General features: G+C 35.1%; 3 protein-coding genes and 1 long non-coding RNA gene across 5 annotated transcripts; 3 read left to right on the top strand and 1 right to left on the bottom strand.

Moving 5' to 3' along the window:
- The first annotated feature begins 15,401 nt into the window (after positions 1-15,401).
- Positions 15,402-21,693, top strand: LOC127860543 (decapping and exoribonuclease protein-like). The gene is made up of 6 exons (XM_052398649.1): positions 15,402-15,615; positions 15,993-16,088; positions 17,045-17,156; positions 17,672-17,807; positions 18,038-18,123; positions 19,688-21,693. Exons 1-6 carry the CDS (start codon positions 15,594-15,596, stop codon positions 19,794-19,796), a joined length of 561 nt encoding a protein of 186 aa, XP_052254609.1. The 5' UTR covers positions 15,402-15,593; the 3' UTR covers positions 19,797-21,693.
- Positions 21,694-24,321: 2,628 nt separating this feature from the next.
- Positions 24,322-85,161, top strand: LOC127860226 (high affinity cGMP-specific 3',5'-cyclic phosphodiesterase 9A-like). 2 transcript variants are annotated; one of them, XM_052398157.1, is made up of 17 exons: positions 24,322-24,558; positions 40,473-40,543; positions 43,646-43,723; positions 51,910-51,953; positions 53,671-53,725; positions 55,466-55,536; positions 57,775-57,883; positions 64,749-64,848; positions 68,945-69,019; positions 71,297-71,383; positions 72,653-72,840; positions 74,228-74,384; positions 75,243-75,359; positions 80,832-80,936; positions 81,422-81,550; positions 84,135-84,274; positions 84,919-85,161. In XM_052398157.1, exons 1-16 carry the CDS (start codon positions 24,490-24,492, stop codon positions 84,228-84,230), a joined length of 1,551 nt encoding a protein of 516 aa, XP_052254117.1. In that variant the 5' UTR covers positions 24,322-24,489; the 3' UTR covers positions 84,231-84,274; positions 84,919-85,161. The 2 variants fall into 2 exon arrangements, with proteins under 2 accessions (XP_052254117.1, XP_052254116.1); XM_052398156.1 differs by lacking the exons at positions 24,322-24,558; positions 40,473-40,543; positions 43,646-43,723 and adding an exon at positions 61,989-62,003 and having other exon boundaries at positions 51,911-51,953; positions 64,791-64,848.
- Positions 85,162-90,784: 5,623 nt separating this feature from the next.
- LOC127859731 (uncharacterized) lies at positions 90,785-94,421 on the bottom strand. The gene is made up of 4 exons (XM_052397239.1): positions 94,314-94,421; positions 92,447-94,079; positions 92,067-92,296; positions 90,785-91,006 (listed from the first exon to the last, which is right to left on the bottom strand). The coding sequence occupies exons 1-4, from the start codon at positions 94,419-94,421 to the stop codon at positions 90,785-90,787; spliced, it is 2,193 nt and encodes a 730-aa protein (XP_052253199.1).
- A 21,718-nt stretch (positions 94,422-116,139) lies between these two features.
- LOC127860235 (uncharacterized) lies at positions 116,140-120,420 on the top strand. Its single transcript, XR_008039645.1, has 3 exons — positions 116,140-116,474; positions 118,969-119,191; positions 120,110-120,420. It is a non-coding gene; the product is annotated as an uncharacterized LOC127860235 (long non-coding RNA).
- Positions 120,421-134,931: the final 14,511 nt, after the last annotated feature.

The raw sequence follows: 134,931 nt of genomic DNA on the forward strand, positions 1-134,931 counted from the left end.
CTCAACGCGTTTAGAACATCAAAGCATGAAGATAGTAAAAAGCATCAACATGATGATAAATACTATGAAGCCATCAGCGGTATTTCAAGGCTATAAAAGCATTCACAAAATTGTCGAGACTACGAAGACATCAACCAAATGATCAAGAATATTAAAGCACAGAAGATTATGGTGGCATAAACAGAATGGTAAAGAGTATCGCAACTTTTAAGCAGTGCTTAATACTAAAAACACATTTCATTAAAGGGCTAAGACATTGATAATATCAACGGAATTTCAAGGAAATCAGAAAATCGACGGCATGTTGAAGATTATGAAAACATCAACATAATTATAAAAAAATATGAAAACATCAACATAATGGTCATGACTATGAAAAAATCAATTAAATGATCAACTCTATGAAGACATTAACAGTATGATCAAGGCTATGGGGACATAATTTGAATCGTCAATACTTTGAAGACAAAACCAGTCGTCAAATACTATGGAGACATCAGAAGAACAGTCAAGCGTATCATAAAATACCAGTAGGTGGTATGGTTAAAGGGGCCTTTTCACAGATTTTGGCATGTTTTGAAGTTTGTCATAAAATGCTTTGTATTGATAATTGTAAATATTGGATTTAAAAAGCTCCAGTAAAAAATCAAGAATAACATTAAAAAAGGAAACATGTAGCCCGCAGCAGGGCTCGAACCAGTGACCTCCGGAGTCCTGGAGTAAAAACCAATTAGACCGCTCGGCCATCTTACCAAGTATGTATGATAGACGTATTTTATACTTTATATAAGCAATCTTTGTAGTTTCACAAAATTAAACGACAAAAACAGAACTCTCCAAATTATTCAATAGTTTTGCGTTGCAACGCTTTATAATTTTCAGGTTTTTAAATCGTCAAAAGATGCATATAATGGCTATATTAGACCATGGTAAATGTTCAGTATTACTGTTTCCTCACAAATATACTAACTAAAACGAAAATTTGCGAATCTGAAACATTTTTTTTCAATTTTGTCAATTTACCAAAGGGTGAAAAGATCCCTTGAAGACAATGACCACTTCGTTTCCATTAATGAAATGGGAAAGACTATACAATTTCAACAAAACAATACTGTAAAAACGGAAATGGGTTGGTAAGGAGTATACATACTTGATCTGAATTATATGGACTATGAAAACCTTAACGGAATATTCATGACTATCAAGCTTCTTCAGGAATGATCAATTTCATTATGTCTATGAAAGTATATGCGGTAATATTACAACTATCAAACATCACCGGAATCGTCAAGGTTAAGAATACATAAACAGTATGGTTAATACTATAAAAGCATCATCTACATTATAAAGAATACCAACCCTTTAACGGAAAGTTCAAAACTATATAAGAAAATCACAAACTCATCGGAATTGTAAACACTATAACAGCCTCAACAGAACGGGCATCAGAACTATGAATGCATAAAGACAGTAACAATACTATCAAAATGTCAACGGAAAAGTCAAGACATCAGAAGCATCAACGAATTTACAACGACTGTGATAACTTCAAAAATACTTAAACACTATCTATGTGATTGTCGAGACAATGTTTACATCAATGATTACAAAGACTATACAATCTCAAACATGAGGGTCAATTCTTTTATAAAAATAAATATTTATGTCAAGGCTATGAGGGCATCCATGAAAAGTTACAGATTATTACATTATCAAGGATATACTTGATGATAAATAGAAGTCAATTTTATGCTGGGAATGGAAAAGCGAAAACAACGTGATAAATATATTTCACTAGCATTGAAAATCCATACACGCCGAATTTTGGAAAGCTTTTCGAGAACGTGAAGAATCAAATATATACAAAAACCACATATTAACGGTACAGAAAGCAACAATGAATGCCTCTGGCGGCATTCTCTGAGATGTTTCCGAGAATATTTAGTTTGCGCGACACGGAATTTACCACTGTTCAATGCCTTTTTCCTGATAATCTGTTAACATTATCCTGTGTAATTTCGATATATTCTTGTAGCGGCTAATTTTCCACTATTGTTGTGTATTCGCTAATGGTAATTACTGTTTGGAGATGATTGTATTGTGCAAATCAATTAGCTTGTATACCTCTAGTACATTGGCATTGCGAACCTTTGAAAGAGTTTAATATAAATGTACATGAAACAAAGCTGCCAAAGTTTGTGAACGTTATTCTATGCATTTCGATGAGACAATTCCAATATTAGGCGTAACGAAATTGTGTGTTTCACTGGCACGACCTACACTATTTTTTATGCCGACTATAAACTCTCTTTCTCGGTATTCGAGTTTGAGTTTTCGATCACTTTAGCTAAATTCACAAAAATTACTCAGTTTGCGATCATTTTTCTCTACATTCGATCAAACTCACTAAATTAAAATAACCTTAAATTATGTTAAATAGAGATTTGGAAGAGTTCGGCATGTCATTACTTATTGTTTTTAAATTGGGACTAGTTTAAACAAATTTAATGACAAAACAAGTTTAGCTGCCCTATCTATCCCCGCTTTTTTGTGAACAAACGACTGTTAGACTCTTAGATATACATTTTATATTGAGATGTTTGCAATGACCGAGATATCAGGAATATATTTTTAAAGCTACATTTTCTCCCTGTGGCCCTCAATTACTAAATTGTTAAATGACATCTGATTCAAAAAGCAGATTATACAATGTACAGTATATAAAAAATAGCATAGTCTACTGTTAATGAAAATAGAATAACACAATTTTATATTGAAAACAAATAAGAAAAAAGTATCTTAAAAAATATAACTATGCCATTACTAAGAAATTTACTTAACTTAACTCGATCAACTGAAAAACTGAAGAAACAGAAGAAGAAGAAGTAGACGAAAAAGAAGAAAGAGGACCATCCATACTCCCCCCCCCCCCACCCAACTTGAAATAGGATTAAACAATGGACAAAATTGTCACAAAACCAGGTTTTCAATGTGAAAAAAGTCAGATTAAGGGAGACAACTAAAACTGACTGAACTGATTTAATCAGTTCAGTTTTAGTTGTCTCCCTTTATCTGATAATTGTTTATAATAGACCCCATTTGTATCAAAATAAATATATTTTTAGTCGTGGTGACCTTGACCTTGGAATTATTGACGTAATTCTTTCGTGCCACACACCGTCCGATAATGGTGAACAAATATGCCAAATTATTTTAAAATCTAACAATAAATGACATAGATATGGCCCGGACAAGCTCATTTATAGCCATTTTTCTCTTTGAACTCAAATTGTGACCTTGACCTTGGAGATATCGACATAATTCTTTCGCGCGACACACCGTCTAATGATGGTAAACAAATGTGCCAAATGATTTTAAAATCTCACAATGAACGACAAAGTTATGGCCCGGACAAGCTTGTTCCGCCCGCCAGCCCGCCAGTCCGCCAGCCCGCCAGCCCGCCCGCCCGCCGACATTCGCCATTCTAATAACCAGTTTTTTCCTTCGGAAATCCTGGTTAAAAAACAACTCTGGTAAACCTGGTTAGGTCAAAATATACCACAAAACGAACGTTATTGCCTTTTTGTAACGAATTAGATGTCGAAGATGAGTTTCATTTGCTTTGTAAATGCCCCTCATATATTGATATAAGAAGAAACTACCTAAATAAATGTTATTTTAAGCGCCTTTGAACGTGCACTCTTGCATGAAAAGGGCGCTATATAAATCCTGTATAATAATAATATAAATTCCACCAATTGCTGAATACAACGAATAAATTTGAACTTATGAAATTAGCTAGATTTGTAAAAGATGCTCTGATTTTAAGAAATAATATTTATAATGCTGTTTCTTAACTTCAAATAGTTATCCTCCATCTATAACAAGAATTTTACCTTGTATTTTCGTAACTGTAGACGTTGCTGCTTATGTATATATTATATTATTACTACTACTACTTCTATGTTATACGATTACCACTTTAAGTTGCGCTTTAATATATTTAATAAATAATAGCAATTATACAACCTTAACTTCAGCGAACAACTATTGCTAAACTACCGATTAACAACCTTAACAGTAGTCGGGAAAATCTGTTGAAATAATAAAACAAATCCTACTCATACAAGAGTGGTGTTCGGGTGTCCGAAAATCGATTTAGAACCCGAGATGCACTACATGTAGTATCTCTACATAGATTTCCTTTGAGATGTGATAACTTATAAACTGGTCGATTGCCGTTCATAGCTAATGAAACGTGTTCTCCTAATTATCGAAGTTGAAAATATACGCGAATATTTGCAAAAAGCTGAATTTAAAGAAACCCTCATTTAATGTTTAAACTTATAGTGAGTTTGATTGACGCCGACTACACCTTAAATCCGCAACTTTCACTAGCGCTTTATTATAATCGATAGTGTTCTTGCGACTTATTTCACCTGCCGCTTATGTTAATGCCTTGCTACGTCCGTGTTATGAGGTTGCCGTGGTATAGTGGATATGGTGTCCGCCTAATGACCGCGTTCCATCCCCACAGTAGGGGCTTTCTTTGGTCTTTCTCCACGAACAAAACAACAACAACTAAGCACTGGTTCTATCTGAAACACAGGCCACATAAATACGTCTTAAGCTATCGATGCAATCGATTTTAAAATAAATAAGTTTCAATTAAAACAATGTCCGTTACTTTCGTTAACGCCAAATTAAATCCGCCATTGTCTATACTGCCTTATCAAAACCGCCACTCTCGATAACGCCTTATAAAAACCGCCACTGTCGAATACGCGCAAAGACGCCCCTGTCACTAACGCCGTATCACCCGCGACTGTCGCTTACGCCTTATCAAATCCGCCACGTTGGCTTGAGCCTTATTAAATCCGTCAGCGTTTCTTACGCCTTATTTTATCAGCGATTTTCGCACATCCAACTTTCTTTACCACCATCGTTTTATGCCTTAGCATGCTAATCAGCCGAGCGTCTACTAAGACAACCAGTTTCTATCTATAATTCTTTTTATCTATAATGTCGGCCGCGGCGTTTTCGATACATTGCCGGACCTGAAAAAGATCTATAGCCTGATCATAAAAACATTTAATTATTTATGTACTGCAGATATATTCATAATGTTTGTTATAAGTATTTAAGGAGTGTCTGGCGTGGTCGCAATGGTTACCAAGCAAACGGTTTATAGTTAATTTGCGATGGTTTTTGTGTCTGTACTAGGCATTTTAAAGTCTATTATTGCATTTAATCATACAAATTTTGCAAGTATGATTAACTTGAAAACATTTCAAAATGTAATTTGCTATCAATAAATATAATTTTTGATTAATTTATCCCAAAAAAAAATAAAATAATGCTTATAACTTATTTTTTATCATACAAAGAATCATACTAATAAATCTAATTATCGCAAACCAACAAAATAAAAGACAAGAAGAACACTGACAACAAGAAAAAATAAAATAAGTATTGTTAGGTATTCTAAAGTGATTGGCTGAGGTTTATCATTTCGTCAAATAAATTCATCCAACATGTGTTATTAATACATTAACTTATGAATTCGATCCAATATTCATTTTAACTACTTAAGTCCAAAACAAACTTTTAGGATTTTATGTGGACTGTATAACTGTTCGATTACTACAGTACTGTAGATCTTAAATGATATATATATATATATATTTATAGCATATATATATATATATATATATATATATATATATATATATATATATATATCGTAATATATATTACACGTTAACTATTATCGATGTACGGTTTCTTATTTGTTTTTGTTTTTTCATCTTTGTTTGTTTTGTTTAAAGGTTTTCTTACTAGGTTTCTTACATCAATTCAAAAATTTAAGTACCAAGCTTTACTAAAATATCTTGTTGTGGATCCGACAAATCAGTAGAATATCAAGTGGGTGGGTGGGATGATTTACACATGTTACATGTAACAAATAATGAACTTTTAAGTCTTTTTTTCACAATCAGATACAATTTCAGTATAGTTATATGTTTTATATCATGCATTATGTGTCTGTGTTTAACCAATCCCGTTTGAACTTCTGTAAAATAATCAGCATATTAAAAGATGTCAATAATGTGATATGAAATATTTTAACTGACATACTTGAGTTCACATATTATTTGATTAATAAGTAACTTTTACTATTATTAATAAACGAATATTTTTAATACAGCTTCAAATCACTTGATTTCAGGAATGTGTTAGCAAGTGCTCTTAAAACACCCACATATTACCAACAGAACATCAATTACAAAAAAAAGATTACTGAATATATTTACCGGTATATTATCGCTTGATTAAATGAATGGTTTAATTATTTGTTTTTCATTTTTGTTTGTTTTGTTAAAATGTTTTCTTACTAGGTTTCTTACATCAATTCAAAAATGTAAGTACCAAGATTACAAGCCTAACTAAGATATCTTGTTGTGGATCCGACAAATCAGTAGAATATCAAGTGGGTGGGTGGGATGATTTACACTTGGTACATGTAACAAATAATGAACTTTTAAGTCTTATTTTCACAATAAGATACAATTTCAGTATAGTTATATGTTTTACAGCATGCATTAGGTGTCTGTGTTTAACCAATCCCGTTTGAACTTCTGTAAAATAATCAGCATATTAAAAGATGTCAATAATGTGATATGAAATATTTTAACTGACATACTTGAGTTCACATATTATTTGATTAATAAGTAACTTTTACTATTATTAATAAACGAATATTTTTAATACAGCTTCAAATCACTTGATTTCAGGAATGTGTTAGCAAGTGCTCTTAAAACACCCACATATTACCAACAGAACATCAATTACAAAAAAAAGATTACTGAATATATTTACCGGTATATTATCGCTTGATTAAATGAATGTTTTTTCAGCCATTTAGCGACATATATGTGATGTAACTCAAATAAGCATTACTTCCATAATTCTCGTGAAAATAGATAACTAAAAGTTCAATAGGTTCTGTTCCATTTTCAACAGCATGTATACGAATGCAATTTAATGTAGAAATAATTGTCATTAAATCGTTCTATAGCAACATGTTGTTAGTCCGATTCCATTTGCTGTTACGCATCAAAACGGAAAGTTGTTGTTTAAGAATGACGCATCAAAACGACAAGAAGCTGTCAAATAACGATACTGTAAAGTTAATTTCCAATCTAACATGATTTTCTGTGTGCGGTAATAACAAGTAGATGTGATTTTTACAACGATACAATTGTGTGTCTATCATTAGAAAGGTTAACGAGAATCATCGGTACAGAATATTTTGTCAAGAATTAAGGACTATCAAGAAATTCAAAGCTGATTAATAAGTCAAGCGTGGTTATTTCTCTCAAGCCTTAATTAACAAACGGTCAGAAGGTTACGATTAATGAAGATATAACATTTGCATAGGCGTACTCATGGAATTATCATAATCGACATCTGAAAAGCATTCATGACTTTCGGCTTTAGTTCAGTTCATCTCAGATAAGAGGTATGACAAATAAGGCACCAAAGTGATTGACATATGCTACTTATGTATTGCTAATAAGCGATACAAAATGGGATCGGACTTTACAATATTTCAAACGTTTTTATTAGCCACACAATACAAACACCAAACAAACGATTTCCATCAGAAGTAAACCAAAACAAAATGGTCAGCAACTTAATGTGCCTCTCGAAAATAATTTGTAAACGCTGTACTCGTATGCGCAAGACAATACATACACATTTAAAATATGCTCACAGATGAAAGTGATAAAAAAGAAATCAAAGCAAGACATTTCTTTTTGTTTTCTGAAGAGCATTAAGCGCAAAACCCCAAAACAACAGTTTCGTCTTAAGTTAAACCCTATGAAACTCGCATAGAAACCAATATTTTTCAATAAAACAGATCATTTTTATTTTCTTTATGACGATAACGGACAAAGCAAATCCATTAAAAAACAGACACTTTTGAAATTTCATTGAAACTGGATAATTAGTTCTTAATATATTTAGCGGAACGAAAACCCTTAGAATAATGTCCGGACTTTGAACAAAGCGCAATAACACCCTGATACTAGAAATGTGTCATAAACATTGATGCCCACACAAAACACGTTTCGACACAGAAAAACCCAGTAATCCATATTCTACCGAGGACAAAAAGACAAAGCGCTATCATTCAGAAGTAAAATCTTTTTTTTTCATTATCACATTCAAATTGAGCTTATTAAGTTTGACAAACATGTATTCTTATGAGTATAATCAATATTTTTAAAATAGACGAAATATTAAAAAATCATGATTCATATATAATGGCACTTTACTTCCGTACTGTTTTCTTATCATACGCCATTTAGACTGCATAGACCAAACGATCCCGAGGCTTTCTCTTATATATCAAATCTTATCTCTTTGTCACGGTGCGTACGGGCCTGCAAAATCGACTATTGAATTACGTTGTCAACTAAAGGCCTCTTTTATTCGGCTCTTTTCATAATTAAATATGGACACCGGTATTGAAAACAATGTTTTCGCAGGTGACTTAAATGTCTGCATGAATATATCACAGTGTAAGATCAAACTGGACTCCTTTATTGTACAGTATAATCACTCAGAGACTATAAAAAAGCCTAGACATTTCAATGACACATCGGATTTTGTTTTCGAGATTTGTATGATACGATCTTCATTGGTAAGGAAAAATGCTTTTCAACCAACAAGTTCGGTATCAGTGTACAGTTAACAGCGTCAAAAACTTCAACAGGAAAGTTAAGTCCTATTAAAAACGTAAAATATGAAGGAAATATAAAGACGAATACTTTAATAAACTAAACTAAGACAACTTGGGCAAAACGTCTAATTGAATGATTGCTAAGAAAATAATATGCATGTATATACCTCAAATTTCACGAGTCAACCAGTCTGTGACACTACTATCCTATCCAAAATTGTAACAATAACAGCAGCTGATCCTCATGTCTACATAATAACATACGAAAATGTAAAATCCGACACATTAAACGTGCATACAAGAAAGCATGTCTTCTAATGTAAACATACATTTACACATGTATCGCTCCTCCCAAAACGAATTCCGCCCATAATTCATAACAGTACCACATATTAATCACCCCATGATAAAGCAGATATTATATATTTTTCTGTAAATACCAATCGTCTCTTAAATTCTCAAGAGTCAGACCGCCGCATCTCAGAAAATATAATCTCGATGTTTAGGTTATATCTATAATTAGTGTGGAAACACGTTTGCAATTATTGCAGAAGCTATATACTCATGTAAAGAAGCAGCTCCCTTAAATATAGGTGCACAAAACCAAACTGACACTCTCCTACAATATGTACAATTCGCTATCATCTCTTTATTTGTCTCCACTAATCCCCTCTTTCATGGATGAGAGAACAGCGTTTTCTTTCTTCGTAATTCTGACCATTACGCAGCAATCTATCTTGGGAAGCGGACAACGACAACGAGCGAGGCATGGTTTTGTAATGCGCATGGGGGTTAGAGGGTTATGGTTAGGGTAAGGGTTAGTTTTAGGGGTGTGGTTTGGGTTAGGGTTAGCCTTATCCCATACCTTAACCCTAACCCGACCCCTAACTCTAACCTTACCTAACCATTACACAGGGTTATCTCCCATATACCATGCCTCGCTCGTTGTAATTGTCCTCTTCCCATCCATCTTAGTGACGCTCGATTGGTCATTGTCGGCTGTGGTACTATTAAAATGTACCCCAGGTACTCTTAATTTAACTTAAATATACCCCGGGTATGCTAAATATATTGAAGAATATCTAAGTATACTTAAGAGTACCCGGGGTACATTTAAGTAGTATTCGAGCCGACAATGACCAATCGAGCGTTAGTGACAACTTGTTTTCACAATCCTTCTTACTAACAACTATAAACGTACGGAACACTCTATCGAAACCTGTTAAATCGGCTACTTCTCTCCCTGCATTCATAGCAAGTTTAGACAAAGACAAAAACAATATTCCCCGACATAACTTGAATGGTGAGCAGAGGTCTTCTATTCTTCATGCACGTTTGAGAATGCATTGAAGAAACTTTAACTTACATTTGCACGCAAACAGAAACATATTAATAAGTCCATAGTACTAAAGGAGTGTCATGATATTGACGATACTTGTTTCACTTTTTCTTCACTTGTTAATCAATACTCAACAAAGAGCTTTCCTTTTTGACAATCTGTCCAATAATCAATGCGTAATTTTACGTTAACGAATAACTTTACATTTCACGTGACAGCCCTTTTTATTTCTTTACTGCATTCAGCTTAGAATGCACGTGAAGAAAATGTATGGTTATAGAGGGCTACATGCAAATAATTTACCTCTTCACTGAAGTTTAAGGTTTTACATACGTTTACCTACGGATGGAAATAACTATCGTGACCTAAATACCCTATATCGTTTGATGGCAAACCTGGGATGTCATTTATCTTTTCTCGATTTCATTCATGTCCATAGAATCAGTGTAAAATGGTAAAAAATCACAACAAAGGAAGTTGCGTCAGACAATTTAAATTGACACCCGTTGAATTATTATTTAAATTACATGTTTTACAGTCAAACCATTTATGCCAAACCGCCTCATTATTGAAATACAATCGAATTTAAGACAATGGTCTTTTGAATCCTGGTTTGTAAAATCTGTTGAAATCTCTGTAATTTGAAACTCTTAAAATATTTATTACAACGGGGAATTCAGAATCAGTGCAAACAAAGCGTATTCAATTGCATAGAATGCAATTATCTAATTTAAGCAAGCAAACGTATTTTCAGAAAACGTTCCTAACATTTTCTGAAAATGCCTGTGTTGTTTAAAGGGCTATAACGTTGATTAAATAATTTAACCAACACATTTATAATACGTATATAATTTATAAAGAACATTGACAGAGAAGAATAATAAGGAATTGATTCCGACAGCAGCCAGGTTTAAAAGTAGAAAAAAAATTCAAAACCATATATTTACACTTTCACAACGTATTATAAATCAACGGCAATTAGTAATGATGCGTGTAATGATCATAAAACTTATCTAATATTTCAGTAACCGTAGTTATTGTAGACCTTTTTCATGACCATTGAAAGCCTTACGCAAAATGAACCACTCGAGGTTTCTCTCTTATACGGACCGAGAGGATCTCGCGGAATTAAGTCCCCTTAGTCGCGATCACACCCTTGGACTCGCCATCGGTTTGATGGAGGACCCGTATTCACTTAATCACTGCAAAAGGTACTATAAACTTAACTAAGCAAAATGAGCAAGAATCCTTGATTATTTTCAAACTGATCTAATGTTAACGTTAAACATTTCAACTGATTTAACAGCCTTTAAGTACGCGCAGTCCGAAGTTCAGAATATATGTAGCAGATCCTACGCAGATTTAGTCATAACAAGCTTCGGAAAGCTTCGGATAGCATCGTATCGCAAGAATGTCTCTGTTCAAGGTGGCACCTTTGGAGATATTCGATGAACCTTTGCCTGGTGGCAAATTTCCAGATGCAAAAATAGTTGGTCATTTTTCGGTTGATGGAGATGGCGAACTCGCATTCGACGAGAGTCAGAAGAGGTTCCTTAAGATGCCGAGCGATTTGAATAGAGTGAATTTTGATCTTAACGAGGGGTACGTGGATATATCAACGCCCCAGAGCATCAGCTAAACAACATTGACTACATCCTGCGATGGATTCAGGAAGATCGCGAGAAGTAAGTTCGTTTTCTTTATTATTTGGGTGAACTTAAAATTTATTTTTAAAAACATATGATGCAATAGGTAGCTATTGAATCGCCTCAAAAATCTTGATGTTTTTTTTCCTTGCTCACTCTTTTGCCAAAAAGTTATGAATTATACATCCTTTGGCCAGTCCTTTCATGACTGATTTGCATCGGTCAAATAAACATTTCAACTGGGTTATAAACAGTGCACGTATAATTAAGTATTTACTGAATAATTCCGCCCAATTTGACACAAAAATACTGTTTACGAGCCAAAGTGGTCTCGTGTATATGATAATTATTGAATATATATAGTTTTACTTATGTTTAAATGCATGATAACAACACACAGTTATCTTTAACTACGGTTCAAATCAGGATAACAACAGATAATAACACTAAATGACTATGGTGATCGCTTGCTGTCCTTGTCGCTTTTGCGTTTGGGTTACGCTGACACAATACCATGCCCCTGCGACACATTACGCCATTTTTTATTTTATTATTAGTAGTTGTATTTTTGCGGCCTTAAAATGCCGCTTCGGTAAAAATAAAAAAGGAATTTATCGTTCTGACGTGTTGTCGTTCTGGCACCCGTAAAAGTTACCAACAAATCAAATCGGCATGACAGTAAGAATCCATCATCAATAAAAGAAATTCGTGCAAATTATTTTAATGTATAGTAAAACTATATGTATTTAACACGCAACAATATTGTCATTTTATTGCGAAATATTTCCAGCTTTCAGGAGCGCCATTTGTCCATCGTGCATCGATGGTATACTGTTTATTTAAACGAAATCTCTACCTTAAACGCTTTATAATCCTTTGGCTCTTCACTTAGAAAACGCACACTTTAAAGAATTTGAATATTTGGTATGTTACGTCAGAAAGTGGTCGTCATAACAGTTTGTTCCGTTCATTTCCATGTTTCTAATAAACAAACATAATCTATCAAAAGTTATGTGTATAATCTTCGAGATCGAACGTCTGAAATGGAGTTAAGAGTTGTGAATCGAGAAACAATTTCTGAAAAGAAAATGCATGGTCATAATAGAATATCGATTGATTCAATTTCTTTCAATTCATTAACAGCATTTATTTATATTAAAAATAATTTAAGAGAAAATGTGATTTTTGTAACACTTTTATAAACTGAGTTTGATTGAATAGTTACATATTAAGGTTTAATACAAAAATTATTTAGCATTCAGAAGCCCACAGTGAGGAAGGTAACCCTCACCTTTAATTGACAGCATGGGAAGCTCTGTGTGTAAAAGCAGACATTAAAATTGAAATTGTCAATTACAATATTCGTGTCTTTTTGGTGGGGGGGGATCTGGCGCGTGTTTCATTATTATTATTATAAATGACGATGCATTTATTAATTTATATTTGACATGTATAAGTCAGTTCATGTGTATTCACGGAATGTATTTTGTTTCTTCGGGGAGATAATGAATTCACCATTATTATATATAATATTTGCATTCACTTCCACCCAAGTGCAGACACATCGACGATTTCACAGCCATTCTTGATGTGTTTTGTTGAGTTGCAAACACAGTACATGCCGGTCGTCTTATATCTTTGTTTTCTAAGTAATAAACATAGCATTCAATTGATATTCATATTCGTAAACAGGCGGTATGCAGCGCATGTGCAAAGCTTAAAACTTATACAAAAGAATACAGCGGTATAGTGGCTGGTAACAGTCATTAAAAATAATCGTATGAATTTTCAAAAAGTGTCAATACAGAAATCGTTTGAGTTTCCAAACTCATTCATTTAAGTAATCGATTGGTTGTTGGAATTTTTGAAAAATGTAATTTAAGTTATCGTTTGAGTTTTCAAAAAATGGCGACATGGGATAGGCTATATAAGCTGTACAAACACTCATGTATATTTTATCATGCCACATTATTGATTATTGCCTGATAAGATGCTTCCTTATATAGTTTTCATTTCACATCAACAGGAAGTCGTTACATCAATCGATGTTTGATTGTAGGTCATATTACTGCCACTTAACAACAAAATTGATTATTTCTTTACAAAAAGGGGGTGATTTGGTATGACAAACAGATCAACGATTCTGCCTCGCCGTATGATACACAGATCAACGATTCTGCCTCGCCGTATGATAAACAGATCAACGATTCTGCCTCGCCGTATGATAATCAGATCAACGATTCTGCCTCGCCGTTGTTTTATTTTAAGCCTTACCTGATATGTTACAAAGCTATCAGGCAGTAACCGGTGTTTATTTGTTTGCATACAGTTATATAAGACAAACATGTTTTACACTTATTAGTTTTATGAAAGGGTTATTTATATTGATTAATAACAATAGTATATTAATAATTTGATAATACACAGTGGGTTGATTATATGTTTTTAAATCAATTCATTTAGTTCATTCAAAGACTAGATATATTTTTTAAACATACGTCCGATAGCAATCGGGCTTAAAATTGTTAACAGCACTTAAATTCGACGTAATAAAATATCCTGGTTTTTCAAAAATCTCTTTTTGTGGACATGTTACCTCGTGATTATCGGATTTTGGGCGATATTAGGAATTTGTGCCGCTGATGTTATGATGTTTTTGTGTTCAATTCGTGGATCGATTACTTTAATGACTGTTTTTGGAAATTCAAACGATTTCTTTATTGACATTTTTTGAAAATTGATTCGATTATTTTTAATGGCTCTTACCAACCGCGAATCCGCTCTATTTTTTGTATAAGGTTTTTAGCTGTATACCGCATAAGAATTCAACGAAATATATTGATTTTACATTTTAAAAAATGTATCACGACATAATGAATAGTTTAATACAGTGTTACCAGTATAACAGTTATCTACTTTAAGTCAAAAATCGGCTTACATTCACATTCTTTAATGAATGTTAGGGTCTTAAATCAAAATGGACTAACATGCATATTCTTAAGGGAATGTGCTTCTTTCTGTTCATAATATTCAAAATAAATTATTCCGGATTAACTTTATATTGTAAGGTTTTTATAACCCACAAAGGTAATTTATTGAGCTATGTCTGATATCCGTATGATTTTTATTTCCCGAGAATATCTCCTTCATTGTAACTTCATATGTTATTGATATTTTTTGACAACTCTTACATTGGCAGCGTTTGTTTGGTTTGCAACTTAACAATCTGTTGTTTTCAAAATCTACAATAATGATAATGAATTAACTTTACTTAACAATATTTAATTAACGAACTTACTTAAAATAAAAAAGCAAGGATAACTAAGAGAAAATTGAGCGTCCAACATGGGGGTATGCCACACTTATTTTTAAACAAGAAACTCTTCCAACATACGTTCTAGTCTCTTAAAACACAGAACATCAATATTTTAAAATATACTGCAGTTAACTCTTTCAGTGCTGGAACCGACTTTTGAAGGCCTTTCCTTTGCAAACAGTTTGGATCCAAACTGTTTGCTTTTTTGATAGTATTATTGAAGAAACTCGAAGAAAATTCTAATTTTAGAATTTCAGCAGACGACATTTTAGCAGACGACAAATTTCCCAGCATGCAAAGGGTTAACGAACTTGAATTCACATTTACAGTCATTTCCCGAGCAGCGAGTTCAAGAATGCATTTGTTGGCCGACGACAGCTGCTCACCAAGGTGATGTGTTCGCCTTACGACAAAGACCCCTGGAAGTTTGGAGTGATCTTCAGGGACGACAACTATTACATGTGCGAGTTCGACCGGGAGAAAACGGCCACGCCCAACCCGGGGGATGAGACGTGAGTGCGGTCAATATTTTGGGGATGGAAAATGTTGCAGTACTTGACCGCAGGTGTGCATACCAAAAAAACCAATTTAATACGAGTTCGCTTATAACTTGCAGTCGACGTATACCCGCTTTTTTATACGAATACTTACTCGTATTTTTTTTAAATGATAGTAATATAAAAATTTGTATTCAGCAATGTTCTTACAGGCAGTAATCAAAATCAAATTAATTGTGAACCCAGTATTTAAATACATTACCTTTTTAACAACATGTCCTTTTGTACACGCGCCAATCAAAATGCATTTTTTAAATTCAACTTTAAAGAAGATTGAATTCATTTAAAACAGTTCTTATTAGTACCAAAGAAGCATTCTTCGTACACCCGTCCAGATTTATTGCTAGTGTGTTCTCGATAGTCAATATATGATATACATTCACAGATGAGGCGGATGGCAAACCAAAACCAGATCGCCAATGCAACAAAAAGGAAGAGTTTGACGTTGTCAGCAAGCTGGAAGTAAATGACCATGTTCTAGGTAGGCTTTAACTCTCGTTAATTTCCGTAAGTGTTCGTGTTTAAATTGTGATACATCGCGTATCTTCGGAATGCTTCTTAAAGGGGCCTTTTCACAGATTTTGGCATGTTTTGAAGTTTGTCATTAAATGCTTCATATTGATAAATGTAAACATTAAATTTTAAAAGCTCCAGTAAAAAATCAACAACAAAAATTAAAAAATGAAAAAACAGTAGCCCGCAGTAGGGCTCGAACCAGTGACCCCCGGAATCCTGAAGTAAAAACGCATTAGCCAACTGAGCTATCCTGGCAAGCATACATATGTTGCGTATTTTATACGTTATATAAGAAATCTTCGTAGTTTCACAAATTTAAACGAAAACAACAGAACTCTTCAAATTATGCAATCGTTTCGCGTTGCAAGGCTTTATAATTTTTAGGTTTTTAAATCGTCAAAAGATGCATATAATGGCTATATTAGACCATGGCAAATGTTTAGTAATACTGTTTCCTCACAAATATCATAACTAAACCGAAAATTTGCGAATCTGAAACAACTTTTTGTTAATTTTGTCAATTTACCAAACCGTGAAAAGATTCCTTTAATATAGATTTATGCAATAAATCGTCTGCTTATCCAGGGTGGTACTTTAGTTTTGTGTTTCTAATCGTTACCCGGTATTGTTTTGATGTTTGTTTGTCATTCTTATATGAAGCAATATTACAACTTCAAAGATACTGTCAGATAAATGTGAAAAATATGAATGTTTTATCTTGATAAATACTGCTTGTCGGTAAAAAAAAAACAATATGGACCTTTGCTCAAGATAAAACATTTATGTCAGCGTATCAACTTGACAAAGTTTGTAAGGATTTACCCACAGATCAAGTAATCTTGCCTGACCTCATGTGAAACCATCGTTCAATCATGACTCTTTTTTATGGTGTTTTATTTACATAGTCGTGTAATCTTTCAGCGTACTATTACGGCGTGGATGCCTACGACAAGGACGCTAATTGCTACGTGGACATCAAAACCTGCAAGCACGTACCCGAGCATGACGAACGCAAGCTTAGAATCTTTCAGAGGTAAAGTATTTCTAAAATTGGAGTTTAAATATTATAAACAATGCAGTGTTTAAGTCAAACATGTTATTCATTAATACGTTCGTCATGTGATTCAATATTTAATAATAATACCTAAGGGTAGTGGATATGGTGTCACTGGGTTCGATCCTCACTGTGGAAGCGTTCTTTAGATCTCCCCCATAGACACCAAGGAAACGGACTCGAGAGCGTTTCATATAAGCTTAGGCTTGTTACGCAATCGAGCTTAAATAAATAGGTATAAAATAATAATAATAATGAACCTTGCCTTTAAATATTTTACAATTATGTTCAATGAATGGTGAACAAGATTAAGTATGAAAACAAAATAATTAAATGTAGAAGTTAGCGTGTTGATCTTCTGACAATTTAGTTTCTATGTTTAATGCGTTTAGTCTGCATGTATTATTCTGATATAGACTACGACATGTATCAGCAGTTTAGCATCTGGAAACATAGCAATAACTCTGCTTTAATCTTGAGATGTTCTGTAACAGACACAAACTGCTGAAGTGGTGGGCACAATGTCAGCTTGGCGCTGTTTCTGAAGTAGTCGGTTGCTATAGAGACGATTCGGGGATAGTCACCCGCCTCAAGCGCATGCCCACACGAGAAATGCCGAACAGCGCAAGGGTAACCTTTAGTTTTGATAGGGTTTTTTCAGTCGCAAATAACGGATCGGATCACTGACTTAGCATATGCGGACGGCATAAGGCTCATTTAGCACGACAAAAAGCAAGTGTAATTAGCTCAGGTTGTTTTCGATTTTATTCATGTGATCATTATAGACGTGCACTGTTTAAAGAACCTAAACGCAGCTAACCGTATACCGATTTAATCAATGCCCGTGTAAATGCTTACAGGAATGGTCGGCAAATGTCTGCTACAATTTCCTCGACCAGTTTCTGACCTGGGTGAAACAAAGGATTCCCGCTGTCGATGCCGATACGTGAGTACATCGAATCATCAATCATATCACGAAACCGTTATCCTTTTACATAACACGAAACTGTAATCAACTATTATAATACTAAGTACAATCAGTACATAAAACTGTCATCATTTATCACAATACTAAGTTGTTATCATCAATAATAATACGAAACTGTTGTCATCTATCTTAATACGAAACGGTTGTCATCTATCATAACGCGAACATGCTATCATCTATCATAACACGAAACTTTATCATCTTAATGACACGAAGCTGGTATCATCTTTTAAAATTCGTAACTGTTATCATCTATCATAACACGAAACTGTTATAATTTATTATAACACGTAACTGTTATTATCTATCCTAAAACGAAACTTTATCACCTACCATAACACGAAACATTTATCATCTGCCATAACACGAAACTGTTTGTATCTATGATAACAGTAAGTTATTATCTATCATAAAACGAAATGGTTGTCATCTATATAACAATACGCTGTTTTATCTATCATAACACGAAGTTTTTATCATATATAATAACATTGACCTGTTATCAGCTATCATAGCATGGAAATGTTATCAGCTATCATAGAACGAGCTATAATAATATATTATAACACGGACCTGTTATCATCTATCATAATACCAAACTGTTATCATCTAACATAAGAACATGAGACTGATTTCAATTATCTTAATATGTATCTTTGAGCATCAACATAACACTTGTATAATCTTTAACAACACAAAACTGTTATGGTCTATATAGGCACTACCCTTTGGTTATCTACCATAACACGTAACTGTTATCATCTACCATAAAATGGAGCTGTTATCATCTGTCATAACACGAAGATGTTATCATCTATCATTACACGAAATTGTTAACATATATAATAACACGAATCTATTTTTAACCAAGTAGCACAAAACACATAAGCTGTTATCATATTTCATTGGACTGAATTTACAATATACTTCCAAACATAATATTACTAATTTATTAAATAATACTTTTAGGGTAAAACAACGTATATGATATCAGAAGATGTTACAGTGCTTTTTGACGTATACGATATCAGAAGATGTTACAGTGCTTTTTGACGTATACGATATCAGAAGATGTTACAGTGCTTTTTGACGTACACGATATCAGAAGATGTCACAGTGCTTTTTGACGTATACGATATCAGAAGATGTTACAGTGCTTTTTGACGTATACGATATCAGAAGATGTTACAGTGCTTTTTGACGTATACGATATCAGAAGATGTTACAGTGCTTTTTGACGTACACGATATCAGAAGATGTCACAGTGCTTTTTGACGTATACGATATCAGAAGATGTTACAGTGCTTTTTGACGTATATGATATCAGAAGATGTTACAGTGCTTTTTGACGTACACGATATCAGAAGATGTCACAGTGCTTTTTGACGTATACGATATCAGAAGATGTTACAGTGCTTTTTGACCTTCAGATACGATTAATAATCGGCCTTATATAATTGAAAATTAACTATTGTGTTTTTATTTGGATTTGATCTCTGTTCTTAATGTGATATTGTTGCAGGCGGGTGCACGTGTTCGAGTATGTTCCGCAATCAAAGATTGTCCGTTACAGTCAGACAAGAGACGAGGCGAAAATGTTCCTACCGGACTGGTATGTGGATAGCCAGTAACATACGAGACACGTGATCGCAGTTGATTTTCCAAACCTGAAAAGACGATATATTTCTATTGTTTTTAATAGTGGAACAGTGTTTAACCAACTTTGCATTGCAGGTTATCTATAATGTTGAATATTTTTAACCACTATTTTATTTTTACCTATTGATGTTATAGGAATATCTTGATACTTTTATATTATATTTGGGATTTTTAATTAGTTTTATATTGCATTGAACCTTTTACAATACTCACTATTTTAGCTCGTCTATTTAGCGAAAAGGTGTATCAATACTTATGAACAGTTAGTCGGCGTTGGCGTTATGTTCTTGTTGAGATTTGTTTGTTTTCGTTTTCATAATATTGATAAATCAATGGATTACAAAAGAAAATACACATCACTTTTAAACACCACATGACTTAAGTCTGCATAGAAAAGATAATTTTATTGGATGCAGGAAACATGCCAGCAGAGAACTGATAACTAATTTACGTATTATATCAGCGAACACCGTGTGTATGTAACTGTTTATATAACGCTCCATTCCATTGGTCAAATAACATGCAGAATGACACATGCAAGTCAATAACGCGATGTTTTAAATTAAGTATTTGTGTTATACAATGGACTTATTGAGATAAGTAAAGTGACCGAACAGTTTAAATTCTTGTTATTGTGGTGGAGGGTTCTTTAAATGTTCGATGGAAATTTACGTAAAATTTAAACGGTAATTTATTTGATGAATTATGATAGTACCTATGATAGTTGATCAAAAACTTTCTATCTAAGAATTGTCTGCTTACACCAACTGCTTTAAATTGGAAAAGGAAGACGGCGATGATCTTAGGCATCTTGTATGCCGCATGCAGATTTTCAACTCATAATATAAGCATACAAAACTAAACGAAAACATTGAAGATTGTAAACCATACACAACTTTCATAATAAAGATAAGAGCCAGCAGAGCTTTTTCTTTTATATGGAAGTAAACAAAACGTGTGAAAAAGACTGCAAGAAGACTTGTTTATATACTTCAACTTTCAATATCATCGGGAATAAATGCAGCATCACATCATGCTTGACGTAACATTTTATAAGTTTAAAATGGCAGCCATCTTTTGCTTTGGTCTTTTATTTTGGTGAAACAATAAAGTAAATTTGAACAATACCTGTGTTCACATAAGCCCCCTGTCAAAGGTAATAAGCGCTCATACTTTTAAGAACCTGGAAAATAATTTGTCCAAACCACAAACGAACCGTTTAAAACATTTGATGTCAAATTTTAGATGTTGTAGTCACCAAATAACGTTTAAGAAGGGGAAGGTATCTCCGAACTGATCACTTTCAAAATTCCAAATTTCAAAACGTTTCTATGTTGCTAAAACCAAAATGTCGTTTGTGTTGGAAGCGAACAATGTTTTCAACTGAACTTGTTTTGCATTCACAATTACGGAAAAGATATTTTCAACTGAATGTCTATTGCATTCAAAATAACGAGAAGGATATTTTCATCTGAATTTGTATCGCATTTACAATTATGGAGCAAAATGACTTTCAAGAACAACCGCAAGGCATATATCATGTTGCATGAAGGTTTCTTTGCTTGACGGCTTGAAGTACTACATAGATAAAGTATAAATTATAATCCTACTGGACATTTTTCTTTACCGTGAATATGGTTTGTTATAATGATATTCTGATCCGAAACGTAATGGATGAGACAACAACGTCATAATAAACACCAGAAAGTTGTTACCAAATGTATTATAGATACTTGCATTATTTTAAAATGTTTAAGCAATTTGATCAATAACTATTCATAATAAAGCACCATTTGAGATATGTTAAATTCAATGGATGTCTGATAAAGAATTATATTTATCAATCAACAAATAAAAAACTAATTTTGAGTCCAGGCTTGTTATTTATGATTTGTGAGTTCTTACTTATGAATTTTGCTTTGTGAGTTCTGACTTGTTAGTTCTGACTTATGAGTTGTGAAACCTGACTTGTAAATTCTGGCATGTGTGTTCTTACTTATGAGTTGTGACTTTTGAGTTCGGACTTATGAGATCTGATAGTTTTTGCATTACATGAAATACAGTATTTCAGTTACTTATTATTATCGACACTGCAGACTAAATCCGAAATAACAAAACGAGTGGTATCGCCAAAATAAGATTTAAATTATGTCGGTATTAAACTGCCTTTTGGTTTATGACAATGTATTACGCCTATTATGGTTAAGAGATGCATATATCAATATTTTCAGAAATAATAGTAAAATAATAGTGAAAATAATGTTGTTAGATGGCAATCATATTAAAATTGCATATTACCTGAACCAAATAATTAATAACGAAACATATGTGTAAGATCTCAAAAACATTCATATTCAACATTTGAAAAGCTTTTGTTCAATGGCTCAAAATAAAGTATGAACCAATTTTAAAAAAAAACGTGCGCTCGAGTTTACAAATCGACCGATCGAATTTTAGAGTGTTTCGTTAAAAACTTAAACCAGAATTAACTTTCGTCGACAATATAACAGTTTAATTTACGACTAAAACTATCGTATGGATAGCCTGAAGCTTTTCTCATTGAGAAATAATATAATTTAATAACTACTCAATCTTACAAAAATCAATAATAGTAAACCGTTGTTGTCCTTATGGCATATCGAATAACAGTCAAATAATATCATTATTGAATTTTGAATACAAAGAAGAAGTAATGACCATGAATAGATAAAAAATGTCCATACATAGAACACTATTTATGACAATTATAATTCACATATAATGATTCATAGAATACTCGTGAAACAAGCCAACATATTGAAAGCATCACACAAACAGACACAAACTATACAAGTACGACACTATTATCATCAATAGAAACATTAAAAGTCGGGGCATGAATATACTGAAGAAAGCTAAAGCGTGCCTGCTAAAACAACAAAGCCAGTTATCTCTGAAAATGCTCATCAATAAAAAACATGCATTGTCTTACCTACAGCATTAATATTTCAGCACCCTTAACCAGTCTGTGTAATATCTGTAAAAAAAATCTATTCACACAATTCAATACATTAGTGTAAATGCCCCGATATGAAGCTGGAAATCTCAAGGTTTCCTTCTATAGATAATACATTTCATCTTAACCAAACGATAGGAAACCCCTTCTAAAAGAACGCTTGGAATATGAAATTTGATCTACGTCGCATTTTGATAAAATTGTACGTAGCTTTTTTTAGCAAATGTTAATTGTAAGTGGGTTTCATGTCGTCAAGACGAAAAGAGGCGATCCAGGTCCAGCAGGAATTTTACTGGTCGCATCCTTTAATGCTGCCACGGGACACAAAGTTGACACAAAGGTGAATTTTACACAACTTCAAGTGGATTGCTTAATGCACGTTACTTCAAATATATAGGTTTAGTCCATTTCATATTTGCCAGTAACTTGTGTTGTTCATTAGAAACATCAACCTTAAATATGAATTTAAGATCGTTAAGTTCTTGTAACTTTCTTCGATTTCAATTGATTTGTCTAGACAATAGAAGAAACGCGTAAAAATAAACATCAAAACTGAAGAATTAATGTCAGAATTATCTTATTATAAATACAAAGTATGGGGATATGGGTATAGCCTTGTTAACTTGATTACATGGTATTATAGAAATTCATTCAAAGGTTATATTCATAATGAAATTTTACCTAATATAAAGAACAAACAAAAATTATTGCATAGTACACACTCCACTTACATAATTGCTTATCAACAGATTTGAAAATATCTACTAAAAAAACTGCATATAAAATTGTATAGTAACAGTTGATGGTGGAATATATCAATACTTCACTTTAAACATACCAGTGTTTTATTCTCAAACGGTTTTAAACGAAAATCCCCCATAGCTTTTTTCCTATCATACTCGATTTCTGTCACACCTAATCTAAATAAATATATCAAAAAAATAATCTTTGAGAAATTAATAATGTTTAGTGTGGCGCCGTTTCACAACCAGACAAAACAAAGGCAGCACAATTAGAAATTAGACGGACGGACATATAAGAGAATTTTAAGATATGATGCAGCATAAAAAAGTGCATAAACATTTCATGAAAATAATAAATAACGCGTCAGCAAATAAAATCAACGTTAATAATAATATATTGACCGAGTTGGAATCCTGTGAGTATGGTCACTTTGCTTTCAAAAAAGAAGATAAGGAGGCCAAATATAGACACTGTCTAAACACACAAACTGCGTCATCAGCTTCGTTTTCAATAGCAGCCACGAAATCGATGGCCATTTTACTGCACAATAACACAATCAACGTCGCTAAGGTTACATTAGTGTGTTTGTATCGGGCGTAACTAAGCAACGATTACTATCGCTCAAGCGCATGTGCGCATTAGCGTCTTGAAATAAATATTGAGCTAGCGACATCATTGCCTATTGATTCCTGGCAGGAAAAGCAATGTATTAAGCTTGTAATCAGATCTATTTACTTCTTGCGTGTTACAAATCATGTGTAAAATTCATGCTTTAAATGACTTTTAAAAATGTTGTAGCTCTATCCGTGGTGTTAACGGTACAAATTGGTGAACTGTTTGCATAAATGTGATATTTAAACTGTGATGTTGTTGACGTTTTTATTCTAACCGCATTATTAAAGACAGTCCGAGACAGCTCTGCAAGAATGGGAAATGCTTCATCAATAGGCTCGTCTATCGTAATTTACCTCGACCTAAATGGCAAACACGAAAAGGTAGGACGTATAAGTTCGTAATTGTTAACGAATAACTTAAGAAATATTTTGTGTACATGTATGCTTTTTAATCACAAAATCAGATCATTTTTTTCTAAACTTCTTTTATACAGAATGACAATGCATTGTTTACTAAAACTTGGCATTAAATGAAAGTACGATTGACGTTTAAACATTCTGAAAATTTATTTGTAACGCTTGTCGTGAACAACTGCCTTATTGAAATATCACAATAAATGTTAGTTTAAGTTACACCGAAACAAAATTACCTTAAAGTATCTAAAACGCTCAAAATCAACGAAAATTTCGTAAAGTATTTCGTAAAATAAAGTTAACAGTCAGTGTTCCTTACAGCAATAGCCACAATTTCAACGCTAGATGTGGTTTGATAACATAGATTTGTGTAGATACAAAATGCTCGTTTTTATTTATTTGTGACCACAATAAATTTCATGTTAATTTCCTGCGAATATATCTATTGATACGACACACGAACACTAAAATGGCACCATGTTAAAACCAAAATAAAAACGATCATTTTGTATCCACAAACATCTATTTTACCAGATCACGTCTGGCGTTGAAATTTCGACAATGGCCATACAAACAATGAATTTTATTGTTGAGCTTTATTTTACGAAATATTGTACGAAATTTTCGTTGATTTTGAATAGTTATGTTACTTTAATGTTTATATTGACTTATATTTATCGGAAAACATTGTTCCGGACCATAACCTTTTTTAATTACATTAAAATATTCCGTAATTGATATTTAGATTCGAAAGGTAACTATGATACAGTCATGATATTTTAAAGGTCGGCTCTTAAAAAATATTTTTGTTTCCTCACAAACACGTATACAATAATATCAAATATATAATATATTATGTTAATAAAATTGCGAAACTTCTGAAATTATCAATCCAATATAGGGTAACAACATGCCATGAGAAATTAAATTTAAAAATGTGTCATTACGGCGGGGTTTCTGTTGATTCGTCACCAACATGTATACGGATAATACTGCTGTAAGCAGTGATAGAGAGATCAGTGATAGAGAGATGCATTAAACTATTAATTAGAATATGCCAAAACTGTTCTGTTTTTACGATAAAATGGAATTATTCATATTTTAACATATAGAACAAAATTCCATGCGCCGATTTAAACTCTTGAAACCATTTGAGTTAATTATTAGATATTATTTACCCATTTATGCCTAGCGCCTAGCAAAAAAGCCTACGCAAACAGCGAAGACCCAGATGAGACGCCGCATGACGCCTCATCAGGGTCTGCGCTGTTTGCTTAAAAGAATTTCTGAAAGAAATGTTCTAAATATAGAAATTAATATACTAAACATCCCTAATTTTGGCAATAAATTGTTCCAATTTAGAAGGATGGGAGAGTCCACTAGGCATAAATGGGTTAAAAGGTTGTAATCAAACTGCCAGTATTTTAATCCTGTTCCCTTAAATAAGCCTGTGTGTGTTTGTTTTCTACATCTATATTATACAAGTATAGAACAGTTATTTTTACATTTAACAAATCAATAGCATAATTGTATGATATGTGACCAAATGTTTAGTGTAAAGAAACATCATATGGGAAAGTGATCGTTATAAAAATGTTTTCGTTTGTCGAGAACCGGGAACATATTGCAGTAAATATTTTAACAAAGTATGACGTATATTATTTAATTTTACATTAATTAAAATTTATTTAATTGTATGGCTTTAAGAAAAAGCACATTTAGCTTTAATAACAATGAAAGGTTAAATTTACATATTACATTATGCTAACGAAATAGAAAAATAACCATAAATAAATAATTCGGCATAAGGCGTTTACATTAGATTAACATTGTTAAATAAAGCCTAAAACGTTGTTTGTTTCCACTTATATACAAATGACTCTTTTTCTTCACTGTTTTTATAATAAACAAGTAATTTACAAATATATCAGGGACAATTTATTTTTTTTCAACATTCTAGATCTCTTTGAGACGAATTTTACTTTTAATGAAACAGTAGCATTTTCCAGTATGATCGAATGCAGTAAACATGAAGCGAAGAAGGCAAAACAATGTAAAGTTGTCACCTATTCAAGTATTGAGGTGTTATTTTGTATAATGTAGTTCAAACTAGAAATAACATTTTAACTACAAGTTTTAATTATACTCAACCCGACTAAGATTTTAAGTAATTGTCTATTAACCAGCGAATAACATATAATGGACCTTAATATCTTCATAAATCGCGATGTTTTCTATTTCGAGTGTTTAACAAAGATGGTTTGTTCTGATAGTATTTTTACCAAAAAAGAATTTTCTTATTATTTGTATTTATGTCATCGTATCATGGACAATTGATTATTTGTTCATGTATTCATTCGCATTCTATATATCTATTTCTATCTATCACAGTCGATACCATAACAAAGGAGGACTTGTTTCCGTGTGAATGCACTCTTTTCTAACCTATTTGGCACTGTTATGTTTGTATAATAACGTTTATCACACATTACGGACACGTGTCTTTCGCCAGGATTTTGTCGGGTTTTTTAGATGTGTCCGACTAGATCTGAATTTCTTATGTCATGTTAAAAGATTTTAGTCATTTGTGTCGTGTGTTTGTCCTGTGTCTTGTTGTAGTGCTGTTCATTTATCTGTAAACGGATGTGTAAGCACGATTTTCAAACTGCATGCACTAAGAAAACGTCCGCCGAAGACTGATTTTTTAAACAAGAATACTTTCTTTCATGTATGTATAAAGGCAACTCTTAAACATTACCATCGTCTATGCTTCAAAACATTAGAAACAGTGTTCTATACATGCACATGCAACGAAATGCGTGTACTTGTACTGTCAAGCAGTTTCTGAAATGACATCCGAATACGTAGGCAAGCATAATTATACATTCGAGATAAACAGTTTGTTTATTAATTTAATCCGTTGGATAAGCATTTTAAAGAGGATTTACATGAGGCGCAGATTGTATGTTAGAACATAAACGTTATCCAAATGTTCTTTGGACGCGTCTGCTCGAATGCTGTTACACAATACACATATTATATAAGGAATATTACTATGTATTTATAGACTATTAAAAGACTTTTAATATGTCGTTAAATAAAGTACCTCGTTATGTTGAAAGTATTTACCAATTGATTTCACTTTGTTCAATCTAGTAGATATATTTATTTCTCTTTCATAATATATCGCTAATTTTACAAGAATTGTACATCAACATCATTCGGTTACTGCTGTTGTACAAATATAGATTCATACATTATATTACTGACATCAAATTAATTAATTAACTTTAAATTGTGTATTGTGTCAACTGTGGTTAAGCCGCAAATTAATACAATTTGTTGTCGGGTTTTTTTCATATTAATTTTGGTTTACTGTTCTGTTAAGTATCAATTTAAGGCCAAAAACGATGCTCGTTACCACAAACATCTTAAAAAGCGTTTTTTAACCAAAACTCTTTTCATTTACTACCATTTAAGTAACACGAATTATTTTCAAATAAAATTAATATGTTCAGAAAAAAAACACTTCCGAATCATGACTTTACAGAGAGTAAAAAACTGCACAAACTACAATTAAGTGCATCATATAAAAGTAAAAGATAATAAACGTCATGTTTGTATTAATATTTTTTTAACAGTCTTCACCTATAATAAATCAATATTACATATCGTTACTATACATATTAACAAAATGACTTCGCGAGCGGCCCGTTATTCGTATATAGCGTAATTATGTTTTATGATTATTTTGTTTCCTAACCTTCATTACTGCCATATCAATAGGAAATCCGAATGTATTGACACGGAACTCATATGTACTGATTTATTGCGGGATGCTCTGATGTCTTACTAATGACTTAACCGGAACGTTTCTTTGCTTAGTTAATGAACCAATCCATCAAAATTTATGGACAAGTATTCCGCATTAACGACGATGTAACTATAAAAGACGTGAATGTCAAGCTTTCATAGCATTGCTCATTAAGAATCGATCGTAAATCTGCACGCGCAGCTATACAAGCATCTTCGATACGCGAAGCCTCAAATCTCAGGAACTAAGCGTTCATAAATAGGAGATTAATACAGCCCACTACGTACGTCAAACGAACTCGCATCTTCACCCATTTATGCCTAGAGGACTCTCCCATCCTTCTTAATAAGATCAATTTATTTCCAAAATTAGGGATGTCTAGTATATTCATTTCTATATTTAGAATATTTCGTACGGAATTTCCTTTGAGCAAACAGCGCATAATGCGGTGTCTCATCTGGGTATACGCTGTTTGCCAAGGCCTTTTTTTCTAGACGCTAGGCATACAATGGTTAATTACGAATCATCTCCAAAAGCGGCTAGTCAAATGTGCAACGATTTCGCGGAATTACAGATTCATTGACGTACATGTTAGCACCTTTAAGCGCGATAGGCAGCTGCGAGAAAGAAGCTGTGAACGAAGTACTTTCTTCAATTGTATTGCTAAATTAATTTGTCAGCAGCTTGGGGGGGGGGGGTTATTGCGTCAATTTATGGACACCACTGGAAATTGAAAACCAAGTATACTTTGTCATTGTCTTTATTGCTACTGATTCTTCATGTATGCCATGTAAAAATGCATCTATGCTTATGTTTGCGTCGCCGAAAACGATACATACGTTCATTGCGGAGATTTCTTCAATGCAATTTAAAAAGCAAAAGTATTTCGGCGACGTATCGAATTGCTTTCAGACAGGCAATTGCGACTTATCAAAGAGAATCGCTAAAATAGCAAATATTTTTTATTAAATCTGTAATTACAAGCTGTATAATATTATTTTTTCATTGAACGATGGTGGAATTATCTTTGGCTGTGGGAGAGAATTTAAGTGCCAAAAGTAAACAACACATTCCCAGTATTGTGATAACCATATTAACTCTTATTTGCCGGGAAAAGGAACTTAGCCGTGGTCGCATAGGTGAAGAGCGCGTGTACGAAACACTGTACATTGCGATTGTTTGCGGACTACGATTTGATTGAATTCAGAATTATGAATATGTGAATATGACCATGAATATACAGATACACAATACACACGATTCAATGAACAAAAGGTAAATATTCGAACACAAATTGCGGGACTAGAACTGTTCGCAGTTTAAATCCGACCAGGCGCAGACCTCGTTCTCAGTAGCATAAGTGCAATTGATCGGCGTCAGTTTGCTTATTGAATGGTTACTAATCGAAAAATGATCTGCAAATTGATCAGCGACACGTTTGTTATCTATCGGCATCTCACATGTTGCGGATCATATTTGCGCAACGAACATTTTGTACGGAGATAATAAAAGAAAATTGAATGCATAATTTAATGTTTACAACGAATTTAAACATGGGTTTGCAAACACGCGGCTGGTTAACATAGATTTTGAGCCCGGAAACATGTTTTCATAAACATCAATAGTGGCGCACATTTCTTTACACGTTTATTAAACGGAATCAACATGCTCTACAAAATTGATAAATAGCTCATTGTTTTACCTCCATACGTCAATTGGTGATAATAAATCTCGATAAAAATAGTCCAATGCGATCGTAACTTGCGTAAATACAATTAGTACTTCTATAACCGGTGTCATATTGTGAAGACATTAAAACGTGGCTATATGGTACCATTTCATAATATTTAATTCCAACGAAATAAGAGTCCAGGAATAAGTATAGAAACATTATACTATATTATATTATATTATATTATATTATATTATATTATATTATATTATATTATATTATATTATATTATATTATATTATATTATATTATATTATATTATATTTTTATATATTATATTTTTATATATTATATTATTAAGGTTTGAAAACATATTTTTCAACATAAAGTACTGAGTTGCAATAATGGACCTCCTAAAGGCTTTTACAGGTAAACACGCCACCTGGAATCACGCAACAGAACTTTGATCTGTAATACGAGCCATATTATTAACTGTCTTTAATACACACGAAAAGATCATAATAATAATATCCTTTATGTGAAAATTTAAATAATTGCGTGATATGGTTTGCTCGCAGAATAATGACATTAATCCAAGTTTCAAAAACGTAAGCGGTCAATGACAATACGTTTTCGCAATGGACAACGGCGAGTATTCCGGTGTAATTGGTTTAATCACCCAGGTGTGATACATCGACTATCTCCGGGACCATCGTTAGTTTTTATGCTCCCCAAAAAAAATTCGGCGGAGCATATAGTTGTCAGTTTGTCCTTCCTTCCTTCCTGTCTTCCTTCCTGTCTTCCTTCCTGTCTTCCTTCCTGTCTTCCTTCCTTCCTTCCTTCCTTCCTTCCTTCCTTCCTTCCTTCCTTCCTTCCTTCCTTCCTTCCTTCCTTCCTTCCTTCCTTCCTTCCTTCCTTCCTTCCTTCCTTCCTTCCTTCCTTCCTTACTTACTTACTTACTTACTTACTTACTTACTTACTTACTTACTTACTTACTTACTTACTTACTTACTTACTTACTTACTTACTTACTTACTTACTTACTTACTTACTTACTTACTTACTTACTTACTTACTTACTTACTTACTTACTTACTTACTTACTTACTTACTTACTTACTTACTTACTTACTTACTTACTTATTTACTTAGTAGGTCACCGATGCTAATAATAGTCTTCCTTCCGTCACACTTTTGCTACCGTTTCTCATAGCGCCTTCAATACTTAACCAATCGCTTTCATATTTGGCATGTAGGTACCTTGCATGGACCTCTACCGTTTGATGAGGATTGAGGTCACGGGGATAAAGGTCAAGGTCACCGATGCTAATAATAGACTTCCTTCCGTCACACTTTTGCTACCGTTTCTCATAGCGCCTTCAATACTTTACCAATCGCTTTCATACTTGGCATGTAGGTACCTTGCATGGACCTCTACCTTTGGATGAGGTTTGAGGTCACTGGGGTCAAGGTCAAGGTCACCGATGCTAATAATAGACTTCCTTCCGTCACACTTTTGCTACCGTTTCTCATAGCCCCTTCAATACTTAACCAATCGCTTTCATACTTGGAATGTAGGTACCTTGCATGGACCTCTACCTTTTGATGAGGTTTGAGGTAACCGTTTCTCATAGGGCCTTCAATACTTTACCAATCGCTTTCATACTTGGCATGTAGGTACCTTGCATAGACCTTTACCTTTTGATGAGGTTTGAGGTAACTGGGGTCAAGGTCAAGTTCACCGAGGCTAATAATAGACTTCCTTCCGTCAAACTTTTGCTACCGTTTTTCATAGCGCCTTCAATACTTTACCCATCGCTTTCATATTTGGCATGTAGGTACCTTGCATAAACCTCTACCTTTTGATGAGGTTTGAGGTAACTGGGGTCTTTGTCAATGTTACCGAGGCTAATAATAGACTTCCTTCCGGTACACTTTTGCTACCGTTTCTCATAGCGCCTTCAATACTTTACCAATCGCGGTCATATTTGGCATTGGTAGGTACCTTGCATGGACCTCTACCTTTTGATGAGGTTTGAGGTCACTGGGTCAAGTTCACCGAGGCTAATAATAGACTTCCTTCCGGTACACTTTTGCTACCGTTTCTCATAGCGCCTTCAATACTTTACCAATCGCTGTCATATTTGGCATTGGTAGGTACCTTTCATGGACCTCTACCATTTGATGAGGTAATAGATTATTTTAGGTGTTTATTAACACATACATTAACAAAGCGCACATCGGGGAGCATCCATCAGTTTCACTGATATTCTTGTTTTATCAAGTTTTTGTTTTGAGCATTTCTCCACAAAAGACACGCAAATTGTCGATTGTAATTAACATGTATCGTGCTTGTTACGTCGTATTAGGTTGATTGAACTCGAATTTTAGAGACAAATTTTGTACCTTGCTTTTGCCTTTGCGAGGAAGAACTTTCAGCTTTTCGTATGTACTCATTAAATACAGAAAATACTGTAGCGTCGCAGTTATTTTTTAAGAACACAACTTCTGTCGTCAAAACCGAAGATCGTTCACTTTTTGGTCAACACCAACAGAGCGTTTAAATACTACACGTTTATTCATTAATTGAAACGAAACGCATCAACACAGTGGTAATAATTCGACATCATTACCAACAACAGCATCATCATCAGCATCAAGTTCACCATGGTGAAATCATATCGTAACCGTCATAATCAACGCAGTCAAAATTAACAGTAGAATAATCCGCAACATTGTTCTCATGATCAAATTATCAATACTGCAATCATAGGTCAATACCCATTCGTTTTGATATGGAAATATTAGGAATAATTACGTCTACAAACTGATTTAACGCTGTTATTGATGTGAAACATGCGAATAATACTTGTATAATGATGATGTATATATCGCGTATTACACCATGATATTTGAGAAAACATGACGTATCAGATGATATGATGATACGCTTTTGTTGACAAAGTCGATGGCGATAATAGAAGTGATGGTTGTACGGTATTGTTGTTGATGATAATGATTATGATGAACATAATGATGTTTATGGTGCTTTCGTTGCAATTGTTGTTGTTGTTGTTTGTTTTTTTTTGTTCAGGATGATGATGATGATGATGATGATGATGATGATGATGATGATGATGATGATGATGATGATGATGATGATGATGATGATGATGATGATGATCAAAAAACAACATTTAATGCTGAAATGTCGAGGGTTTTATTGAAACAAAAAATAATTAAATGTGTCTGATCTTAGAAGTTTTGCTATTATCCAATTTGATTAACACTCGTTTACGCGGAAAACGATCGACGAATTAGGACGAACGCAATTGTTTACATCTGTTAGTATATAAACAAATATTTTGCTCATTATAATTACTGAAGATATATTCTATATTGAGAACTTTACACAACATGTTCGCTGAATAGAATTTTGTGGTAAACAATATATGTGTTAAAATTAAAAAGCACTATATAATACAATTACTGATTGTATATAACATTGTATTTGTAAAACTAGTTTTGCAAATTTTTTGAGTGATAATATTCATTTTTTATGTTGTGATACTTAAATATGCATCTGAAATGACAGATCATATTTTATCAGCGCCCATTATTATTTTTATCAAGAAATAATAAAAGAAATTACATGCAAAAGTTCATGATAACATCCATTCAAAGGAAATCGTGAAAACGGGCGGCTAGCAAAAATAGGTTATTTAAAGAGCACGAAAACATGTTTTCATAAACAGCATATGTGGCGCACGTTTTCATACACGTTGGTGGAACGGATTCAAAATGCCTTTCAAAATTGTCAAATTTCTCCATGTTTACTAACAGACGTCAATTCGTGGTAATAAATATTGATACAAACAGGCAAATGCGATAGTAACTTGCGAACAAACAATAATATCTGATATAATCGTTGTCCTATTTAAAGTTATTAAAACGTGCTTTTATGAAGACGATTTACTTGTGTGTACGTCCATATAAACTGTCTGTCTTTCAGTCTGTCTCTGGTATAATGCTACAATTTCATTCCCTAAAGAGATCATCTTATTCCAACGAAATTAAATTCCAGAGATATCGGTAATACTATACATTATGGTTAACTGTTTATAAATAATTCCGGTTAAAACCTCGTACGAAAAATGAGAAGGTGATAAAAAAAATCGAGATCACGAAAATATAAGAATTTCAGTAAACTTTCTATAGTGAGACGCCCGATAAATTGAATTAGACACATTGTTATTTTCTCTATTGTATACATATTGTCGCCATGTATTAGTATGCTGATAGCCTTATACTATTGCTAAACGGAACGAAACAGACTACGTGGCGTATTAATTTCGTGGTTTGGACTGATATATTGTTGTAAATTAAAGTAAAAGTAGGCCACTAGATCAAAATCCTAGTCAAAGCGCTTAACGCTTTCCTGTTATTCGCTTTTATATACGGGTATGCGCCGTACTTTTGATCAACACCACACTGCGTTTTAGTACCACATTAATATGGTGAAACGAAACACATCATCATCGTCGTCGTCATAATTCGATATCATTATCATCATTAAAATTACCATCATTATTATTATCATCATTATCAAATTCACCATCGTAATATCATAACGTAATTAGTATAACGATCAACGTCACAATTTGCATCGTCATATTAAGCAAAATGTATCTAATTATTAGATTTTGAATATTGCAATCATCGGCCAATACCCATACGCCGTGATATGGACATATCAGGAATACAATGTACCTTTATTCGGTTACTGAACTATTGCTTCGGAATATGATATTAATTGTCTAATAGAACAGAACAGAACAAAACTTATAATATTGTTAATATTGTAATATAAAATAGTGATGATAAAGACGATGGCGATAATTGCGGCGATGGTATTATGGTGGTGGTGGTGGTGCTGTTGAGTATGATGATAGGACATGATGGATACGTTAGTGTTTTCGTTTTTTACTGTTGAAAATGGTGTTGGTGAGAAGAATCCGGATTTTGATCACTGGGAAAGATGTTGAATAGAAGGATTATGCAAGGCTACATTTATTTTGTTCGATCCCTTACAACAAACTTCGAAAGCGAACAACAAAAATCACACCTCTTGATTACTGCGACAAACAGTCATAAAAGACATACGTATTAAAACTTATGTCCGGGAAGTTAGAGAAAAACTTAGAACTAATAGCAAAGGCGTCTAATTAAACTGTGACACCATTCAAATATTGGTTTATTTGCTACAGTGTGTTGTTGAACGAGCAACACGACTGAGTACACAGGGTTAATTGCAATTAAAAGAGCTTTGAAACTTCCATTAAGCAATTAGGAGGTTCATGGAGCAGGAGACTTTATCTTAGCTTTTATGACAATACAACTTAATTAAAAGTACGCATTAAGCTAGATGTTATCACTCGAGATATTGTTTAAAATCTTTCAGTCATTCCTAATGAAAACTTAATTAGTTACCGCAAAGACACATACAAATTGAGCCATGATAGAAACATTTTTGCGTGCTTTTTAAATTGCTTGTTTTTGTGTGCATGTTTGTTTGTTGGTTGTTTTGTTGTTTTGTGCTTGCTTGCTCGCTCACTCGTTCGTTCGTTCGTTATTTCGTTCGCTCCTTCGTTCGTTCGTTCATTCGATCGATCGAACGATCGATCGAATGATTGATTGAGCAGAAGTAAATCTACTGAGACAAGGAAAAACAGTAAACAAAACGTACAGTCTTTTAAATAAAGTACAACTCTATAACACAACTGCGGTGTCGTTCACCGATTTCTGTTGCTATATCGGGAAAGCGTTGACAAATAATCAAACTATGATATCACTTAAAATGGACATTTTGCGACAAAGCATTCGTGTTATTTTCAGCGGTTAAAATACGCGACTCTTCTCAGTGACGTTCGTGAATGCGAACTCATTATATAAGGTTGATTGAACTCGATTTTATAGAGACATTATTTGTACATGGCTTTTGCCCTTGCGAGGAAGAACTTTGAGCTGTTCGTATCTACTCATAAAACTTCAAAGCATTCAAGAAGAACTTATGCAGAACTATGCTAATACTTATGCCACGCAATTCAAATTCTCATCAAAGCGCTGATGGTATGCAGTTGTTCGCTATTAAGCAAACAAAAGACACTGTGAAACCGAAGTTATTCAAGGACAAAAAGTTTGTCTTCAAAATCGAAAGGCGTTCCCTTTTTGGTAAATACCAAGAGTGCGTTTAAATATTACTCGCTCATTCGTAGATGGAAATGAAACGCACGATCACTGTTGTCATAATGCGACATAATTACCAAAATCAAAATTAACATCCTATTTATCATCAACATCTAGTTCACCATACCAAATGAAAAATTTGCTTTCCCTCACTGGCATCATCATAACCGTCAAAATTAACAGCAGAATAATCCGCAACATTTTCGTCATTATCAGATAATCAATACTGCAATCATCGGTCAATACCCATTCGCTTTCATATGGAATTATAAGGACAATAACTTCTACGTACTGATTTAACACTGTTATTGCTGTGAAAAAAGCGAATAACCAGACTTTTGTATAAACACCGTGCTGTGTTCCTAGTTTGTTATCATCATCATCATCATCAGCAGCAGCAGCAGCACAAGCATCATCATCATCATCATCATCATCATCATCATCATCATCATCATCATCATCATCATCATCATCAAATCTTTCCTGTTATTCGCTTTTATATACGGGTTTGCGCCGTACTTTTGATCAACACCACGCTGCGTTTAAGTACCACATTAATATGGTGAAACGAAACACATCATCATCTTCGTTATAATAATTCGACATAAATATGATCATTAAAATCACCATCATTATTATAAGCATCAAATATCAAATTCACAATCTTAATATCATTACGTAATCGGTATAACGTTCAACGTCACAATATACATCGTCATAATGAGCAAAATTTATCTAATTATTAGATTTTGAATATTGCAATCATCGGTCAATACCCATTCGCTTTGATATGGAAATATCAGGAATACTTGTGTCAAGTTACATAATTATTGCTTCGGACTATGATATTAATTGTCTAATAGAACAGAACAGAACAAAACTTATAATCGTGTAAATATTGTGTATCATTAAATAATAAAACATGATAATAATTTGTTCACTGTTAAGATGATTGCGATGATAAAATGGTGATGATAAAGACGATGGCGATAATTGCGGCGATTGTATTATGGTGGTGGTGGTGGTGGTGGTGCTGTTGAGTATGATGATAGAACATGATGGGTACGTTAGTGTTTTTGTTCTTTTTTATTCTTGGTAATGATGACGATGAGAAGAATTCGGATTTTGACTGTTGAATAGAAGGAATATGCAAGGCTACATTTTTTGTTCGATCACTTACAACAAAGTTCGAAAGCGAAGAACAAAAATCACACATCTTGATTACTACTACAAACAGTCATAAAAGACATACGTATTGAAACTTATGTCCGGGAAGTTAGAAAACCCTTAGAACTAATAGCAAAGGCGTCTAATTAAACTGTGACATCCTTAAAACATCGGTTTATTTGCTACAGTGTGTTGTTGAACGAGTAACACGACTGAGTACACAGGGTTAATTGAAAATAAAAGAGCTTTGAAACTTCCATTAAGCAATTAGGAGATTCAAGCTTTTATGACAATACAACTTAATTAAAAGTACGCATTTAGCAAGATGTTATCACTCGAGATATTTTCTAAAAGCTTTCAGTCATTTACAATGAAAACTTAATTATTAACCACAGAGACAAAAAAAAATGTGTCATGAATTTGCGTGGTATTACAATTTACTTACCGACCGACCGACTGATTTATTCACGATAAAATTTAATTTATCTGAGACAATGAAATAAAAACAGTAAACTTAACGTATAGTTTCAAGTACGACTTGAAAACACACCTGCAGTGTCTTTCACCGATATCTGCTTCTAAGTTCAGAAAGCGAGCGTTGACAATTTATCAAACTGTCATATCAACTGTTGTTGATGATGGTGGTGGGAAGAATTAGGAATTTGATCACTGGAAAAGATTTGGAGTAGAAGGATTATGCAAGGCTACATTTTTTTTATTTCGATCACAACAAACTTCAACAAACTTCGCAAGCGAACAACTAAAATAACAGCTCTTCTGCTACACACAGTCTTAAAGGCATACGTTTCAAAACTAATGTCCGGGAAGGAAGTAAAACCTAATAAAAAAAAAATAGCAAAATCGTTTTAATTAAACTGTGACATCATTAACCCATTTATGCCTAGCGTCCTGAAAAAAGGACATTGCAAACAGCGTAGCATAATGCGGCGTCTCATCTGGGTCTGCGCTGTTTGCTTAAATGAATTTCTTTATGAAATATTCTAAATATAGAAATAAATATACTTGACACCCCTAATTTTGGAAATAAATTGATCCAATTAAGAAGGATGGGAGAGTCCACTGGGCGTAAATGGGTTAAACAATTGGTTAATTTGCTGAAGTGTGCTGTTGAACGCGCAAAACGACTGAGAACACAGAATTCATTGAAAATAAAAGAGCTTGAAACATCCATTCAGCAAATAAGAGCTTCATGGAGCAGGAGATTTTATCCAAGCTATAATGACATTACAACTTAATTAAAAGTACGCATTAAGCAAGATGTTATCACTCGAGAAAACTTCTAAAATCGTTCAGTCATTCCTAATGAAAATTTAAAAAGTTACCGCCAAGACACAAACAAATTGTGTCATGATACACAGATATGTTCGTGGTATTTAAATTGCTTGTTTGTAATTGTTTTTTGTGTGCATGTTTGTTTGTTGGTTTTTTTGTTTGTTTTGTGCTTGCTTGCTCGCTCGCTCGCTCGTTCGTTCCTTCGTTCGTTCGATCGATCGATCGATCGATCGATCGATTGATTGATTGATCAAAAGTAAATATACTGAGACAAGGAAAAACAGTTAACAAAAAGTACAGTCTTTTTAATAAAGTACAACTCTAAACCCATCTGCGGTGTCGTTCATCGATTTCTGCTGCTAAATCCGGAGAGCGTTGACAAATAAATAAATCAAATCAACACTCAAAATAGATCTTCTACGACAAAGTGTTTGTGTTATTGTCAGCGGTTGTAATAAGCGATACATCTGTATGACGTACGTGAATGCAAAATCGTTATATTTTAATCATTGTGCGAGATAACAATTATTGTTATTACAAGCAGTTGAATAAAGCAACCTATCTATACGAGGCATAGTTGTTAAGGCGAACAATTTATTAAGCAAATTAATAAACTTGCATAAACTATTGAATCTCTTGAACAATGACGATGCATATATGATTATTTGATTGTTTAGTGCGCACTTTTGTTTCATGCAATTGTTGTTTCATCATGTAAGAGATACTTTTTAAGTAATCGTTTATCGTCCAATAGACAACGATGTGGAGTCCCGGGCCCGCGTTTTTTAGAGTTCTCTGTGATACTTACAAATGTAAAAAGCCCATTAACACTCAAAATCAACGAATATTTCGGACACTATTTAGAAAAATTAAAGTTAACCCATAACAAATCAGTGTTCCTTAAAGCAACAGCAACAACTTCAACGCTAAATGTAGTATGGTAGCATAGATTTAACAAAATATATAAAATACTTTTTTGTGGAACAATATATTTATCACATGATTATGTACCATACCTTATTAGTGTTTTTGTGTCGTATGAATAGATATCGTTGCGGGAAATTTTAATGGAATATATTGTGCCACAAAAAAAAATAAGAACGAGTATTTTGTATCTCGTCAAATTTATATGACCATACCACATCTAGCGTTGAAATTCTGGCTATTGCTATATAAAGGAACACAGCTTTTTTGGGTTAACTCTATTTTAGGAAATTTTTGCGAAATATTCGTTGCTTTTGAGTATTTATGTCACTTAAAATGTTTTTAAACACACGATGTTTCATGTTTTGTTAATATAACTATTCATGCTATGTGTTACAAGTTGCGCTTCATGTGATGCCAAACATAGGGTCACTTACTTGTTATTTGTTGTGTTGCATGCGATGTTAACCCTTTTATTCCTAGCGTCTAGAAAAAAAGTCATTGGCAAACAGCGAAGACCCAGATGAGACGCCGCATGATTCGGCGTCTCATCAGGGTCTGCGCTGTTTGCATAAAGGAATTTCTGTAAGAATTATTCTACATATAGAAATAAATATACTAGTCGTCCCTAATTTTGGAAATAAATTGATCCGACTTAGAAGGTTGGGAGAGTCCACTATGCATAAATGGGTTAAACGTGGTTCTACATCAACTGTCAATCAGTTGTTTTTCATGCGATTTTAGCAAATGTGTTCTGTGTTACAGATCGTGTTCAGTAAACACTGCAGCGCACGAGACATTCACGAACTGGTTGCACAGGCGGCTGGATGTAGCAAGTGAGTAGATCTATTTTGTTTCGATTTAAAGCAGTTGATCTGTAAATTAACGACCAAAAACAAACAAAAAACAAAGGTTTTTTTTGTCACAAGATTGCACTATATATTCAGATAAAAGGAAACGTTTTTAAAATACAGCAGCGATCAGAACATCAACGATGTGTACTTACAAATTATAATAACGATCTACCGTATTCGCTTGAATTTTTTTTTTGATGAAATTTTCCACCTTTTGCTCAGATTCTTCGAAATTCATTTTTATATGATGACATGTCAGTCCCAAACACACGTACAGTGTCGTCCCATATAAGCCTGTGCAGTCCACACAGGCTAATTAGGGACGACACTTTCCGCGGTTATGATATTTTTCGTTTAAAGAAAGTCTCTTCTTAGCAAAAATCAAATTTAGACGGAAAGTGTCGTCCTTGATTAGCCTGTGCGGACTGTACACTTTGTGCACATGCATTAAACCCCCTTTTCACAGAGCACGGTCCTCATGAGTCTCGTTCTGGGGAAAAAACAGGACTGAATGCATTTCGCACACACTTATCAGGGACGACACGTTCAATCAACCTTAACTGGATTTTCGTTGAGAAGAGTCATGCTTTAAACGAAAAATTACATGAACGCGGAAATTGCCGTTCTCAAAAAGACTGCGGACTGCACATGCTACATTTTACGCATATGCTTAACCACGCCGGGTATGCGAATACTTCGTTTACGGATGGCACTTCACTTACAGAGAACAACAAACGCCACGCGCGAGAGGTGAGTTCTTCAGTTTTTTTGTATTTATGTTCTGTTTATTTGGTTTTTAGACACAGAACATTGTTTGGGTGATTAATGGTATAGCACTTCGTATTGCGAAGAAAGAAATTCTCGAAAAACGGTGAATTATTAAAAAAAAACGATAAAAAGTCCATCGATAATCAGCATGAATTGAATGATCAGTACATATTTAAACAAAATAAACATACTTGGAAATAAATCAAGAACGTGCTTACAATTCGAAATAAAAGATCAATATATCCAGTAATGTTACAACATGTTACATTTTAGTTTACTAATGTATTTGAGAAAATTCAAATGTTTTAAGAGTCGCATGCACATTTTTCATCTGCACTTCGTTTACCGATCATCTAAAAAACAATGGCACTTCGTTTCCCGACATCTAGACACTTTTTTTCCAGATATAACACATTCGTTTTTTGTGAATCAAAAATGCAGAATTCGCTGTGGAATACTGTTAAAGTAAGCAGACAATAAATAAAAATGTATGTACTTAGTACGCAAATAAAAAACGAATTACCGAAGCATGTTCTTATCCCTTTGAAATATGATTATGATTTGGTATAAAAGTGAAAGATAAATGTTAAACAAATTGGATATGTCTTTTGAGTAAAATCTATATGACCATATATTTTAAATTACGTTCTAAGCGGTTGATCTAAAGCATTTATCTTTATGTCCAAATGAAGGTACTAAGGCTATTTACTTATATATTAGATAGCATGTCATGAATAATCACTCTGCTTAAACTGCCTCTCAGAGATTAATATCAGCAGCGATGCAGGTTCGAAATTCTATTGGAACTTTTTGGCTCAATGCCAATAAACGAAAATAGCAATAAAAGAACGGGCGGGGTTGATATAATCACACAACAGTGGTGTAAAAATTATGCATATCCGTCTTTGTTTTTAATATAAACACAACACATGCTGCATATGAAGTTCTATCCAATATAGCACCCTAAACTTCGTTTGTGGGGGTATACTAAGTACTGACTCCATAATATAACATTTAAACATTTTATGTACGCATTCCTTTTTTTCCAGAATCAGTTGTTTTTACGATTTAATTTTAACCATGATTCTAAAAACTCAACCAATACAGTGATTTAGGGTCAGGTGAATCGCACTTCGAGCAAACGTTAGCGTTGCGTAAAGGGAATTGCTTCCTATAAGCAGGGCTCAAAATTAAGGGAGTTTTACCATTCTCTTTTTCATTTTGTTGCTACGCATAAGTATCGTCTTGATGATGCGATTCAAATAAGCACAACCGACATAGGATTTTATGAAGAACAAATGTCTAAATGCCTCATAAAGACCCCTTCACTACCGTTATCTAGAGCCCTGCTATAAGTAAAATTAAACACGATTGTGTTGATCCGCATTATCCGTACACATTTATTTAATAATAAATATTATCTTATTTGAAAATTGCAATTATAATAAACATAGTATAAATTAATAGTAATGTGATTTTTGAAAAATATGTTTTCAAAATGTTTCGTATGAATAGCCATAATATAAATAAATGCATTTAAGATAGAAGATAAAACTCAGTTATTAGAGTGCCCGCTTTGTTGAAAGTCTCCGTAATCTGAAGTGCCCTTTATCGGTAAACAAAGTGGCTGCAACTTTATGTATGCCACCTATTACAACATGCACTATTTTTGTTTATATTTCATTGAATGCTATCAAAATTTCAGTATTTGAAGCACAGTGATTACTCTACATGCTGGAATAGCAAACAATTTCTTGCAATAATTCTAAGTAGTTTTATTTTGTTAAAATGTTTGCTGTTCATACAGTTTATGCTGTTTTCCGATCGAATTTTCTATTTTTTGGGCAAAACTGTACCATTTTTCCGTGAAATTGTGTATTCCCAATACAAAAGGATACACCATTTATCAACTCGACCATGTGTCTTGTCTTAAAAACTAATCTTTAGGATATTACTTTAAATAAAACAGAGGAACTTACCTCTAGCGCGTGGCGTTTGTTGTTCTCTGTTAGTGAAGTGCCATCCGTAAACGAAGTATTCGCATACCCGGCGTGTTAACTCATTTGTGCCTAGCGTCTCGAAAAAAGGCCTTGGCAAACAGCGTACACCCAGATGCGGCGTCTAATCAGGGTCTGCGCTGTTTGCTGAAAGGAATTTCAGTAAGGAATATTCAAAACATAGAAATAAATATACTAGACCTCCCTAATTTTGGAAATAAATTGATCCAATTTAGAAGGATGGGAGAGTCCACTAGGCATAAATGAATTAAAGAACATTTTTCAAGAATGAGGCTTATAAGTTCTGCTATCATTACAGGTACTGCTCATTAACCCTGAAGGATGATAGCGGCGCGCACGTGTCAATGTCACCGGCCATGCCGTGCAACACGCCAACGTAAGTCACGTGATTGGAACATTGTATTGAGGTTTAAATGTTCTCACGTTTTTCTGTTATGTACATGTACATGTGTACTTCATTAATTTGTTAATACGGGTTGTCACATGGCCAGATGATTCACATAGATTGGCAGTTGTCTCGTGCTTTACACAGTACGTGGTCCCCATCTGGTAGACACGGTTTCTGTTTGTTCACGTGTTTAAAATGTTGTCTGGTGAATCACGTGGTCGACACGTTGTCTGGCGAATCACGTGGTCGAAACGTTGTCTGGCGAATCACGTGGTTGACACTTTGTTTGTGATTTGCGTGTTTCAGAGGTTTGGTGGTGATTTGCGTGATATTGAATCACATGAATCGTGTGATTGGGACGTTGATTCGTGTTTGATGTTTGCTCGACTCTTGAACCAGGTGGTTGACAAGCTGTCTGGTTATTCACGTAGTTGCCACGGTGTATTTATGTATTCGACATTTAATTTACTTAGGTTTTGTAGTTTTCACTGACGTTATGTTCTTATAAGAATATTAAATTAATAAATAAAATATTGCGTGTTAACAAACAAGTTCTGTTATGTCGCTTCACAAATACGCTATATTGTAAAGAATTAACTGTTAATTTAAACATTTCCCGCGGAGAGAACGAGAGCTCAGATTGATTTTCAGGTGTTACACAGAGGTTCATTTATGAACTGGTGCTATGTAAATGCGATGATTTTTTTATTGATTTTTTTTCATTTAGTATTTAGTTGTCGCAATATCGTCTACTCTTTTTAAACAACTTCCCACTAGTTTACAGTGCTAATATTCGTACAGTTATATACTATTGACACCAATCATCTTATTTTAAATAATTATTTTGCATCGTTGTATGCTCTAAAAACAATCGAGCGGAAAACATTTGTAGCAACCATGTTGCAGCACGAGTCGACATTTAACCCATTTATGCCTAGCGTCTAGAAAAAATGCCTTGGCAAACAGCGTAGACCCAGATAAGACGCCGCGTGATGCGGCGTCTCATCTGGGTCTGCGCTGTTTGCTTAAAGGAATTTCTGTAAGAAATATTCTAAATATAGTACGTATAGTTCGTACGTACGCGTTTGTCATGTCTATTGCATTTGTTGTGTATCTTATTGTTCATCCATTCATCCCTTGGTATAAATAAACGTGTTCTTACAAGCACGATTCATAACACACACACTACCACCATCAAAAACATCATCATTATCACCAATAAAAGTACCACCGCCATCCATAAACACCATGAACAACCTCTCCATCAGCAGCATCGCTATTACAACAAACACAATTCGTTAATCAACATCAAACAACTACAAACAACACCGCCATTATTAACATCTCTTTGACTACAACATCGATTCGTAAACGCCTAAAAAACGACATTAGCGACATCACAGTTAAAATATACACCATCAAAAAATAACTTTCAGAATCCAAGCTACATAAACACCACCAACAAAACTAACAACAAAACCAACACAAACATTATCACCATCAACAATAACGTTCAGAATCTCAGCTATATCACCACCTCCACCAAAAACTAACAACAACAAGAATACACAAATAAACGCCATCAAAATGTACCTTTCAGCATTCCAACTTAATAACCCCCTCTAGGCCACGACTTTTATATTTCTTGGTTTACAAAACCGCCGACCCTAATTTTTGGAAAATGGGAAAAAAAATAAAATCGGAAAATCGTCTTTTTTTTATATATTTTATTCCCGACCGCACTGAAAAACGAGCGAAACGAGAAAAAAACGATCCGGTTTGAGTACGGTTGCGATTAAAATCAAGTAAGTACAATCAACGATTGGTTCACATATATTACAGAGATCGGGATATTTTTCAATGTGACACAGTATGTACCAGTCCTTTTATGGGCACTTCTCAAAATTTATTTAATTACAGACAATAGGAAAATCAGCGTCAGTAAAATGTCGACCGCTTCAAAATTTATTTCCGAGTCTGTGACGCAACTATATTGCTTAACATGTTTATTATATTAAACAAACCCGATATTATAATAGATAAAAAGTATTACCTTGCAATTTGATAATTAGTATAAATAATCCAATAAAACACTGCCATTATTTACGATATATGTGTTTATGAATTTTGTAAACACGTCCGCCATAGTTTATAGGAACTGTACAGAAAGTTTGGAAATCGGAACAAATCGGTATATCTCGGAAAATCATTGATAAATGTATTTGTCGTTTTAATGCTTAGGGCCGAGTAATTTCGGCAAATCGGAACTCAACTTGCGTAAAATACTAGCTCAATTAACCGTTAAACTCCGCCTCCGTTCTCTGCAAAAGATTCGAAGGCGGAGCTTTGCACGTGCTATTATTAAATTGGAGGATTGCAATTGAGAAACAAACGCACGATTGGTTCGGCATGTTGATTGCTAGACAAAGGAAGCCAATTTTGTCGGCGCGAAATTTGTCGCTTTATTGCTTCAGACAGCAAGCGGCTTTCCTTTGATGACGTCAAACTGTCAATTCACAAAGACTGCACATTTTCGGAAGACTTTAACTGGCTTCTTGTTTACAATTCCAGTAAAAACACTTGCTAACATTAAACTTTGGATTAAAGGGGCCTTTTCACAGATTTTGGCATTTTTTTAACTTATTCATTAAATGCTTTATATTGATAAATGTAAACATTGGATCATAAAAGCTCCAGTAAAAAATCAAGAAAAAAAATAAAAAAAGGAAAAGAACATTGCCCGGAGCAGGTTTCGAACCAGTGACCCCTGGAGTCCTGAAGTAAAAACGCTTTAGCCTACTGAGCTATTCCGCCGAGTACACATTCGTGACGTATTTTATACCTTATATAAGCAATCTTCGTAGTTTCACAAAATTTAACGACAAAAACAGAACTCTCCAAATTATTCAATCGTTTCGCGTTGCAACGCTTTATAATTTTTAGGTTTTAAAATCGTCAAAAGATGTCTATAATGGCTATATTAGAGCATGGTTAATGTTCAGTATTACTGTTTCCTCACAAATATCATAACTAAAACGAAAACTTACGAATCTGAATCAACTTTTTTCAATGTTGTCAATTTACCAAAGCGTGAAAAGATCCCTTTAAATTATCAAAATAAAGCAAAAGTCAAGTTGACAAATATGATTGTATTAATTCGCGTCAGTTCAAATAAGACGTTTTGCGTTGTAAATCAAAGAGTTTTCATGACAACAACAACTTTAACAAACATTACCGCGACGACGCGGGGATCGATCTACCTCGATTTTTTTTCATGGACGATGTCATAAGTCCAATAAGAGCAAACACATACATATATAGATGTGTTTCATTGCATAATTTTGATTTTTCGTCTCTGTGTTAAGGTTATAAAAGATATGATGTCTTTGTTCTGATGTTATTAGTATTAACTTATTTTTCCAATATTTTTTTTTTTTTTTTCGACCGCCCGATGGACCATTTTCCAAATAATTTTTGTAAACCAATAAAAAAAAAAGTCGTGGCCCTACCATAACCAACAACAAAAACAAAACAAAAAAAAGTATCGCAAACAACGCCAACAATTAACCTTTCGACAGCGAGAGTGAAGCCGCCCCCGCCCCCGCCCCCCCCCCCCCCCCCCCCCCCGATTTCAAGGGAGGTCACTGCGCCGAAGTCCGTCATATAACTGACTAAGCGAATCGGTAATCGGTACGTTGGAAGATATTCTCGATGATTTCGGTACAAATTGCATGCACTTTTTGTAATACTATCATGTTTATTTAAAATGTGTTAAATGTAAAGTATCAAATGGGTGTTTTGCTCCCCTCAAAGATATAGTACCGGAAAGATATAGTACCATAAAGGCCGTTTACCAAAAAGGCTTCCCAAAAAGGCCGCATAAGTGAACCAAAAACGCCTCATGGTATACCAGTAAGGCCATACAATATTTTTTATTATCATTGAATAGTTATGCTGAATATAATTGTCATATCTATTAAATAGTCATAACTTTTTTATTAGTCTACTTAAAAGTCGTTTGGGTTAGTTTTTTTTTAATTGTTTAATAGCTTTAAATAACAACCAACTTTGTAACTTTCATCCATGGGTGGAATATGCACACTAAAACATACTATTTAATATACAACAGACTTGCTTTATATCATGATTATTTGTAATCATGAGAAAAAATGAGCCACATAACAGGAAATTGGACCTTAGGGCGATTGCGACCATTTTGGCTCCAAAAGAGCAGTCTGATCAGGATCCAAACTGTTCAACATAATTTTCATTCAGTTAGTACTTCTAAAGATGTTAAGCGAACACTTTGGATCCTGATCAGACTGCGCTTGAATTGATCTTGATCCAAACTTTGTGTAGTGAAAATTCTAGTACATAAAATGTGAATATTTCATTTAAGAAACCGTGAGTTATAGACTTATAAAAACATGTGCTGCGTTTCATTTTATTTTCAGAAAGATTTATAGTGTTTATATATGTGAAGTGAACACAAGAGGCATGACTACAATATTTGGTGTGTAAAATCGTTATGAGGTTTTCTTTGAAGTTTGTTCAAATCATGCAGAAAATTTGCCCTCCCTAGGGGTTACTGTTTTGCTTATAAATATAAATAATATGATCATTCTATGAAACCGCAAGGCCCTTTGGTTTGTTGCGTTGCATGCCAACCATGTAGTTGTTCTTTGCTAAGTTTCCTCAAAGCATGTCTCCGTGGTCAAAACTGTTTGCGCTTCAAGGTTCAACTGATTTATATAGATTAATGTCTTTGATAATCCCTAACAACACAGACACCTCAAGGGTCAGGAGTTCAACATTTCTAGGTGTGATCAAATCATACATTTGGAGTTAAAAATACCCCGTCCTTGTTTCACATGCTTAATATTTACTTATATAATAAAGAGTTAAACAATATTATTCGCTCAAAAAGCATGGGTTAGGTGATAATTAGTGTGTATGTGACATTGTATGGCGGTAATCTTCGTAGGTTTTGTATCATGTCCATTGGCTTCACATTAGCCCCAACAAAATATTGAGGTAAAAGACACAATATACCTAGAAACCTAGATTTATTTCATTGAACATTTTCTTAAGTGAAAGCCGTATAAAGAATTAAATAGCACATGTAGCAAGGATTTAAATTGTTGTAGTAGAATTACTCTGCTGACTGTATATAACTTACTCGCAAGATTAATTATATATAGAACACAATTTTTGAAATATGTAATTGTATATTTTAAAAAAGTATTTTATTTTAATAATTTAATAATAACTTGTGCGGACTGCACAAAAGATTCACAGTATTGTCAAAATAAAATGGTGTAAACTTTTGCACATATTATTTTTTTCCTCTCTCATTCACAGTTTAAGTTCAAATGAAAATTTCTATGGAATGTGTTGTCTGTATTATTTAAGGAGAAACAGCAAAAACATGTTTTGATATATTATAAACATAGAGAGCTATATAAATGTGAAGATAATAATAACACTTGGAACAAATACATAGAGCCTATTGAGCACATTTATCAACAGAGCCTGATGTGATAAATTTATTTGCATTCCTTGCAGTACAAATCTTGCAGTATGAAAACATTATTTAAAGTTGATAGAACATCATATTTCGGCTAAATAATAACTCATTTTTGGAAAATAATGTCAAGAACAATAAATAAAACTTTCTTGTGACTTTGACGGACATACGAACATCGAGACCCAATTTTATTTTCTTCAGAAGCTGTGTTGCATGCTTTTTTTCAAAATAAAGAATATATATGGGTGGGTGGGGAATGGGATTATTGATGCAAGTACCTGTGGTTCAGTCCTCATGTTCATTATAAAGAAACGTAAAGTAGTACTTCTTTGACATTTTCGGGATGTTGATTTTTAACTATAAAAATATTACAGGTTATGCATTTTAATAAATACGCATATTTATTAAACCTACCCAAAACTTTTTAACACACCGAAAGTTATCGATGGTGACACCTCTGCATCATCTGCAAACACTCATTATTATTTTGAAATTCGTATCACATAATATGGGCATGATGTCAACAATGGTGTTCGTAAGATTATCTTTTCTAATTGAAATTGTTTCTGCTCCGTTTTTAATAAATTTGATTTTAAAATATGCTACATTTGTCTCGTTGATGTAAAAGTCCGTCATTTCGGAAATGCAATATGAAAATCATTCGTTAAATACTCACCGATTGGCTAATAGCGTGTGGCATTGGCTGCAATAGCCAATGAAAATCGCTGACGCTTTACAAGTCGAATTGGCACAACAAAACAACGCGTATTATAAACAAATGTTGAACAACACTTTCGGCAATCTGCGCATTTTTTTCTAATTTTGGATTAAATACTTTGTCGGCGGGTGAAATGCAAATTAAAAGAACGAAAGTGACTTTTATTTTTATTTGTATTTGTCGAAAAATAGGGTCGGTCGCTCCCGTAAAACATATAATAAAAAAATGCTGGCCTTATTTCAAATGAGGCGTTATTCCAGTTAGGTAGACAATAAATAAATAAATTGAGCCGCGTTCTACGAAAACTGGGCTAAATGCGAAGTGAAAAGCTAAATTGGATTGCCTTTAAAATAAAATTAAAATAAAAATGGAAAGTGTCGTCCATGATTAACTTGTGCGGACTGCACATGCTAATATGGGCCGAAACGTTTCGTTGCATCACAATAATAACTTTATTTCATGAATAATTCGCATTAAGAAATAATTATTTTTTTACAATGTGGTCGTCAGTAACATAACACACGTATATATTTTGAAACATGCATACGAACATACAGGGGAAAAAAAGATCTATATAGTTAAATGTCATAATAACTTCCTTATCAAATCCGACGACGAAGACAACGACGATGATGATGATGACGATGATGATGATAATTATGATAATACAAAATATGCAAAATATGATACAATAATCAAAAATCAATCTTTCAAAAATCAATCTTTCAAAATGAATCACTACGTATTAGCATAGAAACACTTAGCATACATGTATATCATGATTTGTTTATACACATTGTTATTATTGTTATTTGTCTTTTTAATCATTGTTATTTGTCTTTTTAATCATTAGTATTTGATACTAAGTAGACAGCTACATTTGATGCAATCGTATTTAAAATTCTAGTGTCCGAATCACATTTGCGTATACAATTATAACATTCTATAATAAGTTATAAAGCTCAAACATTAAGCTCCACTTTCCTACAACGAGGCACCAATATAATACACATTATACAATAATGACTGTAAGGTTTTATGTTGCTCCTTTCAAGTCTTTAACTTAGTGTCACTGGTCTCTGTGTTGGCGTACATATTACTTTGTCGAATGAACATGGCGGTGATGATTCAGTCAGCTGTGTCAATAAAATCGGTTAAATAAAGACGCAGTGCCGCTGCGAAGTTAATTTACCAAGCACTATAAAACATTATCTGAATAGCAATGGCTAATAGACCATTAGCACTGGTGTTTCGATAGTCGGTTATATATCGTATGAATAATACGCAAGTCTTGAAATATTCACGTGTTTAGTTTTGAGTAAAGGCGCGTGCTCGTTATATAAAAAAAGATATCGGCCGCGCTCTGTGAAAAGGGGATTTAATGCATGTGCGTAAAGTGTCGTCACATGTGCGTAAAGTGACGTCCGCACTGGCTTATCAGGGACGACACTTTCCGCTTTTACGTTATGTTTTTTTTTTCAAGAAAGTATCTTCTTAGCAAAAATCTAGTGTAGACGGAAAGTGTCGTCCCTATTTAGCCCGTGCAGATGACACAGGCTAATCTGGGACGACGCTTTACGCACATTCATTAAGCCCCCTTTTCACAGAGCGCAGCCCATATCTTATTCCAAATATAACAGTTTTGAGTGTTTGCTAGTTAATCTATTCAATGACGTTGTAATGAAGTATTTTCGTAAACAATACGAAATTTCTGCGAAAAAGATCCTTTCATGAAATGCTGTCGTTAAGAAACATTGCAGAACAATTTTAAGGATGGAATTTACTTAAAACGTTTTGTGAATACCGCTCTTTTTAAGATTTACTATATCCTCTATGTTCAGGCAATAAGCTTTAGGCAAAAATTTAATTAACATATACAATTATGGCAATTCCGACGAAAACTATTTATTTATTTTTTCTTCTTTGCAGGACACCTTACAAAGTTCAAATCCAGCAACCGACTTCGAATCAAGGTAACAAACGATTTCCGCTACACATTTATTAACCCATTTATACCTAGTGGACTATCCCATCCTTCTAACTTGGATCAATTAATTTCCCAAACTAGGGATGTCTAGTATATTTATTTCTATATTTAGAATATTTCTTACAGACATTCCTTTAAGCAAATAGCGCAGAACGTGATTAGACGCCTCATCATGCGGCGTCTCATCTGAGTCTACGCTGTTTGCCAAGGCCTTCTTTCTAGACGCTATGTATACATAGGTTAATGAATTAATATAAATGCAAATAATGTATACGGACAATGTCGCAATATCAGATGTACATAAACAGATAATTTTTCAAACCTGACATATAGCTCGAGTCCATACAACGTCTAAGGCTTATTTGAAACGAGTCCGTTTCCTGGAACTAGAACCAATACGTGGTGTCTATCGTGGTGATTGAACCCATGTCCTCCCGGTCACGAGGCGGACACCATATCCTCTACACCACGGCGACCTATACAGTTAAATTGCCATGGAGACATACCGTTGAACAGATATGTTTATACAAAGACCTTGATTTTCTTAGCACCAAATCCTTATTTGAGTGGTGGTGGGGGTATTAAAATAGAATGACAAACATGGGTGAACACATTTCGCTCAACTGTTCTTAAATTGTATGTCTTGCAAAAGCGTTTGCAAGACAATTGTCATTAATATTGTGTAATATGTCTTTTACGAACGGGATGTCATTTAACCCATTAATGCCTAGCGTCCAGAGAAAAGGCCTTTGCAAACAGCGTAAACCAAGATGAGACGCCGCATGATGCGGCGTCTCATCAGGGTCTTCGCTGTTTGCTTAAAGGAATTTCTGTAAGAAATATTCTAAATATAGAAATAAATATGCTAGACATCCCTAATTTGAAAATAAATTGATCCAATTTTGAAGGATGGGAGAGTCCCCTAGGCATGAATGGGTTAAGTATCTAACGTATAGGTTTGATCAATGCGCTCTTTAATCAAGCGAGGGTTTTGCTTGATCCAATTTCACGACACGTTGGTTGATGAATAAAAAGCTTTTGAAGATGTTTTATTATGAGGAACTAATAAGAAGCATTGCAAAGTAAGCCTTCATTAAATTCCTTTGAGTCAATGACATCTGAAAATAATCTGAGTGCAGATTAGGAAGGTAGATAAACTCCGTACAGAAAAAGAATCGGGAAAGTTGAAAAGTTTACCAAAACAATAAATCAGAAAAATTCAGTGCAATTTGAACAACAGTAAGAAATTCAAACTTAAAAAAAGGAATGAAATAATGTTATAATGACTAGATGTGATTATCATTATATTTATTAACACTATTCTATCTATCAATAATATGATATACACAACATCAAGAAAACAAAGAATGTTCCGGGAATTATTGTGTTTCCTACTGTAAATGTACACTTTATGTAAAAGTGATCAATTATAGATGCTTAATCTGTATCATTTCCAAAATGGGTTGATAACTCTCGTTTAAAAGGCACCGTTTCACAATCATGAAATATTTGCAAAGCCCAACTGACGATATCGACAATGGTTTTGAATCGAAATAGATATTTGCAGGAAAAAAAAGCTGCCGACTTTTCTGGTATTGTTAATAAACATGTTAAACGCCAACTTTGCCGTATATTTCCGAAGACGTAGATGTCTTTTCCGCAAATACTCTTTCAATGCTCTCAGCGTTTTGATTTTGTTATAGGTGACAGTGAAGTTCTTACGCAGCTGATGAGCCATGTAGCTGACCAGTTCAACAAGTTAGTACATTTTAGCCTCCCTCTGTGAAAAGGGGGGGTTAAATGCATGTGCATATAGTGTCATCCCAGATTAGCCTGTGAAGTCCAGCTCAATTAGATATTTGCTAAAAAAAGACTTTCTTAGAGCGGAACATATCATACACGCGGAAAGTATCCCCCCCCCCCCCCCTAAAGATATTTGCAGACATCTCAGGCTAATCTGGGACGACACTTTACGCACAAGCATGAAACCCCCAGTTCAACAAGTGAGTTCATTTTATGCGGCACATGTTGATATATATTGATATATATTATTGGTTTATATTTCGAAGTTTATTAGAGTTTTCCTACACGAGGCCGCAACATGTGAGTAATCGTAGTACTTGAACCCATTTGAGCCTAGTGGACTCTCCCATCCTTCTAAACTGGATCCATTTATTTCCAAAATTAGGGATGTCTAGTATATTTATTTTTATATTTAGAATATTTCTTACAGAAATTCCTTTAAGCAAACAGCGCAGACCCTGATGAGATGCCGCATCATGCGGCGTCTCATCTGGATCTACGTTGTTTGCCAAAGCCTTTTTTCTAGACGCTAGGCATAAATGGGTTAATTTGACTCTCACAAACTGAGACGAATTTTCAAAATAAATATTGAAATTTTAGCTATTAAGTTGCTTGGCAGTTTTTCTAAACAAATAAGAGGTTCAATGAATTGTACGTTTATTTGCGTCCCTTGTTCAGTTGTCCGTTCCTACATTTAAAACGAAACTTAATGTTGGCGTCATTTCTGTTGTTACCTTTGCCCCAAGATTCGGTTGCCATGATATATATCCAAGTCAAATTGTCCTAATGTTAAAGCATATGCGCCACGATCTGGTTACGCGGATCTTACTGCTTTGCGTAAAGTGTAGACCCAGATTATTATGTGCAGTCGGCACAGGCTAATCAGGGACGGCACTTTTCGCTAAAACCAGATTTTCACTAAGAGAAGACTTCCTATAATGGACATATACCTCCGAGAAGTGTCGTCGCTGCTTAGTATGTGCGGACTGCACAGGCTAGTCTGTGCGGACTGCACAGGCTAGTCTGTGCGGACTGCACATGCTTATATGGGACGACACGTGCATTAAGCCCCATTTTTCCAGAACGGGACTCATATGATTGTTTATAGGGTGATAAATTTTGACGATCATAGAAAAAAAAATGTTTGCAATTCTTAATTTATCAGTCAAAAATTCATTTGAACTGGGATTTACATTTAACGTGTATCCATTTGGTATCAACGCCGCATTCTGTATTGTTTATTGTTGAGTTAAGCAACAACTATTTGTGTCCGTTGTCTTAAGAACGATCAAAGCCTTATAAAAATGACTATTAATATCCACACATACGATTTCTAGTGCGATTCAAAAGTTTTTATTTCAGGGTCATCGTAAGTAACATCTTACTTTACGAGTATAAACTTGACACTTGCGCACAACCATTACACAATATGAAAACCACACAATTCAACCCAAAACGCATATTTTGTAATTCGTATAATGTTAACACACTAACCAATTAGACACTAAGCCAAAAGGAAGTCTGTCTGACATGTCTTGGTGAATTATGTCCTTTGTGGGAGCCATATATAACGACACGTGAGAATTCAAGTCTAATTTAATTCATATGTGGTATTTCTTATTGTACAAATCTGACAGCGCTTAAGAAGGTATGTTCGTGTTTAGATTATATATAAACTAAAAAACTGTTTTACAGGGCTTTCAAAGTGGAAGAAATGAAGACGGAAATTTCAAGCAGATTATTAGCTTTAGAGCGGAAATTAGAAAGTGAGTATACGTTTTTTGAGAATGTGTTGTCATGAAAAATGTACTTCTATGCATATATGTGTCTAAACAATAATACAACACGCAGTTTTTAGCGGAACTTCATTAACCCATGTATGCCTAGTGGACTCTTCCATACTTCTAAATTTGATCAATTTATTTCCAAAATTAAGGATGTCTAGTATATTTATTTCTATGTTTAGAATATTTCTTACAGAAATTCCTTTCAGCAAGCAGCAGCAGACCCTGATGAGACACCGCATTATGCGGCGTCTCATCTGGATCTACGCTGTTTTCAAAGGCCGTTTTTAGACGCTAGGCATAAATGGATTCATAAACAATACTTTACAATTACATAATTATATAAAATATTTTATGTTCGACGTTATCTATGTGTCAAATATGCATTTTTTGTCCAAAGCTGTTTGTCTCGCTATATTTAATATATTTTTACAGAGTCCACTGTCAAAGCTTTAAAGTCGCACATCGCCGGTATTTCCCCCTTAATGTAGGCTTTAATGGTATCTATGCAAAGTCACTTTATTCTGTTGGATAATCCTAGACGTTATCAAATATAGATATCATAAAAATGATTAACCCATTCATGCCTAGCGTCCTGAAAAAAGGACATTGCAAACAGCGTAGACCCAGATGAGACGCCGCATAATGCGGCGTCTCATCTGGGTCTGCGCTGTTTGCTTAAATGAATTTCTTTATGAAATATTCTGGAAATAGACAAAAATATACTTGGCACCCCTAATTTTGGAAATAAATTGATCCAATTTAGGAGGATAGGAGAGTCCACTGGGCATAAATGGGTTAAAATAACATAAATACTCAAAATCAAAGAATATTTCGACAAATATTTCAAAAAAATAAAATTAACATATAAAAATTCAATGTTCTTTATGGACACGTTTTAATGAGACAACATCATAATTAAAGCGTTCAAAAATAACACATAGATGCAATAATTTTTTTACATTCTGAAAGATAATCTTAATTTTGTAATATTATACTTCATATATCGTCGATATGACCCTTAAAGTCGTTGACTTAAATGGACAAAGTTTTGCTGTTCGTTTTATATTTCTGAAACTATTTTGGGAAGCAAAAAATCATAAATGCTTTCAACAAAAGATTGCATCAGCCTATGTCCGTGTCCAATCGTCTACACGTTCTCTTTACAACTGTCATTAAGAACAATAATTCGTCTGTTTTGTCATGTTTTGGCTGAATAAATGAGTAAGTGCTACGTGTATTGTTCCCTACTGATGTGTACTTTTGGGAACTTTCACAAATGTGCATTACCTTACCATTATCGTTTTATTTCTTTATTTCTATGCGTTACCTACGCCATATATCGCATATCAATGCTTTGCGTCGCCTGCGCTGTGTAATGTGCAACTTTCCTCGTGCTTTTCGTAAACCTTCCACATGACACAATCTACAAACTGCGGCAGTTTTCGCTATCTGTGTACCGTTTGTACTTACGACTTTTTGTATGCTTTGCGTTCCTTATTGCGCAACCTTCAACTGCGTGTTATGCGCAACCTTGCTTTGTTTTAGCTATTTACGAAACCTTCTACGCTGCGTTACTTACCACTGTTTGCGTGCTTTGCGTAACTTACCACTGCTTTCGTGCTTTGCGTAAAATACGAGTGACGATATTTGAGGACTTGAGGCCAATAACTGTTTGCGTGCTTCGTGTGACCCATGTGTTTCATTTTTCACCGCAGTAGAGGGCCTGAATGACCAACAACTGCTTGCGTGCTTACTGTACCTTACGCGTAGCGTCGTCCAACGGAGTAATGGGTCTACGGTAATTGCTTACACTTGTTTGCGTGAGTCGCGTCACCAGCGGGTGGCATTTTTCATCGCAGTAGCGTTCCTTAAAACAAACAAGTGCTTGCGTGGTTTGCATCACCAACGCCATACGGGTTTCACTAAGCACTGCAGAAGAGGGCCCTTATGCCTACAACTGCTGGTGTACTCACCTACTTACGCGTGTCATTTTTCAATGCAGTCGAGGTCCTGATTGTCAGCTACTGTTTGTGTACATTGCGCATCCACGGGTGTCATGTGCGTGCTTTGTGCATCCACGGAAGTCATTTGCGTGCTTTGTGCATCCACGGAAGTCATTTGCGTGCTGCTTTGTGCATCCACGGAAGTCATTTGCGTGCCTTGCGCACCAACGGGATGTTTATTATCATTGCATACGAGTGTCGTCTTTTACCGCAGTCGAGGGCCTGAAGGCAGTGGAGATTGAGAAATGCAAGAGGGACATCTCCGAGATCAAGGACCAGATCTGGACCGCACAGAAGAAATTTGTGGACTTCAACCGAATGAGGTGAGGCGAAGCGTTGTTTGGTTTTTCAAGACAAAAGTTTTAAGGCACATTGGTACAATATGATAAAAATTCTCAAGTTTTGAGAGCTTCGGGTTTTTCTCTTCGACGAGTATTGAATATGTCATTCAGGACAAGAAAATCCCAAACCTATGCCAAATATGTATCATATGCACAAATATCTCTTCAAAGTCAGGTTTGGGTCAGACTCAAAACTTTAAACAAAACAACTTGAGAAATCGCACACCATATGTACTCAAAATTATCACTTAAGATAACATTAAAAACGTTTAAAAACTAGGGCTCAGTAGATACCAAACAACTTCCAGAGCATCCATATTATACGAGCAATATTAACCAACATAATACAGTCAATGCGTAAAATAGCATTAGATGGTTTCTATCAGGAAAGTGTCATTTTGCATTTGTTTTTCAGTACGTTTTCAGTGTGTTTAAAGGCACCGTCAACCTTGATTGACGAAAAAAGAAAAGTTCTAAAATACCGTTTTTTATTATTAGTTTATATTGATTAAAATATCACGACTAGTATATTACATTACTTGAAAAAAAGTTCATATTTTCAGTATATTCGGTAATAAAATTTCGCGATGTGAAATCGAAAGTACATCGCGAAAATAGGTGACATAAAGATATACACACTATAAATAACGCAAGTGGATTGGTCATTTTAAATACATTTTATAGTTCGAGCCATCGGGTTTCGACTGTATAAACTATATACAATTCACTACGCATGCACAATTTGCGTTCATTGGTTTACTACGTGATGATGATGATCAATCTATTTGCGTTATTTATAGTTAACTGGTAGTTACCTGGTACCTGTACCCAGTAAAATTTATTACCGAATATACTGAAAATATGAAAACGTAACAACTTTTTCAAGTAATGTAATATAACACTTGTGATATTTTAATCATACTAAACTTATAATTGTAAAAAAACGGTATTTTAGAACTTTTCTTTTTTCGTCAATCGCGGTTGACGGTGCCTTTAAACACTCTAGCTGTTTACAGGTAATAAAACTTAGAAGGCATATATGTCTGAAAGTAATAATGCATTAATGGACCCCGGAGATAATTTCTTTTCTAATAAATCATTATCTGTCTCTATCAGATCCAGAATTAGAACATTTTTGCACTCGCGATAATTACTAGAAAAACATTCTTTAAATTGAAGCAGCACACGCCATTTCTCTGAATACACGTTTCATTCATTAGCAGTAAATGTCAAATGTTCGCGATTTGACAAGTTAAAGGTACATATCGACTGTATTTCGTCTAACATAAATATATAAATGTATTCAAGTAATGAATTGACTCACATTTTCAGCAGATACATGCATAGTTACAATGTTATATTGATGAAACAGACTTCTTCAATTAAAATGCCACTACCAATTAGTCCCGTCCTTGATGGTCCACATGCGAATAGCAAGCGATTCTACATGCACATATAGTTATAACGTTATTACTATAAAAACTCATTTTCCGTATGTACTTAAAATACCACGTTGACAACTAAGTATGAGCATTCATATTAAATCCATTTATGCCTAGTGGACTGTCCCATCTTTCTAAATTGGATCGATTTATTTCCAAAATTAGGGATGTCTAGTATATTTATTTCTATATTTAGAATAATTTTCACAGAAGTTCCTTTAAGCAAACACCGCATCATGCGGCGTCTCATCTGGGTCTACGCTGTCTGTCAAGGCCTTTTTTCTAGACGCTAGGCATAAATGACTTAAGAGATTTTTTTAAACGAGATATACATGTAAAGCAACCATTTAATACATAAGTTAAAAAATAAAAAAAATAATTGGAAGTATAGTATAATATTAACGTCCATATGCCCCTTAAATAATGCTTCGTTCATACGGCATTTACCATAGAGACATTTGGTTGACGCGTAGATTGACATAACAAGTGCATTAAACACACCTTGCATTGTGAACACGTATTTATATAAATATCGTAGGTCATATTTGTAAATAAATACAAGTGTATCTAATTAATTTCGCCCAAAACACTGCATATATGTTATCTTTAATGCTATGATGTGAAATTTCAACATTTATTGAGAGGGTTAAATATGTTTGTGCATAAATGGATTGTACATCTTGGTTTGACCAGTTCTATTTAACGTATTGGCCAGTTCTATTTACAGTATTGACAAGATCTATTTATAGTATTGTGGCAATTGATGCCGAGGTTGAGTACTTTTTGTATGTAAGCATTCTTCTATCTAAGAAAATACGTTATATTCCACATAATTAAAATACTATTAATAGAAACAAGTTTGACCAGTATACATAAAGCTAGCAACATATGGAACACGATGCTGCATAAAAAATCGCAGTCGTGTCGTTATTTTCAGTATGGAGGAAGCCTTTTCAGAATTGATTCATTTGCTTATTTGAATAATTTGAATACGTCTAAGAACTGAATTCGGTCAACGCCAATGTCAAAATTAGTTCAGAATAATTCGAATGAGCGGAGTGTTGAATGAGTGTATCTAAGCTTTTAAATAGGCCGTATTGCCAAATAGCAAACGGTCGTTTTGGGTTACCCAAGAAGTTCTACCTTCTGAGTAAGTCGCATTCCAAAAGTATGTCAAGGTAAAGGTAAAACTGTTCTGAAGTACTGTTGATGTGTTAACACTGTTCATATAAAACGTATATACAAGTATCAAATCTTTTTAGCAAGCATTATTGATGTTTGAAATAAATCGCTATATTGGGTTAAGAAAGAATGGGAATCTTCTGATTAAGTAGAAGTCCGAAAGAAGGTATTTGTCAAAGTCAAACATTATTATTTATGTTAGACTCAATGCATCATTTTTTTTGGTTAACCTTGAATTTGGGTCTTCCGAATCCTTGTAATTCTTAAAAGTATGTAAGGACACGATCAAAACAAGATAAGTTTGTTCATGGTATGTTTAGTGTGTTCAAAGACAACATCCATGCAAGTATTAGTGGTTTGTAGAAAGCATTAATGATGTGATACGGAACGTGTCTTTTTGGTTTTACCATAACCAGTCGTAATATGTCTCTTTGCTTCATTGAATAAAATTCCTTTGGTAAGTGGATGTTTCTGTTTAATGTTTTAAACATGTTAATGCCTGTAACAAGTTAATATTGCTGAACGGTTAATATTTTATCACATGGTCACAAGAAAATATGGCATTTTCAAAAATACTTTTTTTCATGAAATTTGATGTGCGATTATCACTTAAGTGCGATTTATTTATTTATTTATTTATTCGTAGACACATGTAAGAAATATAATATAAACGCGACATACTATTTTTTACAAAATATGCCTGACATTTTTTAAAATTGTAAAGTACACTTTGACAGGGCTGTAAACAAAGCCCGAGGTTTATTCTATATATCTCTTCTGTAAGTTGGACGTGCTGCAGATGCGGCATAAACTATTCAACTTGTAACTGCAATTTACTTATTGTTGAAACTTTGAACAGTGAAGCATATTAAATTTTTAAGTATACAATTTAGGATTAAGATAATGATATAAGCTATAATACAAAAAGTGTGACATAATATTGTAGTTATCGAGAAAGACAGTAAGTTCGCATCAATCAAAATTAATTTGTGACCACTTAAGGTAGACAGAAAGATAAAAAAATATGTAGAGTTTTCGAAGATTCCTTGAGGCAGTGACAACTGTCCCAGAATAAAACATTTAATATCACCTGGTTTGCTAAAAGGAGAACTCAATTTATACAATTAATGTATACTTAATATTAAGGAAAAAGCATTATTCAGTTTACAGACTCAAATAATAACTCTCATAAAAAGGTGTATACTGATCAATATATATTGTATTATGAATATAATTATATATGAAATTTAGCATATTCTTTTTAAATGCATTAAAATACCGGATAAGCATGAGTGTTTCCTTGATTAATATATTAATTGTGTTATTGTGTAAATATTGACATTACTAGTCTATTTTCCATTTTGCTTCAAGTTTGTTCTAGTAAAACAATTTGAGTATTGTGTTTTTGAAAATAAGTTTCAAGCTACATCGTTGCGTTTTTATTTGCACAAATATCTGGTCAGTATCGAAGATGGAAGGTGAGTTGATTTCAAAATCACCGATTACTGTTATTTTACATAAAATAATTGTTCATTAAAATAGATTTAGCGATTCTATTTAAGTTTGATGGTTATGACTTTCTAATAACTTTAAGAATTAGCAGTTGTTTAGTTAAAACTAACTACAGTAATATTTCTTAAAGCGAGTATACACGATTGTCATGTCAGCAGTTGATGTTAATACCAATGTGTACAATTACATGAATATGTGCGAGGAAAAATATATAACTACCTTGTAATATTGGAATTAGAAATATGTTGTTTACTTCCGACTCTAACCTTCAATGTTTTTGAATTTGTTGTAGAGCCAAACTATATGTCATTTTAGTTTGAACAAATCTGCGCATAATTGTGGGAATGCCTTTGTACATGAAAGAGATATTTCGCCCTTTATAATAGAAAATTTATTGAAAGTGAAGAAAACCCGAATTTCGTTCATTTTTAAATACCACCTCTTCTGTGCCTTTAATCTGGTTGTCTGTGTTTTATCTGTGTAAAAAACAACTTGGATCGTACATACTCGCTTTTTTCTTATGTAATTATTTTTGTATCTGAACTAAAATGTTATCAATCGTACATCATAGATAAAAAAAACTGATGCTTTAAGTATGAACGTAATGCATGGGATTTATTTTTTCATCATGGGAACAAAGTATTTGAGTAATATTGAGATAGTTTAACGGCTGATTGTGTAAATCTTGGTTTGACCAGTTCTATTTATTGTATTGACCAGTTCTATTTATAGTATTCAGCAGTTCTATTTATAGTATGACCAGCTCTATTTATAGTATTGACTCCTTGTGCACGAGCCCCGTAGGTACTAACTAGTTTTCTCACAGTCGCAACTTTGTTCCTGTGGTTCGGAACTAAAATTGCTCTTTTTTGAGTTTCTTTGCTTATATGTGGTAGATCATTTTTCACATTTTAGCTAATATCCCTTTTCTTGAGGATCGTTCTAAATACACGCTCTTTTGGTATGATTAGTACTAACATCATAGGTCGTTTGATATACATTTGCATGATCTAATGACGTCAATACTTTTCCAATAGTAATACTACGGTGGCATAGAGGTGACATTCACTTCTCTTTTTTTAAATTGCTCTCCTCTTTTTTCTATCTCGTGACCACGAGTTAGCTATGTCGTGGCCACGGGATAGAAAAAAGAGGAGTGCAAAACTAAATAAAAGCGGCGTACAATTAAAAAAAGAGCGGTGCAGTAAATTAAGACAGAGTGCAGTAAACAAAAGAGGAGAGAATTTTCGCTATCTCGAGATCCCGAGTTAGTCAGCCAATAGTTAGCTATGTCGTGGCCACGAGATAGAAAAAAGAGGAGAGCAATTTAAAAAAAGAGAAGCACCGCTCTTTTTTTAATTGTACGCCGCTTTTATTTAGTTTTGCACTCCTCTTTCTAGCTCGTGGCCACGACATAGCTAACTAGTGGCCACGAGCTAGAAAAAAGAGGAGAGCAATGTAAGAAAGAGAAGTGAATGTCACCTCTATGCCACCGTATAATACCGAGATCAAATTCGCCGAATGTTCCATTGACGTCATGATTTTTGAAATAGTAGGCGGCCCTTCGTATCAAGGTGAAGTTATATGCATATCAATAATTTACTCTCGATAACCTGCTTAAATAATAAGATTATTCTGTGCTATCAACATACATGTATACAAAATAAATTAAGAACATTTCGTCGCTGTCGTTCTCAACCCTCGTAGCTCCAAAATTTTCAAAATATTTGTTTCGTCCTTTCCGAATATATGAAGTCTGGCGCGTGTTGTTTGCTATATCTCCTAGCTCTACGCCAATCAGAGCCCTTGAAAAAACCACGTGACGAAATGAGACGTTTTTTTCTCTCTCCTGAAAAGTTGGCATTTTGTAGCTACGAGGTTTGAGAACGACAGCGACGATTTGCTGTATAGATGTAAATGAATGCACATCACCTTCCCCTGTCGCCACAAAGGTCTGACCAAATTAAGCTTTCCTATTAAATGCCTGCGAAAACGGCAAAGCACATCTATCCACATATACTTGACGGTTAGCGCCCCCAAAATCAAAACAATGCTGCATTTAAGCGTTAACATATTTTGTTTTTCCAGTAAAAAAATGTATGGGTTTGCGGAATTATGTGATCAAATTTAGAGATTTTTCAAACACGTGATAAGATGGTATTTTACAACAGCGTTTGAATTACAGATGCCAATGCTTAAACAGATAATTATTTTTGAGATATTTGCAATCATTTCATCAATGTAACCTTTTCACAAACTTTATTCATAAATGCATGTAATTTGATAAACAAAATAATCTGATAAACGAAATAACTTGATAAATGTAAAATTATATATTTTTTATAAAGTTTCGAAAAGGTCTAGTTTGACAAACATTTTAATTTCATTCACATTTCATATGTTAATGCTGATACTTAAGTCTAGACAACTTTAAGGACAAATGAAGTACGCAATTTCGATCACATGATTATCGTCGTGTGTAAATAAACCGCAAGACTGAAATTGTGTTAGTTGTAAAAACATTAACATTTGTGATTTGTTTGCATGTGTGTGTGTCATAAATAACAAATAGTGTACATAAATATGTTAATACATTATTTAATACGCACACATTCAATTATTTCTAATCCACAAATCTTAATGTTTTTCTTTTTCTTTCTTTCCTTTTTATGATTTTCCAAACCCGCGGGCGCCAAACCATCCACAATCAGACCAATGTTGTATGGTAGTAACACGATAGATCATTTTTATAGTTCAATGAGTGATGAAAGAAAGATATGCCTAAAGCGGGATATCCCCGCCTATCCGAAGGTAATTTTTAGACTTTAATTTCCGTATACCCCGTATCCTAATGTAGCCTTTACTAGCAAAGTTGTATAATCCTACCGTCTACCTTTAACTCTCTGCACATGAAAGAAATTCAACCTCTATGTCAGCTAACCATGCCTGAATGTTCTTCACTACAATGTAAAATCAAATCATTTCGCGATGGTCTTTTTTCGAATTGTTCGCGTTCCGAATATAATGCGAATACAACAATCCTGCAAACACATAATTTATTTGAAATAAAGTTGTTTGTTTCCACAAACACAATAGATCCAAATGTGTTGTACCTTTCATAAACGCTTTTATGCTCCATTTTAAGTGTACAAATTCATAAAACTCTGTGAACGAACATGTTTGCTACACATTTTACATTGAACGCTATGTTAACTTTTACATAATAATGCTGAAAAGAGATTTTGAATAATCGTCAAACATAAATATCATCGAAATTTTAACTCATTTATGCCTAGCGTCTAGAAAAAAAGGTATGGCAAACAGCGTAGACCCAGATGAGACGCCGCATGATGCGGGCGTATAATCGGGGTCTGCGCTGTTTGCTCAAAGGAATTTCTGCAAGAAATATTCTAAATATAGAAAAAATATACTAGACATCCCTAATTTTGGAAATAAATTGATCCAATTTAGAAGGATGGGAGAGTCCACTAGGCATAAATGGGTTAAATAATTATTTCATCGTAAAGCATTATTATAATAGTTTCGACGAACTACATTCCCTTTTTAGAGTGTTTGTGGCAACAAATAATTTGTAATTCTATTTAAAAGACACAATCACGAGAGCCGTGTAAGGTAAATAACATAAACCCTTGAAAAAAATGAATTCATAATTATCAGTTATCGTTCGCACGCAAAAAAACGATTAAAACAACCAAATACATATGATTTAATTTTTTATGTAGCTTTCATGACAAGAACCAAGGCGAAAAAAGCATGTATTGGGTCGCTCACAATTAGAACATCGCGAAATGAAATGAATCTACAGTTATACTTTGTTGTTATATTTTATCTGGGCTCACAATTAGGACATCTCAAATTGGAATGAATTTACAGTTAATCCTTGATGTTATAGATCATTAGGGTTTAACTTACTGGTTCAATAAGGGGCTATGCCTGCGCAAGAGTTTCCACAACTGGTCATATGAGCCTCTTTCTGGGAAGACGGGGCTTACTGCGTGTGCTTTAGGTACCGTCACGGAGCTTACTGCGTGTGCTTTAGGTACCGTCACGGGGCTTACTGCGTGTGCTTTAGGTACCGTCACGGGGCTTACTGCGTGTGCTTTAGGTACCGTCACGGGGCTTACTGCGTGTGCTTTAGGTACCGTCGCGGGACTTGCTGCGTGTGCTTTAGGTACCGTCACGAGGCTTACTGCGTGTGATTTAGGTACCGTCACGGGGCTTACTGCGTGTGCTTTAGGTACCGTCACGGGGCTTACTGCGTGTGCTTTAGGTACCGTCACGGGGCTTACTGCGTGTGCTTTAGGTACCGTCACGGGGCTTACTGCGTGTGCTTTAGGAACCGTCACGGGGCTTACTGCGTGTACTTTAGGTACCGTCACGGGGCTTACTGCGTGTGCTTTAGGTACCGTCCCAGGGAAAACGGGGCTTACTGCGTGTGCTTTAGGTTCCGTCACGGGGCTTACTGCGTGTGCTTTAGGTACCGTCCCAGGAAAAACGGGGCTTACTGCGTGTGCTTTAGGTACCGTCACGGGGCTTACTGCGTGTGCTTTAGGTACCGGAAAACGGAGCTTACTGCGTGTGCTTTAGGTACCGGAAAACGGGGCTTACTGCGTGTGCTTTAGGTACCGTCCCAGATTAGGCTTAAAAGGGACGTTTCCGCTTTAATTGTTGTTGTTTTTCGTTTAAAGAATGGCTCTTCTTAACGAAAATCCAGTTAGGGCGGAAAGTGTCTCTCTTAGCTTGTGCGTACTGCACCGGCTGCAACTAAAGGGCTGGCATTTCACGCCCAAGCATCAACCCTAGTTTTCCTAGATCGAGGCTTACCTGTTTGCGGTTTTAGTAGTAGGAGATGTCACTGTGGTCCCTGACTGCGAGCTGTGCCCTCTAAAAACACTGTGGCCGATATACTTTTTATGCGACTGTGTGGGAAACAAGAGTGCACGATAACTGTTTGATAATTGTAATTAGTTATAAAATAGGTAATTATCAGCTGCCAAGGTCGGGGCTCAACATCACTGTATAAAAATATATAAGAAAGCATGTAATATACATGTAATATTGCGTTGTAATACAGCTTTTATTGAGTGTAAGTGTCCGCGAGAGAAACGCCCACGACTGTCTCATAATTACGCACCAGAATATACATAATTTGCCTACCTAATGGCACCCCGTTTATAGACCTTTTTTACCAAACCATAACCAAACTAATCCGGAACTTACTAAATAACATCAATTGTTCAAAAAGTGACAACAACATTAACTAATATATGTTAAAACATGAAGTACTATTTTCCAACAAATCGCACACCATATATGTATCTATGTTGTGTTTATATTTTTGTTTATGATTTCGTTTGGTGATATTCAGTTTCTATGTTTGTTAATATTGTATTATCACGCTGTTGTAGTGCTCCAATTCGTATGGCGTACTCCTCATTACCACAAAGTCAATTTGCTCAACATTTAAGCACCGTTTTTAGAAAACAGGGCTAAATACATGTGCGTAAAATGTCATCCCATATTAGCCTGTGCAGTCCGCACGGGCTTATCGTGACGACACTTTATGCCTTAACAGGATATTCGTTTATATGATACTTCCATCGAACGAAAAATCCTAGAAAGGGGAATGTGTTGCCTCTGATTAGCCTGTGCCGACTACACAGGCTTATCTGGGGAGACATATTACGCACATGCATTAAGCCCTGTTTTCATAGCGCGACTCAAATATTACAAAACAAGTTCAATAAGTATACCGAGATTACAAGAGTATGCAAAAAGACGTGTTTGTTTTATGCACTGACAAAAACTCGGTTTATTGACATGATTTTTTTTTACATGTAATGATATCATTTTATAAGCATGATATATGTACGTAATGTAAATTAACTTTCATTTGTTTACGTACGTTTTACTTCATTTATGTTGTACAATGAAGTTTCTAATTTACGTATGAATTACTACTAATCGGTTATTATTGTTTGTTAAAAGAACAATTAATATACATGAAATAATGTTATTAAATAGATACAAACTTGTAAACATAACATGTATATTACATATACTAATTCCATCGCCTGAATTTATTATATTTACAATGTTATCAAATGTTTATGTTATGTTGAGATGTTATATGTTCACTTCATAAAATAAACAAATATTATTTTATACAATTATGTTTATTATTAAATGTTAGGTACCCAATTTTGAAATGTAATATGGGCACTTTATTTTACTTCCTTAATCTGGCGATCATCTGATTGTACCCTGTTGAAATAGATTATAAACACTTCATATTTTCTAGAACAATTAAGTGCATTTAAATAATGTTCTTTATGTCATCAAATGCCCGTGCAATATCGATAAATAAATTTAGCCGCGTTATGGGAAAACGGGGCTTAATTCATGTGCGTACAGTGTCGTAAAATATTAGCCTGTGCGTGTACACAAGCTAATAAGGGACGACATTTTTCGTTTATATGGAAATTTTCGTTTAAAGAAAGTCACTTCTTAACTTAAATCCAGCTTAGGCGGAAAATGGCGACCATTATTAGCACATGCTTAGCTGGGACAATACTGTACGTACACGTTAACCCATTAATGCCTAGCGTCTAGAAAAAAAGGCCTTGGAAAACCGCGTAGACCCAAATCAGACGCCGCATGATGCTGCGTTTCATCAGAGTCTGCGCTGTTTGCTTAAAGGAATTTTGTAAAAAATATTCTAAATATAGAAATAAATATACTAGACATCCCTAATTTGGGAATAAGTTGATCCAATTTAGAAGGATGGGAGAGTCCACTAGGCATAAATGGGTTAAGTCCGGTTTTCCCGGAGCGAGGCTCATATGTATAGTGTTTCATTTATTCACTACTCTTTCTGTCTTGTCAGTACACACTGTCTCAGGAAACTATCGACTATCTAAAGCAGCCAACCTTCGACATTTGGCACTGGGAGCCTAATGAGGTAAGACGGCGAAAATGGGCTGAATTGCTGTAATATCATTTGAATTACAGTAGTCGGCGTGATTTTTTTCAATACTGACTTTTGTAGACACGTTAATTCGTATATATCTGAGTATTATTGTCCCCCGCCGGTTTCACCAGAGGGAACTTATGGTTTGCGCTCTGTCTGTATGTCAGTCTGTCAGTCTGTCAGTCCGTCAGTCAGTCACACTTTTCTGGATCCTGCGATGACTTTAAAAGTTCTTTATATTTTTTCATGAAACTTGAAACATAGATAAATGGCAATATGGACATTATGCACGTCATTGTATTGTGTTCCTACGTCAAAAATTATGGTTGCTATGGCAACAAATAGACTAAATATACTGCTTAAAATGGTGGTTTTTGGATCCTGCGATAACTTTAAAAGTTCTTAATATTTTTCATGAAATTTGAACATAGATAGATGGCAATATGGACATTACGCACGTCATTTCATTTTGTTCCTACGTCAAAAATTCTGGTTGGTATGGCAACAAATAACAAAAATATTCTGACAATTGTGGAATTTCTGACAATGGTGAAGCCGGTAGGGGACTATATTGCTTGGCAATAGTCTTGTTTATTTTTTATTTTTTTATTTTGTTGGGGTGTATTGGGGGATTTGCGTTAATGTCGTCGGTCGGTCAACACATGAAATCAACGAAAACTAATATCACACAAATACTAATGAGTTAACAGTAGTTAAAACTTTTTGTATATCTATTTTGACCTTGCAGTCAAGGATAGCCCATTAAAGCGAATATTTATTTCCAATTTCCCTAGCTCTTTGCGAATAGATCCTTTGGTTCTTTTACGTGCTCAGTGTATAGCGCCGATACACGCGAGAATTACCTGGGTTTCACACCAGTAAACCTCTAGTTGGGTGGAAAACACTTGAAGCATTTCTGAAATTTCCACTGCCCCGGCCAGGAATTGAACCGGGGACCTTTGGACGGGTAGACAAGAGTGTTACTACTCGACTACCGCACCAACCATCAGTGTACCCACACAGGTGATTTGCATAGACTATAGGTCTTCCTTGGAAGAAAGATTTGATAAGAAATGTAAATCAAACAATTTACTTATGCTGTTATACTTTTAAAATGGGTGCTATAGTATACTTGTTATTCCATTCCGATTCATCCAATGTTTCTGGTTTCGAAGCATTACAAAATGATTCCCTACGATATGGCATTGATGTAAAAAAAAAGAACAGTCACGACACATATGAAAACAGAAAAAGACGCGTGATTTGTAATGAACGTTAATGGAGCTACATCGATAGACCACATAAACTGGATGTAATTCATAGTGTTAGTTAAATATGTTTGCATATTATTAGATTGATATATGTATGGATGTGTCATCAAAGAAGATACGACATTTATTATATACAGTGAACTTTTCAATAATGCAATGCTCGTACAAATTGACCAACAAAAAATGTTGTTAATTTCCACTTACGCTCGATTGATCATTGTCGGCTCGGTTTCTACTTCATTGTATTTCGGGTACTCTCACGTATTCTTAAATGTACCCCGGGTACGAAAAATATACTTATCGTACTCGGGGAATTTTGACGGTACCGGAGTTTTATTCCCGCCCAAAATCCGATGTCGTAAATCGCGCAACGAAATACGAAAACAATCTCTTTGAACAAAATCTGCCTCAATTTAGCTTTAGTTTAAACCTATTTATTTAAGCTCGATTGCGTCGAAAGCCTTAGGCTTATATAAACGCTCTCGAGTCCGTTTCCTGGGCCTAGAACCAGTACTTGGTGTCTTTGGGGGAGATCTAAAGAACGCTGCCACGGTGGGGATCGAACCCGTGACCTCCCGGTCGCAAGGCGGACACCATATCCATTATACCACGGCGACCTTTAATTTAGCTTTAGAATTTCTGGGTACGCTTTAGTATATTTTTCGTACCCGGGATAGATTTAAGTACATTTTGGATCATTCCATGTTGATTTTCGATCACTTTTTTCTACCCTCGATTGTATATGCTGACGATTTCTGAAATTGATCATAATTTATTGAAATGGGTAAAAGCTCGTCTGTCGAAAAAAAAGTTTAAACTGCTTAACTACCCTTTTTTTTATGTGTAAGTGGAACATATCTCAGGTTGGGCATAATGACTTATACTTAACGACGTGTTTGCTATGGTTATTCAACAATATGGTTGCTATAAATGCAGACGTGTTGCTATAGTTTCAGATGTGGTTGCTATAGTTACAAATACATTTCTCTGGTTACAGATGCTGAGTCTCCTGGAGCACATTTTCCACGAGCTGGGCCTGGTCAAAGAGTTCAACATGAACCCTATCACACTGAAACGCTGGCTGGTGGGTAACCCATTAAAATGCCTGCAAGATGATTGTTCTGTGAGAACTGGGCTTAATGGCTGTGCGTAAAGTGTCGTCCCAGATTAGCCTATGCTGTCAACACGTGTAAATCAGGGACGACACTTTCAGCTTTAATGGAATTTTTCATTAATAGGAGGTTTCTTCTAAACGAAAAGCCAGTTAGGCCGGAAGGTGTCGTCCCTGAAAAGTCTGTACGGACTGCAAATAGTAATCTGGGATAACACTTAACGCACATGGATTAATCCCAGTTTTCCAGAATGCGGTTTATATATACACAGTTGCCAGCAATTAAAAATAATGCATGTGCGAGATTAATGGCAATATTCAAAGACCTTGAACGGAACACAAACCTATGTGTCAGGGAATTTCAAAAAAGGGAGGATTCCGTCCAGCATGTTTGATCTTGAGAATTACAACACTGATTTAGTGAGGAAAATGACAGTAAAGTCTGACTTTTCCCAGAGTAATGGCAACCCTGATGAATCTGCTTTCTAAGAAGAAGTTGGAAAATAGAGACGTACGCAGCAAAGCGATCCTTTTATAAACTTAAACGATTTTACTTAATGTGTACTTTCTTAACTTCCGTTTGAGCAGCGCTCTGCGAAAAGGGGGCTTAATAGATGTGCGTCCCTGATTAGCCTGTACAGTCCTCACAGGCTAATGAGGAACGGCACTTTCTACTTTAAGGGAAGTTTTTAAATAATGAAAGTTTTTTTTCAACAAAAATAAAGTTTATGCGGTAAGCGCCGACACTTTACCCATTTATAACTAGCGTCTAGAAAAAAAAGGCCTTGGCAAACAGCATAAACCCAGATAAGACGCCGCATAATGCGGCGTCCCATCAGGGTCTGCGCTGTTTGCTTAAAGGAATTTCTGTAAGAAATATTCTAAATATAGAAAAAAATATACTAGTACTAGACATCCCTAATTTTGGAAGGACGGGAGAGTCCACTAGGCATAAATGGGTCAACGTACATGTGTTAAGCCCTTATTCACAGAGCGCGTCTGATTTTTTTTTCAACGGCCAGCCCAGCTGTTTGTAGTACGATTTAAATCCATGTTACATGTTAAGGTACACCACTTAATTCAAAGACCCTTGCAGCTTATGTTCAAGTGTTCAAGTTAAAATGCATACGTTTAAAATCTCAATACTTTTCAACGACTCTTTTAAAAACTTATAAAACTCCTTTCTTGTTCAACGACCCTTCAGTATGTTTATAACGCAATGTTTTTTAACGATCCTTGTAGCTGTGCGTTCAGGAGAACTACAGGAACAACCCTTTCCACAACTTCCGACACTGCTTCTGCGTGACCCAGATGATGTACGGGATGGTGAACCTTTGCGAGCTGCAGGAGAAGATCTCGATCGAAGAGATCGGGACGCTCATTATCGCGAGCATATGTCACGATCTAGACCACCCCGGCTATAACAACACGTATGTATGATCCTCGCAAAGGCTTATCCCGGACGACACTTACATATGTTAAGGAATGTTTATTGTGAAGGAAGTCTCTTCTAAACGAAAATTAAGTTTATGCGTAAAGTGAAGTCGATAATTAGCCTGTGCGTTCTGCACAGGCTTATCTGGGACGACACTCTACGCACATGAATTATGATGTCGATTGAAGAGATCGGGATGCTCATAGTGGCGAGCATTTGTCACGATCTAGAACACTCCGGCCATAACAACACGTATGTATGATCCTCGTTCTTCGAAAACCGGGCTTTATACATGTGAGTAAAGTGTCGTCCGATATAAGCCAGTGCAGTCCGCACAGGCTAATTATGGACGACACTTCCCGTGTTTATAGAAATGTTCGTTTTAAGGTAGTGTCTAGGCGTAAAGTGCCGTCCCTGACTGGCCTGTGCGGACTGCACACGCTAATCTGAAACGACACTTAACGCACATGCATTAAACCAACATTCCAACATTCAGGCTTTATATGAAGTAAGAACGGGGGCTCTTTTACATAATGACATAAAAGGTTTCTTAAGTTAAGATGACGTTGAAAAGGAGCTATTTGGTAGAGGAAGATTATCTCACAGTCTCTCTCCTCCGCCCTAAAACGACGCATATGTACATAATTTATAGATCTTGGTTTGTATTCAGCGTTAATAAACGAAACTTTCACGACAGACAAGATAATAATAACTTTTAAGAAAGCGCTAATGAAATACTTACTACCGGTAGTCCTTATTATCTCTTTCAAACCTAGAGCCCAAACAAACAATCTTATTCAGTAGGTCCGTTCACGTGCTAATTCACAAATGATGTCTGACACAAACCTGCTACCTGTAATCATACTGTATAACCTCTTATATGTCACCAAATACCAAACCCACTACTATAACCCACATTTTGTTCCACTTACGTATTATTTACAACGTAAACTCACGATCAGAACCGATATGTTTTACCACAAACCTATAGCACCAACATTTTGTACTACTAGCATCACTCCGTTTATCCTACATTTTGTACTACTAACATCACTTCGTTTATCCTACATTTTGTACTGTTAACATCTCTCCGTTTATCCTACATTTTGTACTACTAGCATCACTCCGTTCATCCAACATTTTGTACCACTAACATCACTCCGTTTATCCTACATTTTGTACTACTAACATCACTCAGTTTATCCTACATTTTGTACTACTAACATCACTCCGTTTATCCTACATTTTGTACTTCTAACATCACTCCGTTTATCCTACATTTTGTACTATTAACATCACTCCGTTTATCCTACATTTTGTACTACTAACATCACTCCGTTTATCCTACATTTTGTACTACTAACATCACTCCTTTGTTCCAGATATCAGATTAATGCGCGGACGGAGCTGGCTATTCGTTACAACGACATCTCACCACTCGAGAACCATCACTGCGCTGTGGCCTTTCAAATCCTGTCCAATCCGGAAACGAACATTTTCTCTAACGTCGACAAGGAGACTTTCAAGCGTATAAGAGCAGTATGCGTCATGTGACATTACTGTAAAATTACTTACTATTCGTGGTGCTGAAATTTCGTTGATTTCATGCCTTGACCGATCCATTATTTTTCACAAACACATCGGAAATGACCGAAGTAAATTCCTTAAGTTTTTTCCTAAAATTAAAATTCCATGAATTTAAGTGACCACGAAAATGTTATTTTTTTAGATTTAAAAAGCGAAATGGCATGCCAACAAATACCAATGACTTTATTTCCAATTTTGCGTTTGGAACATTGGAAATAAGACAACCTGATTATTATCCAACTCTTAATTACGATTAAGAGTTGTATGTGTTGAAAACCAATACAAAGACACCCTTGAAAACATTTTTGTCTTACCAATCAGTAAAATTGCTGGCTTGAATTGGAAAGTGAATGTGGAAGAAGGGAGATATTGCTAACCGAATCGACAATTGTTGGTTATACTAAGTACATAATCAAATCACCAACGCGTCAATATTTACTGATAAGTGGTTGTGTGGGTTTGAGTCGATACAATGTCAATAACAATCGATGACTGAAAAAAATGGCGGCAGATTCTTTATTTGAGTCCCGTTCTCGTAAAACTAGACTTAATGCGATTGCGTTAAATGGCGTCAAAGATACGCATCTGTAGTCCACATAGGCAAATCAGGAAATATTCTATCCGCCTAAAATGGTTTTTTTATTTACAAGAGCACTTCATATAAAAGAAGAATTCCGTGACAGCGGAAATTTTCGTCCCTGATTAGCTTGTGCGGACTTCACGGTTAAATCTGGGATGACACTTAACGCACATACTTTCAGCCCAGTTTTGCGAGAAAGCGGCTCAGTTGTTGACTTTTCTCCACCACAGGGCATAACCCAGCTGATTCTGGCTACGGACATGGCGCGACACAGTGAGATCATCGAGAATTTTAAGTCGAAGTTAGAAGGGAAGTTCGATTTCAAGAACAAAGAGCAAATAGATACGGTAAAAAAACGTATTGCAAGTACATCAATTTAAATCCGTTGATTATTATTACTACTGAATGTGATAAAGAGACACAGATATCAAGGTTCTTATACTTTCTTTAATATAGAATAACACCAAAAAGATATTAAAGAGAATTTATATTGAAATTCAATTAACAAATGCCTTCCAATTTGACTACATCAAATTATAGAAAGAAAAAAAACGTACATTTCCGCTCATAAAACGTGTACACATCCCCATATATTTTTTCCATTTCAATATTTTTTTATCCTCGTGAATAGGTGTGTGTGGGTCGAGGGCATCTCACTCCACACCGTACAGAGTTAACGAACAATAAATGCATGATGCAACCAAATTTATACATATTAACAATATTAACTTTTACATGACAATACAAACAATGTCTGGCAAAGAGAAATTTGATAATAAAATTGCTTCTCTTATCACAACTACTGGAAAAGAGGTAATAAAAGTTCCCATTCATTTCCTTGACGCAAATAATAACATAGTTAATTTCCTTTAGTACATTGAAATGTAAGGACAGGTATCGTTTGGACGCTTTAAGAGTGGGTTAAGTTTTGTTAATTTTACAATTATAAATATACATGTTAATCAAAAGAAATATCACATCCCCATATTTAATATATCATCCCATAACATACGTATAAAATTAATACCATTAGCAAACTTAAGTTATATAATAAAGATACTTTCAGGATAGATGACCTCTGTGTAAAATACTATTTGGTTGCAGAAATATTTCGAATAAGATTTAAATGTATAACTTCGGACTAAAATTTAACCCATTTATGCCTAGTGGACTCTCCCATCCTTCTAAATTGGATCAATTATTTTCCAAAATTAGGGATGTCTAGTATAATTATTTTTATATTTAAAATATTTCTTCAAGCAAACAGCGCAGACCCTGGTGAGACGCCGCATGTTGCGGCGTCTCATCAGGGTCTACTCTGTTTGCCAAGACATGTTTTCTAGACGCTAGGCATTAATGGGTTAACCTGCAATATAATGTGAATATTGTAAATCCAAGTAAAGTCCATGTTTCCATAAACTGCACAACTAACAAAAAAATATACACACAAGTTACTGTTAATATACGTTAAACTGTTTTGCCTCACTAATTGCACACAATTTACCGTTTGCTACATATTTTGAAACATTAACCTTTGCTACGCTATTCTATGCTACCTTTTGCTACACTTATCATACACTACCTTTTGCTACACTTATTGTACAACATTCACTTTCTTTGCTACACCACGTGTGCAATATCCACCTTTTGCAACACTTACTGTGCAACACCCATCTATATTCTACACCAATTGGGCAATATCCATCTTTTGCTACACTTGTTGTGCAACACCCATCTTTTGCTACACCAATTGGGCAATAACCATCTTTTGCTACACCAATTGTGAAACACCCATCTTTTGCTACACTTATTGTGCAATATCTTTTGCTACACTTATTGTGCAATATCCATCTATTGCTACACTTATTGTGCACTATCCATGTATTGCTACACTTATTGTGCAATATCCATCTATTGCTACACTTATTGTGCAATATCCATCTTTTGCTACACCAATTGTGAAACACCCATCTTTTGCTACACTTATTGTGCAATATCCATCTATTGCTACACTTATTGTGCAATATCCATCTTTTACTACACTTATTGTGCAATATCCATCTATTGCTACACTTATTGTGCAATATCCATCTATTGCTACACTTATTGTGCAATATCCATCTATTGCTACACCAATTGTGAAACACCCATCTTTTGCTACACTTATTGTGCAATATCTTTTGCTACACTTATTGTGCAATATCCATCTATTGCTACACTTATTGTGCAATATCCATCTATTGCTACACTTATTGTGCACTATCCATCTTTTGCTACACTTATTGTGCAATATCTTTTGCTACACTTATTGTGCACTATCCATCTTTTGCTACACTTATTGTGCAATATCCATCTTTTGCTACACTTATTGTGCAATATCCATCTTTTGCTACACTTATTGTGCAATATCCATCTTTTGCTACACTTATTGTGCACTATCCATCTTTTGCTACACTTATTGTGCAATATCCATCTATTGCTACACTTATTGTGCAATATCCATCTTTTGCTACACTTATTGTGCAATATCCATCTTTTACTACACCAATTGTGCAATATCCATCTTTTGCTACACTTATTGTGCAATATCCATCTTTTACTACACCAATTGTGCAATATCCATCTTTTGCTACACTTATTGTGCAATATCTTTTGCTACACTTATTGTGCAATATCCATCTATTGCTACACTTATTGTGCACTATCCATCTATTGCTACACTTATTGTGCAATATCCATCTATTGCTACATTTATTGTGCAATATCCATCTATTGCTACACTTATTGTGCAATATCCATCTTTTGCTACACTTATTGTGCACTATCCATCTTTTGCTACACTTATTGTGCAATATCCATCTTTTGCTACACTTATTGTGCAATATCCATCTTTTACTACACCAATTGTGCAATATCCATCTTTTGCTACACTTATTGTGCAATATCCATCTATTGCTACACTTATTGTGCAATATCCATCTATTGCTACACTTATTGTGCACTATCCATCTTTTGCTACACTTATTGTGCACTATCCATCTTTTGCTACACTTATTGTGCAATATCCATCTTTTGCTACACTTATTGTGCAATATCCATCTTTTGCTACACTTGTTGTGCAATATCCATCTTTTGCTACACTTATTGTGCAATATCCATCTTTTGCTACACCTATTGAGCAATAATCCATCTTTGACTACACTTATTGTGCACTATCCATCTTTTGCTACACTTATTGTGCAATATCCATCTTTTGCTACACCAATTGAGCAATAACCATCTTTTGCTACACCAATTGTGCAATATCCATCTTTTGCTACACTTATTGTGCAATATCCATCTTTTGCTACACTTATTGTGCAATATCCATCTTTTACTACACTTATTGTGCAATATCCATCTTTTGCTACACTTATTATGCAATATCCATCTATTGCTACACTTATTGTGCACTATCCATCTTTTGCTACACTTATTGTGCACTATCCATCTTTTGCTACACTTATTGTGCAATAACCATCTTTTGCTACACTTATTGTGCAATATCCATCTTTTACTACACCAATTGTGCAATATCCATCTTTTGCTACACTTATTGTGCAATATCCATCTTTTACTACACCAATTGTGCAATATCCATCTATTGCTACACTTATTGTGCAATATCTTTTGCTACACTTATTGTGCAATATCCATCTTTTACTACACCAATTGTGCAATATCCATCTATTGCTACACTTATTGTGCAATATCTTTTGCTACACTTATTGTGCAATATCCATCTTTTACTACACCAATTGTGCAATATCCATCTATTGCTACACTTATTGTGCAATATCTTTTGCTACACTTATTGTGCAATATCCATCTATTGCTACACTTATTGTGCAATATCCATCTATTGCTACACTTATTGTGCAATATCCATCTATTGCTACACTTATTGTGCAATATCCATCTTTTGCTACACTTATTGTGCAATATCCATCTTTTACTACACCAATTGTGCAATATCCATCTATTGCTACACTTATTGTGCAATATCTTTTGCTACACTTATTGTGCAATATCCATCTTTTACTACACCAATTGTGCAATATCCATCTATTGCTACACTTATTGTGCAATATCTTTTGCTACACTTATTGTGCAATATCCATCTTTTACTACACCAATTGTGCAATATCCATCTATTGCTACACTTATTGTGCAATATCTTTTGCTACACTTATTGTGCAATATCCATCTTTTACTACACCAATTGTGCAATATCCATCTATTGCTACACTTATTGTGCAATATCTTTTGCTACACTTATTGTGCAATATCCATCTTTTACTACACCAATTGTGCAATATCCATCTATTGCTACACTTATTGTGCAATATCTTTTGCTACACTTATTGTGCAATATCCATCTATTGCTACACTTATTGTGCAATATCCATCTTTTACTACACCAATTGTGCAATATCCATCTATTGCTACACTTATTGTGCAATATCTTTTGCTACACTTATTGTGCAATATCCATCTATTGCTACACTTATTGTGCAATATCCATCTTTTACTACACCAATTGTGCAATATCCATCTATTGCTACACTTATTGTGCAATATCTTTTGCTACACTTATTGTGCAATATCCATCTTTTACTACACCAATTGTGCAATATCCATCTATTGCTACACTTATTGTGCAATATCTTTTGCTACACTTATTGTGCAATATCCATCTTTTACTACACCAATTGTGCAATATCCATCTATTGCTACACTTATTGTGCAATATCTTTTGCTACACTTATTGTGCAATATCCATCTTTTACTACACCAATTGTGCAATATCCATCTATTGCTACACTTATTGTGCAATATCTTTTGCTACACTTATTGTGCAATATCCATCTATTGCTACACTTATTGTGCAATATCCATCTTTTACTACACCAATTGTGCAATATCCATCTATTGCTACACTTATTGTGCAATATCTTTTGCTACACTTATTGTGCAATATCCATCTTTTACTACACCAATTGTGCAATATCCATCTATTGCTACACTTATTGTGCAATATCTTTTGCTACACTTATTGTGCAATATCCATCTATTGCTACACTTATTGTGCAATATCCATCTTTTACTACACTTATTGTGCAATATCCATCTTTTGCTACACTTATTGTGCAATATCCATCTTTTACTACACCAATTGTGCAATAATTACCATTTGCTACACTAGTTGTACAACACATAATCCTATAAAATTCAACGTTTGCGACATAACATGGACATCTTTCATCGTTTGCTACATTAATTGTTCATAATTCCAAGGTTTGCTACACAATTTGTTCAAAGCGACCGTTTGCTACTCTATCTTTGTCGAAACTCACAATTTACTCATTTAATCGTAGAAAAATTATGACTTGGTACACATAGTGAAGAAACTATATCGCTTGCTATATTATTTTTACAAAATCTATCGTTTGCTATACAAATTGTACAAAATTTACCGTTTGCTACACGAACTGTCCAAAAAAGCAGCGTTTGGCAACAATAATTATACGAAATCCACCGTTTGCAAAACACATGATAGAAAAAGCTGCGTTTCCGCAATAATTGTATAAAATAAACCGTTTGCTACACATATTGTAGAACACGCAGCGTTTCCGCAATAATTGTAATAAATAAGCCGTTTGCTGCACAAATTGTAAAACACGCACCGTTTGCTCCATGTATTGTACAAAACCTACTGTTTGCTACACACTCAAGCGTTTTGCTCCACAAATTGTACAAGCATCCACCAATCATTACAGCTTAAGATGGTTCTTATCAAGTGCTGCGATATCTCCAACGAAGTGCGGCCCATGGAAGTGTCCGAGCCCTGGGTCGACTGTCTTCTAGAGGAATACTTTAATCAGGTACACTAACCGAACAATCGGTTGCTATCGAGACGATTAATTGTGTCGCTCAGTTTCGATAACATCGAACCCATATATGATCATGTTAACAATTGTCCGTTTTTTAGTTTATGACAATTTGTTGTCATGAAAACGATCAATAGTTTAGTTTTGTTTCGATGGCAACGAAACAGTAGTATATCACAATGTTACTAATTGCCCGTTTCCACGATATAGTTCACATGTTCTGTAGTTATGAAAATATTCGCCGTAAATGTATCTTAATCGTATCTTAATTTTCTTAAAATATTTTTTATAAGACTTCTGTGCGTTGGACATCGTGGATGTATTTGGGCTATAATTCAATTTAACTCAAATTTGTCGTAAGATGCATTATAAAAGATGACCCGGGCCTTTGTAAATGTGTTTCAACTGAAATAATTTTAAACTCTAATTTGTCATTAGACATATCGCAAGTTTGAACGCGCTCATCGTCTCTCTTTCAGAGCGACCGCGAGAAGATGGAGGGACTTCCGGTTGCTCCGTTCATGGACCGCGACAAGGTAACGAAGCCGTCGGCTCAGATCGGCTTCATCAAGTTCGTCCTCATTCCCATGTTCGAGACAGTCTCCAAGGTAATTAGTGCACATTAAAAACCTCCTTTCAGTTGTAACCTCCCCAAAACGGGCTAACACTGGGTCGCGTTCTGGGAAAACTGTGCTTAATGCATGTGCTTGAAGTTTCATCCTAGATTAGCATTTGCAGTCCGCACAGGCTCATCATAGACGACATTTTCCGCAATTATGTTTTAGTTCAAAGGAGTCCCTTCTAAACAAAACTCCAGTGAAGGCGGAAAGTGGCTTCCCTGGTCATCCTGCGCGGACTTTACATGCTAGTCTGGGACGACACTTTACGCACATGCACATTCATTAAGCCTCTCCAAAAGTGCTTCTCATTTAACCGATTTATGCCTAGCGTCTAGAAAAAAGACATTGGCAAACAGCGTAGACCCAGATGAGACGCCGCATGATGCGGCGTCTCATCAGGGTCAGTGCTGTTTGATTGATGGAATTTCTGTAAGAAATATTCTTAATATAGAAATAAACATACTACACGTCCCCTTTTTGGAACTAAATTGATCCAATTTAGAAGGATGTGAGAGTCCACTAGACACAATGGGTATTCTTCAAACATGAAGAGTTTTGTATATCCGTGTAACATGTGCTTGAGGAGGGCGTAGTAGAGTATTTTTCTCCCTTCACTAGTTCGATGTTTCAAAAAATCACATAATAATCGTACGAAACAGCTGTTGAAAATGTCGAGTGTTTATTTCTACGTGCCATAAGATGACCAATGTCAACACGTTATTGAAACATGTGTGCTGGTATAAATTACATGCACAGTGTACTACAAACTATTTGTTAACATATTCACGCTGTTTCACCTAGAATCATACCATATTGGATTAACATTTCACGAGTTGAAATCTTTGTTCCGTACGTTTGAGGGCAAAGAAGCTATTGAAACATCGGTTGTCTTGCATACTATTCGAAAAGATGTTGAGCCTCGCTCTGGGAAAACGGGACTCAATTAAGTGGGTAAAGTGTCGTTTCCTTATTATCAGGGACGGCACTTGCGGTTTAATGGAATTTCTCGTTTAAAACAAGTATCTTCATAACCAAAATCCAGTTTAGGCTGAAAAAGTCCCTTATAAGCCTGTGCAGACTGCACGAGCTAATCTGGGACGAACTTTTACGCACCTGCATCAAACCCAGTTTTCATTAAACACGGCTTACGGTTCGCACTGAATTCACAAGTAAAATCCTTCCTGATCTTGTATATGGTAGCACTGAATTCACAAGTAAAATCCTTCCTGATCCTGTATATTGTAGCACTGAATTCACAAGTAAAATCCTTCCTGATCCTGTATTTGGTAGCACTGAATTCACAAGTAAAATCCTTCCTGATCCTGTATTTGGTAGCACTGAATTCACAAGTAAAATCCTTCCTGATCCTGTATTTGGTAGCACTGAATTCACAAGTAAAATCCTTCCTGATCCTGTATTTGGTAGCACTGAATTCACAGGTTAAATCCTTCCTGATCCTGTATATGGTAGCACTGAATTCACAAGTAAAATCCTTCCTGATCCTGTATTTGGTAGCACTGAATTCACAAGTAAAATCCTTCCTGATCCTGTATATGGTAGCACTGAATTCACAAGTAAATTCCTTCCTGATCCTGTATTTGGTAGCACTGAATTCACAAGTAAAATCCTTCCTGATCCTGTATTTGGTAGCACTGAATTCACAAGTAAAATACTTCCTGATCCTGTATTTGGTAGCACTGAATTCACAAGTAAAATCCTTCCTGATCTTGTATATGGAAGCACTGAATTCACAAGTAAAATCCTTCCTGATCTTGTATATGGTAGCACTGAATTCACAAGTAAAATCCTTCCTGATCCTGTATATGGTAGCACTGAATTCACAAGTAAAATCCTTCCTGATCCTGTATTTGATAGCACTGAATTCACAAGTAAAATCCTTCTTGATCTTGTATTTGGTAGTGATCTTGTATATGGTAGTAGTAAAGCAAGAATGATGTACTGTAAATTTATTACATATATGTTAAATTTTCGTGTATTAAAAAAGTACTTTTTCGAGGACACGAAAATTCGTTTATTTATTTATTTATTTATTTATTTATTTTTTTTTTTGGGGGGGGGGGGGGTTGGAAACAAAAGAGGCGATTGCCTCGGTCATTTTCTGGTGTGTTTTGTTACCATCGCGGAGGGGTCCACCCATGAAATCATCTGAATGTCCAGTGAATAATAATGCCTTTATAGTAGTATGAGACGTGCTCTGTGATAAAAGGCGTTTAATGCATGTGCGTAAAGTGTCGTCCCAGATTAGCCTGTGAAGTCCGCAACGGCTTATCAAGGACGACACTTTCCGCCTTAACTGGATTTTTGCTGAGAAGAGTTATCTGCATACGAAGAATACCATAAAGGCGGAAAGTGTCGTCCCTGGTTAGCCGCTGCCGATTGCACAGGCTAATCTGGGACGGCACTTTACGCACATGAATTAAACCCCCTTTTCACTGAGCACTGCTCATATTGAAATGCCGTAATATTGCAAACAGTGCTAGAAAAGATCTAAAGAGGTAAGTTTTGTGTGACAGCTGTTCCCCCAGATTATGAGGTATGTTTTGTGTGACAGCTGTTCCCCCAGATCGACGACACGATGGTTGAGCCACTGCGCCTCGCCCGGGACAGATACGAGGGCATGAAAGAGCAGGCCCCCACCCAGAAATAGCAGGTCAACGACGCCTGTTCAGTCTACACAGATTATATTTACAAGTAAATATAACCCAATCCTCACAATTTTTTGGAATCTCATATTAAACATAAGTATGAAAAAAGCGTTTATGAGTTCGACTTAAGGAGAGAAAAACATGAATGAGTCAGTATCAGCAATATGTTATCTGCAATATTTCTCGTAGGTGAAATGCAGAAGATCTCAACAAGTGTAATTTTTTATAACAAACATACACGTGTGTAAGATCAATCATAAAATGAGTCGCGTTCTGAGAAAACTTGGAATGATGCATGTGCGTAAAGTGTCGTCCGAGATTAGCCTGTGCAGTCCGCACAGGCTAATTAGGGACGACACTTTCCGCCTAAACAAGATTTTCGGTAATAAGGGACTTCCTTTAAACGAAAAATACCATAAAAGCGGAAAGTGTCGTCCCTGATTGGCCTGTGTGGACTGCACAGGCTAATCTGGGACGACAATTTACGCACATGTATTAAGTCCAATTCTCTCAGAACAAGACAGAAATACATTTTGATCACATACGATCCATGATAAGAACTTAGAACTTGCGCACCAGTTTTCTATATCCGGTATGATGGCTAAAACAAACGCATTTTTAGTTTAAAAAAAATCAACTTAAATATCAACCAATCATTATGCTGACAATTTCTCCATGTTCCAATTTCAGTGACCCCCATGTGTGTAGTTTCTCAACTCGGAAAATTTACGGCAAGTCCCGAAACAACGTTCTGCGATGTCCGCGGTGGAATTCATCATGGCGGGCGGAACAGACATGTTTTCATTCTTTACCTTCATACAAGCAATAGCTTGCAGAACTTGTACACGTTTCTCGTGTTCTTTTTATCGTTGTTGCTACTGTTGTTTCTTGTCCATGAAGTTTGTTTACTGATAAATATAAATTTCGAATCGACGAAGGCTTCTGTTTCAAATAGTTGCGCAGTTGCTTCATTCGACAAAATTTATCCACACAGCGCTTTGATCATGCGATCATGTATCGATCATGCTATATTAACTTAAAACACGTTATAGCGCAGTGTTGTACCGCACTGTGTAGTCAAACCAATTTAGGTAATGAAAACCAAAGTACTTTCGACGTTTTTGGTTTGCAACTTAAGTAACCTTGACCCGATTCTGCCAATATGCTCTACCTAGCGATATCTTCATATTAGCTTACTATATATAAAGTTTTAATGTTTAATTAAAGATTATGTTCGATATATCCCGTCATAAATGGTGGATGCATAACAAACAGCTTAAGTTGCTGTTATGGTGGTTTTTGTACTCACTCTTATGGTGAGATAAATAATGATCAAGTCGATAGCGATGATAACGAAGACAAAGACGACGTAATTATCGTGAAATGATGATAGCCTAACGATACAAACGATTATGACGATGATGATGATGTCGGCCCCGGTGATCATATTATATTTCATATCGTCAGACATTATCAGAAAGACTTCGAAAAAAAATACCGAATACATTCACAACTAGAAATGGCGCGGCAGAGGCCGACGCGTATCCCCACGCCGCATGTTTGACCCAGGGGGCACCCCATGGTTGTTATTGGGGCCATGCATAGTTGAGGTTGATCGTATTCTCATAAGAGATGGTTCAGTATCAATTGGAAGTGAATCGGTGTAGAAATGAAGAAGTTAATGTAAAATAACATAAATCAAGAGATGTGTTTGTCAGAAACACAATGCCCCCTCCTGCGCCGCGAAATACAATGCCCCCTCCTGCTTAAAAAAAATCATTTGGCAGGTTCATTACTAACCTCCCTTTGAAGCTTATTACTTCCCTTTGATTTGTTTTTTTTTTACCTTTGACCTTAAAGGATGGCCTAGACCTTGACCTTTCACCACTCAAAATGTGTAGCTCCATGAGATACACATGCATGCCAAATATCAAGTTGCTATCTTCAATATTGCAATAGTTATGGCCAATGCACCATACCGGGGGCATAAAAATGAGTGAAAATCTGATTAAGTGTAATGTAAGCCATATATTTACCCTGAGTTTAGCAATCAATGTTTTTATCATTCAATGTCACGCCGAAACACTATGTTAGCAGACGCAGCATCTTCTAATGCCTGATACAGTTCTAGCACAATCAACAAAGTCATTACAAAATGAATACATCTTTTAAATTAACACGTTGTGCGTTGTAATTTATGCTAAATTTACAGTAGATCTATGTAGTACAAACTTGAAATTTTGAAAAGTTCGTGGTCTGTGTTGTTGTTAAGTATGCATTGATAAAATCATATACTGTTCCTTTTAAACAATTGCCGTTTAATATGTTGTTTTTGCTAGGGCTCACAAAGAATAGTAATTATATTATATTTATATATCCGTTCTCCTGTTGATGTTGATTTTGTCTTCAATTATAACTGTTCGTTTATGTTTGTGAACGTACGAGTTTAATAAGATAGGGTACATTAATAGAAAATTAATACAAAAGTGTAAATTAATAGAAAAATATTTAAATAATGTACACTAGACAGATAATAAAAAAGTGTACATTAATAGAATGATAATCAAATAGTGTACATTTATAGACAGAAAATAAAATAGTGTTCATGAACAAAAAGATAATAAAATAGTGTACATTAATTAAAAGATAATAAAATAGTGTACATTAATTGATAGATAATAAAATAGTGTACGTTAATTGAAAGATAATAAAATAGTGTACGTTAATTGAAAGATAATAAAATAGTGTACGTTAATTGATAGATAATAAAATAGTGTACGTTAATTGAAAGATAATAAAATAGTGTACGTTAATTGAAAGATTAAAATAGTGTACGTTAATTGATAGATAATAAAATAGTGTACGTTAATTGATAGATAATAAAATAGTGTACGTTAATTGAAAGATAATACAAGTATGTACATTAACAGAGAGAACGGCCGCGGCTGGCAATTATGGGAAGAGCTTCGTCAGAAATAATTCGTTACAAATTTGGATAAAAAAGGAGTAAAAAGACGTGCTAAAATCGTAAAATATTAATATCAAATCACCTGTGATTCGCACTCGTGAGTTAACCACTACACATCTAAACTTCCGTTCGTAGAATATTTCGCAAGAAACTATGACCTTTACGTATTATTTATTAATTAAGGTTGAAATAAACGCAATCTTTTTACAGCAAACGTACAGTCGCACAATGTGTGGTTTACGTTGAGTAATATATTTTCGGGTTGATGAATAAAATCATACATTTGATGCACCTCTTCAGTATTCAGGAGTAGCTACCCTTTGAAGCGCGTGCGTTTTAATGCTTGTTCACAGTATATGTTTGTTGTACCCGTACATGGGTATCAATCAATGACGTTAAGCAAAATATCGAGATCAGATAAAATATTACCATAATCAGCGGCCTTACAATCACGATGTTCCTTTAATAGACATCTGAAGGCCAAAATAACATTATAATGCAACAATAAACGAAAGATAATTTCAGGATGCCTGCTTTATTATCAGAAACTAAAAAAAAATAAGTTGCCTTAAATATTTCCAACTTGACAAACATGGGACTCATGAGGCTACCCTCAGAGCCAACCTGACTCCAACGAGGTCCATCTGAAGCTAGCCTCAGAGCCCCCGCTTCCTTAAAAACTCCTTGCCTCAATGAAACGTTTTACTAACCACGCCAATGCATGACGACCTTTTCTACCATTCTAAAGCTACCAGTAATTCTGAAACGCCACTTGGACGCATGCAGCACCGTTGAAGGCTTGAAGCTTACTTCCATTGAGGCTCTTCTTTGGTGATTCGTTCTAAAGCAGAAATAGAGACAGCTTCGTGTGTGTATTTCCATGTTTATGAGGTCCTTCCGCGCCTGATGCTGCATTTTGTGAGGACCCGGAGTGTGTCCCAGTAGTCAACCCTAATAAAGTTACCTGACTCCCGAAACTTGGGATGTATTTGAATTATAGATAAAATGTCAAGCTATTTGTTTGTTTTTTATTCAAAGCTATTAATTGTTATGGAGTGGTCTTCTGCTGTCGTGGGAAAACCGGAGTACCCGTTGGAAACCCCACATGTCCGTTATGGTGACCACCAACCAAACGCACAATCGGTCATGCTGCCCGGAACGGTGATCGAGCCCGGTCGCCTAGGTGAGAAATATCAAAATAAAAAAGCCGCAATATATTTAGGTTAATCAGCAAAACAATATGTGGAATACGCGGAACGCACATCGCACAATATTAACTTTAATCAATCAATTGTAAATTACAACAGTGTAACCAGTGACAAGAGAGACTAGTTGCGCGAAGCAAGGGAGATTACTGATACAGTTTAATTTTCCTAAACGTTCATAGTTTTCTCCCCTTCTTTCAAAAAACTATATATTCTGTTTTGAATGGTTTCCCTTACCCCGATACAATCACTACTACTGCAGCAATACAACTAGCATTCGTAATGAAAATTCATTTTATAAATTACCTACATAATCACTTGTTATATCGCGTAAGAGGGCTAAACCATATCATACTCCCATCCATATGTACGATACTCCGATTCCCGCAGTGAATAGTCACACATATTTGGGCGTTATTCTGTCAAATGATGGAAGTTGATGGAAGTTGGCATCAGCACATTGAGTGTATTAAAATAAAGGCCTGGTCACGTGTAAACCTTTTAAAAAAGCTGCGTTTTCGCCTTGACCGAAGATCACTTGAAATAACTTACTTGACGTTTATTCGACCTATTCTAGAATGTGCAGATGGTGTACGTGATAATTGTACGATGAATGAAAAAATGAGATAGATACACTTCAAACTGAAGCTGTCCGCATTGTTTCCGGCTGTACTCGACTTGTGTCCTTAAGATTACTTTCTAGCGAAATTGGCTGGGAAACTCTTGGCACAAGAATGTCCAAACATAAACTAATTCTTTTCTTTAAAATGGTCAAAGGTCTTAGTCCAGAATATTTGTCCTCACTGTCCCCACAATCAGTTGGCGAGCGATCTACAAGATCATTGCGTAACTCATCCCACTTAGATGGTGCTCGGACTAGGACTTCTTTGTACCAACATTCCTTCTTGGCCTCTACAATTGCTGCTTGGAATTCACTTCCAGACGAAGCAAAGCTTGTTAATAACATATGATTTTAAAAAGGCCCTGGATCTTAACAAACCTCGTAGTAATTCGTTGCACTATCATGATAAGCGAAGACAACAAATGCTGCGCACACGTCTAAGAACTAACTGTAGTTCTCTTAAAGGGATCTTTTCGCGGTTTGGTAAATTGACAAAATTGAAAAAAGTTGTTTCAGATTCGCAAATTTTCGGTTTAGTTATGATATTTGTGAGGAAACAGTATTACTGAACATTTGCCACGGTCTAATATAGCCATTATATGCATCTTTTGACGATATAACAACCTAAAAATTATAAAGCATTGCAACGCGAAACGATTGAATAATTTGGAGAGTTCTGTTGTTGTCGTTTTAATTTGTGAAACTATGAAGATTGCTTATATAACGTATACAATACGCATCTTTTGTATGTTTGGCAGGATAGCTCAGTTGGTTAATGCGTTTTTACTTCAGGATTCCGGGGGTCACTGGTTCGAGCCAGCTGCGGGCTACTTTTTTCATTTTTTAAATTTTTTGATTTTTTTACTGGAGCTTTTAAAATTCAATGTTTACATTTATCAATATAAAGCTTTTAATGACAAACTTCAAAACATGACAAAATCTGTGAATAGGCCCCTTTAATAAACACTTACTTGATAGAAATCTGGTTTCATCGCCAATTTGTTAATGCCAAAAATAGAGGACACTACTCACATTTAACTGGTCTGTCCATTTTATGCAGCTAAAAAATTAACTTTAGTAAGAACTATAGAACAATTAACGGATATATCACTTCGCACATTACTGTATGGAGATGATAATCTTTCCATCAGAGATAACTTTGCAGTGTTTGATACAGTCCATAGTTTCATCAAGGCTCATGAAGGTTCAGGGGGTATAACTATCGGTTCTCTATGATTCAACATTTTTTTACAAACAATTTCTTTGATTACGATTACACCAGCAATATATTTTTTTCTTAATACATAGTTTCAACATTTTTAAGCACCTTTGATTACAATCGAACTCACAAACTTGTTTAAACTCGAATGATTATTCAAATGTTTTGTGTTTAAAATGCAAATACCGTCATTATATTTGTAAATATACTACTGAGGAACGGAACACCACTAGCTTAGCTAGCGTTCCAATCCTATCAACTTTAGATGTGTCACGGAGTGATTTATAAGTGACAAGCGGTTCGAGCCTTGATCATGGAAATGATAATAGAGACAGATGAAATTGTAAATACTTCATTTAAAAGAAGTCTAAATATTTGCAACATTTTATTCTAAAACACTAATGTTAGTAGGAACCGCATGCAAGTTAGTTTATCCTAATCGCTATCAGATAATATTGTACCAATAAAAAATATAACAAATAACAATCATAAAGTCACTGGCTGACTAAAAATGTCACAGCTGTTAACAGATAATACCACTCTCACACTAGGTCCTCGACCCTTTGGTGGCGCCCTATGTGTCCACCCCACCGCGACATGGATGGCTCTCGCCTGACCTTAGGTCCTCTGGCGGCGTCCAACGTTTCTTGCTTACTGCGGCACAGATTACCCTCGCCCGACCCTCGGTCCTCTGGCGGCGTCCAACACTTGCCAGAACAACCTCGTTGTGGCGCGTCCCGGTCGACCCTTGTCGCCGATACCGCCTTCTCTCAAATATGGCAGCTGTCTGCCCAGCCGTCGTTGGTGGTGGCCTCTGCCTCACTCACCCGGAAACCTCCCGTTGGATGATGCCTGTTTTCTGCATCCACCCGGAAACTGGGATCTATTTATTGAAAATAATCCCTCACCGTGACATTGCGTGGTTTTGTACACATTATATTCATCATTACATTAAGACAGCCAGCATTTAATCACTAAATCTATTAACACATAGACAATTACAAGTACACATGCATAACTACAGTATTAACACCAAAAAAAATCAAAATACCATCTAAACATTAACATAAACATTAATTCAATTTATATTTAATAAATGTTACTTGGTTTTTAATCTCAGAAGCTAGCAGGGTTTCAGTGCAAACAATTTCTAAAATGTTATAAAACTTATTAAAGTAATATTTACCCCAGTTCCTATAAATATATTATCCAAATATCTGCCCCTTGGGCACCTTTTCCAGAGCGTCCAAACTGCTCGCAATTAACGACGGCACTGAGTTGATTTGAAATTTCTGGGAACATCGGGTGTAAAATAAACGATTCACTGATCTGCTGTTTATCAACTGGGCATGCCTTTGCTATGAAATGCCAGAGTTCATGATTAGTTTGCATCCCAGAGCCCTATTATTTTGATAACTCTGGCCACATCGAGAACAAGCACAGATTAGTATGGTGTATGGAATTAAACATTGCACATTTTTAAAGTATGAATCTAGAAGAATCTTGACAACACCCTCCAACACAAGATGAAACTACATGTTTCATTTAACCACAAGATTCGTACGTAGCATGCCGACTGAGAAAATCCGCACCGTGATTCTCCGAACCCTTTATATAACTGATCCTGAAGTAAAATGGCTGCAGTGCCAGAGCCCAGCGCATGATTCGGGCATTTGTGACCTTAGCTTTGTTTATGTAGGTCAAGGGCTGGTGATCTATTTCTAATACAAACTCTCTTCCATAAAGGTAAATCTCGAACTTCTGTTCACCCCAAACGAGTGCCAGACATTCCTCATCAATGGTTGAGTAGTTCACCTCACTTACATTCAACTTCCTGCTGGCGTACATCACAGGAAACTTTGAACCCTCGTGTTCCTGCAAAAGAATTGCGCCAATACCTGTGTTTGATGCATCTGTTCTCAGGATGAAGTCCTTGTTGAAGTCAGGCAATCTCAGAACAGGTGACTTCGACAAGATTGCGATCATCGTGGTGAACGCTTTCTCCATGCTCTCGTCCCATTCGACTTTATTTGGCTTACCTTTCGTGGTAGCATCTGAGAGTGGAGCGTCAAAAGCAGCAAAGTTTGGCACGAATTTGCGATAATACCCAATCAAACCAAGAAAAGACCTTACCTGGTTCTTGGTTTGTGGACGTTCACATTGCACGATGCTTTTGATCTTTATGTCACATGGCTGCAACTTACCTTCTCCCAGTTCGTGACCTATGAATTCCATGTGAGTGTACCCCAACATGCATTTTGATGGCTTGATGGTCAATGTTGAATCATGCAGCCTCTCCAGAACCTTTCTTACATCTCTTAAATGTCCCTCGAAGTCCTTCGAATGCGTGATAATGTCGTCAACAAAGCTGTCCGTAGTTGGTAGTCCTTTCAAAACATGGTGCATCATCTTCGTGAATGTGGCTCCTGAATTGACCAGCCCAAATGGCATACGTTTGAATTGAAACATACCAAACTCTGTTATGAAAGCAGTGTATTGCTGCGAATCCTCACTCATTGGTATTTGCCAGTAACCCTTCGCCAGATCCATTTTGGAAAAGTATCGTCCTTTCTGCATTTTCTGGAACATTGCATCCGGATTTCCGATTGGTTGTGCATCAAACTTTGTTATCCCATTGATTTTCCTGTAATCGTCACAGAACCTGTAATTGGCATCCTTCTTTTTCACCAGTACAACACGTGAGGCATATGCTGAGTTTGATTTCTCAATTATGCCCGCTTCGAGCATCTTTCCAACTTCAGTTTTAATTTCAGCTTTCATAGCATGTGGTACCGGGTAAGCCTTTGTTCTTATCGGGGTATTTGATGTTAAGACGATCTTGTGTGCGAGAATCTTGGTATTCCCTGGCACATCGGTTAAAACATCACTGTACTCTGTAAACAATCGTCTGAGCATTTGCTTCTCAGTCTCATGCAGATCAGGGTTGATATTCACATGCTCAATTCCCTCATGTGGTTCTAATTCAGGTAGTTCTACCCCTACTTCTCTTGAAGACGATTGATTTTCACGTTCAACATGACTGTCATCTACGACGAGTGCCTGCAAATCATTGACGTGTGTCTCCGAAGTCTCTTCGCTGACCTTCTGCCCAAATTCCCCACGCTTAACAAACTTCTTAAGCATGTTTGCGTGGTACTTTTTCAGATTGCCATTTATTTCTATTATGTAGTTCCTGTCGTTTACCTTTTCTTTGATCTCAATCGGCCCCTTCCACTGCATCAACAGCTTATTGTTGTCTGTTGGGAGTAGAAGCAAGACCTTGTCAGCGACAACAAAACTCCGCATCTTCTTGCCTTTATTTGCGTACGTTCGATACCTTGCACTTGCTTTCTTCAAATTTTCCTGTGCTAATCTCATCGTTCCATCTAGTCGTGCTCTCAAATCCTTCACATATTGCAAGGTTGTCTTCGTCTCTGTATCACCAGTTTCTGAGGTCCAAATTTCTTTCAAGACTGTGAGTGGCCCCCGCACCGTCCTCCCGTATATAAGCTCAAACGGCGAGAAACCTAAACTCTCTTGTTCGCTGTCGCGGTAAGCAAACAGAAGTGCTGGAATGTATCGATCCCATTCACGTGGTTGGTCCTCACACATCTTCTTCAACGTCGACTTCAGGAATCCATTGAACCTTTCAACTAGGCCATTGCATTGCGGGTGGTATGGCGTGGTAGTCAGTTTCTTGATGTCAAGAAGCCTGCATATTTCCTTCATAAGATCGGAAACAAACTGTTTCCCTAAGTCGGTCAGCATTTCATTGGGTAGACCTACCCTGCTAAATATGTCTAGAAGTGCGTCTGCTACTGTTTCAGTGTCTATTTTCTTCAATGGCACAGCCTCTGGGTAACGTGTTGCATAGTCTACGACTGTTAGGATGAAACGATGTCCCCTTTAGGTTGGTGGGTTGATGGGTCATACCAAATCGATTGCAACCCTGGCAAATGGAGTGTCAATCATTGGCATTTCTCCTATTGGAAGCTGTTGCACTTTTCCCTTGGGAAATGTTCTTTGGCATACCCCGCATGATTGGCAGTATCTTTTAATGTCTGCGCATACCCCTGGCCAGTAGAACACGGCAATAATGCGGTCTGTAGTCTTCTTTATACCCAGGTGACCTGATATCATATTGTCATGACCAATACGTAGCACGTGCTGCCTGTACATTTCTGGAACGACTAGCTATCTTACAATGTCACCCCCTTTGTCGGCTTTCCGATAAAACCGATAAATGATGCCGCCCTTCTTCTCAAACCATGCTTCTCCCCCGTTTTCATACGTCCTTTTCTCGCCTCTTTCAACTTGACTGCGTAAGCTCTCAAAGGTACTGTCCTCCCCTTGCTCCTTGCCAATATCCTGTTTATTGATATCTACCAAACTGGTTCTGACATTAAGTGGCTTGGTTCGCTTGCCTTTCTTCTCCTTCTGGGCCCTTGTTTGTACCCCTAGTCCGACATATGTCCGCTCCATCGTTTCTTCTGCTACACTGCCCTTTGCAGTAGCTTCCTCTGCTTCCGTTCCTCTGTCCTTCTTCATAATGTCAAGATCCTTCACACCTTGCACGTTTCCTATTATAAGATCATATACTGGGTTGTCCATGACCATGACTTCAACCTCTAAGTACGGCGTTGATACGGTGATCAGCGCGACGGAACAATATTTTGGGGTTCCATCCATCAGTATACACTTTCTGGTTCCCCCTGTGTATTTCTCTTTGGAAACTAAAGCTGCTCTAACGACGACGCTGCTACACCCAGTATCTCTTAACACCCTGACCTTCTTCCCTTTCACATAACCTTGGCAAACCGGCATGTACAGCAAGGCATCTTCTACATCAGTGGAAACATTCATTTCTTCTCTCCTCGGAGGCACATGTCCACGCCTCCAATTTCGACCTCTCGTGCACGCATGGCCCATTTCTCTCCGGCCCTGGTTGCTCCTGAACGACGAATTCCTATTGCCCAGTGGAGGTCGCTGTGTACTTACATACTTACCCCCTCCTTTCCCTGGACTCCCGTTTGCGTTTGGCCCAGATGTAGGACAATTCCTGGCCAAATGATTGCCCCTGCAAATAAAGCACAGCTTCTGCTCTAATTTGCGGTCTTCCTGGTCACAAACCTCTGTAGTCCTGTGGGCCTCATCATACTGGTCTGCTAGATGAACCATCTCTGCAACACTTTTTGGATTCCTCTCTTTTAAGTACAATGCAAGAGGTTTACTTACCTGCTGGACTAACTGTTCTCGCACTAACAGATCGCTTAGTCCCTCTTGGGTCTTCTCGGTTTCCGCCAGTTCCACCCACCTGCTCAGGTAGTTGTGCAGTCGTACTGCAAACTGTGAGACTGTCTCACCTTGGTCCGGTTTCGATGACCGGAAACGCACGCGGAAGCCTTCTTCAGTCAACCGAAACCGCTTCAGAAGTGCAACCTTCAATTTGTCATAATCAAGTGCATCATCAGCCGTCATTCTACTAAATACTGACAAAGCATTACCCCTAAGATATGCACTTAACGTTGTAGCCCAGGTATCCCTATTCCAACTACACGATTCAGCGAACTTCTCAAATCGTTGCAAGTACGAATCTATGTCGTCTTTATGCTCATCAAAGTTGGGGAGCTTGGGAAATTTAGCAGAGACACGGTGTGCTGAAAAAGTATGATCTGGCAGACTTTCTGCTCTCTTGAGCTTCTCAAGTTCGATCTCCTTTTCAAGAACGCCTGCCCTAGCCTCAATTTCCATTTGCCTAAGTTCCCGCTCTCTTGTCCTATCTTCCCGTTCCCTTTCCCCGCTCTCTCCTTGTTTTCGACCTCAATTTAAGATCTTAATTCGGCCCCTTCTAAACCCATTAATTTCCCATCCTCAATGACAGCCCGTACATCCATTGTTCCACAGAAATTAATTCCCCTAAAGGAAATTAAACAATCTTAATACTTATTCAAATGATATGACACAAAAAGTATTAATAGAAAGAAACTAAAACAAACCCTTGCTAAACTGAACTCAAGTGCACTTAATCTCAATACCACCCCTTGAACAACAAATATCCAAGGGAGAAAACTCGTATAGCCTAGATCCCTTGACTCACATCAAATCAAGCGTCACAACATATCTAAAAATAGCTTAACCCCTAACAGTGCTCCAGGTAAAGAATTGAAATCTGATATCTCATTGATGATCTGCTCCACACAAATCCATGATTAAGGAAACCAATTGTAATTAAATGGTCTTGCCGGGATCGCCAGTTTTTGTCACGGGGTGATTTATAAGTGAAAAGCGGTTCGAGCCTTGATCATGGAAATGATAATAGAGACAGCTGAAATTGTAAATACTTCATTTAATAGATGTCTAAATATTTGCAACATTTTATTTAAAACACTTATGTTAGTAGGAACCGCGTGCATGTTAGTTTATCCTAATCGCTATCAGATAATATTGTACCAATACAAAAATATAAAAAATAACAATCATAAAGTCACTTGCTGACTAAAAATGTCACAGCTGTCAACAAATAATACCACTCTCACACTAGGTCCTCGACCATTTGGTGGCGCCCTATGTGTCCACCCCACCGCGACACGGATGGCTCTCGCATGACCTTAGGTCCTATGGCGGCGTCCAACGTATCTTGCTTACTGCGGCACAGATTACCCTCGCCCGCCCGACCCTCGGTCCTCTGGCGGCGTCCAACACTTGCCAGAACAACCTCGTTGTGGCGCGTCCCGGTCGACCCTTGTCGCCGATACCGCCTTCTCTGAAATATCGCAGCTGTCTGCCCAGCCGTCGTTGGTGGTAGCCTCTGCCTCACTAACCCGGAAACCTCCCGTTGGATGATGCCTGTTTTCTGCATCCACCCGGAAACTGGGATCTATTTATTGAAAATTATCCCTCACCGTGACATTGCGTGGTTGTGTACACATTATATTCATTATTACATTAAGACAGCCAGCATTTAATCACTAAATCTATTAACACATAGACAATTACAAGTGCACATGCATAACTACAGTATTAACACAAAAAAATCAAAATACCATCTAAACATTAACATAAACATTAATTCAATTTATATTTAATAAATGTTACTTGGTTTTTAATCTCAGAAGCTAGCAGGGTTTCAGTGCAAAAAAATTCTAAAATGTAATAAAACTTATAATAGTAATATTTACCCCAGTTCCTATAAATATATTATCCTAATATCTGCCCCTTGGGCACCTTTTCCAGAGCGTCCAAACTGCTCGCAATTAACGACGGCACTGAGTTGATTTGAAATTTCTGGGAACATTGGGTGTAAAATAAACGATTCACTGATCTGTTGTTTATCAACTGGGCATGCCTTTGCTATGAAATGCCAGAGTTCATGATTAGTTTGCATCCCAGATCCCTATTATTTTGATAACTCAGGCCACATCGAGAACAAGCACAGATTAGTTTGGTGTAGGGAATTGAACATTGCACATTTTAAAAGTATGAATCTAGAATCTTGACAAGATGCCTGTAACTTATTTGGTAAAACACATTCTTGAATAAATATGTTTAAACCAAATTGCCTACAAGTTCCCAACAAAGATATTGTTAGTGCGTTTTTATAGAAATTTGAATGCATGTTTAAATGCATTATACACTAAAACATGCTGCTACATAGATTAAATGGACACTCTTGTAAGCAAAACGGACGGCGAAAAGTACGTTCATACAAATGCAAATCCGCACTACCTCTCCCCCCACCACACCCCATCCCAATCCCAACCCTCACCCCCAACCCCAACCCCACCCCCCCCCCAAAAAAAATATGTATATAATTATTATTTTGACCTCTTGCAATGATATATTTTTTCTAAAACCGATGTTGAGTGTCGGTCGTATTCTTCACAGTTCTCAAAAAGCAAATTGATCGTAGTATTCAGTGCCAGTCACGAATAAGATGGGTGAGACAAACAAATTCTTGCCAATTGAATCCTAATTGGGTCCACAGTTATCGCCCCTCAACTTACGCTCGATTGGATTGTATTGTCGGCTCGGGGACTACCTAAATGCACCCCGGGTTCTCTTAAGTATACTTAAATGTACCCCGGCTACGGAAAATATACTGAAACGTACCAGGGAATTTGCCGTTGTCGGCATTTTTTTAAATCCCTTATATTCATATTTATGTTCATATTCTGTGTCTTTATTAACAAACCTCCTACTCAAAAAAAAAGCATGTTGAGGCAGGTTTTGTGTAAAGAGACTTTTGTTTTATATTCCGTTGCGCGACATCGTATATGGGACGGGAATAAAACTCGGGTACAGTCTAAAATAATCGGGTACGTGTTAGTATATTTTCCGTACCCGGGTTACATTTAAGTATACTTAAGAGTACCCGGTGTACGTTTAAGTAGTATTAGAGGCGACAATGACCAATCGAGCTGAACTTACCTGTTTCCGTAAAATAAGTTGACACAAATATAATAATAAAACAATAACTTATGTATTGCATAAGTATAAGATTGAGACAGAAGATAAGGTACATTGAAAAAAAAACATAATTAAAAAATTCGCTAAAAAGTATTTGTTATTCCTCCGCGGTCAGTAGGGTGTGCACATTTCGCCAAATATCTCGCGATATATCAAATGCTAATATAGAGATCAGATCTATACTCTTGTAATATTTTTATACGATGCATGTGATTATTTCTTAATTCAATAAGGCGCTCTTTTAACTAAAAAGTTAATGAAGCAGATAGAATCGAGTGAAGCAAACGTGGGAAAAAAGTTGCATGTAAACCGAACGAATGAAATAAAAATAGCCCAGTCCGCACGAACAATTAAGGCCGATCCTATATATTAAAACAAACAACGTTTTGAACGCTGTACATATGAAGGTCGCGTGTTTCTGAGAATTTCATACGTTATTGTTAATCAACGGTATTATCAAATTTCAGAACTAGATATCCTGATAGGAACTGACGTATTACTATAAAAATCAATACTCTTTACTACATTGATACGGTATGGCCCCAAGAGTCGATTAACCCCATAGCTCATTAAGAGAAGGCGACACAAGAAGTTATCGTTTAGGCCGGCATTAATTAATTGATGTACGTCGATGGTTTTGACGCGGTTTTCCGGATAGCGTCAACTGTAGAATCAATTGTTTGTAACCTTCATCTTGAGAGAGAATGAAGCGGAAGGGGTGGGGAGAGAAATGGCTAAATCTTAGGTGGCAGGGGATATATCAGTGAAAGGGGGGTCCATGAAAATTACATATCTTTAGGGTAGGTGTTACCTATGGTCTTTAAAAATCAATTAGGTATTTATAAGATGTATTTCTTGTGTTAGGTTGTAGAAAGAATGTCTCAAAATTTTGGAAAAAAACATTACAACTAGCCACAGCTCCCTAGCAAGGAAATTTTGAATCTTCAAAAAGGAGGTTTTCACTTTTGTCGGAAGTCAATATTTCACGCTGCAGAAACAGAACAAAATTTTGAAGGTAAATTGTGAAAAATCTAAACGTATGGGAGACACTTTTCTAGGCAAATAAACAAAGCACAGGGATGAAATTAGTGAGTAATGTAGCCAAAACTAGGATTGCATTCTGTTTGAATGTTCTGTGCATGCCATGAAATGGGTCAAATTTCTCAATTTTTCATTAAAAATGAGGTGGGTGGGGGGAAAGATCAAGGGCCATAGTTTCACAAGTGAAGAAGCCAGCCTTGTCTTTGGTTGTATTTTCAATGTATATTGCCTATGCTATGACACTGACACAAAAAGGCTTTCTTGTGTCACTTTCTGTTTTGATGCAATGGATTTGACTGTTTGCGGCCTTTCGGAACTCGAAATTTGGTAAAAAATATATCCCCTGCCCCCTTAATAGCAAAACGCAAAATTTTAAAATTGTGTATATCATACGAAAATTGATACATGTATTCCACAAATGTGTTGCGGTAACAAATCGAACATAATTTTGCATATATCTTTTAACCGCTATGGTTGAGATTATGGAAAACAAAGGGAGGTAATAATGTTAAAACCATTGCTAATTTTAGGAAAATTTCACGTGTGCTGGTTTCGCACTGGAAAACAATGTTTAAACTCATATTTGTGTAATAGCATCTACATTTGCACATTTTCTGAGCTTGAATACTTAAATAAGCAAGATAAGTCTGCAGTTTTGTAGAAAAAATTGGTAAAAATAGGAAAATTATGCAAAATAGTGGTTTGTAACATGCCGCTAACATAAATTCTTTTTTTCTTCTTATTTGAAGTCATTATGGCAACATATTTCTTCATGTGACACCTAACCGATGAAGAAAGACTAAGATTGAAGCATTTATTTGATAATAAATACGAAATGATAAGTGAATGCCACATCTGGAAGGGGGCGTACACTCCAAGTGTCTATGGTGTTCTGCGGTGTAGTTTCCGTGGCAAAAGGCTAAGGCTTAAAGCTCACCATGCACTATATTATCTTGAAAATAAACATGCCATGTCATCAAAAATGCATGTGTCACATTTATGCCACAGTAAACTTTGTGTCAACATCAAGCACTCAAGTTATGGGCCTCAAAGCATTAACAAAAGGAAAATATGTGCTCATGAAGGTTCCTTATGCACTTGAAAATGTTTCCAAGCTGTGTCTTGTTTACAACGATGTTCTCATAGTCAGATATATTTGCCCACTGTTTCCAATTGTAGCACTTTGATTTTCAGACTGTGGTACTGTTTGATGTGGTCGCAGTTTAATAGGGAGAACGAGTGGACCCCAAGAACGATTAATTCAAGACATCGTTAGCCACAGAATCACCCAATCGCACTACACTTTCCAGGTCAGGGTCTGAATTCAACGGAATAGAATCTTGAACTTGTTTCTCTACAAAGGGCACATGCCTGCAGAAACTTTATAGTTTGGAAATACTCCTTTTTTGAAAAGTACACCTTTGTTTTTCCTAGCGTGATTGTTTTTATAACTGTGCTGTGATTTCTTATGGAGTGATCTAATTTTGAATGGTATTTTAATGAATGAATATCAATATTTGGTGCATGTATTATGTAATCATATGGGAATATACATCTGTAAGACTGATTGAAAGTGTCAATAATCATTTTAAACATTTGACATATAACTTGTGTGCTTCTCTACTAAATAGAGTCAAATGTTGTGAATAGGAACACTATTTTTTTGATTATTTCTGTTCTGGTTGTTTCCCTTGAATTGCGTGAATTTTTGGAATTACTATGAAATACAAACAAAACACAGGATACAGTTCAGAAATGTTGCATTTAATTCATTAAACATTATATTTTAATATAACAAAAGCTTTTTGTTTTATTATGCATATATTAAAAAACTTAAGGTGGCAGGGGATATATCAGTGAAAGGGGGGTCCATGAAAATTACATATCTTTAGGGTAGGTGTTACCTATGGTCTTTAAAAATCAATTAGGTATTTATAAGATGTATTTCTTGTGTTAGGTTGTAGAAAGAATGTCTCAAAATTTTGGAAAAAAACATTACAACTAGCCACAGCTCCCTAGCAAGGAAATTTTGAATCTTCAAAAAGGAGGTTTTCACTTTTGTCGGAAGTCAATATTTCACGCTGCAGAAACAGAACAAAATTTTGAAGGTAAATTGTGAAAAATCTAAACGTATGGGAGACACTTTTCTAGGCAAATAAACAAAGCACAGGGATGAAATTAGTGAGTAATGTAGCCAAAACTAGGATTGCATTCTGTTTGAATGTTCTGTGCATGCCATGAAATGGGTCAAATTTCTCAATTTTTCATTAAAAATGAGGTGGGTGGGGGGAAAGATCAAGGGCCATAGTTTCACAAGTGAAGAAGCCAGCCTTGTCTTTGGTTGTATTTTCAATGTATATTGCCTATGCTATGACACTGACACAAAAAGGCTTTCTTGTGTCACTTTCTGTTTTGATGCAATGGATTTGACTGTTTGCGGCCTTTCGGAACTCGAAATTTGGTAAAAAATATATCCCCTGCCCCCTTAATAGACTGAATAATGTTTTTTTCCGGTAAATCAAATATACTATTCCTTTATATTTAAATAGATATAGTAAAGATTAATTTATGTTCCAAACAAATCACAATTCTATACTTATACGGCCCAAATACAGACAAACCGTCTTTTAAAAAAACTTGTATTTTATACAAGCGGTAAATTTAAAAAACGTTGTATGCTATATGTGGCCAATTAAGTACTTGATCCACTGTTATATTATATTAATAATAAAGATTTAAATTGTTATAGGGAAGCAAGAGACTTGTTATGGGGGAATAAGTAAAAGGCATTTGAAGGACAATTTTAGATATGAGCTGTGCTCTGTGAAAATGGGGTTTAATGCATGTGCATAAAGTGCCGCCCCATAGTAGCCCGTGCAGTCCGCACAGGCTAATGAGGGACGACACTTTCCGCCTTAACTAGATCTTTGCTAATAAGAGACTTTCTTTAAACGAAAAATATCATTTCAACGGAAAGTGTCGTCCCTGGTTAGACTGTGCAGACTGCACAGGCTAATCTTGAACGACACTTTACGCACATGCATTAAACCCCATTTTCACAGAGCGAGGCTCATATATAAATGATAAGAAAAAAGGATACACGTGGAGACGTACTTACCCATTGCAACAGGGTCGCATGGCCGTACCTATCACAAACAATATGATTTCAAGTATTAATTAAATGCCCACATAAAGACAAGCTGTGGATGAAATCATTCTATTATTGACATGATTGTAAGTTTGAAAAAAAAGGTAAACGTTTATGGAAATTCAATAACTCGTTGCTATATGATATATAATAATGCCAGTAATTAATAACATTATAGACGATATTGAACTGAAGTATTGCATATCGATTTATGATTAAGACACATTAAATAATATTTATGATAGCAAAATGGAGTTGGATATACTCTAACTACTCTGAAATATGAACTAAAACTATCAGCCAGGAAACTATAAAAGGTCGCTTTATTCGTTCTCGTTCAGACTAAATATATAATGGATAAAAACCTAAGATGATATGTAATTAGGAAAAAAGGATTTTATTTCCAGAAAAATTAATTGCATTCAGAGAGACGATGGGACTTTTATATATGAATCTGAAAATATTTTTAAGGAGGCAAACAACGTTTACAAAAGTTTACACTCAGAACAACCCACTACCAATTATGATCTTTAAAGGGGCCTTTTCACAAATTTTGGCATGTTTTGAAATTTTTCATTAAATGCTTTATATTGATAAATGTAAACATGGGATCTAGAAAGCTCCAGTAAAAATCAAGAATAGAATTTAAAAAAGGAAAAAAGTAGCCGGCAGCAGGGCTCGAACCAGTGACCTTCGGAGTCCTGGAGTAAAAACCAATTTGCCCGCTCGGCCTTCCTGCCAAGTACGTATATGAGGCGTATTTTATACCTTATATAAGCAATCTTCGTAGTTTCACAAAATTAAACGACAACAACAGAACTCTGCAAATAATTCAATCGTTTCGCGTTGCAACGCTTTATAATTTTCAGGTTTTTAAATCGTCAAAAGATGCATATAATGGCGATATATGACCATGGCAAATGTTCAGTATTACTGTTTCCTCACAAATATCATAACTAAAGCGAAAATTTGCGAGTCTGAAACAACTTTTTTCAATTTTGTCAATTTACCAAAACGTGAAAAGGCCCCTTTAACATGAATTTACAAAAGATGAATTGCCCAAAATAACTTCTTTAGAAGGGGGAATGTATGAGGGCTTTCTTTTAGTGAGTGGTGTCGGTTTCACTGAAACAAATGAAAAATGAAAAAAAACGAGGATCAGATGGACTCTCTGCAAATCACTTTTGGCAAAAATCGGGTTGTTAGAGCATTTACTTTTCATGTGATAAAGGGTCACTTTCAATAACTCAGAAACAAGGAATTATAACATGTATTCCAACGTAAGGAAAGCCTTAAAAATAAAAAATGAAGATATTTATATGATATTATGAGCTTTTCTGAATGCAACCAAATCGCTGACATATCTAACGCTAATTGATTTCGAAAAGGGGTTTGATACAATAGCATTCAATTTTATTAAACACGTGTTTCATCTTGTATAGCTTTGGGCCTATGTTTTAGAACTAGACTTGGACGTCCGCACATGGGGCAAATGGGCCCCCCCCCCCCTCCCTCCTCTTGAAAATGGAAATGGGGAGCAGAAAAGTTAGTAGAATATGGAAAAATATAAACGTTATTAAAAGTATGATGTCTGAATTGAACAGTATGGGTAAGAACGACCCCTGTTTAGTTTCACACAAACATCCCATTTTAATGTGAGCAATTCATTGATGCGGTTATTGCACAATTAATTTACTCTCAATACGTTGTTTTAAACATGATTCATGCGAGCGAAATCGAGGTGGGGGGAATTAACATTTTTTCAGTCCCTGACTAGGAAGTGTAGACGACGTGGTCATTGCCGAATTTCTCGAAGATGTTTTTGTATGGACATATTCTTGTCGGTGTTGATCTAATCGCTGTGAACGCCCATCATGCATAATCCTGAGAGACCGTTGTCGGACATGGTATATCTTAGCCATATCTTGAATAGTCTCAGCGTGCTAAATGATCGTTCCGCCATTCACTTGCTGGCTGACAGGGCTAGTTATATGATATCGCCTCACGCACGGCCGGAAACAAATCCGGTTTTATTAGCAGGTCAACAAATTCTGTTCGATGGATTCCTTCTAGCTCATGTCGTAACATGATATTACGTTTTGTTTAAAATTATCGTTTAAATAAAATTCGTTGATGGTTCGGATTGTCTCTTAATAGTCTGATCGATCGAACAAAATATAGCATAAACGAAGACATATTATATGCTGAAAATCGGCTTCATAGAGACTGGATCAGTGAGTCCATGTACGGAATATAACTTGTGCGTGGATAGAATTCTTTACTGGTTCCACCAACATTTGCTCGGTGTACTTGACCGCCACATGGCCGTGGAATTGTCATTGTAACACCAATATCTTCGGCTGTGTTTAATGTCGGACCGAATATATCTTCCGCGAAAATCGAAGCCACATTTTCTCGATTATCAGTGAATATCCATGTCAGATATCGACGTGTTTTTTGACACCGATAATGTATAACTTAAAAGCCAGAATTGCTTTCGTGAAAAAATGGACGAATATTTGGCTATTATGTGGAGCGTTGTCACATATGTCGCCGTTACACTTGCCGTTCATAGCTGATGTGCGGTCTGTCGCCCGTTCGTTGCATTAATTATCATTATAAATATATCAGAAAAGCTTAAAATGCAAACACGTATAGTAATAAAGTGCAAAATGTTACTTTTGGGTGATACAGATGAACCGGTAAATGACAAGTGCCTTATACTCTTCATTAAAAAATACAGTTTTGAATGCGAAACGAAAAAGATCTAAGTGATCCAAAATTTTCATGAATTTAAGGCTAGCCTAATATTTGTTTTAAATATTTATGCAAACACAACATGTGAACCAAAAAAGGGATTTTTTATAGTTATAAGACTAATATGTTATTCATAATTCCGTTAATGAAAAAATAGCTGTTGTTAACCTAGCTATTCTCATTATATACGTAATTCATAAATGCATTAATGAAAAATAACTGAAGTTTACCTAGCAACTTCAATTATTTTATGAAACTTATATCATGTGTTTTACTTGATTTTTTTTTCTAGTTATCATATTGGATTCAAAATTATATTGATTTTGTTGTTAAAATTAATTATTTGTGTAGACTCCAATTGTGTTCATTGGGTCCATTTTCATTGCAACTAGCAAAAGCTACATATTTGGGTCCATGTTGTTCGAACACGGAAATAGTTAAAGTTTTGATGTAAACAATCTGTTTTTTGTTCTAAAAAATCAATTAATAGTGTTATACATAAATAAGTATATATGTAAAGTAAAAAAATGGTAAAAAGGTAGAAGGGAGTATATAGTAATTCGGTTTGTGAATTGATAGTTTAACACACTAAAAGCACAGTACATATGGTAAGTTAAGTCTATGAATGTAAATGTCTTTGTAAACTGATTATATATCCATATATTACGAAATGAATAAAATAATTGAAACACGAAACATGTTATTAAACTGAAAAAAAGAAAACGGAATAAACTTATTACGCTGAATCACAATTTCGAAAGTATTTAAACAAATATTTATATTGAATGCGATTTAAACAAAGGACTTCTGAAACCACATTTCAAGATGTATTAAGATGGCCAATAGAAGAGAATACATATGAAAAGTCACGAGTAAAAGGTCAGGCCAATTGTTTACGGAAGACGAGTAAAGCTGATACAAACGTGTGTACACGCTTTTCTGAAATTTGCTGTGCTATTTGAACCCGGAAAATAATTTCATAAACAAATACAATAGATCTAAATGTAAATAGTTCACATATAATTTTCAAAGTACACAATTCTGTTCGACCGCTTATACAAAACACAGAAAGAAGTCTTCATCCAAAACGAATACAAATAAAACGAAGCAGCAATTTCAATTGTAAAAAGGGTCAGACGATGTTACAATAAGAAATAAAATTCAAATCACAATAGGTAATGTCCCAATAATTAACTCTTTGTCGAACTAATGATTGTCAATTTAACCAAGTGTGAAGTTGTCGATTATTCGAAGATTTAAAGTCATCGAAAGTACCCAATTTGTACATTCCACACATATTAACATACCAAAGATGGGTTTAAAAACACAAAAAAAATCTCTTAAGTAAAGAACAAATCGCGATTTTACTGTCAATATCGTTTATTGTAACGCTCAATTTCACTTTCACAATTGTAAAAATCTTTGAACTTCTCATAATGAAAATATTTCCAACATTTTTGGAAATAAGTTTTGTACGATCTATCGTCAAAGCTTTACGGGTAATCCAGTGCACTTATATTTCTATAATTAAAGATATGTTTTAAGAGATCGGATGTAAACTATATGTGATATATCTGAATTGTTAAAATATGACTGTTTGATTGTATTGATATGTTATGTGCACAAATAAAATTATTATTATTATCATAGTAAAAAACGAGAAATGTAAAAAAAAGCAATCAACATGAACCGTTTAAGTTTTAAAAGTCGTTTAATTTCTACATCTCGAGCCTATAGAAATGGTTTAAAGGGGGATATCACTAGCGTACATAAGCGTTTAAACTTTCAGATTCACTAGTGAATATAAACGGTTAAACTTTCAGAATCACTAGCGTACATAAATGGTTAAACTTTCAGAACCACTAGCGTACATAAACGGTAAAAACTTTCAGAACCACTAGCGTACATAAACGATTAAACTTTCAGAACCACTAGCACACATTAACAATTAAACTTTCAGAACCACTAGCGTTCATAAATGGTTAAACGTTCAGAACCACTAGCGTACAGAAACGAATAAACTTTTACAACCGCTAGCGTACAGAAACGTCCTGCACTACTTATCGTAAAACACGCGTTATCACTGGCAGACGTAAAACGTCAAACTTGCAACAAAACTTACCTCTAGAAACCGTTAAATTTGCAACATTTAGAAACCGCCGAACTTACAGCATTGTAAAAGTGAATACATAGTAAAACTTGCGATATCACTAGCGTGTAAACTTTCATTTTCACTAGAGTAAAGAAACCGTTTAAACTTGCAACATCGCTTGAGTATATCAACCGTTAAAACTTCCGACAGCACTAGAGTGTACAAACCGTCAACTTGCGATATTAATAGCATTCAGAAACCGTTAAACTTGCGACATCACTGAAGTGTAGAAACTTGCAAAATTATTACCATGCAGAAATCTTTAACTTACAACAATACTCGAGTAAAGAAACCTTTCCCCTTGCGACATCACTAGAACTCAAAAACCGTTAAATGTACACAATTACCTGAGAACAAAACCCGACTAGTGTGAAGAAGCCGTTTCACATGCGACAACACTACCATACAGAAAACTTTGAACTTGCAACATCTCTTAAGCTTTGAAACCGTTACACTTGCAACATCGCTAGAGCATAAAAAGTTAAAAACAATTAACCTTGAAACACCATCAGAGTAAAAAGAAACGTAAAATATGCTACACAGCTAGCATTGTTACAACCCGTTTTGCAATAAACCCGTTTTGCAATAAAATTATTGCAAAACGGGTTGGAGTGTCTTATTGCAATTTTTTTTTTTTAAACAACCCGTTTTGCAATAAACCCGTTTTGCAATAAAATTATTGCAAAACGGGTTGGAGTGTTTTATTGCATTTTTTTTTTAACAACCCGTTTTGCAATAAACGCGTTTTGCAATAAAATCACCACACATTTATTTGCAATAATTTCATTGCAAAACGGGTTGGAGTGTCTTATTGCAATGAGAATTTTGTATAACAACCCGTTTTGCAATAAACCCGTTTTGCAATAAAATCATCACTCTTGTATTTATTCAAATGGATTGGAATAGTTAAAAGTGATGTTCAAATTTTGTATTTAAATAATATTGTTTTAAAATAGACAAAACTGTGAGTTAAAACTTAAAATTAAAAAGCATGGAAGGTGGTGAATTTCGAGATTTAATACGATAAAACAAAACAGAATGTGTGTCGAAACGTGTTGAAGTGTCTTCATGCAACGTCAGTTGTGAGTTACAAACCGTTTCGCAATACAATCATCACATATATACTATTTGTTTCAAATTGATTTGAAACGGCATAAAGAAAGTTTAAAATGTCGTCTGCAAGGTAAATATGATAAAACTAGGCTGAATGTATATATTTATGAAGTGATTTTCACCAATTGGAGAATTAAATTAAGACAACCCAGAAGTGCAATAATTTTATTGCAAAACGGGTTGGAGTGTTTTATTGCAATTTGTAATTTGTATAACAACCCGTTTTGCAATAAACCCGTTTTGCAATAATTTTATTGCAAATCGGGTTGGAGCGTCTTATTGCAATTTGAATTTTTTATAACAACCCGTTTTGCAATAAACCCGTTTTGCAATAATACAATGACACGTGTATTAATTAATTCAAATTGATTGTAAACATTAAAAAGGAAATTTAAAATATCGTTTTTTTTTTTATTTCCAAATATGGACAAAACTGTTAGTTTCCACTAAAAAGTAAAAAGCATTGAAGGCGATGCATTTCGAGATTGAATGCGATAAAACAATACAAAATGTAAATAGAAAGTGTTTCAACCTATTTAGTACTGAAGTGAAGATAACGCCAAAATGCAATAATTTACTGAAAAAACGTGTTGAAGTGTCTTCATGCAATGTGAGTTGTGTGTAACAAACCGTTTCGCAATAAAATCATCACATATATACTATTTGTTTCAAAATGATTTGAAACGGTATGAAGGAAGTTTAAAATGTCGTCTGCAAGGTTAATATGATAAAACTAAGCCGAATGTATATATGAAGTGATTTTCACCAATTGGGGAATTAAATGAAGACAACCCAGAAGTGCAATAATTTTATTGCAAAACGGGTTGGAGTGTTTTATTGCAATTTGTAATTTGTATAACAACCCGTTTTGCAATAAACCCGTTTTGCAATAATTTTATTGCAAAACGGGTTGGAGCGTCTTATTGCAATTTGATTTTTTTTAAACAACCCGTTTTGCAATAAACCCGTTTTGCAATAAAATTATTGCAAAACGGGTTGGAGTGTCTTATTGCAATTTTTTTTTTACAACCCGTTTTGCAATAAACCCGTTTTGCAAAAAAATTATTGCAAAACGGGTTGGAGTGTTTTATTGCATTTTTTTTTAACAACCCGTTTTGCAATAAACCCGTTTTGCAATAAAATCACCACACATTTATTTGCAAAAATTTATTGCAAAACGGGCTGGAGTGTCTTATTGCAATTTGTAATTTGTATAACAACCCGTTTTGCTATAAAATCATCACACATGTATTATTTAATTCAAATTTATTTGAAACTCTGAAATGAACATTTCAAATGTCGTATGTACGGATTTAAGTTAAACACATATTAAGACCAGGTTGTAAGATTTGCCCAAATAATAAAATACATGGCAAGATATTAAATGCAGCAGAAAATATGATAAAACAACACAATATTTTTATAGAAAATGATTTCCAAAAAAATGGGAATTATGCGAAGAAAACCCATAATTCAATTTGTTTATTGTAGTGTGTTTTTGCAATGTGATTTTTTTTTATAACAACGCGGTTTTCAGGAATATCATTACATATATACTAATTGATTCAAATTGATCAGAAAATGTATTCAGGAAGTTCCAAATGTATACGGACACTGTGAATGAACAAAAACTGTAACGAGGCCCCAAAAGTCAACGTCAGTAGGCGTTTTACGAAGGATAACAGCCACACCAGGTAGGTTTTTGTCAATATCTCTGCTGATTGTCCTCTGGTTTTCATACGACCTGGTGCAGGCAATAAAGCATGCATAAAGCTTGCGATCGGTATATCACGTGTGGTGTGTGTTGCTTTGGTTTTCGAGAACACTTCGACACAAATTTTCATTGTAGAAGCAAACGTATTTAAACACACAAAGAGTCGGTGTTTACAAAAATAAACGATCACATAACTATCTATTTGTTACCGGACGAACATATATTACCAAGTTTTTCGAAAATATGTTTCGGATAATAAATATACGTTTAAAGAGTAGAATCTAATATGGCAAACGTCAGTAGTACATTTTAGAATGGCAAACGTCAGTAGCCAAACAATGCAAACGGCAGTAGACGAATATATATGCAGGCGGTCCTTCCACCTTTTAGACACTCCCATAAATATGTTAACTAATATAATGACATTTACTTTAACACGTATTATATTTCTGTTCAAAACAGTAAGATTTAGAAGCTTGATAGTATTTATTACCACGCACACATAAGAACTGCAACTGTGCTGTATAAATAAATACGTACGAAAAGTGAAACAGTTCCTTTGGAATTGGACGTTTATGAACGAATATGGTAAATGATATGGTGCGAGCGCGACACGTGTGTGTGTGTTGTTCATGTTAATTTCCCAAGAGCAATCGTCAGCTGTTATGAATAGTAAATGTATGTATACATTACATTTTACTTGAGACTTTTTGAAGTTTAAAATCTTATTATTCATTTCGAATTGCTAATTGTAACACGAAATAATTACCCCGTAAAAGTTATATTCTTAAAAGCTATTTAAGGTCTATATCTTCGAATACTGTGTTTTCATTATACATTAGCTGTGTAAAAATTCCTAACATGATGCATACCGTTTGTGTTTAATCGGTATATTTAACATGTAATTCAGTTATGTCACATGTGTGTCGTTTTTGTGGGGATGCCCTCAAAACCAAGTGGGGGTTAAAACTGCACGAGGACAGGCACCTCGGCTTGTCAAAATATTCATGTGAGAAGCAATTTAGAAGAAAAGAGGATCTCACCAGACACATGTGAGTATTTGTTAAAGCCCCATTACTGCTCAAAATCAACGAACATTTCGTACAATATTTCGGAAAATAAAGTTAAACAATTTAAAATCAGTGTTCCTTCTAGCAATTGCCGAAATTTCCACGCCCGATGTGGTCTGGTAACATAGATTTCTGTAGATACAAAATGCCCGTTTTTATGTTTTTGTGGCACAATTAATTCCATTTTAATTTCCCGCAAATATATCTATTCATGCGACACACGAACACTAAAATGGTACCACGTTAGTGTTCATGTGTCGTTTGAATAGATACCGTAAAATGGAAATAATTATGCAAAAAAAAAACAACAACAACGAGCATTTTGTATCTACAAACATCTAAGTTACCTACAGAATCCGGATAGTGCCATCTACAATCTCGCCATTCTTTCATCAAGGGCGACACACGACACACGAAGCGATACACGATATTTTGCACGACAAACGATATTTTGCGCGATACTCAAAGCGACACACGGTATTTTGCGCCACACACGATATTTTGCGCGATACACGAAGCGACACGCGATATTTACCACGATATATCGCCTTTTGGGCAACCTACACAAGGGTGATATTTAGTGGTACATTCTCGCGCGTATTTTAAAACGATATTTTAAATTTCCTTTTTAATGTTTACAATCAATTTGAATTAATTAATACACGTGATTGTATTATTGCAAAACGGGTTTATTGCAAAACGGGTTGTTATAAAAAAATCAAATTGCAATAATACGCTCCAACCCGTTTTGCAATAAAATTATTGCAAAACGGGTTTATTGCAAAACGGGTTGTTATTCAAATTACAAATTGCAATAAAACACTCCAACCCGTTTTGCAATAAAATTATTGCACTTCTGGGTTGTCTTCATTTAATTCCCCAATTGGTGAAAATCACTTCATATATACATTCGGCTTAGTTTTATCATATTAACCTTGCAGACGACATTTTAAACTTCCTTCATACCGTTTCAAATCAATTTGAAACAAATAGTATATATGTGATGATTTTATTGCGAAACGGTTTGTTACACACAACTCACATTGCATGAAGACACTTCAACACGTTTTTTCAGTAAATTAGTGCATTTCGGCGTTATCTTCACTTCAGTACTAAATAGGTTGAAACACTTTCTATTTACATTTTGTATTGTTTTATCGCATTCAATCTCGAAATGCATCGCCTTCAATGCTTTTTACTTTTTAGTGGAAACTAACAGTTTTGTCCATATTTGGAAATAAAAAAAAAAACGATATTTTAAATTTCCTTTTTAATGTTTACAATCAATTTGAATTAATTAATACACGTGTCATTGTATTATTGCAAAACGGGTTTATTGCAAAACGGGTTGTTATAAAAAATTCAAATTGCAATAAGACGCTCCAACCCGATTTGCAATAAAATTATTGCAAAACGGGTTTATTGCAAAACGGGTTGTTATACAAATTACAAATTGCAATAAAACACTCCAACCCGTTTTGCAATAAAATTATTGCACTTCTGGGTTGTCTTAATTTAATTCCCCAATTGGTGAAAATCACTTCATAAATATATACATTCAGCCTAGTTTTATCATATTACCTTGAAGGCGACATTTTAAACTTACTTTATGCCGTTTCAAAGAAATTTGAAAAAAATAGTATGTATGTGATGATTTTTTTGCGAAACGGTTTGTTACACACAACTCACATTGCATGAAGACACTTCAACACGTTTTTTCAGTAAATTAGTGCATTTCGGCGTTATCTTCACTTCAGTACTAAATAGGTTGAAACACTTTCTATTTACATTTTGTATTGTTTTATCGCATTCAATCTCGAAATGCATCGCCTTCAATGCTTTTTACTTTTTAGTGGAAACTAACAGTTTTGTCCATATTTGGAAATAAAAAAAAAAACGATATTTTAAATTTCCTTTTTAATGTTTCTATCAATTTGAATTAATTAATACACGTGTCATTGTATTATTGCAAAACGGGTTTATTGCAAAACGGGTTGTTATAAAAAATTCAAATTGCAATAAGACGCTCCAACCCGATTTGCAATAAAATTATTGCAAAACGGGTTTATTGCAAAACGGGTTGTTATACAAATTACAAATTGCAATAAAACACTCGAACCCGTTTTGCAATAAAATTATTGCACTTCTGGGTTGTCTTAATTTAATTCCCCAATTGGTGAAAATCACTTCATAAATATATACATTCAGCCTAGTTTTATCATATTTACCTTGCAGGCGACATTTTAAACTTACTTTATGCCGTTTCAAATCAATTTGAAACAAATAGTATATATGTGATGAGTGTATTGCGAAACGGTTTGTAACTCACAACTGACGTTGCATGAAGACACTTCAACACGTTTCGACACACATTCTGTTTTGTTTTATCGTATTAAATCTCGAAATTCACCACCTTCCATGCTTTTTAATTTTAAGTTTTAACTCACAGTTTTGTCTATTTTAAAACAATATTATTTAAATACAAAATTTGAACATCACTTTTAACTATTCCAATCCATTTGAATAAATACAAGAGTGATGATTTTATTGCAAAACGGGTTTATTGCAAAACGGGTTGTTATACAAAATTCTCATTGCAATAAGACACTCCAACCCGTTTTGCAATGAAATTATTGCAAATAAATGTGTGGTGATTTTATTGCAAAACGGGTTTATTGCAAAACGGGTTGTTAAAAAAAATGCAATAAAACACTCCAACCCGTTTTGCAATAATTTTATTGCAAAACGGGTTTATTGCAAAACGGGTTGTTTAAAAAAAAAATTGCAATAAGACACTCCAACCCGTATTGCAATAATTTTATTGCAAAACGGGTTTATTGCAAAACGGGTTGTAACATAGCATGTACAAACCGTTAAACTTGCAACATCACTTAAGTATAAAAATTGTTTTCGGTAGCAAGCGTACAGCAACTATCTAACGTTTCGATTTCTAAAGCGTATATTAAAATTATTTCAATAAAAACCAAATAAGACTTTAAATCACGAAATTCCCGAAAATACAGAACATTATCTTTAATCATTATCAAATTTCTCATCATCATATTGCATAGGGATACACTTTTCTTACGTCAATCGTCTCAAAGTGCAGAATACATTTCCGTTAGATACAAAGCCGTTCTGATAAATATAAATAATAAATAATATAAATTGTTTTGGCAATTGGTTAGTTGCCATAAATTAAGGACTAGGAACGTGTGTATAATAGGACTGCAATACTGTTGGAGCAGCTGGAGTTTCACTTCTTTATACGAGTCGCGTTCTGAGAAAACTTGGCATAATGCATGTGCGTAAGGTGTCGTCCCAGATTAGCCTGTGCAGTCTGCACAGGCTAATCAGGGGCGACACTTTCCGCCTTAACTTGATTTTCGGCAAGAAGGGACTTCCTTTCAACGAAAAATATCATAAAAGCGGAAAGTGACGTCCCTGATTGGCCTGTTCGGACTGCACAGGCTAATCTGGTACGAAACTTTACGCACATGCATTAAGCCCAATTTTCTCAGAACAAGACAGATATTTATTAAATTATTGTTTATCGCTATAAAACAAATTGCACCTTCTAATCCATTATCCACGTCCACATTTGTCTCTTTGAAATGACAACAAAAGAGATGATGTGCCGAGCCCACAATGTTTGTTCAATTAGCTGTCTGGAAATCGAAAAGGCGTTGTATCAATATTTATTTTTTGAAGCGGGCAGTGCGATGAATTAATTTCCTTGATATATGGACCGTCATATCACCCCTTCTCCATGGTTCAATGCAAAATTATTATACTTATCAAAGTACGGTAACGTCTTAATCAATTTATTTCATGTGTAACTCATTAAAATGCTTTTCCAACATAGTTCAAAGTCATTTAAATTCATTCTTTCGTGATAAAAAGTACAAAAACATTAATATAAAATAGTAAGGATTCATAATATTCACAAAACTATTATTACAACGTATTAACATATGTTTTTGCTATGAAATCATATGAAATAATGCGTTATTTTCCAATTTTTTTAATATAGGAACAATAAAATAACGGTAAATTTAAGAATTCCTTCTTTATATTGAAAGATATATTCAATAACATTTTAAAAACAAATTGATAGTTCATTTCCCTGCAGCTATATATCTATTTGCATGGCCGTTATTTGAAAAGTTGGAAAAATATCATCATGCTCAGAGATTCGTCCATAAAACGCGCCCATTTTCGCGCACTTATGTTTATAAAAAGCTGCATATTTTCAGATACGTATCAGCGCTCATGTAACGCGAATAAATCATTTCGACATCTTCGCATCCATGTTCGGTTTCGAATAGTTCCGATTGTAATTTCCTATCTCCTGTCGCTTGTCGATCAATCATCGGAACGGCATTAGTTGAATGTATGCGCTTTCAGGGCCAGCCATTATCGCAGACGAGATTTCATTGGCCTCCGTAATCACCGTGACGCTTGGCAAAATGAATGCGCCGTGACGTGCCTAGGGCGAACGACTGCGCACGATACGACACCTTAGCTTAACCAAGAACACGCAACATGGAATGGATTGTAGTTTCGTAATTTTAAAACAACACGAACAATTTTAATAATCGTCGCTATAAGTATTTGTTGAATAATTTTACATTTGAGAGTATTACAATTGTTTTGGAAGATGGTGGACTACTTTAGACGAATTACGCAAATGTGCACAAATATATCTGTGCGCAGAGTTTTAATTTTCGGATTATGTTACTGTTTAGTTCTCGGGATGCCATATTCAAAGGTGAGAATTTCATAATTTTACATCTTTATTGAAATATATTGTGTCTATATTCAACTAACCGTACAAAAGAGCTAAAAAAACAAATACGAAGTCATTAAATGCTGTCTGAAGACATTTGGAACATAATCCTCAAATGAAGAATTTACTGAGGCTATTATTGGCATCTAGGATGCTAAAATCTCTCTATAAAATGATCAAACAAACAATTAAGAAAGTGCTATTTGTCTTTATGGTCTGGGAGGCAATTTAACAGAAACACTTGCGTCACTAATATATTTAGGACCGGAAGAACGATTTCCATCGCTTCTTAATGGACCCATGAATTTGGCAGAGGAATAGGAATTTGCAGCAAAGATTTTGATGTGGTTCTTTAACTGATATAGATTAACGTTCTAAAAAATAAAGTTGTATCATCGATTGACATTTTCTATATCTACATATACACATTTGCACCACGTTTAAATAATACATAGGTAATACAAGTAAAGCATTTGTCAGTTAATAATTTTCAATTTGTAAAAGATATGAGACGAAAGTGAAATTCTTAATTTATTATATATAGCAACTTTCCTTGGGGCGTAGGCGCAATTAACGACTAATAATAATAAAAATAAAAGCTTTGTTTACAGAAGGTTAGACATAAAGACAATGACACATTATACATATTATGCAGATGAATCAATACTTTCTTTTACAATGTGGCCTTCTTAAAATAATATACACAAATAGGTCTATAACAAGTAAAACACTCAAACAATATTTTCTTACACCCACACATTTTGCCTTTTAGACAGACACACATGAAATATCATTGATTAGAAAATAACATGTCATATCATTGATTAGACAACAAATGTGCTTACATGAGATACTTTGACGTCATATATGACTTACGACGATACGGAAACGCCGATTACAACTTAAAGCAATACTTCGCCACAATTTATAACTAAAGACATAATTAAGATTATGAAAGTATCTATTACCTCACGTAAGCACTATTTAAAACAAATAAGCAACATATATATATATAAACTCTTACGTTCAGAAAAGGCTCATAACAATTTTGAAGCAGTTCCGAGTCAAAATGTTCGATATCTTCGGCGTTCATTACAAATGTATGTGTATAAACCTTACTCGTTTTTAATAAGACTTGCCCAAGTATGTACACGAAGGATTAAATACATTTAAAATCCTTGTACATTTTGCATGAAACCCATTAAAGTGTGAACACCTTATATTGACATGAACATTTTAAGCGCAATTGAAGAAATGTTTAATTCTTAAAATTATATATTACCTCATATTTCTATCATATAACATGGAATTATGTGTAATCTAATATCCGTGCCTGTGTGCTAAATTACAAGAGATCAGATGTAAATAATTTCGTCTGCCATACTGCTATACAATGTAACTCTGAATTTTTAAAAGTAGTGTTTTGATGATTTTACATCACCAAAAATGGCGATAAATATTTTTTATGAATTGATAAGTTAAGCATAAGAAGAATTGTTTGGTTAAATGTCCCAAGCTATATTTGTAGTTTTATCGATAAATAAACACGCTGTCAATATCACGAACAATATTCGGAATAGAAAATACTAATAGTTTGGATTTTTTTAGTTGCATCGATCGTTGTAATTTCTGTATATATTTCAATGGCACGTTTACTATTTTGTCAATGGTGTACACGTTTGCCCTGTAAACGAATACGACTGCGCCTAGTGTGTTTTTGTCGCCCAAGAGACTTTCGCATTGACCGTTTTCGATAGTATGTTTGGTTATCGTTTGTTAATTTGTTTGTATTATTAAGATATGTCCTATGGCGCGTTTTGTCACGCGCCCATTAACTTGAAGTCAGAGTCCATCGAAAATAATGTCATGCATTTTAAAAGGCCTCAGGTCTAATTGTAATGAAAACTATTTTAATATATAAAATTATATGAGCCGCGCTCTGTGAAAAGGAAGTTGAATGCATGAACGTAAAGAGTCGTTCCAGATTAGCCTGAGCAGTCCGCACAGGCTAATCAGAGACGACACTTTCCGCCTAAACTGGATTTTTGCTGAGAAGAGACTTTCTTGAAACGAACAATATCATACAAGCGGAAAGTGCCGTCCCTGATTAGCCTTTGCGGACTGCAAAGACGACACTTTACGCTCATGCATTAAACCCCATTTTCACAGAGCATGGTCCGTATTTAAAAGAAAACATGTTGCGAATTGAAAGTCATTATATCGACGTTTGGTACGATTGAGGCGCGATGCAGGAAACATGGTTTAATGTATGTGCATAGAGACCAAAACTACTAAGTGACGAAAATTTCCGCCTCAGCTGGATTTTCGCGAAGAAGAAACTTATTTTAAATGAAAAATACCGTAAAAGCGAAAGGTTTTGTCCCAGATTAGCATTGAGAACTTCACATGCGTATCTGTGCTGACACATGGCATTAAGTCCCGTTTTCCCAGACTGCGGCTTAACTATACATTTCAGTTCAATGACGAAGAAGCGGATGATTTTGAAGATTCGACCGTATCCCCAGCAAGCCTGTCAGGGTGGGGACTAAGAGATATCCCGGGGGACGAGCAATTGATACTGTATTTGACGAACTACGAAGAACCAATACCCGACGAATACGTGACCCTGCGCATTAACAAGTTCGAAAATCCGCTCCTAGGCAACAACGTCAATAGAATAATTCCGCTGAAAAAGTCGGGTAAAGTAGCTTTTTATCCCATGTATGCCTAATGGACTCCCCCATCCTTCTAAATTGTATCAATTTATTTCCAAAATTAGGGATGTTTAGTATATTTATTTCTATATTTAGAATATTTCTTACAGAAATTCCTTTAAGCAAACAGCGCAGACCCTGATGAGACACCGCATCATGCGGCGTCTAATCTGGGTCTACGCTGTTTGCCACGGCCTTTTTCTGGGTTATGCACAGTGACATTCTTTAAGTCTTGATTCTACGAAAATATTTACGGAAACTGGCCTTTAAACGCGTTTAGTTTTAGTGTTAGTTTTGTAAATATCTTAACATTATCGAAGACAGACTCCTTACAAATACCCATTATTTTTCGAGAACTTTCTACGCCAGGCATATTTTCAATCTTTACACACGAATATTGTTTTGCAGTAGATTTACTTTAATAATTTAAATTATTGGAATTATAAGAATTGCCCTAAATTGATATATCGACACAAGTGCATGTGATCCGCAAATAATGAATTCTTCGTGTATGTTACAAGTATATCGCTTCGAGAACTATAAAGCCAAATTCATTCATTGATCGCATTATCTCTCAATACAATTAATATATTATTCACAGTTGACAACAAATATGAAATTATACTAGTTCTTCATTGTTGCTAATTTCTAAACATTATTCTGTATTTCAAACACATCGGTTTTGAACTTTGTATGCTCACCAACAGCAAGAGTGTATCACGTGCGCGTATCATCTTTTCGCGATAACGTATTTTTTATAGATATATAAAGAAGCGTTTTATTCATTGATATTCACACATTTTTTGTTTGAATAATTACATTTTCTAGCATTTTGCTCTCTATAATTTTGATATTAAGATATTTTTTTTATAGATTTCACAGTGTGCTTTATTTTTATTTCAGACCATACAATGAAAGGAAAAAGACGGCTTGCTTTCACCGCTCTACGCGGTCGCTAACGTCACGTTGGTCTTGATGACGTCTTATCGGACATAGTACCACACAATTGAGCTGTGAAACTAGAACTGGTTTAAATTTTCGTTGAATTTAGATATCTTTAATGACATTTGGTGCTTAAAAAAAATACAATTACAAAGGGACATATCAAAGTATAGTGGCCTACTGTGGATCTAACAATTAAAAGGGTTTCAACTCACATTTGCACATTTTCGAATTGTTAATAAAGGTAATTTGAATAAAATCTGAAAAACGTCTATATTCATATAATTGTAACATCGTGATCGGAACATACCAGGTTTCCTTTGCGCTATTTTGAATGATGATATTTGGTGATTGCAATCCTCAAAGTTTAAGGACTAATTCGAAAGACTTGACTCTTAAAATGGGTCATTATTTGCTAATTAATGTTTCTTCATGAAGAAGTGTCCAGTTACTATCAACTGTAACTGAAAATGTATTTTTTTCCTATTTTACTTTCGCCAAAACCTCGCTTTCGTGATTAGCGGGTTTTAAGAGAAATTAAGTTCGCTCGACCTTTTCCGAGTCCGATATTCCCGAAGTCAAGCGAACCACATGGGAACTTTTATATTGAAGGGGCAATTAGAGTCAATAGGTTGCCAGATCAATTCTACGTTAAACGTGCTTAGAAATGAATCAACGTAAACTCACGTGGGACTTATTTCACGTTCGTGTCACGTGGGACTTATTTCACGCTCGTGTCATGTATATTTCAATCACCAGAGAGGACATAGATCGTTGCTCTCGTCCAATAGCCGTTACATAGAGATTTACGAGGCTTCTATTAACTTCCAATACCTAAAAGTGTGCGATCCTTATCATATGTTTTTGGAAGTTTAGCCAAAATAATGTAAACTTTCTGAAAGCATTAATTTATGAAGATAAAAATATTCATCATCAATTCACAGTTTATATTTTCTCCTAAAGTAAAGCTATTTACATCGTCATGTTATTTTACTCCGTATAGTAACCAGTGGGTGTTTATTTGAAACCTGCATCTATTGTAAAAAAACATCATTTTATTATTACTATTATTATTATATATTATTATTATTATTATTATTATTATCAGTCTTTCTTTAATGTGCTGAACTTTGAAAGTCTTAAAACAATTTGTGAACGTTCCAATACTACTACTTAGAACTGAGACAAATAATGACAGACAGACAGTTTATTTTTACTTGTACAATGTACATCGTCAACAATACATAATGGAAACAGTACAATGTCAATTGTGATAGGAGCAAAGTTTTACACCTATTTACAAATCTACTTAGCTAACAAAGTTACGCGAGTTCAAATTAAATATAAAAAACAACAAAGACAGAAAAAAAGAAAATGAAAAAGAGGATGAACATTTAAAGCATTATTGCGTGAATAATAGATATTCGAACTTTAAGTGATTCTTTTACAAAAAGGCATACTTTTATAAAGTCTATTTTATTATTCGATTGCAGTTAACAAAAATATTTATACATAGATGGCCTTTTGTAATAAAACGTGTTTAGTTTGTTTTTTCTAATGTTTCTAAACGCCGGGCAAATGCAAATGAAATGAAATTCATCTTCAATATCGGTCGAATTGCAACACATGCAGTATCGCTGATTTCTAGCAACGTCTCTTGCATAACGACCGGTTTGAATATGTAATGGATGGGCTGACAATTATAATCTGGTGAAAAAGTATCTCTAACTTCTTCGTAAAATGTCTAAGTAGGACTCATATTCAAAATTGATTTTTTTTTTAAATAATGCATGTAACACATTCTTCCAAATTTCCCTGACTGAATTAAACAGATGTTATGTGTTGATATGTAGGTGTGTCCGTTAATTACACCGGTAGGTGCAATCTTTTATCTTTTATCCATACGTTGATGCAAACACAGTGCATGACAGTTTTAAACCTAAGTAACGAATAGAAATCTACCTCGTAAGTTCGTACTAGTCGTTTGGATCGAAAGGTTATGTGTAAAAAATAAGACATTCATCGTGCAAATTTTATGCTGATATGTAGAACACTGTGGCAAAGGTCGTAAGTTTAAAAGTGATCTAAATGGACACAAGAAACCCTTTCATCAGCCGAAGTCAATGATTTAATTGACACTATATGAAAACCATTGCATCGTCAAAAACTTTACAATAAAAAATGAAACTTTGCAAAGCTTGTCATCAATAAAAAGTCCATGATTTAATTAGCACTTTAGAAACCATAAAATCGTGTGAAAGTCCATAATTTAATTGACAGTATAAGTACCATGGTATTGTTCATGATTCGATGTTTTAGTTGACACTATGGACGCCATGATTTTGTTCGTAAGTCTGGATTTTTCTCCCAAGAGAAAGGCCATTGAAGGCGATTTCACAATAGCAACACGGATATTTCACGAATGTAACACTACCACACAATTTTACAAGAATTTCCATTGGAAACTGTGAAAATCGGACGTGTTCGCTCAAAACTGTTAAATTAGCACACGGCCATTTCGCAATATATAATTTCTATATAATATATTTTTATTTTCTGCACGTAAGGCCGCAAATAAAGTCCAAATATTGTTGCTGAACGTCGAAAATATTTTTCGGAAGTTTTCGTACGTCATTTATTTTTCCTGATATTCGATTTAAGCCTCTGATTTTGAGTAAGAAGCGATATTGCTAAATTACAATTACATACCATGTTCAATTCAAGTTCATACTGCCTACATTTTTTTTTAGACATGAAAAAAAACACTACAACTTCGAAAAACGCTTTAAAAAAAAAACAAAACAAATTTCTGATATGTTATATATGTTAATATATAAAAAATCAGAAAAAAATGTTGTTTTTTTTTTTGTTTTTTTGTCAATATGATAAAAAAATGTTGTTTTATGACAAATTGATAGTGTCAAAGTGACTTGGCCACGCGCCCTTCACCTGTGATTTGAAATACAGTTAACCTGTTTGATTTTAGTTTAAACCTATTTATTTAAGCTCGATTGCATCGAAAGCATCAGTCTTATAGAAACGCTCTCGAGGCCTATACCAAGTGCTTGGTTTCTGGGAGGATCTTGAGAACGCTCCCCGGGTGGGGATCGAACCCGTGACCCACATTGAGTAAGCGTGGAATTTAAGTTGGTATTTGTTTACATGAGTCCAAACAGTGCAAATATGATTTCTATTCAGTATTTAAAGATCTTAATATGATGCAAGCGCTAAACATGCTTTTATTATACTTATTCATTACAATCTGAATTTAACATTTTGTACAAGTCCGAGACAAGAAGTTCGCGACTCCTTTTCATACAATTTTTACAATTTTGCGACTCTTTTTCACAGAGTTAGAGGCCAAATGCCGCTACACAAAGGCCGGGAAAAAAGGCATGTAAGTTATATTATATAAATATTACATGGCTGACAGGGTGACAGTAAATTTGTCAACTTGAGGAAATACTGTCAACCGAGGCGAAGCCAAGGTTGACAGTATTTTTCCGAAAGTTGACAAATTTACTGTCACCCTGTCAGACATGTAATATTTATTTTATTATACCGAATAAACTATTCAAACATGAACAATTTATATGAACCATGAACAATTTTAATATTCAATAGATCTAATTGAATTTAATTTCAGCAATGAACAACCATTAATATGTTGAGTGGTTCAGATTTACGGGCAGAGCAAAATGAACTTCGCTTTATTCGGCACCGACCTAGTAATCAATTTATCCCATCAATTTTCTCAGTCGTCAATTATTTCTTTAAAAATATATTACAGAACCAGCTTTCCGTATTTTATTTTCATCACTTGATTACGCAATTTATGACGTACTTGTGTGACGTCATTTCGGTGACGAAACATTTTGGGACAACAATATGGACGTGGTGGTTTTTTTAACAGTAAAATATTTGTTTATGTATCGAACGAATCCATAACGTATTTCGGATTGTGTGATTGTCATGCATAACACCTTAAGAACAGACACTGGAAGTGTATATCGTTGTAACTTTATTGTTATTTGCATTGGATTAAAGTTGCCTTTGAGGTAAGCGTGTCGTTTATACTAAATTGATTTTCTTTTTGACTCCTGTCAAAGCTTAAATAATGGCATAAATCTATTCTACACAGGGTTCGCACAGGGCTTGAAAAGTGCTTGAAAACGAGTCCAAGGCTTGAAAAGCCCTTGAACAAAGGTTGGCCTTGAAAAAGTGCTTGAAAAGTGCTTATTTCATGTAAAAAAGCCTTGAAAATGTTTATTTATGCTCAAAATTACTTTTATCATCGCTTTAATTATTTTACTTAAATCGTTCTTAAGGGAAATATTATGAAAATTTATCATAAATTCCTTCGCGCAAAAAAGTTGAAAACGAAATATAAGTTTTGTACACTATTTAGTACGAAACGTTATGTGTACACGTCACAGATTATGTGTACTACGTCAGAGGTTCTCCATTGTGATCAATTTTTGCAAGTGAAAACGCAGGGATGGGGAAGTGTCATTTCAAACCAGGGTGGTTAACTGAATAAGAGGAGAGAGCTGGAAGAACTGGAAAAGGAAATCAATTCTGTTAAAGACAAAATGTTATAGTAACTGACTGCTGTTCAAATGTAATGAACTAGTCTGTTTGATGTGAGCATAGAAAAAGACAATGTGTTTGTTTGTAGTAACTTAAAAGTAAATACAGTACAGCCAATGCGGAACAAACGTATTTCGCGATCCGCGGCGGCAAGGCGAAACGAGTCGATGCCGCGTCAGTCGTTGAAGCCGCGTCAGTATGCGGCGGCAAGTCGCATTTCGCCACGAAACTTCGCATCTGTCCGCCGAGGCATGCCGCGATCCGCGACATGATGCCGAGTCGATGCGCATCATGAAATAAAAAATCTTTTTAAAATTTTTAGTTACATGTAGTTAACAAATTTTGAAAGAACAATTATAATAATAATTAATAGTGCTGCAACAATATACCGGTATATCGGTATATATCGCAATACGCAATCCGCATATTGTATTGCGATACGATTTTCATCATACCGGTACAAAAATTTTACAAAAATTCATTCACATTCCGTCCAGAAAAGCCATCCGAAATAACGATATCAAGGTAAACAAAGCAAAGCGGTGTGAATAAAATTTTTTACGTAAAAATAGCATTCTAAAAAGTGTATTATACGGAGTAGCGTTGTTACATGGGAGCATTCCTTCGATGCTTTTGAACAGATTATCGTTAAATTAATTGCGCACAACTGTGAATGTTTCGTTCGATTCTGAATTGAGCATTTTTAATTTGTAATCCAAATTTCGGAAACACACTTCCAAATTTTAATGCTTACGCGACAATAAAAAATATCGTCAAATAAAAAGTGCTTTATCCTTTGTCTCAATAAAAAACGCGCGAAAATTATGCAGACATGTAGAACGTCGCATGAAAAGTATGGGTGTATTTTGTACAAAAACCAGAATAAAACATCTGGATATTTTCGCAAAACATCACATCAGGCGAATTACGCGTGTTCAGTGAAAACAAAAACGTCCCGGTAGGACGTTATTTCATCACATCTTTAAATAGTAACGAATGCCATAATGTTTTTGATACTTAAGAAAATTTGCGAATGTTTGTGTTTCTTGTTATTCTAGAGCACATTTATAGTAAATATTTACCAGAATTTGTTTTAAAACTGGAGTATACGGGATTATCGGGTAATTGGCGAGTTATAATTCTGGTACAAGTTTGCAATATATTGCGATACGGGTTTTTGTACTGACAATATATTGCAATACGGTTTTGGGCGTATTGTTGCAGCACTAATAATTAAAATCATAATAAATTTATTGTGCGCGGAGTGTATTAGCATATACATGTAAGCATAGTTAATGTGTCTGGCCAATTAAGTTTGTTTCCCGCCCGTAGTGTATGTATTTCACACATAAACAATGTCACGTAATTATGTTTTCGCACATACAAGTGGTCAAGGCTCCAGCATATGGTGGATTTATAAATTAATTGCATGTTGATTTTGCTATTATATTTAAGCTGAGAAAATTAGCTGTTTGAAGCCACAACAATAATCAAGACGGTGAGGACGTATTTGTTGTTTTGTTAATTATCAGCTTATTATAAATATTGTTTGAATATGTGTATGTAAACACATTTTATTTTGTTCATATTATACAGTTAATATCGCTACTAATTACCCGATAATTCTGTATATTCCAGTTTTAAAGCAAATGCTGGTAAATATTTACGATACACAAACATTCTCGATATTTCCTTAAGTATCAAATACATTTTGGCATGTGTTACTATTTATAGAGATGATGAAATAACGTCTAATCGGGGCTTTTTTTTCAACTGAACACGCGATTTACGCGTGACGTGATGTTCATGTATTTATACAACACAAAATACACCCAAACTTTCCAAATGACGTTCTTCATGTCTGCATAATTTTCGCGCGCTTTTTATGAAACAAAGGATATTTTAGCACTGTTTATTTGACGCTAGAATTTGCTAAAGGTCGCATTAGCATTATAATTCGGAAGTGTGTTTCGGATTACAAATTAAATAATGATAATCAAACGAAACATTAACAGTTGCGCTTAATTAATTCTACGCTTCACATACATGTATGTACATATAGGTGGATAACTTTTCACTCGATCCGCCGCGTACGTATGCGGCGGATTTACTCCGCGAAAGTACGCGAGGTTAATACAGACTCTGCGTCGTTGCGCGGATCGATGCCGATTGCCACGGCGATACGCCGCGTGAACACACGATTCGGCGGCCGCGTACTAATAATCTGGCCGTGGCGTAGCCGCGGATTATGTTTGTGCCGCATTGGCTGTACCGTACATATGTGAGACTCATTGACTTATGGATGGATAACCTGTATTTCTATGTAATAACTAGAAATAACATGTATGAGTTATTGTGGAATAAGTGTAATGTGTTTGAGCAAATAAAAAAAAGATATTTACTATGTTAATCTGGTTTGAAAATGCAGTTTCAAAAAGAAACTAACGTACGGTTCTCGGCCTTGAAAATGAAAATTTGGCCTTGAAAAGTCCTTGAAAAGTGCTTGAATTTAGGTTTGAGATTTCTGTTTGAACCATGCAGTACAGCACAGTTTCAGCTGCAATCGATATTTTAATTATCCAAATACAACATACACGCAAAACTGCGTATTGCGCATGCGCGAATGGGACGGTATAATTTTCGAACATTCCGCACGTGATTGCTAAGGCAGCGGGATACAGTATTTTTTTGTCAGTAAATTTTTTCCCGCTGGTGGCACGTGATTGCTATGGCAGCGGGATACAGTATATTTTGGACAGTAAATTTATTCCCGCTGGGTCTGACAGTATTTCTATGTCACGATGGCCTATGAGAGTTTAGCACTGTAAATAAAAGTGAGGTATAATAAATTAAAATCACACTATGCGAACCATCCTATCGATTGTCTGTCAATGGCTCAATGGCCACTATGCAAACCATGACACCATCAATAATTATGATTTTAGCTAAAAGTAATTTAAGTAGGGCTCGATTGGTCATTGTCGGCTCGGGAACTACTTCTATGTACCCCGGGTACCCTTAAGTATACTATGTAACCCGGGTACCGTAAATATACTAAAACGTACCCGGTCGATATTAGACTGTACCCAAGTTGTTTTCCCGCCCAAAAATGTCGTAAAATGCGCTTACAATAACCTTAAAACGAAATTCTTAAACAAACTTCTATTTTTAAAATTAACTGAATCAACATATTTGTTGAATATGAGTTCCGATATTGTGGAGGCAATTTAACAGAAAACTGACATAAATGTGAAAATAATTAATTAACAAAAAATAGCCGACAACGACCTATTTAGCGTTAAAATTCCCGGGTACGTTTTAGTATATTTACCGTATCCGGGGTACATGTATGCATACTTAAGAGTACCCGGGGTACATGTGAGTAGTACCCGAGCCGACAATGACCAATCGAGCTTAAGAAGGTGTATGTACGGAAATGTGCATAACTATTTGTAAATAAAACTTTTCAAACCCGATGTGTTTGGAATACTTAATAAAAAATCAACAACACAAAAATACAAGTCTTTTTTCGGATTTGTTGATGCAAAATCGTTGGTAGTGACAAAACAAGAAACACTTAAATATTTTTCGTGAATTAATAATTAAATGAATTTGTGTGGAAGCAACAGTACTGAAAGTGCTTAGAAAGGGAAAAGCTGCAAAAGATTGATCTCCGACTAAAGTTCATAACCTATGAGGGGACTCCTTGAAGAAAAGGTGCATTAATGGAGAATTAAAAACAACAACAGTTTGCAGTCAATTTCTAACAAATAACAGTTAAAAACAGTTCGAAAATAAAATTAAGACAGAACTTATGGCTTGGAATTAATCGCGACGGGTGAAACAAAGTTTTTGAACCGCGTAAAGCCATTTGAACCAACGCCACCCCCTTCCCCCCCAACTCCCCCCACCCCCCCCCCCCCCCCCCCCACACACACACTCGTAAAACAAACGGGACGTCCGAACGCACATGTGTATAAAGTTGTGTTATGTATACATTATATAATAATGATAATACATTATTTCTCCCCGGTTGATCATTTGTGTCCGATTCATCGTATTCTTCCCACAAATTGCTCCAGGACTCCTCTGGAGCATCGACGCAATTTGACTATTCAATGAGTCTTGGGCCTTGGTAGAACTCGAACTTGGTGTCTTCGGGGGGGGGGGGGGGGGTATCAAAAAAAACGCTCTCACAGTGGGGATCGAACCCATAACCTCGCTCGGCCGACAACATATTCACTTAACCACGGTTATTCTGTCACAGTTCACTGGACAAAACCATATACAAATATACATATAAGGAATACACATACATCTGTATTCCTATGATCTTAACGTTAGTTATAGATGAAATAATAGTCAATACTTCGGCTTCGTATAACTTAAAGATTGGCAAAACACGTCGACTTATATTGTTAAGAAACAAATTATACTGTTCCCAGAAGTTTCGATAATAACAAAAGATCAGCAGCAAGCCATGACACATATTTATGTAGGTTAAACTTCTCTTTTAAAAGCGATTTGGGTGCAATTAATCAGAAGAGGAATATTTTATTCAAGTGGGTTCTGAAACAATATTTGAACAGATCCAAACAATGTTTGTACGGATCCAAACAATATTTGTACGGATACAAACAATATTTGTACAGATCAAAACAATATTTGTACAGATCAAAACAATATTTGTACGCATCCAAACAATATTTGTACGGATCCAAACAATATTTGTACGGATCAAAACAATATTTGACTTACATGCCCGAAGAACGCAAAATATGATCCCTGTTTTCATCGTTTTTAAACGCCCCATTTTTGTCACCGCGTATTTATCGGTGTTAGAAAACGCTTAAATTGTGTCGCCGTTTACCGGTATTCATCGATGTAACAAAGCCCTCACTTGTTGCCACCGTGTTTCATTGGTGTTAAAAAGCGCTTACTTTTCGATACCTTTTTCAACCAACGATAAAAAAAATAAATAATTATGGTCAATTATATTTCCCCATGTTGTGTTAATATACTCCATATTTTTACACGCTTACATTATGTACGGACCAAGTCTTATTTGATAGATATGAATGGTAATACATCAATAAATGTCAGACCAGTCTTGTGTACAGTTGTTAATGTTTTTAATTTACAAAAAGTAATTAAGCAAAAGATTAAAATGTAATGCGTTTCTTGATAAAACAAAATGATGTTTTCATCGTCAAAGACGTTAGATGTAATATAAGAAAATCGTGTGCTTTAGTGGTATATTTCTTCATCTTCAGTTATCCTAAGATTGCTTAAGCTGCCAATTATAGCATAAACTGAATTAACATTTAAAATCATGATGTGTAAAATCAATGTTTAAATATGTTGAAGTACAGCAGACTTGTATGCAATTGAAATAATTCATCAATACAGATATCTCGAAGACTATAATTTATCTATCGCCACCTATTGTCGCAAATTTAAAATTATGTCGACACTCCAAAACGAGCCGTTTTGTAGCCGTTCTAAAATCGTAATGCATACACCAAGTTTGTAGTTGTATTTAGTTTCAACCTATTTATTTTAGCTCGATTGCATCGAAAGCCTCGGGCTTATAGAAGAGACGTTCTCGAGTCCGTTTCCTGGGACTAGAACCAGGACTTGGTGTCTATGGGGAAGATCTAAAAGATCCCTTAGTGGGGATCGAACCCGTGACCAGTCCGTCGCTAGGCGGACACCATATCCATTACACCACGGCTACCTCGAAGCTGTATTTAGAACGACCTGAATGCAAACGAACACATAGATATATATTTCATATTTCTTTTTGTATACAGTCCAATAACACATTCTACATACAAACATAGATGATATAAGATTATTTATCTGTCAACCATCTACTGGCAAGGCTTAGCAACAGACATATTCATGTAAATGATCTGGTATATTCAGCGAAAACATGTTAACTACATTAGATGGTAAGACGGCGATAAAAAAAAAACACTTCACGTTTGTAAGACAATTTACGAACAATGTGATGTCCACTTTTGCGAAATCAACGAATTATGCATTATACACTGTTGAATACATGTATGGAAAACAAGTATAATACAGCACTGTATGACATAACAAGCAACACTATAATATTGATCGTCATAAATAAATGCACAATACGAAATTGATCGTTAAGTTCGTGATCATCGTTGGTGAACTTTGAACGAACTCGTTTGCATCTAAAACATAACGAAAACACTAAGCAACTGAGAGTGGAAACAACGGTACTGAAAGAACTAACAATGAGAAACGATGTACATGAAAGATCTATCTCCGACTCCAGTTCGACGTGAACTGGTGAAATATTCTTTCTTCGATATTGAACAGACAAAAATGATTTGTGTGAAGTAATCACGACTGGGGAGACAAGGGGTTTGTTCACTGTTGGATCATGGAGCGTATATATCTCATCTAGAGTCTGTGGTTGGATCATGAAAGCATTAGGGCAGACCGGGAAAATGACAATGAAAATAACATAGCGCCCTTCGACACTGGTCGGGGTGAAACTGTTTTATCTCTTAAAGCCTTTTCATTAGAGATAAAATTGTTTCATACTGAACACGCAGTTAACACTGCTGCAAAACGCAATGTAATATCCCTTTTCATACCCTATACTCCCAAAAAATAGAAAGTCAATCGAATAACATATCAATATAAATGTGAAAACGGTTTGTAGATTGCACGTGTTCTATTTCGACAAGTTTCAGGTAGGCGGTAAATTTTATATTAAAATTCATTCGACGCTCACAAAAGTAAGCTGAGGTAAAAAGCTGGGTTAAACAGCTACGCCGAAACACAGGTGGTTAGCGTGTGGCTATGATATTAATTAGTGAAAACATCATTTTGAATGATAAATAATCATATTATAACGAAAAATTAACTTTTCTGAAAAAAATATTTCACTGTCAAATATATATATAACAAGGTATGCAACTCAAAATCAGCCCAAAACGGGATGCATCGCTTCATCAATTGTGCAGCGATTTTCACGATCTCGGTCTTATTCAACGCAGAAATTAATTTCCTTTCTGGAAATGTATATGTCTCGCAATATTTTTTACAAATGCTGGGTCAACTTTTAAGAAATAACACGATACACAACTCGCATGACCCAGTTGACAGTGATCATGCAGTCTTTAAGACTGAAATCTTCACGGAGTAAAGGGCAACTTCCCTACAAAGTTCATGTAGTTCGATACCATAATTCAATAAAACGTATGAAAAAACATTATTACCGTTCTTGTCGTTACATTATGCATCAAGACTAACTTTCCAGCGCCGTTTGAAACCTTTGTTTACATACATTTCAACTAACTGACATTTTAAACATACGAGTGATTTCATTGGTCCAATGCGGGGGTGTGTCTTTACAACTGGAGTTTTCATTCATAAAGACTGCATGATCACTGTCAACTGGGTCAAACGTGTTGTGTATCGTGTTATTTCTTAAAAGTTGACCCAGCATTTGTAAAAATATTGCAAGACATATACATTTCCAGAAAGGTAATTCATTTCTGCGTTGAATAAGCCCGAGATCGTGAAAATCGCTGCACAATTGATGAAGATATGGCTGTTCAAAGCGATGCACCCCGTTTTGGGCTGATTTTGAGTTGCATACCTTGTTATATACACAGGTGGGTAGCGTGTGGCTATGATATTAATTAGTGAAAACATCCTTTTGAATGATAAATAATCATATTATAACGAAAAATTAACTTTTCTGAAAAAAAATATTTCACTATCAAATATATATATAACAAGGTATGCAACTCAAAATCAGCCCAAAACGGGGTGCATCGCTTTGAACAGCCATATCTTAATCAATTGTGCAGCGATTTTCACGATCTCGGTCTTATTCAACGCAGAAATGAATTTCCTTTCTGGAAATGTATATGTCTTGCAATATTTTTACAAATGCTGGGTCAACTTTTAAGAAATAACACGATACACAACTCGCATGACCCAGTTGACAGTGATCATGCTGTCTTTTAGACTGAAATCTTCACGGAGTAAAGGGCAACTTCCCTACAAAGTTCATGCAGTTCGATACCATAATTCAATAAAACGTATGAAAAAACATTATTACCGTTCTTGTCGTTACATTCTGCATCAAGACTAACTGTCAAGCGCCGTTTGAAACCTTTGTTTACATACATATCAACTAACTGACATTTTAAACATACGAGTGATTTCATTGGTCCAATGCGGAGGTGTGTCTTTACAACTGGAGATTTCATTCATAAAGACAGCATGATCACTGACAACTGGGTCATGCGTGTTGTGTATCGTGTTATTTCTTAAAAGTTGACCCAGCATTTGTAAAAATATTGCAAGACATATACATTTCCAGAAAGGAAATTCATTTCTGCGTTGAATAAGACCGAGATCGTGAAAATCGCTGCACAATTGATGAAGATATGGCTGTTCAAAGCGATGCACCCCGTTTTGGGCTGATTTTGAGTTGCATACCTTGTTATATATATATATTTGATAGTGAAATATTTTTTTTCAGAAAAGTTAATTTTTCGTTATAATATGATTATTTATCATTCAAAATGATGTTTTCACTAATTAATATCATAGCCACACGCTGGTTATATATATATTTGATAGTGAATTTTTTTTTCAGAAAAGTTAATTTTTAGTTATAATATGATTATTTATCATTCAAAATGATGTTTTCACTAATTAATATCATAGCCACACGCTAACCACCTGTGCGCCGAAATACACCGGTCTTACGTTTTGAGGTGGTTGTCTCTTTTTAAAGGGACCTTTACACAGATTTTGAAGCAGGTCAATAAATGCTTTAAATTTAGTAATCTAAACATTGGAACTGGAGTTCCAGTATAAGACAAAAATTAAAAGAAACCCACGCCTGGACTCGAACTACTGACCATTGTCTAGCTCTTTAACCACTCGGCCATCCGTTCTCACATGGAACTGTGGTTTCCGTCAAAACCGAGTTAATATTTTAGAAGTCTGTGGAAAAATGCATTTAGTGCCATAATGCACAGGACCCAAATCATTCAATATGTAGTTCAAATTACTAAATAACGATTATAAGCAGTGAACACCTTGAGCCTGCAGTTTTCCAACCTTCATTTCTGTTGGTACCGAACACATATCTTGACAGGGATAACTAGAGCTTAGTCACATGTGACGTATACCCCCATATGCTGCATTGACACATATTTTGCACGCTGTCTTCACAAAACAAGAGAAGCTAATTTATGGTAAATTTTGAGAATTATTATGCCATTATCATTTATGGCCATTTTGACCTTTGAGGTCTTGAATTCTTATGCATGACACACCGTCCGATGACTGTGAACAAAATTAATGCACAGTCATTTTAAAATCTCACAATGAATAACATAATTATGGCCCGGACAAGCTCATTTATGGCCAGTTTTGACTTTTGAACTCCAAGTGTGACCTTGGAGATATTGACGTAATTCTTTCGCATGACACACCGTCCAATGATTGTGAACAAATGTACCGAGTCATTTAAAAATCTCACAATGAATGACATAGTTATGACCAGGACAAGATCATTTATGGCCATTTTTGACCTTTGAACTAAAAGTGTGACCTTAACGATATCGACGTAATTCTTTCGCATGACAAACCTTCAAATGATTGTGAACAAATGTACAAAGTAATTTTAAAATCTCAAAATGAATTACATAGTTATGGCCTGGACAAGATCATTTATGGCCATTTTTGACCTTTGAACTCAAAAGTGTGACCTTGACCTTGGAGATATCTATGTAATTCTTTTAAATGACATACCATGATGGTGAACAATTGTGTCAAATGATTTAAAAATTTCACAATGAACAACATAGTTATGGCCCAGACAAGCTCATTTATGGCCATTTTTGACCTTTGAACTCAAGTGTGACCTTGACCTTGGAGATATCTATGTAATTCTTTTAAATGACATACCATGATGGTGAACAATTGTGTCAAATGATTTAAAAATTTCACAATGAACAAAATAGTTATGGCCCAGACAAGCTCATTTATGGCCATTTTTGACCTTTGAACTTAAAGTGTGACCTTGACCTTGGAGTTATCGACGTACGTCTTTCGCATGACACACCGTCCCATGATGGTGAACAAATGTACCATGTCATTTTAAAATCAAACGATAAACG

Source organism: Dreissena polymorpha, chromosome 15 (assembly GCF_020536995.1).
Source record: "Dreissena polymorpha isolate Duluth1 chromosome 15, UMN_Dpol_1.0, whole genome shotgun sequence".
Classification (NCBI taxonomy): Eukaryota; Metazoa; Mollusca; class Bivalvia; order Myida; family Dreissenidae; genus Dreissena; species Dreissena polymorpha.

Bases quoted from the DNA above. Each gene is read 5' to 3' on its own strand.
- LOC127860543 (XM_052398649.1), top strand. From the start codon at position 15,594: ATGTTGCAGTACTTGACCGCAG. The intron at 15,616-15,992 runs GTGTGCATACCA...ATACATTCACAG, and splicing joins GTTGCAGTACTTGACCGCAG to ATGAGGCGGATGGCAAACCA. The intron at 17,157-17,671 runs GTAAAGTATTTC...GTTCTGTAACAG, and splicing joins AAGCTTAGAATCTTTCAGAG to ACACAAACTGCTGAAGTGGT.
- LOC127860226 (XM_052398157.1), top strand. From the start codon at position 24,490: ATGGGAAATGCTTCATCAATAGGCTCGTCTATCGTAATTTACCTCGAC. The intron at 24,559-40,472 runs GTAGGACGTATA...TCTGTGTTACAG, and splicing joins TAAATGGCAAACACGAAAAG to ATCGTGTTCAGTAAACACTG. The intron at 81,551-84,134 runs GTAATTAGTGCA...TTTGTGTGACAG, and splicing joins TGTTCGAGACAGTCTCCAAG to CTGTTCCCCCAGATCGACGA.
- LOC127859731 (XM_052397239.1), bottom strand. From the start codon at position 94,421: ATGTACAGGCAGCACGTGCTACGTATTGGTCATGACAATATGATATCA. The intron at 94,080-94,313 runs GTATGCGCAGAC...GTGCCATTGAAG, and splicing joins CCGTGTTCTACTGGCCAGGG to AAAATAGACACTGAAACAGT. The intron at 92,297-92,446 runs GTAAGTTGCAGC...CTCCACTCTCAG, and splicing joins AGGTCACGAACTGGGAGAAG to ATGCTACCACGAAAGGTAAG.